The following is a 121,131-nucleotide window of genomic DNA, read 5'->3' as shown; positions in this document are numbered from 1 at the left end:
TGACATTTTTTTTATCAACTTTTTCGCAATTGTCAACGGTAGCTACTCTACGTCAGTGAAGCTATCTTTTCTGATTCTTCTTATTTGATTAAAAGGTAAAACTTATTGATCGATCGGTATAATCTAATTAGACCCATTATTTATTAATTATATATTAGATTACTATTCCTTTCTAAAGTTCTTGAGCGTCTCACTTATAATCAATTTAACTTTTTCCTCTGTAGATACAACCTTTTAAACCCATTTCAATCAGGATTCCGCTCAGGCCACAGTACGACTACTGCTTTAGTTAAAATCACTGATGATATTCGCATGGCAAAAGATAACCGAAAGCTCACTGTTTTGACATTACTTGATTTTAGTAATGCCTTCAATAGTGTGGACTTCGACATTTTGCTTGTCATACTGAATTCTCTTAACATATCTCCTATAGCGATTGACTGGTTTCACTCTTACTTGCATGGGCGCCGGCAACGTGTGCGACTTAACGACACTTATTCTGACTGGGCTAAGATCAACGCCGGTGTACCGCAAGGTGGCGTGAAGTCTCCACTCCTGTTTTCAATCTTCATTAATACTATTACTCGATATATTATTTCTCCCTACCACCTGTATGCTGACGATCTCCAAATTTACTTACACACAAGTATGCATACTATACAGTCCACTGCTGGACATAGGCCTCCACAAGTTCACGCCAAAAATAGCGCGAACTCATGTGTTTTGCTCATAGTCACCACGCTGGGCAGGCGGGTTGGTGACCGCAGAGCTGGCTTTGTCGCACCGAAGACGCTGCTGCCCGTCTTCGGCCTGTGTATTTCAAAGCCAGCAGTTGGATGGTTATCCCGCCACCGGTCAGCTTCTTAAGTTCCAAGGTGGTAGCGAAACTGTGTTATCCCTTAGTCGCCTCTTACGACACCCCCGGGAAGAGAGGGGGTAGCTATATTCTTTAGTACCGTAGCCACACAGTACTAAAAAAATCTGGGTATAATGTTTGACAAATTTATGTCGTGAGATCAAATTGACGAGCCGACTTAACTAAAATACCTATAGAAATTTTAAACAAATACCTATTATTTATCTAAGTACTACCCCAAAATAAATAAATTTCAAATTTTGGAAAATGGCCCGCACTATAAAGAAGTTTGGTCACCCCTGGCATACAAGTGAAACTATTAACTATACTTGAATACATAGGAAACATCTTTTGTATTTAACTATGTGTACCTATGTATTAAAAGAAATTTTAGTTTAGAAAACTCTATGATACAAAATAAATTATTTGTACACTTCCTAACCGCTTTTCTATGCGCTGTCCTATACCCAAAGGTTGTCTGGAAGAAATCGTTCTTTTAGCGATAAGACCGCCTTTGTACATCTTCCTCTAATTATACTACTTTTGTTTGTATCTTTTAATGGTGTGCAATAAAGAATATTATTATTATTATTATTATTAAATTTCATTGTAAAAGCAAATTTTGCTTAACATCCGTAATATAGGTACGAAAAAATATTTGTTTGCAAAACCTTTTCACTTTAAATTAGCTAAGCTTTTGGACAAAATTCGGACATCAGTGATGTTGGGATTTTAAATGCATGGTATTTATTATAAGACATTTTCTTGAGTATGAAAATTAAAAAAGGCGTTTGATACAATATTTAGGATGAGAAGAGCTCGTAAAGTTCAAAACATCAAACCAAAATACGCTGTTTTAGTTTTAAAACCTACACGAGGAAGTGAAACAGAAAGTTTATGATGTGATTATTAAAAATACGGTCGAATTAATCGTGTGATAAGGAAAAGGTGCTTACTTTTTTATCTATCTAGAGTTGTAACATATTCTACTGAGGCACCTATAAGAAGTCATTGAAAACATCTAATTATTGTTTACCTAGTTGGGTTTGTATATGGAGGTCTTATCCTATATACCTTATTTTTCTATGAGGTTGTATGTACCAAGATTTACACATGGACTCTGTACCTATTCTTCGGGTAGTCGAACGAAGTCGAGATAGTTTTTCCACAGGGTTATACTGCCAAGTTAGAGGAAACGTCTAATATATCATATTTACTATGTAGTTAGTGTATTGTACCAAATGTTCACATACCAGTTTCCTAAGGAAACGCGTACGGTTGAGATTTATAAAACCATTAAACAATGTCGGCCGTTCCGAAATTATAACTTGCTCGCATTTCCTCATCGCGGCTGACTCACAGCGTGCCGAAAACAGAACTTATTACTTACAAACATAAACTAATGTTACATTACGGACGAAAACATCCCTTCTTACCTTGGCTTAAGGCTTAAACAAATTGCATTGATAAATTTGCAAATTGGTAAAACAACCACTTTCAGTGGATCCACAGAGTGTCTTCGGTAGGCCAATATGTAGAATATGTTACAGGAATATACGGAGATTAAAGGTTCAGATTATATTGGACGTATTTCATCGTGCCGCTGCGATGTTTACAGAATCGCGGAATAGTCGCTGCACCGAAATTAGTTCGAAACGAATACGTCAATGGGTAGACGAAGCTTAGTGCTGCGCGAGCGGTCGATCTTAAAATATTTATATTTTTATGATTCGATACGAGACTAAATATTTTTATATTAAAAATATACGGCAACGGGCGTGACGTGCGTGCGCAAGAGTTGCTTTGGCTCGGAATTTGTGAATTTTACGAATATTCTTAATGTAAGTAAAAATATACCTTGTTTATTTTGTTTTTTCTTTACCATTTTATTGTTAAAGTTGAAAAAGAAACAAAAAATCAAACTATAACAAACAAATATATGTATGAAAATAAAATATGAATTTATCTATGATTTAAGAATTTATATTCCTTTGCTTTTCGATTGTAATTTTTTTTAGTCTATTAGTTTTAAAAATGTAGTGTTTTAATTTTCACATGAAATCTAGCAATTAAAAAAAACAAAAAAACCTTTTTGTCAAGTACACTAAAGACCTTTCAACTGAAACACTTTTTTTTTAATTTCAATTTGATTTCCAAGAGTATACTCCATTGACCAATTTTAAATATGACAATATTTTTATGGTACGTAATTTATCACAAGTTTAAGAAAAATGGACCCGCTTATTGAGGTAGGTATATTTTTCTTAAAAAAATGACCCGAGAAATAAAGAAGTCATGAAATAAATCAGATTTTACTTTTATTAATATGTGTAGGAACGCTTGGCGAATATAGTCGCGAATAAAGCTTTGAGATATTTTAGTTTTTCCGCTCATTCGGTGAGCCAGACCATAAAGTTTTTATGATGATAATGATCGCGTTAAATTCGTGTACTGAGGTAAAACTAGAAAATTTATCTTTGAACGTTCAGATACAACATAAGCAAATTTATATTCAACATTTTGGTTAAAAACTAAACGTTCTAGGGATGACTGTTAAAGTTTGATAAAGAAAAATTTTCGAGGCCTCAAAAATATTTAACTAAGTGTTTTTAACATTGTTGTAATATAAATATAATATAAAAAATTAGTAGGAATAGAGTAACGGGTAATTGAAATGTGTAATTACGTTTAACTTTCAATTTCTTTGATTTCGCAAGTTTTTTGTACAAGGATTTTTTTTAAAAAGAGTTCAATAATTTTAATTGAACTTTTTTTACAAGCAAGCATGGATTGTTATAATAATAAAAAAAAAACAAATCATAAATTAGTACAAATTCCAGTGGTTCTCATCATGAACAATTTAAGACATAGGTAGTAAGTAATATCAAGCTGTGGTGCAGTGGTTTTTATTGGTACACAACTATTTTGTATTAGTAACAAAATTTAATATGAAAGCTGTGTTAAAGTAGCTCTAATATTTGGCAGTGTTTGGTATTCAATTTTTATTCTATGAATGCATAAAATAAAACTTATTTTCCTTGTTCATGTTCTTCTGTATATTTATCGAAATGTTAAAGAATAGGTATTTCTAATAAAAGCCTTTTACGTTTTTATTAATAAGTCAAACCGGCTTCTATTGAGATAATTTCCTGTACTTATGTGTTCCTTAGCTGCGTGTTCCTATGTGTTTGTGTGTGTATTTTGTAGTCAAATGCTTAACACTCTAAAAATCTCTGTTGTGCTTCGAAAAGCACGTAAAGCTATCAGTTGCGTTTGTTGTTATAAACACCAGGGAGACGATTCTACGATTACATTTGTGTAACAAAGGCACATCATTGTCTTCACAATTAATGTTTTTTAACAGTTTCGATACTTTTCACTTTTAGAAATAGACGTGGGATGAATATAAAGATGTCAGTACCTCTAGATACTCTACTACTCTACCCATAGAATACTCTGTTATAATCCCAATTCAATACATACCTGTATGTCTGGTAGCTGATATTTATATTACCCGTCTATTGGAGATTTCTGTAAATAACTTTTAAATGCACGAAGAAAGTTACTCTAACCATAGTCATTGACCGAATGTCTTACGTGCATTTTTATAGCGAAATCACGACTAATAGTTAAACTGATAAAAAATGGGAACAAATTCCGATAATACTTTTTATGTGATTTTGTTTTGTATGACTATATTTTACAAATGAAATGAAATACATGCACGTATTAACGCTCGTATCAAAAACACAAACGCTCAGACCGCCAGACAACGACGAACATCTTTATGGTCTATAAAAATCTTTTTAATGAGTAGAAAACTAAAACGAGACAACAGTACATTAAGATTAAAAAAATAATCACTGTTTATCTCAAAAATAAGTCTGTAAATGCGGTTAACGTGCAAGCTTTTCGTTGAGACAAAAGACAAAGCACAGTAGAAATATTTCGCTGAAAATCTATTGTGGTTACTGCTAGGCCAACGATCCATGTGAGGTTGAAGGTGGTGTATGGATGAGGATTGCGGAAAACCGGTTATATGGCGCGAACTTGAGGAAGCCTTTGTCCAGCAGTGGACTGCGATAGGCTGAAATGAAAAAACAGACAAATAATATTGTTTTCGAGCAGTGTTGAGTTTAGATAGTTATTAAGGTAGCCGGAGCTTCTCGATGCGCTGAGTTGACAGCCGCTGTAGAGTCGATAAAGCGCCTGTGATGCTAGAGTTCTATAAGTTTCTTCACATTATCGTTTCTAAGTTTCTTAGGCAATACTGTGCACGAATATTAATAAAATTAGAAATAAACTTAATTAAAAAAATATATTCACCTTTAATATTAATTAGTTTAAATTCTACCATCAATATATCTTAAACATCTTGAATCTCAGTTGGAATTATATGTCATAATAATTATAAAGATAGGTACCAAGTTGATTAAAGCAAAACAGCTAGCAACAGTGGTGGCAGCTTTATTAGAACGTAACATGATTTAACTCACTGAATTCTTTTAATGTCAGGGAGATCTGCTTCAAGAGCCAGAGGATAGCTGGAGTCGCTATTGAAAAGATTAAACCACCTGAATGTCGTTAGTAAATCGCCATTTTTTCCAAATTATATCTATGTGTCTTTTGCAGTCGAAGATCGTAGATCGTGGATTTGAAACGGTTAAAAAATTCTAAAACATTTATCATTACCGTTAAAAGGGTACATGCTGTCAGGATATCTACTATCTATATCTACTACCCAATTCACGCACATGTTTTGTAACTATCCGTAAATAATTATTTAATTATTTATTAAGTTGTAGTAATACAATAATGAAGACAAACATGAGCCCAGTCACTGATGGTATTAGCTTATAGTCTGTAAATTTCATATCCGTATCTAAATATAACCTCAATTGCCATTAATTCCAGGATAATTGCACTCAGGTGCTATTGTTTTGTTAATTTTGAATCTTCAATAATCAAAACCGTGTTTCAATTAATAAATATTTATATTCGTGAAATGAATAATAAATAAAGACAATGAAAACGAGGTTAGTTACTTCAGTTGGTATACTTATTTATTTGAACACGAATTGCTTTGTTTACCTGTCCTACAAAATTATAAACGTTATACGTCGGTTTAGATGTATGTGTTTTAGATTGGGCTTTATAGTCTGCCTGTTTTACGTTAGATATTTATTAGGTTTATATGTACCCATTTAAACTATAAGACCGATACCACACTTGCAAATGTTTTGAATTTTCGCAAGAAAATTAGCTACAAAACTTACAATAAATTCACATATTACAATCACAAATAGTTTACTTAGATACAATAGCATATAGTAGTCATCAATAACAAGAATTCTATTAGAATTAAAAAAAAATAGCTGACTCCGCAAACGTTATTTTGCCATATATGCTATTAATCCCCTAAATCCCCCCTTTATAGCTTAGGGGTATGAAAAATAGATGTTGGCCGATTCTCAGACCTACCCGATATGCACAAAAAATGTCATAAAAATCGATCCAGCCGTTTCGGAAGAGTATATTAACTAACATTGTGACACGAGAATTTTATGTATAAGATTAATCAGCATGCAATATTTCAGCATTTGATATTTTCATCGCTTTTTGGTGACGTAAAAATAATTTCGTAGAAACCAGATGAAAATGATACCAGTGCTTTTTATTACAATACTAAAAAATCGTTTATAACTATGTTAAATAGAGGGTACAGTAATAATTTCATTAAAAGTACGCATCTAATATAAACTTGCTAGTAATTTTAAACACATACATACTTAAATGTGTATTTAAAATACTCAGAAGATACGTCGAGAGACAGAACATCGTGCGTAATGTTGAGACTCGCATAAATTAACATTTCACATCACATGTCTCGTGTGAAGACAAACATTCTGAATTAAAGTTATTTCGTCTGCCAGGTACGTTATTTAGTAGCGAGTTTAAAATATTATCACATATTACAGCATACAGCCGACATAAAGTCAGAGAGTGAAAACTACGTATATAAAAATAGTTTCCTGTTTTAAAATCGAACAAACTAATAAAAGTAGGGCATATAAGCGAACTTTATTCTAAACCACGTACGGTATATAATCTTTCTTAATCCACACAAACATCCGTCGATGAGGGCTTGCAGACCGAATTTCGGCAGCCCATTTTTCAAACGATTTTCAAACATGTATTTTAGTAAAGTGGAGCGCCGGAGATTTTGTAAACATTTCTATGCTACGAATCTAAACTAGGTGCATATAAATCAGTAAACACCGAGATATAGTCGATTCTAAATGAATGAAACTTTCGGTGTTAAAATATAACACGAAATGCGTAACGACATCATTAGCCTCGTTTGACAGGGGCGTTTATTAGACGAACATCTGTATCCGATCTTTCATAACATTTCATACCGAAATTGTTTCAAGTAATATAACGCTTTACATATTTATTTTATCGATTGACATTTACCGGGGCGCATAGAAACAGGGTCGGTTAGAAAATCTTCAATATCTTCAAAAGTACCTGACCTGACGAGTTTTATGTAATAAACATAGAATTAAAGAATATTTAATGCCATATTAAACAACTTGTAGAATATTTATTATACCATCATCATTGGCGTTAGTCCGTTTATTGCAGACGATTTAGAGAGTGTCAGACAGACACTGTGTCGCCTAGTACACTCTTTAGGAAAACGCAGAGTTGCCTAAGCTCTGCGCTACCCTCTCGACCTCACTGGCTAAGCCCACAGGAACGACGAGTCCATACGTGTGGAGCCAGATCGGCTGCAGGAGTCCTTCGCATTTTAGAGCTATGCCACGAATGCTTGACGGAGACCCCATTCCGGGTTTCAAATGAAGTTTTCCTTCTCAAGGACCCTGATGATTTTGAGCCAGGTTTATCCCTCGGTGGACTTTTACGACCCTCACGGGAAGAAAGGGGTGGTGCTATTCTACTCGGTCGACACCACACGGCTTATACCATAATATAAATATTTAGTTCTTAAGTTGTGAAAAGAAGTTATGGAACCTTTTTATTTATTTTTGCTAAATTTATAAACAACTAAGAATGTAAGAATTGTCGTTTTTTAATTAGTTATCAAAAATAGATACATTGGCTGAAGTGATGAAGTGATAAAAAGTAAATTTCGGTCCTTCTAAGATTCTTGGGTACAAAAAATGTTCCCATTAGAAAAAATAAAAAAAAACGTACTATGACTAGGCAAGACAAAAAACCTTAATATTTTAACTGAAAACAAAAATTTGTAGAATTTTGGCAATATCAGAGTTTAGTCAGTTGACAAAAGTAGCGTGATGATAAGTAGTCGTCTTAACGCCGGCAGTCACGGTTTCGATTTCCGTTCGGGGCAGATATTACTATTGCTCAATTATTATAATATAATATATAATTCTGAACTATTCATATCTCTTCGTAGGTTTCGGTCTCTTCGCCGTATCTCGAAGTTGTTATCATAGATACTTTACAGCATAACAAAATCGTCTTGCTAAACTTCCTCTCTCTTTCATCCGAGCTCTGTCTTACTCACCACAGGAACACAACACTACATGAGAGAGGTACTATTTGAATGTGCTCGTTTAAAGTTGATTTACATAGGACTAGACGTGCTTTGTGCTCCACAGGTTGTGGATTCAAATCCCGACAAGTCTGGAGGTAATTTATTTATACATGGATTATATCTATGTACATTTATCTAAAAAATAGCTATAACTTTCGACTGTTACCTGTAATACAAGCATTAAGTTGCTTACCTTAGGAACAGAGGACCGTTTGTGTGTGTGTTATAAGATATTTATTTATCTTACTTATTTATTATTACTTCTTCAGTCGATCGATGTTTTGAACAAAATATTTCCTGCTGTGTCCTAATATCAATAAGAACAACAAACAAATTTAATACATGTCATGTCACTAGTGTTTATAGCTACTAAGTACCTACTTAACAAGCTACAAGACTTGAAATCTTTAATATATGTAGTACTTAACTGAATCTAGAATAGAAAACTTAGCTAAATGATTGCGAAAACCTAATATTGATGGTTCGTGTTGTCAGCGAGAAAACAAATAGCTGCCATATCCCAACATTACGGTCTATAAATGTCACGTTAAAAATAAAGAAAAACAAACTTTACGATACGATTTAAAGGACAATTAAAATGGAAAAGATTTAGCGTTTTCAATTTTCTTTTATTTAACACTATATAAACAAACGTACACTAGATTTCATTTGCATTGTTTGTTAATGTGCGTACTAAAGGACTTCATCGCGATGTTTATAGAGTAGGTAATTACTTCTAGATAGTCCAAGATGAAACCTATATTTGAACTGAAGCTAGACCCTAGAGCTTCAGGATAATAATTGTGAAAACTGAATCCATTTTCGTGCAACATATTTAGCGATATTCGAAAACAAACAACAAACAAAAATTCTCGGAGAATAAAGATTTATAAACGATATTGTCATGATTTAACTTTGATGTATAGAAGTTGGTAGGCTCTGCGCTCTTTTAATAGACAGTTTAACGTGCTCTCCGAGGAACGGCGGGGAGACCCACAAGGACTAACAACCAGACCAGAAATAATTATTTGTATAAACACAAAGAAAAACAGTAAATATCCACCCCGAGCGGGAATCGAATCCGCGACCGTCGGTGTTTAGCCACCGCCGACACGTCACACGCACCTTAAACCAGAGCGGTCGTCCAGAGTTCTTTGAATAGATCATTCAAATTTACAATATTGTTTTTATTTATTTATTAAGAAATGAAATGGAAAAAACAGCTTGTAGGACTAATATAAAGCACGAAAGTTAAAACGGTTATTGAGTCATTTTCTGATATTAGAATTGTGCGCATTGATATCCTCATTTATATTAATACATTTCACTTTTTATTTCAGATACGAGAACAGATTATTGCTTCTGATCAAGTGCTAGCTGCTACCTCCGACTAAGTCAACACGATATTTGGTAAAACGAATCAGTGATTCGGTATAATACCTGGGTGACCGAGCTTAGCTCGGTATTTTTAGTAAATCGTGTTTTTTTGAAATCATATTTAAATACGAATTACATATTGATAAAATAAGAATAATACTTTTCGATTTTAACGACATAATAATAAAAAGAAAAAATAGTCGATCTGGAGACATGGAATTCGAATCGTGGTCTTCTCGGTCTATCTCGACCGGCCGATTTTCCACCTGAGCTATGACAACTATATTGACAATTGCGAAATTTACCTTAGCATTCTAACGATATTATAGCCATTTTTTCAGTGTCTAAAAACAGGGATAGAACGACATTTTCTAAAAATGAATCTTAGCTATATCGATTTATCGCCCTCGAAATCCTATCACTATTCAAGGTTTGATTTTATAAAATAATCATAGGTTTAAGAAATCCTAACACAAAACCTGTCATTAAAAGCCCTGTCAAAATTACTCCAGACCCAACCACTTTGGAGACTACCATAAGAACAGAAAATATATAGATACAATGTACTTACATACTCATACCCATTTAATGAAATGGTTTTTGACATAAAGAAACGTGAACTTTAATTATATTTTAAAAAATATACATTTAGTTAAAAATATACATTTATGCGTATCTACGGAAAATCGGAAAAGTCTATTGAATTTTTAGTGAGTTTAGTGTCACAATAGGTATTAATAACGTCTTTTTACGTTGTCTCATTTAATATGAAATTCCTCAGTTTTATTTCAAGTTTAGAACTTCTAATACTTTTATCTCTACTTAAAATTGTCGATAGTAATTAGAACTTATCCATTTTCTTTTTGCGTTTGTGTTAAGAAATAAGACCCTAATATTTAACTAAGCGGGAGTACCTAATGTTTTACATAATAAGGTATAATAAAGATAAATATTGTCTATTTTGAAAACTGTTTCCCAAAAATAATGTTTATTACACACGTATCCGCCGTCGTTTTTTATGGTTCTGAAACTTTATGGACACCGAAATGGACTTTTCTCTAATCTTTAAAAATAGATACAGATTTTTTTATGTTTTGGTAAATAAGCTTTATTATAAAATTATTAATAAGCTTTATTATATAATTTATATATAAACTATGCATTTCATCATTTCATGATTTTCAGCAGTGTTGTGCATGAGCCCATAAAGGTTTCTGCAATATAGCATACCAACGCGCTCAGGGTATATAGCTAGTACTTTCTAGAAGTGAATTTAAGACAAATTATACAGTAACTTCAAGTTTGAAGCTTTGCCATTTTAATTTAAAGATATTCCATATTTCGGACCAGTTACCGTCTACCGCTTTTTCATAGGTAGATGGTAAAGTTATGTGACATAATAATATGACAGGTTATTTTTCTTTTTCATCTTCAAACTTCGCTTTCTATCAAAAATTCTATTCATAATCAGAGAACTCAAACGGCGTAGTTTGTTAGTTTAGGAAAAACAAGTCCTTTTTATACCTTTTATTAGTGTAGTTCATTAGTAACTAACGTGTAAAATAATCCTTATCAGTATTATCAGTAACAACATACCCTAAATCGTGTGCTTTAGTTTGGTCCTTTTCTTCCTCTCTCTACTTCGATACAAGTGACATAATTGTCTCGAAATAGTACTATAATGTCAAATATTTTAATTGTTTTCACAAAAAGAATACCCAGTCTATATTTCGTGACAGAAAATAAAATTATTAATTATAGCAGCAGCGTCTTCGGTGCGACAAAATCAGCTCTGCGGTCACCAACCCGCCTGCCCAGCGTGGTGACTATGGGCAAAACACATGAGTTCACGCCATTTTTGGCGCGAACTTGTGGAGGCCTATGTCCAGCAGTGGACTGCGATAGACTGAAGTGATGATGATGATGATGATGATGAAGTATAGTTTTAAGCCACGGGCTTAACATACAACGGATAGTAAAATCAACATAACTTTAACCAGCTCTTCGGAGCCACGTGTAGGTATACTCTGTTTTCTATTATTAAATATAAGCTAATTGTTACAAATCGACCACACTAGTTGTAACAACCAGTTTCCGCCTCTTGTCAATGTTTTGGCAATGCTGCAGCGGAAACTGCTAATGACGCAAATCTCAGTTTGAAAATTATAAATAGTTCGATGAATTTAAAATATTTTCATAATTATTTTTGCATAACTTTCTAAATGTATGTGAAAATTTTTGTAGGTCGTATTCTAATAATATATACTATATTTTTTCTATGAAATAATACATTTGTGGTAAAACACGATCCGGTGTTAATAACATAAATATTTGGACACTATTCTAAATTCATATAGATATGTAGATACCTACGTATTTTAAGTGTGTAAATAATTTTCAGGAGTACCTAAATTATACAATTATAATATGGCAAAGATGATATCGTTTCGAGGTAGTTGTAAAAAAATGTACTACAGTTATGTTATCAAAATTAAACGAAGAATATAGTATAATAATCATCATTGTCATAAATATCGCTAAAATCTCTTTTGTTTTTATTTTTTTTTATTTTTGGCATATCGATAAATTTCACATCACTCAAATCCTACGCATTTCTTCGCAACCGATGGTTATTTGAAGACCGACCTTGTATTATTTCTACCCTCGATAGAGCAGACGCAAACCGAAATATAATTCGTACAATTTTAAAAGCTTACGAATAAAATCGACAAGATTTGTTATAACCGACACCTGTAATAGCCCGGTTTGGATAAAAGCCAATTGATAAGTACTATAATTTAGGAATCATCTCTACATTGTAACTGACTCAGATTTGTAGATCCCGATAATGGGCTATATTTTAATCCTATTTAATGCCACCTTAAATTCCGCTAAGACTTAGAAATATAGTTCATAAAAAGGGCACAATTATGAAAAATTTGTCATCAGACATAGCAGTTGTCGCTTTTAATATAGGTACCCAAGTTGTTACTTGTCCAAACTCGTAGTTTTAATTTACCTTGTCTTTACTGTTAAGTATACAAATCGTTTTAACGTTTTTATAAAAAGGATAACGTCTGAGACAGTACATTAATGGAGATAGTCTCGTATATAAATCAAGGAAGTTTTTATATCTATATCTTAAGAAACTTTATATGAATTTAAGAAAAATCTACTGTACGAAATTTAAAATGGAGGTCACACAAAAATGGCATCTAAAAGAAAATCTGATCCATTTTTCTCCTTAATACACTGAGTGCATTAGCCAGTGTCATTATAAAAACGTAATTATTATTAAACTTCTTACCTACCATTACCGCAATTACAACGTATCGGGCGATTTCTTACTCATGAATATCAATCAAAGTTCTTATGACACAAAATATGGATTTACTTTGTTTATTATGTATTAGTACTTGTAGATAATTGTGTAGTATATTAGATCCTTACGTTGCACGTCGCAGCCGTCGTGTTCATAAGAGCACAACGTGTAAATTCGACTAATTCGTTATTGTTTTTATTTTATTTTCATCTTAAAATTTCTTTAGTTCTATTGAAAACAGTCGCTACGATTTATTTTTGTCAAAAAAACTATCCCGTTAATTGGCTAATGACGTTAGTTGGCTGCACCAAGTTCGTGTATATATTTCAAGCGTGTATCTTTCCCCTGGCAATAAGGTGAAAACTTCAGGAATTCGAAATGTTTTTTGTCAATTAGCAACAAAGGCGTTGACATCAGAGTTTGTAGTACGTCAGGTTTTGTACTTGTCTGATATTTTTAGAGCACAATTCAGTTTTTTGGCTCGTCTATTTATGTTAATAGGTGTATTCGTCTGTAATTCTAAAAGTAAAGATAAAAATACTTAAAAATAGATTTTAAAATTACAATATTGTATATTTTTATCCGATTTCAAAAAAGGGGGAGGTTACTCAATTCGACCCATATATATATCCCCGAACATATGAAGAGAAGAGAACATATATATATATATATATACATATACATATATATATATATATGTATAATATATATATATATATATATATTTATATATATATATATATATATATATATATATATATATTTAACTATATTCGGGGATAAACTTCGTCGTTTATGAACCGATTTTGACAATTCTTTTGTATTGGAAAGGAGATATCCCAAGTGTGGTACCATGATAAGGAAACCAGCAGCATCTAATGATGAAATCCCAGAGAAATCGAGGGAAACCCACGAAAATCGTAGTGACGACTAGTACGTTGGTTAATTTTTTTCGTCTACTTACATCGTATTACTTGTCGATGTAATTAAAATCGTTTATTTTTTTTTTCATTTGCGAGCAAACATAATTGTGTAATAAGTTTTTTGGGTAAACGTATATTAAAGAGATTAAAGCTTTGGGCTTAACTCGGTACAAGCGTTCAGTCTTACAAGTCACAATATCTCTAGAAACAAGTAGATTTAATCTCAATTTGTGTAATTTTTACAAGTTGGTAGACAAAAAGAAAACTTTACAGTTTTTTCACATCTGTTCGTATTTACCTACTTACTATTTGCCTCAAAAACTCTCATAATTAGAAAGCTGCTATTTTACTTGGTTAATTTATGAAACGACATCTCGCGAACAAAATTTTTACGTATTGAACTTTTTCTACATAAGTGTGAATTTTATCCTGTCTAGCCAGAAACGCATTTATAGGTTCTCTGTCACCTAAAGCATTAATAATATTAATAAGCGGTGGTAAATAATTTTCCTGTTATCTCCAAGCAACAATAATCTTAACAATAACAATTTGTTTATAACAATTCTAGTATTATTTCAATCAGATGTAATACAATCAAATACATACATACACACACTACATACTGTAAGGAATAATTGTGTTTGCTCGCAAACGAAAAAAAACCGACTTCAATTACATCGACGAGTAATACAACGTAGATCGACGAAAAAATAGTCAAGTAACAACGCGTTATCAAAGATTACTCAAAAAGTAGTTATCAGATCTCGATGAAATTTAAATGTGACTACATGATAATCATCGGCTTTCGATTAAATTAAAAATCATTAAAATCGGTACACCTAATAAAAAGTTATTGCGGATTTTCAAGAAGTTCCCTCGATTTCTCTGGGATTCCATCATCAGATCTTGGTTTCCTTATCATGGTACTAAACTAAGGATATCTTCTTTCCAACAAGAAAAGAATTATCAAAATCGGTACACCTAGTAAAAAGTTATTGCGGATTTTCAAGAGTTTCCCTCGATTTCTCTAGAATCCCATCATCAGATCCTGGTTTCCTTATCATGGTACTAAACTTGGGATATCTCCTTTCCAACAAAAAAAGAATTATCAAAATCGGTACACCCAGTAAAAAGTTATGCGCTATAATACAACGTAGGTCGACGAAAAAAGCATCAAGTAAAAACGCATTATTAGATATAACTCGAAAAGTAGTTGTTAGATCTCAAATAAATTGAAATGGGACCAATTGGCACACACCACCTTTCGATTAAAATAAAATTTGTCGAAATCGGTCCACACGATCAAAAGTTCTGATGTAACATACATAACAAAAAAAAAAAAAAATACAGTCGAATTGAGAACCTCCTCCTTTTTTGGAAGTCGGTTAAAAATGGTATTAAATTAAATCTTTCTACGTACTGCCTGTATTTTTTTTTGCGTTATAAAATCGTCAAATGTTCGGGATTTGTCCAAATTTTAAAAAAGGATTTGAAGGGTTTTGAGTAAAAGACTGATCACTCAAATATGCCGTCAGGTACTTTTATGTTTTCTAGTTAATCAAGCTTCAAATAAGAGTTTTTAAATATGAACTCTCCCCTCCGTAACGAAAATAAAATCACTCTTAGGCGACAGAAGGAGGTCGTCCACACTCCTCTCCGAGTTTCCTGGAGACAAATCGTAAACATTAATCGAATTAAATTAGTCGTGAAAGTCATGATTCTTTGTCACCCACAAATAAACATTTCGGCTACATTATTCTCCTGTATTATTATTTCGACAGCTCATTAAAATGTCTTTTCTAACGAATTCAGGTGATAAAAAATTGCTTTTAATTTTTTTTTTAAATCAAAACGAGTTTTTAATTTTATGATCGGATTAAATTAGCTTGTTTCTTTTTTAATTTTCTTAAAACAATGTTTAAAAATATATTCTCGTTAACGCGTATATAAAAAGGATGTTAACACGCATAATATGACCAATGAGTAATTTTAATTCTGAATTTCTAGCTTACTGAATCATACAATTTTATCATCTCATTTAATTTAAACCGACTTCAAAGAAAGGGTAGCGTGAATATTGCGCAATTTAAATTTAATTTTGATATTTTTATCGAACCACAGTACTAAACACTTCATTTAATTGTTAATTTCGCAGTTATCATAGAATTAATGATAAAGATCAGAAATGCTGACGCGAACCTTAACTCAAAGTAATCACCTCAACTCAACTCACTTGAAACCATAGATTGCAATAAAAAAGTGTACCTACATAATAAACTGGTTAATTTTGAAAATCTTGTAATAATAAATCTAATTGCGATACTAGAAATAGAACTGTAATAACTCTTTTAGCTATTATGGCCCGTTCTGTAATTTAACCTATCATTTCAGTTTGCAACGCGTTGGCGCAACGGTCACAGTACTGGTTTATGGCTGTTGCGCTGGCGATTGCGGGTTCGATCCCTGCACATGATAAACATTTGTATTGTCCATAGAGATGTTTGCCGTGGTCTGGGTGGCTGTGCAGTCCTTGTAGGTTTCTCCACTGTGCTTCGGAGAGCACGTTAAGCCGTCGGTATCGTTTGTAATCACGTACACCTGATAACGATCGTTACTCATAGTAGTGAATATATCTGCCAACCCGCATTGACACAGTGAGCTGGATTAAACTCTGATCCTTCTCCTACACGAGGAAAGAGGGAGAGCGTTCAGTTTGCAACAACATTTTCAGTTTCTACTGAGATACAACAATATGGTGTACAACAGGAAATGTCTTCCTCAAAATTTGAAGTAACCCAATTTAGGAAGTACATCTATTATCAACTCTATACGTACATAAACAACACAAACATAGCCAAATAGTAGTGCCCTCAATTAGTGTTGTGGTTCTTTGGTAAGTAGGTAGCCAAAGCTTCTGGGGAGAGTCGACGTCATCCGCTCTGACCGTACGCTTGTTTGAAAAAAATTATCTGAAATGTACTAAAACTACATCGATTATATACGATCGATAATTAAATCACATTGACGCGTTAGCCTCTATGATTGTTTCAGTCTGTAACATCCCACTGCTGATCGTAGGCTTGTTTTTTTATATAGGAGAACAATTGGAACTTAATCAACCACACTGCCCCACTGTGGGTGGGCGGATATATTTCTTACTATGAATAGCGATCGCTATCGATTATATATCACTATTTATTAATTAGGTAGGTCTTAGATAAATTTGTGGAAACTATAAGCGTTGGGTGATAAAATGTTTTGGCCTTTATACCCAGTGACGTAGCTAAAATTAGTTAGGTGTCCCAAATAAAGAGTAAAAAGATTTCTCACAAAGGAAATGAAAAAACTAGCATCAAATAAAAAAAAAATACAACAAAAACGTGTATTAATAAGTTCTCAAACCTAAACCTGTTTTAATCTGTTACAGAGACGTCTTAAATATATAAGATCGCTGTTGTTTATTGTATATTGTAAAATTGTTGTGTTGACTTATATTTGTATGGAATATTATAAAGAATATTATTATTTATTTTATATTAACAACGAGTCGATTAGTTTTAAGGATTCGTTTTTACGGACATGTTTTATTCTCACATTGATTTTCTCTTTAAATAAAAATCCTTAACACAGCAATGACCAATGATTCTATACAGGGTGTCCCAGGAAAGACTGTCAAGCGGAAGTCCAGAGCTTGAACACCCCTTGGGGATTCCAAATCACCCCTATGTATATGATCCGATTTTTTATAGTTTAGGAGATATATATTTTTTTAATTTTTTCAGTATTTTTCGACCTCAGCGCTATTTTTGATCATAACTTCGTAAAAAATAGCGCTAAGGTCGATAAACACTGAAAAAATTAAAAAAAAATTATATCTCCTTAACTATAAAAATTTGGATCATATACATAGGGGTGATTTGGAATCCCCAAGGGGTGTTCTAGCTCTGGACTTTCGCTTGACAGTGTTGCCTGGGACAGCCTGTATAAGTACACCTTATTATTGTATGTTTTTTTTCTTGCTTATATTAAGCTTTGTAGCTATGTAATAAACTATGTGTACATTAAGCTGATAGGTACTTAGTATGTAATATAATATTATATACAAATATTTATGAAACTGTACTTGGATACCTCAAATAGGTAATCTAGATATTGTACAATATAATCACGACTACATCGTCATAGGAAAAACTAAGAAGGATTTGTTTACTGGAAGAAATACACAGAAGAGAAGAAAGAAACTGGAAAGTTCTCGATAAATTTGTCTTTTTCCGCTTTGCTGCTGATTGTTAAAATATGTCAACAGCAAAGTGAAAAGGTCTCCTTTATGAGAGCTTACTTCAATGTTGTCGTCGCTTGAAAATTATTATCGAAGAAAACGAACCAACGCGTAAAAGAAATATATCTCTAGTATGCTGAAGAATAACTGTTATTCATAATTTGTTTTTTGTCGAATTAGTAACTGTCCGCTAGACAAAACCAAAACCAAACTATTTGAAAGTAGCAAAAAAAAATTTTTTTTTTTGTTTCATACTAGCGATACCATAAAAATGTGACGTTTAAGTATATTATTTAAACGTATATGTCGATATTTTTCAGGTATCGTAATTTATTTATTAGATGGAATTAACATTTAATTTCGTACATTATAAGAGTATAGTGTAATGTTATTTTTGAATAATTTAGAGAAAGAATGGTTCGATGGTACGGTCAAATTTCTACTAAATGTTTACAGAATTATAAACTAAATTGAATGTTTATAATCGATTCGTGTGAAAATCGCAATCGCTAAAATCGAACAGATTTAAGTATTTAAAAAAGGTTAACCCTGAGCCCGCCATTCATAATATAAACATTTCCAGTGCGTAGCTGCTGAACTATTCGCGGAATCCTATGGCGTAATGTTGGCCCGAATCTTCTGATTTACAACGCCCGCTAATTTAAGACGAGTGCTCGATTTCACGTTCGCAACTCGTATGTCAGTTGCCGCACTCGGCACATTGGGATACGATGACGCTTATCTTTTAAAAAATCAATTAGGTACACTTACAAATACACTTTTTGGATCCGTCGACAAAGATGTATTAAGTATTTATTTATTGTAATTTATTTTTATTTCGATTCCTTTTATATATTTCATTTGATGTAGAACTATTTGACTTATTTAACAGTTGCTAATAAAATAGTTACACACCAAACTTAAACATTTTATTCATCTAAATATTTTTTTTATCAATCAACTTCTATCACAATAGGAGAAACCTTTAACGTCTACTAATATAATTCTAGGTTACTCTTGGAACCATTATTTACGATTTTTTTATTTTATTTTGGATTGAATAGTTAATTCATGTTTTTTCATACCTTTACGAATGAATCTTTGGTTATCTGGTAATATTAATCGAGTCACGATTCAGCCCGTAATATCCCATTGCTAACAGCTGATAACAACCAGGACCGGCGGCTTAAAGTGCTCTCCGAGCTAAGGTGAGGAGACGCACAAGGATAGATGTCTATGCCGGAAAGAAATATGTATTTGTATAAATACAAATATCCATCCCGAGCGGGAAACGAACCTGCAAACCGCCGGCTGTTAGGCGCGTAGATAGCACACCACTACACCAGAGCGGTTGTTATTGACCGGGACATCATTCCAGCCTATTAGTCCACTGCTGGACATAGGCCTCCACAAGTTCGCGCCAAAAATGCGTGAAGTTATGTGTGTTGCCCATAGTCATCACGCTGAGCAGGCGGGTTGGTGACCGCAGGGCTGGCTTTGTCGCACCTAAGACGCTGCTGCCCGTCTTCGACCCGTATATTTCAAAGCCAGCATTTAGATGGTTATCCCGCCATCGGTCGGCTTTTTAAGTTCCAAGATGGTAGTGGTAGTGTGTTATCCCTTAGTCGCCTCTTACAACAACCACGGGAAGAGAGGGGGTGGCTATATTTTTTGTTGCCGTAGCCACACCGCACCAGGACACCACGGCAATATTATTACTATTAAGGCCTGATATCTTTAATTGTTGTCATTATTTTAATCTTATTAAGCGATTAGAATAAACTAAATAATGAAATATGTGCGTAAATAAAAATAGGCATAGAACAATAAAGATGCAGCATTTTCTGGTGTCACGAATACATATTCTGAATTTGCTACCAACTAGGAAATTTATTTCCCTCTCTCTTTTTGTTAATTAATTACCCGTTGACAAAGTTTTGCCTCCAATTTTATCCCTCAATACCAAATCCCGCCCATTTTGTCCGCCTACTTAATGTTTTTAAATAAAATAATGTCAGAACTATTATTCACTGTCGTATATATGTATAAACCATAAATCTACTTTTAATTTTTTTTTTTGTTTGTTTAATAGAAACTGCGTGTAACTAAATCACGATGTTTGCTTTTTACGTGAATAGGCGTTTTAGGTCAATGTATTTTGCTTTAAGTCAGTTCATAATTAAGTACCTGGGTTACCGAGCTTAGCTCGGTATTTTTTTTAGTAAATCGTGTTTTTGTAAATCATTACAATTTGATAAAATATTAATACATATTGATAAAGAATTACATATTGATAAAATATTAATAATATTTTTCGATCGCCATTAAGATGTTATGATGACGCGTTGGCGCCACGGTCACAGGACTGGTTTGTGGCTGTTGCGGGTTCGATCCCCGCACATGACAAAAATTTGTATTGGCAATACATGTTTGCCGTGGTCGTGCAGTTCTTGTAGGTCTCCCCATCGTATCTCTGAGCTTAAGCAGTCGGTCCCGGTTGTTATCATGTAGATCTGATAACGATCGTTACTCATAGAGAATATATCCACCAAGCCACATCCACCCGCAGCACTGGAGCAGCGTGGTGGATTAAGCTCCGATCCTTCTCCTACACGGGGAAAGAGGCCTATGCCCAGCAGTGGGATATTACAGGCTGAAGCTTTTATTTTTTGAAACAGTTAATATTGCGCAAGATTAAACAAACACGTCAATGTCGAGAGGTATTTTTGACTGAAACGAATTGACCAAAATTCTTTAGAATTTTTAAATATTCTAACATAAATTTGACAAAAATCTAAATTATTTTAGCCCATAAAATAATAATAAATTACGAACCAGAATCAAACTTCGAAAAACTTTTAATAAATTTTTTCAAGACAGGTTCGTACATAAATATATATTTTAAACTTTATGTAAACCGCTATATAATTTAGATTTATACTTTGGCAGCGTTTTTTGTCTAGTAGAGAAAGTAGAGTATTATCAAACAAAAGAAAATTTATAAAAAAAAAAACTGAATTATATCGAACGCACAAGAATAGATTCCTTTTATAAAATAATAACTCAGCTGGGATATAAAAACGTTTAATACAATGCAACATTTTCTCCCGTCTCACAAGAAGGAGGTTTTACATTTATTAAATAATGGTGTCATAAGCTATTTTTTACAATGTAATAATTTTTGGAACGAAGTTCCTTACGGCAGGCTTGACATTTGGCTGGGCGACCGAACTGAAAAAAATGTGATACTAAAACCGTAAGAAAAATATATAACGGAAGTGACGTAATATCCGTCACACGACTCTATAATATTACGTTTGTAAAACTAAAATATTACTAGTAAACTTTTTTTTAAATTTTTATGTAAATTTATACCGTCGACAAAAATAAATAAATACATATGTTTTTTTTTATTTCACTTAATAGTTTTAATAATAATAATAATAATTATTATTATTATTTTGTTTGATTTATTTTATTTTACGGTATTTGTTATTTTCTAAAATACTAAATTTCCTAAATACTTTTATTTACTTAATTAAAAACCAATCAACAAAATTAAAAAGAATCAAAAACTAGAAAATATATATATATAATTCAACATTTTTTTTTTAAATTGTGTTGCTTCTCTACTATCCGAAGGAACTTCGTTCCTACTGGTGTCCCATGACACCACATAATATTTTAAATTTGTAATTAGCAATTATGATTTTATCTGTAGTCTTCAATGTTCGTCTAAATGAGCGTATACTCTTCTTAATTTTTCTCTCTTGTTTTTATTTGCGTGTTTCTTTTCGTGTTTCCAGGGTTTGCCAACGATTGGCTTGTCTGCTTGTGCTGTGACACTGTAATTAAGAAATATGAATGTTGATAGAATCTTCTAGAATAATTACGCAAACGAAATACAAATACTTTATCTTAATTTTGTGCTTTAATATAATAAATAACAATGAAAGATATCTTCTATGTTTAGTGGCTAATATTTTTAGATTCTTATAATAGTATAATTCATTATTAATTTAAAAAAACCGATACTAACATATTTTTCTATATATAATTTTAAAAGTATAGTATAGGACTGTCATGTACATATGTATATAAGTCCCTAATAAAGATATTGACAAAAAAAAATGTTAAATAATTTAGTAGAACTAATTATTGATACTTCAACACTGTATCAATTATTTTTAAATAATATTAAAATTTTGTAGCGACACTAAGAATATATATTTTTTTAATTTTCATTCAACCCTGTAGTTATATAAATAAAACAGGAGCATCGCAACAGTCTGATTCACTAGAGATGAAAGAGATCGTTCGGAAATTATCAACTTCAGTTAAGGAAAGACTAAATATAATTCAACGGATACGTAATGGTCACACTGGACGTAGGCCAAGCGTTAATTCATAAAATTTAACTGCTTTACGAGTATAGCGGAGTTAACGAGCGTTTAAATTGCGCAGAGTAAATACGGACGCGAAATGCGACCACGGCTTGTGTTAGGATGTGAAAACTGTGTATAAGTTATTGTTATTCATTGTATAACTTCATAACTAATTATATTTTAGTATTTACTTCGTGTTTCCTATGGTAATAATAATATTTTAATATTGTTTATGTTAGCATATTTTTTTTTGCACTTGACTTGGGGAGTAAGCTGGTGAATGCGTGATGAGCGTGTTACAAAAAGTGTGATCGAGCGAGGCGAAAGGAAGTTGAGAGGACGATATAAGTTTGTGAAGATAGAAATATTAAAGAAGTTATATTTCAGTCGTGTGATCTAAAGCATACTCGTTTTTTTTTTAAATATTTTTTTTAAGTTTTCAAGTTCACTAATAATACTTTAATTTATTTTGACAATTGATATTTTGAGATGCTCGATATTTCGTGATGATGGCGTCTGCAACCGCGCCGAAATGTCAGGAATATCAAAACGTTAATTGCGTAAATGACTTACACGTATTTATAGACAATATATAATTGAAAATGTATATATTTACTACTTACCCTAAAATAGGTTTTCCTTTGACGTGGGCACCACTCTTCTGCATTGCAAAAAATGAATTGTCGATCTCCTTCGATTTGTTCAGCCAACCCTTAAAAAAAACATTTTAAATTAACCTTTTTACAGTCAAGATTGAATGAAAAAAAAAACTGGCAACAAAGACAACGTATGTTTTTTAATTTTTTTTATTTATTTACGTCATTTTGTATTTTGTTTGATCTGACCACACCTCACTTTATATAACATAATTATCGTCTAGACATTTAGGATTTGAAACCCAATAAAACATACCTACACACGAACACCATTTCTCTTCATCTCGGGCAGTCGGTTAAAAAGTATCTCAAGGTTAAAAATCTTTAAATAAAATGACCTTTGATAAATAACGTTATAAAATTATTTGATAGACTGGTCCAAGTGGGTGTTCACGCTTTACTTTTATATTATTTAATAAAGTCTTGTATTAAATCGTGTGAATCATTCCACAAATAAAAACATTATATTATTATAGAAACGAAAGGAATAGTCGGTTTTTATAATGTTTATATAGATTAGCGAGGATTTCCAACGATGTGAATAGTTATACGTTGAATTTTATAGTCGATATTTTATTTTATAATGCTCAGACAATTTATTTATGCCATGTGTGTCATTAAGATTTAGAGTTGGTGGATTTTTTTGCAATAGAAATCTTTTGTACTCGTTTTTAATGAAATGACTGGTATTTGTAATATTAAAGCTGTAATTTCGAATCAGTATTAGATGTTTGATGTTTTTAGTGATAAAATTCTTTGTTTAATTTGATGGATGGTCCTATTGTTGGATAGTTAAAAAAAAAAGCAAGAAATAGCTCTGACTTTAAATGTGTATTTTGTATGTGCCGAACTATAATAAACTCCAAGTAATTGTCAATCAAGGAGGAATAAGGTGTATTTGTTATTGTAGTCAGGTTGTTGTAGTATTTACTTGGCACCGCCTTCAAAATTATAAAATATTTATTAAATCATTTCTGATTAACTAAATCAAAATACGAATTACTTTGTACTAAGTAAATTTATTTTTCACTTTTTAGTTTCCTGTTTGAAGTCGGTTTTTTTTTTGTTAAAAATTATTTTATTTTAAATTTACATTCATCATCATTGTTCCGTTTGCAGAGTTATAAAATAAATAAATTTCTAAAATAAAAGTAGCCAAGTTACTCCTTATTGCATAAGATATATCACAGTGAAAGTACCGTCAAAATCGATCCACCCGTTTCAGAGATTAGCCGGAACATACAGACAGACAGACAGACAGACAAAAATTGGAAAAATGTTATTTTGGTATATGGACCGTGTATACATCCGTATGCATTTAGTAAAAAGCAGTATTTTAATATAACAAAAGGACACTCCAATTTTTTTTATTTGTTTAGATTGTTTACGTAAAATATGTTATGTTTATATTATTATAATGTTAAAACTATAATTATATAACTTAAAATTGTATGTGATTTTGAATTATAAAAATAAGCGTATTATTATCTATTATATTTTATTGTATAGTACGACGAACGAGTAGTAGATACCCTGACGCCTTAAGACATCGTCATAAACAGAGTAGGGGAGAGGTTCCGTGAATAGTAGGTACTTAGTAACAGTTACCAAGTTCGACTTTAAACTTACAACTAAATTTACTAATCAATACCAGTAAAATTAAAAATTAATAATTTCAAGTACCAAGATTAGTTACGTCGGTACAAAATCGAGCAGATAGCGGTATCAATGTGTGCGTACGCGTAATGTTATTGTGTTGCGATTTAAATACCTAAACTTGAACGAGTTAAAAATGTGATAGCGTCCTTAATACTTATTTGCTATTAGTAATAAAAACTCACCTCCACAGCTCTTGCTTCCCTGGGGGTGGGTTTTCTGGTTTCATTTTTCTTTTCTTGAACTAAACTGTCAATAGGCGCTGGGTCATATCCAGGGGGTAATTGTTCCCAATGTAGACGACCGCTTGCTGCATCTTTTAGGAATAGTCGGGCCGATCTCGACACGTCTGGCTGACCGGCAGCCGTCATGAAGCCTCGGTTGACTGGAAAATTACGTAAAAATGTCATATCATCATATATATCTTTTTCCGTCGTGATAGAGCACAGCAGGTAACATCCTGCTCAAAATGAGAAGCAGCCCTACTGATGAACTAACTCGACCTGACAGAAGATCACAGCTAAATAACACTGCTCTTAAGTAGTATTGTGCTCTGAGTGAGGTAGCTTGAGCTCCTGGGGAACGTCGCGGGTTGGGTCGGCAAAGCATTTGCGATGCTTCTGGTGTTGCAAGTCTATAAAATACGGTAACCGCTTACCATCAGGTGAGCCAATCAAGCCTGATTAATTGGCTAGAGCCTGGTTTGCCAATCTAGTAAAAAAAAAACAAGTGTTATTTAGACCACACGACTGAAGCAAAACTTCTTTAGCAATAGGCCTGCACAAGGCTTGCACTGTGTCTTAGACCTACGATACGTAACCGGCTATGAGGGAAAGAGAGAAATAAAATGTGTGCTCGCACCCCTCTCTCTTACTCCGTTCGCCTCACCCGATCACACTTTTCCCAACGCTCTCGTCACGCATTCACAGTCTTACTCACTAAGTCAAGCGTGCGTAAAGAAGTTTTGCTTCAAAAATAATATCATATCGTAACATTTTAAATTTACTTACTATACCAACTAATAGGTCTAGATTAATTCGTAGAGTTTTACGATAGATGGCGTTGGTTTTACAGTTTTATATTTTTATCTTCAAAACATATCTACTACGTCAATCAGCTATTAGTAAGTGTTATTTGCGACTCGTCTTAATTTTATTTATTAAAACCACGAATTTACAATTATTTCAATGGAACTTTATACTGTATAAAGTGTTTTTCTTGGAATTTTACTATGTTACTTTCATATGTAGAAAGCCATAGAATTTCATAAGAAGTTTACGGTACAGGCGTTAGCTGTGAAAGCGTGTTACGTTTGGGTGGATAGATGACTGTTACTTTACGACTAGCTAGAATGCTTAAACGAATCTGTGTAAAATTTTGTCTAGAAAAGCACAGGACTTCTTATACCAAAAAATTTTACAGTACCCGTGAGATTTCTAAGAGATACAGATTTGTATGCGTATGAGGTCGCGAATGACATACAGTTATATTAAAACAAGGAAGAACCTCCTTGCATAAATCTTAATATTACTGATCCAATTTCGAAATGTCTTCTTGCGTTAGAAGACCTATTTAGAAATGAAATTTATAGACTATAAAAGGTCACGCTAAACCGCACAGAAACAGAGCAGTAATATGTTTAGTGCCCCGGTTCTATGAGTCGTGGCGGAATTAAAACGCGCGTGTTATATTATCATTGTAAACCTACAATTACTCATTGTTGTACATCCTCAAGCTTGTTGTTTAAAACTTAATCCCCCTTTGTTTACTTTTTTTATGTTTTATTTTAGAATAATGTACCTTTTTATTTGTATATTTATGCTGATTTAATAAAAAATTTCAAAATATGGGCTCTATGCTGAAGCATTCACTATCACGCAACCTTAGTAAGTACGTTCAAGAACGAAGACGAGGACGTAAGAAGAAGAAGACTGTTCATATTGACGTTTTTTTCTTTAATTTAACACAACTATTTGTTTTAAACAACCTGTGTCGTTTCAGCCTGTAACATCCCAGTGCTGGGCATAGGCCTCTTACTTTACGTAGGAGAAGAATTGGAGCTTAATCCACCACGCTGCTCCAATGTGGGTTAGCGGGTTTCCTACTATGAGTAACGATCGCTATCAGGTATTTATGATAACAACCGGGACCGCTGAACGTGCCAGCTTAACGAAACCAGAGATATTTGTACAAATACAAATATCCAACCCGAGCGGGAATCAAACCCGCAAACCGTCGGTTTTAGGTGACTACACGCACCATTACACCAGTGCGGTTGTTTACAGTCTGTCAGTCAGTCAGTTACGCCTATTGCAATCCACTGCTGGACATAGACCTCTCCAAGTTCGCGCCAGACATCCCGGTTTTCCGCAATCCTCAACCAGCCCACACCGGCAATTTTACGTAGATCGTCGGTCTAGCTGGCCGGAGGACGTCCCACACTGCGTTTGCCAAGACGCGGTCTCCATTCCAGGACCCGTCTGCTCCACCGGCCATCGGTCCTGCGACACAGATGACCAGCCCACCGCCACTTCAACTTGCTAATTCTGGCGGCTATGTCGGTTACTTTCGTTCTCTCGCGGATAGTCTCATTTCTAATCCTATCTTTGAGAGAAACCCCAAGCATAGCCCGTTCCATTGCACGTTGAGCGGCTTTAAACTTGTGGACCAGTCCCTTCGTCAGTGTTCACGTCTCAGCTCCGTATGTAATATGTACGTACACAGTCTGTAGGTCAACTATCAACGTTTCTTTTTTTTTATGTCACTAGGTCGGCAAACAAGCGTACGGCTCACCTGATGGTAAGCGATTACCGTAGCTTATAGACGCCTGTAACACCAGAAGCATTGCAAGCGCGTTGCCGACCCAATCTCCAATCCCCCAGGAGCTCTGGTCACCTTACTCACCAGCAGGAACACAAAACTGCTTGAAAACAGTATTATTTAGCTGTGATCTTCTCTAAGGTCGAGGTACTACCCTAGTCAGGCTGCTCCATATTTTGAGCAGGAAATTCCTGCTGTGCCCTACCTCAGCTAAAAAGTTAGTTAGTTTTTACCGATAATATTCAAACTATTAAGATTTGCTGTATCGGTATATACTTTCATTTTAATACCAATTAACGACACAAACAGCCATGGTCACGGGACAACTGTTCTGTCACCATGTCGTCTACAACGTTGCCGAAATCGAGAATCTCAAAATGATAATCTTAATATCTTCATAAGTCATACTTAAAAAATAAGTACTTTTACTGAAAGTAAAAGTTAAATAACTTTTATTTGGTATTACAGGGGATGATTGTCAAACTGGTAATATCTATTTTTCCACAACTCCATCTACGATATTTTTTAAAATTTACAATTAAACTTACATTTTAATGATACTTGGTTTAAAGGGAATTAAATTGTTTTCAATACTCTGATCTGATACTTTCAATATCTGAAAAATTTGTTTGAAAAACAATTTCAATATTATTATTATATTATATTTATTATTAATTACAAGCGTACGACTCCTGGTGGACCTGATGGTAAGCGATTACCATAGCTTAAAGACATCTCCAACACCAGAAGCATCGCAAGCGCGTTGCCGACCCTATCCCCAATTGCCCCCAGAAGTTCTGGTCACCTTACTCACCACTTATTTAGATGTGATCTTCTGTAAGTACTTCCCCAGTTAGGCTGCTCCACATTTCGAGTGGAATATTTCCTACTGTGCCCTAACTATATAGTCATTCTATTATATAAGACAAGAGATAAACTCACAGGCGTGTGCCGTCAATATCTTCTTGTACTCATGTTCACTGCCCTCGTACTCCGGCAACAGTAGGCCATATTTCTGCTGGAAGGTATGTCTGCCCACCAACTCACACAGCCGGGCCATCGCCGCGTCGTGGGACCGCATCTGATAGAAATATATAAGAACATAGATAAATACCTATAACATAGACCCACAGACATCTGTTCCTAAGGTAAAGAAAGAAAGAAAGGAAACTTTATTATTAGCCATATTTTGGTTATATAGAATTAAGTAGTAAAAAAATTAATATAATAATAATAGAATATTATATTAATTTTTTTATTTTATTAATTTTTTTTTATTAATATAATTGTGTTTGCTCACAAACGAAAAAAAACCGACTTCAATTTCATCGACGAGTAATACAACGTAGATCGACGAAAAAAAAGTCAAAATCGGTAACCCAGTAAAAAGTTATTGCGGATTTTCGAGAGTTTCCCTCGATTTCTCTGAGATCTCATCATCAGATCCTGGTTTCCTTATCATGGTACTAAACTAAGGATATCCCCTTTCCAACAAAAAAAGAATTGTCAAAATCGGTACATCCAGAAGAAAGTTTATGCGGTGTAATACAACTTAGGTCGACGAAAAAAGCGTCAAGTAAAAACGCATTATTAGATATAACTCGAAAAGTAATTGTTAGATCTCAAAAAAATTTAAATGGGACCAATTGACACACACCACCTTTCGATTTAAAAAAAAAATTGTCGAAATCAGTCCACCCGGTCAAAAGTTCTGAGGTAACATACATTAAAAAAAAAAAAAAAAACAGTCGAATTGAGAACCTCCTCCTTTTTTGGAAGTCGGTTAAAAAGACTACAATAAACAAAAGCATAGTTAATACAAAAATAGCAAAAAGATAGAACAGGCCAACTAGGTATAGGTAATCTTATATACATATACTTTTTGTACAGATCACTACAAACTGCGCCAACGATCCAGTCTAAAAACGGCTAAATGAACATTAATTTTATTATTTTATGTTAGCAACACACTTCAATTTATAACAGGGTTTTTACTCTCAGCTAGGCATCATTTTGTAAAATAATCTCATAAGAGCTTACCTGATCAATTGGCAACACAGCCGTCAACAAGAGATCTGGAGCCACAGCATATGCTGGCAACACTAATCCAGGACAATCCAGTAATTCTATACTATCATCCAATATCAATGACTGTATGTGTCTTGTATGACCAGGCATTGAGCTGACACTAACCTGTGTAATTAAAATATGCATAATATAAATAACATTATAAATACAGCTTCAATATGGCAGATGAGGCTAAAGCGTTTTAGTGGATTTTTAAAATAAAACTTCTTTACGTACGCTTGACTTGGGGAGTAAACTGGTGGATGCGTAAAGAGGGCGTTACGAAAAGTGCAATCGGGCGACCCGAATAGAAGTTGAAAGGGAGATAGAAGTGAGATGGAATTTACGGAGTTTTACTTCAGTTGTGTGGTCTAAAGTACACTCGTTTTGTTAGTGCATGGAGAATTTACATATTTCTTAATTTAGATATTTCTTAAATTTTTTTTTTTTTTACCTTTTTAGACTGCATTAAAACATTTACAGAGCTTGATTTTCCCACATTTGGGTATCCAATCATACCAACGGTAAGTCTTGGTGGATTTTTCAATTTATTAAGCTTTTGTTTTTTTAATACTTGCAGTAATCTGTCTCTATCGAATATTTCATATGAATTTGTATCATTTTCAACATCTTCATTTACATCTTCCGTGCTACACCGTGGTACATCATTTGTGTTTGAATTTTCTGTCAAATGTGTTTCTTCGTTAGTTGTAGATTCAATACTTCGAAAGGGTTCTATAGGTTTACCTAGTCTTAGATTTTCTAAAACCTCGTCTAAGGCTTCTTGTATAGAATCTATTCTATTAGCTGTGTTATTTACTGCTTTATCTAGATCTTCTATTTGTCTTTTAAATAGTTCTATGTCGTCTTGTGCCTCATTCAATGCATTGGGGTTTTCATCATCACCTTCGTCTTCAGAATCTATTGACTCAGTTTCTGAATCATCATTTAGTTCAGCCTCTTTACTCTCTTCGGATATTTTTCTTTCTTTTGTGCTTTTTGCAGCGGAAAAAAATATTATTGGAATGTTCTAAAAAAGAAAATTTGTCTATGAAAATGTTTGTACGTATCATATTTAAATAAATAATTGTGTTTGCAGGCAAACGAAAAAAAACCGACTTCAATTATATCGACAAGTAACACAACGTAGGTAGGCGAAAAAATAGTTAAGTAAATACACATTATCAAAGATTACGCCAAAAGTGCTGTGGCTACGGCAGATAAGAATATAGCCACACCTGAAGTGATGATGATGATGTGATGATAATTCCAAAAGTTGTAATAAGATCTCGATGAAATTCAAATGTGACCACATGATAAAAATTGGCTTTCGATTAAATTAAAAATCATCAAAATCGGTATCCAGTAAAAAGTTATGCGGATTTTCCAGTTTCCCTCGATTTCTCTGGGATCCCATCGTCAGATGCTGGTTTCCTTATCATGGTACAACACAAGGGATATCTCTTTTCCAACAAAAAAAGAATTATCAAAATCGGCTCATAAACGACGAAGTTATCCCCAAACATACATAAAATATATATATATATAGTACATAGTACGAAATTCGCTATGTCAGCTAGTCACTTTAGCCTATCGCAGTCCACTGCTGGACATAGGCCTCCACAAGTTTGCACCAAAAATGGCGTGTACTCATGTGTATTACTCATAGTCACCACGCTGCGCAGGCGGGTTGGTGACCGCAGAGCTGGCTTTGTCGCACCGAAGACGCTGCTGCCCGTTTTCGGCCTGTGTATTTCAAAGCCAGCAGTTGGTGTCAGGCATGTTAGTTCGTAATAAATATCAATTTGAGAAATACTCAACCATGACAAATGGATCATTAAAAAGTATTTATCTCTTATTTATTAATAAGATATGATCATTTTGTCATTAATTTTAATAATCTAAGTTTATTAAATTTAAATAAAACTTTACCTCTTTAGTAAAATATTCAGCCCAACACTTCCTCACATACTCTGTTGTTAAATCTGCTTTATTCAATAATAAAATACATTTACATTTTTGTTCAGCTGCATACTTTTCTAGATCTTCACATCTAAAAGAGATAATTAATTATTTACGTGTATAAATTATATTATATTTAAAAGAGAGATAATTGATCAATTGTAGAAGATTAAAACTTCTCAACAAATTTAATAATTTATTTTACAAATAGGATACTACATTCTCCAAATTAAATCATTATTATTCAACAATTAAATCATTCAGACCTATTAGCCTTACCTCCTTTCTATTGAAAGTTTTGGAAAGGCTAATAGATCGGGAGCTGAGGAGCACAACTCTGGTTGAGCAACCCCTAAATCCCAACCAACATGCCTACTCAATGGGCAAATCAACGGACTCTGCCCTACACAAGGTTATATCCTATATAGAGGGCAATCTCCATCACAAAATATCAACCCTTGGGGCCTTTGATAAAACTAAGTTCACCAGCATAAGCCGTGCCCTGACCAAGCATGGAGTCAATAACACGATTGCCGGGTGGATTAACAGCATGCTGAAGTACAGGGCCATCCATTTCACTGTGAATGAAATAACTAGAGGCGTTGTAGCGAGGGGGTGTCCGCAGGGGGGGGTCCTTTCCCCACTTCTGTGGAACATAGTGATCGACGAACTGATCACCTTGCTCAACGACCGCAGATTTCTCACAGTGGGCTATGCAGACGACTTAACTGTACTCATCAGTGGGCCATCTGAGAGGACAGTCTGCGACCAAATGAGGGCCGCATTAAAAGTCGTTGAACAGTGGTGTACGGACCACGAACTAACAGTGAACCCCGCAAAGACGGAACTTGTGATGTTCACAAATAAACGGAATTTAGGGAACCTTAAACTCCCTAAATTATTTGGCACCAGTCTTGCCCTAACCAAGGAGGTCAAATCTTGGAGTAATCCTAGATAGTAAGCTTCTTTGGAACAGGCATTTAGACTCAAAAATCAACAAAGCCAGCATAATCCTCTGCCAATGCAAAAGGCTCCTCGGCAAAAGCTGGGGCATATCACCTAAAATTACTCTATGGCTTTACAAAACTATTGTCAGGCCTATAATCACCTACGGTGCGGTAATCTGGTGGCAGAGAACAGAACTTACAACCGTTAAAAACAAACTCCAGCGGTTTCAGAGAATAGCATGCTCTGCAATCACTGGCTGTATGCGTACCGCCCCCACAGCAGCTCTTGAGGTTATGCTTGACCTGGCCCGCTTGACTTGTTCATACAACAGGAGGCGGCTATGTCAGCTATCAGGCTGAAACACTTGGGCTTGTGGTGCAACCAGGAGGGTCCACACAATAGACTTTGGAGCAACCTTGTGAGCTATGAGCCACTACTTGCTGCTCCTTGTGATAGGATTCCCAAACAATATATTTTCGAAAGAAAGTACCATATACAACCGTTTGAGGCTGGAAGAGACCAATCCGGCATACGCGAGGTCCGCATCTACACGGATGGCTCCAAAATGGGGTCTGGCACCGGTGCCGGAGTGTACTCACAAGACCTCAATATCAACTTATCACTAAAGCTGGGCCAACACAGCTCCATCTTTCAATGTGAGTGTGTTGCGATAACCCATGCAGCCACCGCCGTCCTGTCAAAAGGCATTAGGGATTGCAATATCCGTATTCTGTCGGACAGCATGGCCGTACTTAAAGCACTAGAGAGCAATTCGACTAACTCTAGTCTTATATACGAATGTCATCAAACCCTGGAAGTATTAGCCTCACATAATGAGGTAATCCTCCAGTGGATAAAAGGACATAGTGGATCGCGCGGAAACGATGCTGCCGACGAGCTTGCAAGACAGGGGTCCAATACAAAGGTTGCCGGCCCAACCATCTTATTGCCGCTACCATTTGGACAACTGCGCTTGTGGGTAAGGCAACGTACACGTGCAAATCACAATGCCCTTTGGGCAAACCAAACCGGCTGTAGACAGTCCAAATTGGTACTCACGGAAGTATCACCGCACCTAGCGTGCCGACTGCTCAGTCTCAACCGCCTGGACATCAGAATAGTTGTTGGCACGATTACCGGCCACATGGCACTCAATCACCAACTATTCATCATGAATGCAACAGACAGCCCTCTTTGCAGGGGCTGTCTGGCTGCTGAAGAAACAGCCGCCCACGTAATCCTGGAATGCGAGGGAGTGGCCGCACACCGGGCTACCATCCTTAAGGAAATAAGGACGCTCCGAGGAGCCTGTGAACGCCCCAGGAGGCTTCTGAGCTTCTGGAAGGAGCTGGGCTGGCTGAACTAGTCGGCCCACTTTTCACGCATAATGGACCACTTTTGCGTCTAAATGCGGAAAACCGAGCCCACTACAATACAATACAATACAATACAATACTACATTCTCCAGGAATGACTAATGATATTAGTATTAACGATGACGAATGATGAATGACGAATGATATTAGTATGACGACCACTCTGGTGTAACGGTGCATCTGCCGTGTCGGCAGTACCTAAACACTGATGGCCGCATATTCGATTCCCGCTCGGAGTAGATATATGTGTTAGACAAATATTTATTTCCGGTCTGGTTGTTAGTCTTTGTGGGTCTCCCCACCTTTCTTCGGAAAGCATGTTAAGCTGTTGGTCCCGGTTGTTACCGTGTACACCTGATAGTGATTGTTATTCATATATATCTGCCAACCCGTATTGAAGCAGCATGGTTAATTAAGCTCAGATCATTCTCCTACATGGGGAAAGAGGCCTAGGCCCAGCAATGGGATGTTACAGGCTGAAATAATCAGTATTAAAACCTACCTCATAATGTAGTAGAACTACAACCTATGTTTATTATTTTAATATGACTGCATTACAATACATTAAAACATTAGAAAAAAAGATAATGATGCAGCAAAATCAAGTAGATGATGCAGCAAAATCAAGTAGATGATGCAGCAAAATCAAGTAGATATAAAAATCTAAAATGATAAAATTTTATATTACACATTGATAACACAAATTATTCCAACATACCTACATACATACCATTGATAAAAAGGCGTAAAAAATACACATTTATCATCAAACTTTCATATCTATAATATTAGGAGATACTGACCTTAACAATAGAGGATTTCTTGCATCCAATAGAATTAAAACTATATCTGATTTCTCCAAAGTTCTCCATAGCTGCTTCCAAAGCTCCAAGTTTCTTTCATATGGTGTAACCGCCGCACCCAGTTTTGTTTGTAGGTCATTTAAATGTCGCCTCCAGTCGAGAAATGAGTCTCTTTCTTTTGTTAACTGTTCCTCTGCTGTCACACCAAGCTTCCATGGAGGTCTAGGAAATATACAAAAAATATAATAAGTATGTAAACTCTTAATTTAAGTTTTGAGTTGATTTGCTTGTGCATGCTAATTTTGGGATCTATGAGGCAGATCCAAAAATTATTTTGAACATCATGAACAAATTGTTATTTCTTAGATACCACACATAAAAATGTTTATAAACATAAATATGGATTACATCATGCTAGGTAATTAATACACAATAATAAGCTTTTATGAAGGGTTAATACAGTTATTCCTGCTTACGCGACTACCACTTATTAAAGCCTAATAAAAATTTATTTGCTAAATTATTTTTGTCTTGACAAATGTATTAATTTTAGAAGATTACACCATAAAATAATTTCAGAGGCAATAAATATTAACATGGGGGAAAACTAAACACAGGATGTTAAATGTACTAAGAATATCTATTTTTTTTTTATAAATAGGTATAATGGTCTTACCTTCTAGGAACTGTAAGTGGCTCGTCAAAATCTGGTTGTGATGTAGCTATTTCAACAGGGGATGGCACAGACATGACATATTTAACATTTAATTTCTCAGCAATAAACTCCCGATTAGCTAACTCCGCGGTTGACAAGAACTCTTGCAGGGAAGACTCTGCTGTGACTGATTGCAGATTGAGACGACCCCAGTCATAGCCATCGTTTACCTCCGTCGTATGGAGCTAGCATGAAACCATAATAATTATTATAAAAATATAACATATCAAATTTGCTACTAATAATCGTATTAATTTTTAATACAAGGTAAAATGTACAAGAAAGAGCATTACAATTAATACTACTTTTATTATATACATTTATAGGCTATATATTTACTATTAAGACTTTTTTATTAGTTTTAATAATATAAAAACAACTTACCATGGTATTATCTTCAACATGACGGCGATGTCGATTTTTGGCATATCTGTCCTTAATAAGCGCACGACCGAGTGTTTCTTTATTCTTTTTGCCCATTTTATCATATAAATTGCAAGGAAACTTTCAATTTTTACTAAAATTGAAAATAAACGTGGTTGCAATGAACTTTATAACGTGCAGCAAATGTCAAATGCCCAGCAGTCAAAACCTGTTGCAAAAACAAAATAAATACCATAGATGAGATAGAATCTACTTCCTAAAACCAAAAATATAATATATTTTTTTAAGTCATACATAAAACTAAATAAAGTATGAGTTATTTAATTATGTAATTTAATTATGTGTAATTCTTATTTCTGTAAAAAGAAGAATATGATTTCTGGTCGTTTTACATTTTAGATATTGATATAATTATTACAAAACATTGAATTTATCTGATCACACGACTGAAGTAAAACTTCTTTAGCAATAAGCCTGCGCAATAGGCATGCACTGTATTTTACCCTTAAGGCTAATTTACACTTTGATTAGTGCGAGCGCAGGTGTTTAGTAATTGCGAGTACGAGTGCGAGTCTTTAGTGTTAGTTGTGTCAACTACTCTTTAGCTCCTGTGCTTAGTAAAGTTCAATTGTTGGGCGATCAGCAAGTATGGACGAACAAAAAAAAAGCGCACTTGTTATTGCAAAAAATACTTAAAAATATATTAAACGCGGTAGTATATGAAACTGAAGACTTCTCGGGCTTTTTTAATTATATATGGTCTTTACAATTATAAAGATATTCATGTTTTAGATACTCCTGTCTCCTGTACAAATTTATAGGTTGTATCTTCGGTCCATGTCGACATTTTTCCTTTTTAATAATATTTTTGAATAATTTATTAGTATTTATTTCAAATAATGTTATAACAATGCTAAAAAACACAGCAAGTGTCATTCTCAATTAGACAAACAAGCTCGTCAAAACCCAAACGTATTTACAAGCCAGACAAGCTACGAGTCAAGGGGAAAGGGCGCGCGGGACGGGGCTACTCACGAAAAAATAGAACACGCTTCTATTCACTTGACTACGTTGATTATTAATCATTGAAATCATTCGCACTAACCAGTTGCAGTCCGCACGTGTTTTGTACTAAGCACTAAGCGCCTGCACTGAACAGTCTGTTGTACTCGTACTAATCAAAGTGTAAACTAGCCATTAGATTTAGACGAAAAGTAAACGTAACTGGCTATGAGACAAAGATAGAAAGAAAATATGTGCTCGCACCTCTCTCTTTCTCCGTTCACCTCGCCCGATCACACTTTTCGTAACGCTCTCGTTACGCATTCACCAGTCACTACTCCCCAAGTCATGCGTAAAAAAGCTTTATTTGAAAAACGAGTGTGCTTTAGACCACAAAACTGAACTAAAACTTCTTTAGCTCCTACGGTAATATATGAAATGTAACTCTCTCTCTCTCTTTCTATCTTCACTAACTTATATCACTCTCTATGGTTAAGTTCGCCTCACCCGATCACACTTTTCGTAACGCTCTCGTCATGCATTCACTAGCTTTCGTCCTTACGACCTAAGTCAAGCGTGAGTTATGAAGTTTTCTTCAAAAATTTAAGTATAATCTGTGAAATTTCTAAATGACAACGTTTGTAATTGTCAAATTATTAAAGCATTATAGGCAAAGAGTAAAGTAACTTGCTTATACAAATTATAGGGCTGAAATTGGACTAAAGCTTGACTAAAGCGGTTAATTATCAGGTAATAAGATTTTTTCTGACTGGATTTTATGTTACTAGATTTTATTAATGAAAGTTAAATTACCGATAAAAGACAATGAACAAATATTAATATAAGTCATATCGAAATTCGTCGTATTTTAGTGATGTCGGAGTATTACGATCACCACCACCGCTGGGAGCCGTTGGCCGAGTTTAATTTCTTCTTTGACGATGATGAAGAATATTATGACGATAATTACATTTATTGTTTATGTAGCCGTGCTTTTATAAGGTTTGTGTACACACTAGGTTATATATTTGGTATCTAAAAAATAATCAATACTAACCACACTCAAAAAAGTTTTCTTTTATGCATTTACTTATGATACTTATAAAAGCTAATAGTGTTGATAATATAACTTCGGTCTTCCATTCCTTTATTTAGAGTTGAATTTTTATACAGAAAAAGATTATGCAGGAAGGCTATGCAAAAATACTAAGCTGTCAATGGAAAAAACTTCATTTTAACTTTTCCTTTTTTTTTTAAACTAAAAAATATCGATAATATTTTTTAGGTATTTGTTTATTTAAAATAGTACTTTTGGTAAAGCTTTAGATTAGGTAAAACCGAATTTCGGGACCGTGGGGGGATGGGGGGGAGAGGGTGGGGAACGCTTCCCCTGGTACCACTGTCACACCTCGCAACCCCATGGTTATGGAGATATCCATGGTTAAAGTTTTGAGGTTAGAAGAAGAATTTCGAAAGTTAGAGGAACGCTTGGCTCCGGCGCTGCGGGAAGTGCAGCCCTTCAGCCCTTGCGTGCGAAAGCGTGCGAACGAATGCATAGAGGAGCAGCTGAGCTCCGCTGCTCCTCTACGCATTCGTTCGCACGCTTTCGCACGGCGGGCGAGGGCTGCCCTCCCTCCGCGCCTCCGCGGCACAAAAAAAACACTCTAGGGGTAGGACAGACTCAAAACTTTAACCATGGATATCTCCATAACCATGGGGTTTTGAGGTGTGACAGTGTTACCTTGTATAGATTCCCCAACACCCTCCACCCTCCACACCCAAAAACCCCATAATTCGGTTTTTCTAATTCGGTTTTACCTAATCTAGATCTTAGCCGTACTTTTAAATAAAAAAGTTAATACAGACTTTTCTTTCTTATAATTTTATAATTATTAACCTTTTGTTATTTTTTTGTAATTTTTTTTAAATTAAATATTTATATTTTTCAAGAGATGGAGTGAAAACATACTACGCTAACAAAGAGTATGGTAGTGAGAGCGATGCAGATGTGGTGGAAGACTCTCAGTCACAGGATGTTGATGAACACTCACACGTACATTTCTCTGTAGATACATCTTATAAAACTAAATGTGAGGTATGTGTAATTTATGACTGGATTTTTGTATGAGTATGAGGTTAACTAACAGCTGTTACTTTGATTCATAAATATTTAACTATCACAATCAATTCAACCTGTACCATCTAACTGCTGGGGATAGGCCTCTTTCTCATATTAATGAAGTTTTAGAGCTTAATCCACCACACTGCTCCACTTTGGGTTGGCAGATGTGTTCTGTACTATGAGTAACAATAACTATCACACAACCGGGACTGACGGCTTAATGTGTTATCCTAAGCATGGTGGAAAACGCCACAAGGACAGACATCCAAATTGGAAAGAAATGTTTGTATAAATTCAAATATCAGAATTCAAATAGTGGACATCACACCAGAGCAGTTGTTGCTATTTCTGAATATTTAACATTAAGAAAAAAATGTATGTGAATAAATGTTACAACCTATAAGATATATAACACAACACAACACAATATATACAAAACAACAAATATAGAAATCAAGATTGCATTAAGTAATAGCAGTAAACTAAATTAGAATTATAACAAAAAAGACTAGAAAAATATGTAAAAAAGTGCACATAATAAATATTTTAGATTGAAAACAAATAAATGTAATAACCGGTTCTGTCGGTCGTCTGAGGGTGGTTTGAAAAGTTCGCGGTCTCATATAGACATGATAAAAAAAAAAAATCTGCCTTTATTCAGCAACTCTTTAGTTGTAATTCTGTACATTTTCATTTTAGTGTTACTTTTGGTTAAGTCTACATTGTTTTATTGAGTGTTAAATGAAGCGATTTTTAAAAATGGAGAAAATTATTCACACTGTTATTAAGTAATTGTTAACTGTTAAGAAAGGTTAACACCAAAACAGATTCACGAAGATATGGTGGCAACTTTAGAAGAATCTGCTCCATCGTATACAATCGTTAAAAAGTGGTTGACAGAATTCAAACGTGGTCGACAGAGCTTGAATGTATAATTGTGGGTTCGAATTACTTCCATACCCTGCTTATTCGCCTGACTTGGTACCTTATGACTTCCACCTCTTCCCTAATCTAAAAAAAATTCGCACATTTATAGTGTATGTAGAGAAGGAGTGCAGAATGCTAATATATTTTTTAAATTATGCATAAAAAATACATTAAATTAATAACAAAAATACTACACACACTACCATATGTTTGACACACACAAGCCTATATACTCTTTTTTTTATTTATTATTATAGAAGTATAGTCTTGAACTATAGAACCTCAATAATGTTCAAACTTATAATTTAAATTAATTATGGTAGAATCTCGACCACTGGGCAAACACTAGCTATGATAAATTGTCATTGTTAGTCATAAGTCCTGTTCTTGTATAAAAAAATTATTATCTGACATATATTAGTATGTTTTTCTTATAATATTTAAATTTGTGTTTAATATCATCCACAGAAAGATGAGGGTGCAAGTTGCTATTGCAGTGCATCTCATACTGACAATTATTGTTCAACTGATGAACTTGACCCTACTCAAGTCCATGGCTTCCCTTCTCATGCCCTCCAACCCAGTGACAGTGGTGCTGATCTTACATACCAAGACTGCCACTCTGACTTCACCACACTTGATAAAATGGAAAGAATGGATCAGGATATTCCTGGCATAATTGCCACTGAAAGTACTGAAAGTAACGAAAATTATTTATCAGAAGATACATGGGAAAAATTCTGGGCGGCCAACGGTGAAAGGATTATATGGGCCTCGTGGATTAAAAAGTACAGTGATTACATTAATCCAGCATATCTTGATGATAACAATGATCTTGTTATGGATGAAAATAATATCCCAAAACAACACTCCGCTGAGCCTATATGTGTCATAGATGTTGTGGATTATAAAGAAAATGTTGATGAAAGTATGAGGGAGAGGAAATTTTCTTATGATTCAAAAGTTAACCCATATAAAACAGGCAGCAAAGATATAAATTCCATGGACAAATATGATACAATGAATGAAAAAACAGAAAAGGATGATAATTGGCTCGCTACACGCAGAAGGCGGTCTTGTTCAGAACATGATAGAATTCTGAGTCCTAGAACTCTTCAGGGCACTGATTCATTGACAAATGTAACTAAAATAACCCTTTCGAGTTGCAATGTTACTTCAAGCCATGTAACATCTGAATCGACTCCTACAGATGATTATAGTGTATCTTCAAATACATCCGATGATCAGCTTAATGACCAAACCAGAATTGTAAATAATGAAGATAATTCAGAACAAATGCCATCTGAGGAGCTAGATACTGAGCAATATTGGCAATTCCTTTGGAAGAAGCATTTCGCTGATCAATATGCTCTCCATTATGCAAATTATATTGAATGTCAGAAAGCAAAAAATAAAGAAATGTCTGTGTTAAATGTTCAAGGAAACAAAATAGAAGAAATAAAGGCTTTTGATGTTGAATGTGAAAATAGTGAGGGGAATTCACAAGAACTGCCATCTGTAATTGAAGTTCAGACACAAATTGAAAACATTAAGTTGGAAGAAAAGGTTACTAAGCCAAAGAGAAGAAATAAACACACTAACAATCGTATTATAAATTCAGTGGGTGTCTTGTTACAAAATTTACTAAAAGAACAGAAAGAGAAATCCTTTGATGAAACGGTAGATGGTGAAGATGGAAAATCAAATAATGATAAGACTGAACCAGTTACATTGGATACAAATGAGACTGTTTCTGAAACAAACGATGTGCAAAACAATAGCAGCATTAATTCTTATTATAATTATTCTGATGGAGATGATGACCCACCAGAAGAGAAACCAATGTCTTTAAAAAGAAGGTAAGACAATAGGTTATGAAAGAATAACTTGTTATTTGCAGTTAACCTAACAAATTATCCTTTATATTAAATAGACTAATGCCGAGTTGCACGAAACAAAATTAAAATTTAAGTCGAGATTAAACTAATTTAATCACAAGGATTTCATACAATGTGTGCAGTCCTAGTGGGTGTCCCCACTGTGCCTCGGAGAGCATGTTAAGCCGTCGGTCCCGGTTGTTATCACGTACACCTGTTAGCGATCGTTACTCATAGTAGGGAATATATCCGCCAACCCGCATTGGAGCAGCGTGGTGGATTAAGCTCTGATTCTTCTCCTACATGGGGAAAGAGGCCTATGCCCAGTAGTGGGATATTACAGGCTGAAGCGTTAAATTTTAATTCCTTTTCGTGCAACTCGGCGTAAGACATTTAATATTGGTTCAAAATATTCCCAAATTTTTTATTTATATGACTATTATTTCTTAGACTTAGAAATTTATGTCCTGAGTCATTTATTCTAATTTGTATGGACTTATCATTAATGTTGAATTTTTTATTTTTTTATTAGATTGTTAGGTATCTATAGCACGGAAAAATACGGTTAATTTATTAGCCTAATAATCTTTCCTTTATCTTGTCCCTTAGTCTGAAATTAATAATAACAAAATATTTCTGATAATACTGTTAAGAATGTAATGTTACTAAAATATTTAATATAGTTATCGACATAGATATTGAGCGCTGATATAACATGTGTAGATTTTTTTTGGGTAGTAAAATAAGATTGGTTAGTCACACTTCGTACCAAACTGTCACCCATGCGCTTTTCTTAATTGGTTTTTTGGTTTCCCTTGCTCCAGGAACGCCAAAAGTTTATACTAATAATTTATTGACGTTTCAACTTATGACGAAATGAGTACCACTACCGTAAGTGTAATGAAATATTCTTTTTAATACAGTTGCTCAAAAAGTGGCGTTTTGCAGGGACGTATAGCGTTCGGGATGTGGGCTATTACATACTCGTGCTTTTTTTTTACCTTTCCCGAACTCGTGCGTTCTCTTTCCCAACTGTCAAAATAATGTCTATTAAAAAGAAAAACCAACCATGATGTTTTTACTAAAAAAAAATCATAGAAGTTTTTATGATTCATGCAAATACGTATATTTCTAAAAAAAGCTACTAATTTGTTTCAATATCAGATTTAATGATTTGATTGAATGAGTTTGGTTAGGTTTCATGGGCAAAGTTCCCTTTGCCTACCATAATGGGTGAAGAAAAAAAAAAACTGCTTATATTCTACGGTTGGCGCCATTTTTCAGAAATTTTCTTTGCGAGTTTAGTTGTTTTTATTATTTTATTAAATTGCTTCATTCTTTCGCAACTGTATTAAAAATAGTCGTTCAGTACGGAACCGTCATTGCAACTTGTTCCGACTGTCAATCCTCGCCTTCGGCTGCGCCTCGGCTCGAGTAGACATTTGTCGGAACTCTTTGCAATGACAATCATTCCACACTTGTAATGAAATATACTATAATGTATGTGCTAACTTTTTTAATGGATAATATAAGTACACACAGCAAAATATAAATTATAAAAAAATAAATGTTTAATATAAATTGTCGACATCCATCAAAAAATATTTTTATAAAAATATTGAAACGGGTTGAAATTTGGGGGTTCGATCTCCGCACATGATATGAATTTGTGCTCCTGTATTTTGTATTTCCGGACCCTAGACACAGGAGAAAGTCGTACTGGGGACCGTTGAGTTGAGGCGTTTATTTATAATTTTATTTTACACTACATGAGCCCCGCGATTTAACCCGCGTACCAATAGCCTTCCTCGCTAAATAGGTTATCCAACACAAGAATTTTTCAATTCATTCCAGTATTTACTGAGATTAGCACGTTTAAGCAAGCAAGGGTACGAGATGGCCGGTCAATTGACGGCACAAAAAAAAAATATTAGGTTCGGTATGTTGTGGGGTATCCGAATCACCCTCATGTGCTATGTTCCGCAATTCTTTATAGTTTAGGGGCTACGATTTTTTTAGGGATTTCAACGAGAATTGGTCAAATCGTAAAAAAATAAAAATAAAAACCAATGACAAGTTTCATTTTTTGCAACTTGATTAAAACTATTACGACAAGATGCGCAAAACGATCATCATTCGTCGTCGAGCGTTCAATATCCATAACAATATCTGTAATAAGTAATAATTGTACAGTCAAGCTTTCACTGCTCAAACATAAATACGAATAAGTATTAAAAGAAAAATCTGTTTAAACCTTATGTCTCTTAAAATGAAATTAATCTGGTCACAAATATTTGTTGTGTGACCACATTTTTAAACGTAGCTATTAAGATTTTACAATTTGGTACTGGCAATACTGATATTATATTACAGTTAAATTTATTTACATTTTCGTAATAGTTTAACCTTACTTTTACTCTACTAGTACTACTCTTTGTTTAACCTCATTAGTAATATGAGTTGTTGTAAACAAGTGGAGTACTAACCAAAACCTAAATAGTTTGATTACAAATAAGATAAAATAATAATGAACAAGAATAAAGACAGGAAATATTTATATTTAAGTCACGAAATTGACGACGAGGAAGATAATTTTGAAAAGGTGAAATCAACAATCCAAATTATGGGGTTCTCATGCTTTCAAGATAAATTACCACATGGTGAACTTATATACAGGAAAAGACTAGGCAGGTTACGTCCCCCGAGAAACAAGAGATTTGGGAAACATACGTACTTTGATGATGATGGAAATCCATATGATGCAGATCAGGTAATAATTTATCGTAAATCTAGATATTTTTCTAGAATGTTTGTTATACTGCTTAGCTGAATGGGCTTTAATTTTACTACGATTATCTGTTTTGACTTTAATTTATGACTTCTATCCAATGGGCTATCTTGGATTATGCTAAATTCACATATTTATATTAAATAAAAATAAATAAATTTATTTATATTTATAATGAAAATTAACCACAGTATTCAAAACATAAAGTAAGTTTTAGTACATGAAGATTTTTCTAAATAAAATTGTCAGTCTTATTGTGTGTAATATGGCCATTATTGTCTTTAATTATATAACTGTAAATTTATAATGACGCCGCGTTGGTGCAACGGTCACTGCCATGGATTGTACCTATTGCGCTGGCGGTTGTGGGTTCTATCCCCGCACATGACAAATATTTGTATTGGCCATACAGGTGTTTGTCGTGGTCTGGGTGTTTGCGCAGTCCTTATGGGTCTCCCCACCGTGCCTCGGAGAGCACGTTAAGCCATCGGTCCCGGTTGTTATCATGTACACCTGATAGCGATCGTTACTAATAATAGGGAATATATCTGCGGACCCGCATTGAAGCAGCATGGTGGATTAAACTCTGATCCTTCTCCTACAATGGGGGAAGAGGCCTATGCCTAGCAGTGGGATGTTACATGCTAAAGTGTAGAAATTTATAATGAATTTACAGAATCGCGACTCACAAGATGTTAATGAAATACTGACAGACAATGATGGATCAGAACTACAATCTGATGCTGAGAAATCAAGTTCAGACGTAAATAAATTAGAAGCAAGTATGTCAGAAAATGAAAATACAGAAAATAGATCTGAGAATAAAACTGAAAAAACCAATGAAATTGACTCTACAGATACCAAGAGTAATTTACAAGTTAATTTAGAATCACAGAGCAATAATGACGGACAGGCAGAAATGGTGGTCACTACACCAAGTAAGTATTCTACTTATAAATCATCATATTATATAAATATATTTTAAATATTATTTACTCTTAGCGATAAGATACATTACGATACTCATACGATATTGTACATCTTTCTTTGTATGTATCACTTTTTTTTTTATGTATGTTACATCAGAACTTTTGACGATGTGGACCGATTTCGACATTTTTTTTTTTTTTTTAATCCAAAGGTGGTGTGTGTCAATTGGTCCCATTTAAATTCATTTGAGATCTAACAACTACTTTTCGAGTTATATCTAATAATGCGTTTTTACTTGTTGCTTTTTTCGTCGACCGACTTTGTATTATACTGCATAACTTTCTACTGGATGTACCGATTTTGATAATTCTTTTTTTTTTGTTGGAAAGGGGATATCCCTAGTTTAGTACCATGCTAAGGAAAGCAGGATCTGATGATGGGATCCCAGAGAAATCGAGGGAAACTCTCGAAAATCCGCAATAACTTTTTACTGGGTGTACCGATTTTAATAATTTTTAATTTAATCGAAAGCTGATGTTTGTCATGTGGTCACATATAAATTTTATTAAGATCTGATAATTACTTTTGAGTAATCTTTGATAACGCGTAGTTACTTGACTAATTTTTCGTCGATCTACGTTGTATTACTCGTCGATGTAATTGAAGTCGGTTTTTTTTCGTTTGCGAGCAAACACAATTATTTTTGTGTAATGTTTCTTTATGATGTACAATAAAGAGTATTTGTTATTATTTACAAAATAAATTGTTTTTCAGTTATAATTAATCGCAGGCATCGACCAAGCCGACCGAAAAAGCTACCTAGAGTGGAATATTGCAATACAGAAGATATGCCACCTGAAATCAAAGAAGATCCTAAAATGTACAAGTATTGGAAGAAACGGCATTCATTATTTCACCGGTAATATTTTTTTTAATTGGAGTTTTTTAGAATTTAAGAAAGATGCAATGAAAAGGTCAATTGGATATCCATCTTTCTATTATATAAAAAATTTTAGTTTGAAATCTATCAATTCAATTGCTCCTGTAAAGTTTTTTTTTTTTTATTCTAATGTCTTTTTTACTCTGGACGTTGTTTTTTTACTTGTTTCTACTTTCAAAACTATTTCTTTGGTTTTAATTGTGAAATTTTATGGAACTTACCTGCAGATCTGATTCATAATAAATGTTTTTAATGAATCTGCTTCAGTATTAATACCTAATAGGTGCAGTTGAAAGGTTGTAGTATCAGATTAGAACTGAAGTCTACATAGCTAACATTATTAGTAATAAGAGACTGCCTTTTTTATTAAGTTAGAATATTTTTATGTTCCTTAATGTAAATTTAAATGTGCAATAAAGTAATAAATAAATAAACAATGTCAACTTCAAGATCGAGTAGTAAATGATGAAGTCAGTCTACACCAGTAATGTGTTTATAAATAATAGTAGACACTAGACAGCATAGATAAAGCAAAAAAAATAGATAACGCAAACAGAAAACTGAAGCCACTTTTTTAAAGATGTGTGAGTGAGTGTTGACACTTTTTAAAAAAAGTCCCTAAAATTTTTATTAAACAATTAATTTAATATAGGTAATATGGGTATGTGAAAATAAAAACCTGTTTATAGTTTAAAGTATATTTACTCCTTTTTTCGATTCAAATTGTTACATAAATCTATTGCAGCCGTGTTTTGATTTATTTAATCATATAAATCTCTGTCAATGAAAACTTGCGTTTTTAAGTAATTGATGGTTCCTCTGAGGGGCAAGTTCCTGCTTTAAAGACGTCTAACTCTTTGCTGTAATAAATTGATTTATTTTTACATTTTTTTAAAATTAAGTTTTTAAGTTTTTTTTTAACTTTTCTCTTAGTTTATGTTTTCTGGGTGTATCAAAGATTGAATCTTGGTTAACGACTGATTTACGGCCGAACCCAATATTCAATCTATCTCTGGTTAAGTCTTACTAGAGACAGAAATATCTATCTATCATTCATTTTAATGACCCAATAAACTTGTCGACGATAGGCAATCTTATCCTTCAAAGCTATCTATCGACGAGAGGGAGGATAGCTTACCAGAGATAACAGTTCGTATGAAAATGACAGTGTAAGCGTCCCAATAATAATAGAGTTCTATCTGTCAGTAACGTTGGCTATCTTTAGTAACAACAATATCCGATCTATAGTTTTCGGGGGATAACTAAGATTTATTAATTGCAAAAGTATTTTCTTTGTTTAAAATAAAATTAATTTCGAGTGAAAAATAATGGCAGACTCAAGTTCAAGTAGCAGTTCAAGTAATATTGCTCTTTTGCAACAATTAATTGAATAAAAATAATAAGTTTCTTGTGAAATAATACTTACTTTACTCATCTTGTGAATAAAACAAACAATTTGGTGAATGATTGTATAATTTGCAATGATTTGTATAATTTGAATTTTGATTTGCAAAAAAATTATACAAATTCAAACGAAACGACGATTCAATAAAGCGTAATGGCCTCGTAGCGTCTTTTCGTGTCGTGTTAAAACGTTTCGTTACTAGATTTACCATGCATTCCATATTAAAATAATATCATTTATTATAAATTAAAAAGTCTGTGTAAAAATTAATTTGTCCATATTTTTATAAAACAAGATTACTTTAATATAAATAAAATTTTTATGACAAATTTAAATACTACAAAACATCTGTGTAACATAACTGAGGCCGTCTGTGACGCTGCTTATACTGGAATGTAAGGAAGAGCTCAGGTAGGCGGTCTATCTACAGCTAACTGGAGATAGTAGTCCCCTGTGTGAATTATTGGAACAACTACAAAGGATAGATAGTTAGTTATTAGCAGTCGATGATAACTACCTATCTCTATCTTTAGATTGAATATTGGGTTCGGCCGTTAGACACATCCGGTAGGTCCTAGAACAAAAAATATAACATTAAAATACGTAGTAGTAAGTAGCAGTATGTACTTGATGGTACTCTGCGAAGTCCACGTTTTGTACCGTACATGTCAGCTTTATCAAAATGGTTTGAATAAACCAACTAGATGAGGATGGCTGTCGTTGTAGTTCATTTCGGCTCAGTCGTAAAAAAGCTCAACCCATTCATCTCCTATTAAAATATTCGTTGGAAACCTAAAACCATGATATTTAGTAGTAAAATATGAGTAGTTAATTCACAAAAAACAGAAACAAACGAGTTAAAAATTCATATTTAACTTGACTTCAATTTAGGAAAAACCTAAAAATCACACGATAAAAAAAAAACAATAATGTTGTCCACCTTCTACTTAATTATTTTTTTATGATTGCCTACAATTTACTTACCCGCATTTTGGGCTAATGGAAATAAAAATTACTGGTAACACTCCCTCGGTACGTCATTTCGGGACATCGAAGTTATAAGTTCCGAATAACCTCAATATTATTTTAGAATAACAAGAAATATAAAGTTTTGTATGTACTTACGTGTGATACGATGTTTCTTCAGACTTTTTATTCACTTGGTTTTTGCACCATTTAATTACATAAAAACGGCATTTTGAAGGCAAAGTTACTGTACGAGGCCCCGTGAGATACTAACGAAAATGAGCGTAGTTTGATGCATATGTGTGCGTGAGCGCGTGTGTTTACTTGAAGGAGCCGAGTTTTGTGGCTTCAGTAACAACAAAGGCCGCGCATTATCTACTTTTTTTTACTTGATCTATGCTAGACAGTAACAAAAATAATCAATATTAATGTCAAAAAGTATCCGTAAATACAATTTGTTATACTTGTTGCTAACTTGAGAAAGAGTATAAAAGTGTAGGAAATGCCATGCTTAAAATCTCAATCTTTAATATTTGTTACTTAGGTAGTAGTTAGTTACTTATAAAATCCATTATTTTATTATACCTTATAGTGTATAAATAATTGTGCTTGCTCGTAAACGAAAAAAAAACTACTTTCAATTACTGACAAGTAATATGGTGCAGGCAGTAAGTAAAACAGTCAATTAAATAAGCATTATCAACTCAAAAAGTACTCATCAGATCTGGATCCCATTTAAATAATTTAAATTGTATCTTTTAATTAACTAAAGTATCATCAAAATCGGTACAACCTTAAGAAAATACAGTCAAATTGAGAACCTTCTGCTTTGAAGTAGTTTAAAAAATTCTTAAACCCGATTTATTATCCTGTAGGTTCGACGAGGGCATCCGGCTGGATCGTGAGAGCTGGTTCAGCGTGACCCCGGAGACCGTGGCGCGCCACGTGGCGACCAAGTGCGGCGGCGCCGTGGTGGCCGACGCCTTCTGCGGGGCGGGAGGGAACACCATCCAGTTTGCGAGATCCTGCGAGCGAGGTACACTAACACCTTCCCTTCCACCTTATAACACCCACTATCTAACACGTGGTTCAATAAGTCCCGAGACTAAGTACTAAAAAAAGGTCTTTTTTATAAAATTAATTTTTATTCATCAACATAGTCTCCTCCAAGAGCGATACAGTCCCTCCAACGCTTTTCTAACTTTTCTATCCCATGTGTGTAGAACGATTTGTCTTTGGCTTCAAAATAAGCCTCCGTTGCTGCGATAACTTCACTATTTGAGTCAAATTTCTTACCCTGAAGCATTTTTTGAGGTCTGCAAACAGCCAGTAATCGCTGGGGGCCAAGTCTGGCGAATAAGGGGGATGAGGAAGCAATTCGAAGCCCAATTCGTTAATTTTGGCCATCGTTCTCACGGACTTGTGACAAGGCGCGTTGTCCTGGTGAAACACCACTTTCTTTTTGTTCATGTGAGGCCGTTTATCCGCAATTTCGTACTTCAATCGCTCCAATAAGCACATGTAATAGTCACTATTTATATTTTGCCCCTTTTCAAGGTAGTCGATGAAAAGTATTCCATGCGCATCCCAAAATATAGACGCCATAACCTTACCGGCCGATTTCTGAGTCTTTGGACGCTTCGGGCGGCTTTCACCAGCCGCTCTCCACTCCGCTGCCTGCCGATTGGATTCCGGAGTGAAATGGTATATCCAGGTTTCATCCATTGTTACATACCGACGTAAAAAATCCTTTTTATTATGATTCATCAGCGCCAAACATCGCTCTGAATCATTGATATGTTGTTCCTTTTGATTAGTTGTAAGCAAACGCGGCACCCACTTAGAAAAAAGCTTTTTCATGGCCAAATTTTTATGTAAAATAGTGAAAACACTACCAACTGAAATCTTCACTATCTCGGCTATCTCTCGCACTTTTACCTTCCGATCTGCGAAATAACTAACGAAGCCGACGCGTTGGTTAGTATACATACGAGCGGCAACAGCGCATAGGCAGATTATTCCCGCGACGGGGGTGAGCGGCGCTCTAGATTAGTGTGATTTCTCATACAAAATCTTTTGTTTCACACATCGGCCTGTCTCGAAGATTCTCATTTGTACTCATTGAATACAGTGCTAGGAATCGTACTAAACTTCGTTTCATAGGAATACAGTCGCTGGCATTCCATTCGTTACAATTTGATGCCAAATGTACGTATATGTATATGTAAATATACCATTGTATCTGCATAATAGAATAGAAAGAATTTAATGTAAGGATAGTATGTATTTGTATAGAAAATAAATAGATTTAAGTAGTTTATGTATGTCCTTACAGAAGATTACAGCTAAATGCCTGATGCCTAGCTAGCCTAGCCTATACCGGCTAGCCTGATGGTAAACGCTTACCATCAGGTGAGCCGTACGCTTGTTTGCCGACCTAGTTGTATAAAAATGTAGTAAAATAACATCAATGAATACCTTAATGATGATAAGGCATCGGATTGAATACAGCTCGACCAGGCTATGTCTATGATCCGCCCTGTAAATAGATACAGTTACAAATATTGTGAGCAGGTGGCATGTGGTGGTTTCGGTACACACGATTGGCTGTCTCGTGTTTGTCCTGATCATTTCATGGTCATACTGTCGTGGTTTTGTCTTGTATGTTACTTTAAATTTTTAACTTTAAAAAAAGTACCGAGAGTTTTTTCCTCCGGCTTTTCTTTCTCTCGGCCTACACTAGGGACATTACTTTATCCTATTATTTTTTTTATTATAAATCCTAAGTTTGTAATGTAGGTACCTAGTGTTAAGATGTGAATTTTTATTAGCCGACTTCAAAAAAAAAGGTTACTCAATTCGACCGTATATTTTTTTAACTTCGTCGTTTATGAACCGATTTTGATAATTCTTTTTTTTTTGTTGGAAAGGGAATATTTCTGGTATGGTACCATGATAAGGAAACCAGGATCTGATGATGGGATCCCAGAGAAATCGAGGGAAACTCTCGAAAATCCGCATAACTTTTTACTGGGTGTACCGATTTTGATGATTTTTAAGTTAATCGAAAGCTGATGTTTATTATGTGGCCACATTTAAATTTCAACGAGATCTGATTACAACTTTTGGAGTAATCTTTAATAATGCGTATTTAAACAATTTTTTTAAATATCATATTAAAAATCGACCGGTCCAGCGGGGATCGAAACTGCATCTCCGACTTACCGTGTCGGTGCTTTAACCAATTAAGCTATGGAACGATGTACCCGCTAGATCGAAATTTTTGATATGATGATTTTATATTCGGTCTTCGGCGACTTGCGTACTGCGTATTTACTTGCCTATTTTTTCGTCTACCTACGTTGTTACTTGTCGATATAATTGAAGTCGTTTTTTTTTTTCGTTTGCCTGCAAACACAATTATCACTTATTTTAATGCTTGATATTTTTGCTGCCTTAACTTTCTTTTATTATTGTTTTTTTAACCGACTTCCAAAAAAGGAGGAGGTTCTCAATTCGACTGTATTTTTTTTTTTTTTTTTTTTTTTTTTTTTTTTTTTTTTTTTATGTATGTTACCTCAGAACTTTTGACCGGGTTGACCGATTTCAACAAATTTTGTTTTAATCGAAAGGTGGTGTGTGCCAATTGGTCCCATTTAAATTTATTTGATATCTAACAACTACTTTTCGAGTTATATCTAATAATCCGTTTTTACTTGACGCTTTTTTCGTCGACCTACGTTGTATTATACCGCATAACTTTCTACTGGATGTACCGATTTTGATAATTCTTTTTTTGTTGGAAAGGGGATATCCCTAGTTTTGTACCGTGATAAGGAAACCAGGATCTGATGATGGGATCCCAGAGAAATCGAGGGAAACTCTCGAAAATCCGTAATAACTTTTTACTGGGTGTACCGATTATGATGATTTTTAATTTAATCGAAAGCTGATGTTTATCATATGGTCACATATAAATTTTATCGAGATCTGATAACTACTTTTTGAGTAATCTTTGATAACGCGTAGTTGCTTGACTATTTTTTCGTCGATCTACGTTGTATTACTTGTCGATGTAATTGAAGTCGGTTTTTTTTCGTTTGCGAGCAAACACAATTATTTTTTTGATAATGATTTTACTTTTGACTTTAGTTAAGTGTGTGTATCACCTTATGGCGAAATAAATGTTTGCATTTCATTTAAGATTATCTATGTTATTTTCGTGGCAGTGCACTGCATCAGCGTTTTTTAGGATGAGCCGCCTCTGGCACCCCTACTATGTACTTGCCCTCCTCGATATGCTGTAGCTGATTGTGGATCCCAAATTTCCCCCTTCGAGTCTGGATGTGATATAATTATGTATATATATAAATGCATTGTATGTATATTTATTGAAAAATGTGTTTGTTGTATTGTGAACAAAAATCCAACAACAATGTCCAGATGGGCATTTGTGCTTGTGTATTTTGTGTTTTTGGATTCCCGACACAGAAGTAAATCTTAGTGGGGGTAGTACAGAGTGAAAAAAAAAACTAGTGGAATAATAACACTATTTTTTAAAATTTCATATAATCCCCCTCTCAAACATATATCGAATACAGTTTTTTTTAAATATTTTTCTTATTTTTAACAGTAATCGCCATAGACATAGATCCAGTGAAAATTCAAATGGCTAAACACAATGCGGAAGTTTATGGAGTGGCACACAAAATTGAGTTCATTGTGGGAGACTTTTTTGATATAGCACCGACAATAAAAGCAGATCTGGTATTCTTAAGCCCTCCTTGGGGCGGACCAACTTATTCGGTAGTAAGTACAAGCCTAATTTCTTTTTAAATATATGTAATATTTATAAAAAATTCTCTTTTTTTAATTAACGACAGTAAAACAGCTTAGTAACACAATAATAATAATAAGAAGCCTTTATTTACTGAAGGAAGTAGGAAGTAACACAATAAATTAACAATTAAATATATGATTTTAAGAAATATTTTGGAGTCTTTACTTGGCAAGATGATATATAATAAGGGGAAGATTATTTAGTATATTGTCAACATAATGCTATTTTTATCACTAAATTATGTATGGAAGAGGGCCTAATTTTTGTAACGTAATATTTGTATGGAGGTCACTGAAAGTGAAAAAAGGAGAAAATGGTAAAATTTCGCATGTAACATTTTGGTATCGTCCCCTTGTTGCTTAGCATAACTTTTAGATTTATATTTTTATGTCAACGTTGTTAATACCTATATTATTTTCAGAAACATGAGTATGATATCGAAACTATGTTGGAACCAAAACCAGCTTCGGAGTTAATGAACGTGGCTCGCAGGATTAACAGAAATATAGCACTTTACCTACCAAGAAATACAAGATTGGATCAGGTATAACAGTATTTATATTTAATTTATTTTTTAAATATTGAGTTAAAGTACCGCAGGAAATGTCTTGCTCAAAATTTCGAGTAGTCATTCAGACTTTGAAAACACCCCAACCTTTTATTATAAATATAAGAGGTTTTGAGTTCATGTGGTGATTAAGGTAGCCAGAAACTTCTGGGGAGAGATGGGGGTAGGGTTGGTAGTGATTGAAATGCTTCTAGTGTTGCAGGCGTCCATAGTTTACGGTATCTGCTTACCATCACGCAGACCACACTAAACTCTTGGTTGTCTGGAAGAAATGGCTAATTAGCCATAAGTCCGCCCATTGTACTTCACTGACTGTAACTATCTTTATGCTTTGTTTGGAATATATTTGTGGTGTACAATAAAGTATGAAATAAATAAATAAACTTGTTAATATATATATATATATATATATATATATATATATATATATATATATATATATAGGTTTTTTTTTCGCCTTCATACTTATGAATATTATTTGTTTCAGATACTCTCTTTAGCTCGAGAATTAGGCGGAACTGTTGAAATAGAACAAAGTTATTTAGGCAGAAGATTTGTAGCCATCACTGCATACTTTTATGAATAATTTACACATTAAATACTTCTTTACTAACAAATATTCGATTTCTCGGAACTGCTGATTGATGTACATGATTACATGTACTATTTTAGTTCATGTAAACGTTGTAGTCATTGAAATGATTTGAAAAAAAAAACATCAACAAAGTTCGGTAGTAAAAATCATTACAAAATATGCCCACAATAAAATTATTCATAATATTGTTAATCTGTGTTGTAATAGATTATAAAGTATATAACAAATTAAATTTCTTTAATATGTTTCTAGAATATTTCTCAATTTAAATAAATGTATTTTGACTATAAAAATATGACGCGATCAAAAATATTTTTATATTACCAGTGTTGCTACACTTTCATATTTTTAGGTTTTTTTTTCTCTGTACATGTTGTATTACTCCATTTTATTTTTATCGAATTAAGAATAATGAGCAATAATTACAGTGAATAGGATTTACAGATTTTTAGAGAAAATATATTTATGCACACAATATAAAAAATAAAACATGTAATTGCCTTACTATTTGAAGTTATATTATAATAAAATATTCCTTAAAAATAGGATTAGGAGAAAGTTTTTTTTTTTATTGTGACAAAATAGTTTATTAAGTATCTTCTTTATAATATATTGATTTGAAATGGCTTTTTATGTTTTTTTTTTTCATATTTTTCTTAGAATATTAAATTTATTTCAATTCAAATGGAACATTAGCTTGTATTTGAATAATACATAAGTATTTTGTCTCGCAGAAATTAAACGCACCATATAGTTAAATTTATCGAATATCTGCTTATTTTAACTGTGATGAAAGTGATATCAAGGACTATTTTAGATATTATGTTTTGGTCATGTTACTCATGTGAATATGTTTGTGATTGAATGTATGTAAAGATGAAAGAGTACCTAATTTTTAGACTTGTGTGTGACCATAAATGTTGTGATCTCTGTAAATATTTGTTGATGATATTATATAACTAAAAATAACTCATTTTTGTGTATAATTTCGTCACACAGAACCCCTTAGAAATTCTTTGGTAACCTCAGCTCCACCAGAGGAAGTCTCATAAAAGTAATCTAGGCTTAATAATTATTAGGCGTAATTTTGGAACAAATAGTCAATAATATCTAGTGTTACCTTTGGTTGAACATTGTTTTAAATAGTTAACTCATTTTAATGATCCATTTAATATTATAAAAAGCCTTGCTATCCAGAAGAAAGCATTAAAACTCTATTCATAAAAGGTATAAAAGTCAACTATAGGGTTGTCAACATCTAATGAATAGATTGTTTTTTTTAACAGGTTTCGTGATAAAACTAAATAAATAAAATAAAAAAAATAAAAAAGCCTTTTATTTCATGCACTTTTTTTTTTTTTTTTTTTTTTTAACATTCGTTATTTACAATCTTTATTACAGTCATGAAAAAAAATATATATAATGGATTATTTTATACAATAGTTAGACATGACCATTTTGATTTTTTCTTATAATAGTAATGTTAATTAATTATAGTTGCGTAAAATTAAGTAAAATAAAATTAGAAGTAAAATTATAAAACAAAATTTAAAAATAAAATTCGAAAATCATAATTAATATTTAAAAAATTAACAAGCAAAAATAAAAAAATAAAAAATTAAACATTAACATTCAAAAGTACAATTTAAAATCAAACTTCATTCGACTAATATAATTTGTAAAGTTTAAAAAATTAGTATCAAAATCAAAATTAAAAGATAACAATTAAAAAAAAATTAACAATTAAAATATACAAATTAAAATTAAATTTAATTTGATTGGAAAAAAAATTCAAAATTAAATTCAAAATTCAAAAAATCAAAACTAAAAATTTAAATTAGAAAATTCAAGTCAAAGTGAAAATTAAACATTAACAATCAAAAATAAATACAAATTAAAATCAAATTTCAATCGATCGAATAACTGTAACTTTTGAAATTAAAGAGAAAAAAAATTAAAAAATTTAGTTTTATTGATTGAACTATTGTAAAATATAAAAAAATCAGAATCAAAAAATTAAAATTAAAAATCTAAACTAAAAATTAAAATTTCACTGATTGAATAATTCCAAGATAAGAAAAATAAAAATTTAAAATATTCATATTATAAAATTATATTATATTATAAATAAATTCTAATAATAAATAAATTCTAATAATGATATGCATGAACCCCTCAAGTTGTGAGGGTGAAGGCCTCCTCCAGAGAACTCCAGTGGTCTCGGTCATTGGCTTTTGCTTGCCAGTCTTTACCTGCCACCTGTGTGATGTCGTCCACCCATCTGGTTATAGGTCTTCCTCTTTTTCGGGTACCCGCTGGGCCTGGCCATGAGGTCGTGCGGATTGTCCATCGATCGTCGATCATTCTCGCTACGTGTCCTGCCCATCTCCATTTTAGCTTTAGGGCGTAGGTGAGAGCATCTGTTACCCCTGTCTTTTGTCTTATTGTAGTGTGACGAATTTTTTGAGATTTTTTAATTTTTGTAATACTTCTCTCCATGCTTCGTTGGCAGGACCTTACTTTATTTTTAACCCTTGCAGTGAACTTCCAGGTCTGACAGCCATAGGTTAGCGTCGGCAACAGACAGGTGTCCATGACCTTTCTTTTAATTTTAATAGGCATCTGACTTTTTAAGATTTCTTTTAGGCTCCAAAACTTTTTCCATGTCGTTGTTATTTTTCTATCTACCTCTATATCATTGTTTCGTTTATGGAAGGAAATATGTTTCCCTAGATAGATATAGCTCTCGACATATTCTACCGGTGTGTTGTCTAGACATATAGAGTCTTGTGTGGCATTTGTCATGAGTTTTGTTTTGCATAGGTTCATTTCTAGTCCTGCCTCTCTGCTTGCTTGTTGTAATGTTACTAACATTGACTCTAGCTCGGTGCTTTTTTCTGATAGTAGGACAATGTCATCGGCAAACCTCAGATGGCTGATATATTTACCTTGTATACATATACCGGTTTTTCCCAATTTAATTTGCCTATAATCGATTCCAGTACAGCTATAAATATCCGAGGTGATAGAGGGTCACCCTGTCTTACTCCTCTTTTGATGGGGATTGGTGGACCTGTGCTCTCCAGCTTTACTCTACTAGTGTTGTGTTCATATAGGTATTTTAAGACTTTTACGTACTTATCCTCCACTTTTTGTGATTGTAAAGCTTTCCATATTGCGGGGTGTAGTATTGTATCAAAAGCTTTCTGATAGTCAACAAATCCTATATAGAGTGAGCGTTGAAATTCTTGATGTTTCTCTATAATCAGTTCTAATGAATGGATGTGGTCAATAGTGGAAAAGCCCCTTCGGAAACCTGCTTGTTCGATTGGTTGACTTTTCTCTAATGTAGAACTGATTCTTTTCTCTATAATCGAAGCGAATAACTTGTAAAGAGTAGGAAGGAGGCTAATTGGCCGATAATTACCTATGTGAAGTGGGTCGCCCTTCTTGAACAGCAATATTATATTAGACTCTGACCACTGTGTAGGTGTTGTAGAAGAACTAAGTATAAGGTTGAATAAATGGGTCAAAGGGGCTAACAGGAAGGGACCTGCCGTTTTTATGGCCTCGTTCGTTATTCTGTCAGGTCCTGGGCTCTTCTCTGCTTTTAGCCTGTTAATTCCAATTGTAATTTCTGTTTCGTCCACTGGTTTTATCTCTACACCAGTGTTATCAAATTTTATGTAATTTTGATCAACGTGTTGCTGTACTGGAGCATTGTACAAGTTTTCATAAAAGCTGGTTGCTATGTTTAGTATACCTTTACGGTCGTACCTTGTGTTTTGAGCATCGTGCAGTCCTTCTATCCATACTTTGTGCGATCGCAGTTCCTTGAAAGCTTTTTTAATACTTCCTGTAGAGTTAATGTGCTTTTCAATAGTAATCTTACGATGAGTCGCGTAGTCTCTTCGAATGTATTTACCTCCTAGTTTGTACAGTGCTTTCAATTCATTTTTCATAACTCTCGTCTTTGGTTTGGTTTTTTGTAGAGCCTTTCTCCGATGTAATAGCTCTGTAGTATGGGTAGATAACGCACTGTTACTTACTTTATTGCTGTTGTATATAAGGGCTTTCTTTAAACTAGTATCTAAAATATCGACTATTTTGTCATAGCATTTCTGTACAGAACTGGTTTGTTGGCAGTGCTGAAGGTCTTCGTTGCATTCGGTGAGTGACTGTTTGAATCTCGATATTTCTTCTTCATTTCTTAGTGAACTTCTTAAGTTTCCAGCGTAGTACATTCTAGTTACTTTTAATTTTTGAATAAGAAATGTTGCTCTTAGGAATCTGTGGTCTGTATTGTAGTTCAGGTTGACGACTTGTATATTCTGCACATTGTTCTTTAAATTAGTTAATATATAGTCTATTTCGTTTTTAATAGAGCCACCTGGTGAGCGCCAGGTCCATCTTTGACTGTTTTTCTTTTTATAAAAAGTGTTCATAATAGACAGTTTATTTTCGTATGCAAATTCTATTAGTCGTTCGCCTCTGCTGTTTCTTGTGCCATAGCCGTAGCTTTTCATGATCATATTTTCTTCTGGTTTCGGTTGACCAATCTTGGCGTTAAAATCTCCCATGACTACTATATTCTTCTCTGATATTTTCAGGGCTTTGTCAATAGTATCATAGAATCGCTCTATTTCTTCATCCTTTGCAGCTTCTGTAGGGGCATACGCTTGTATCAGACTGATTTTAAAATTATTAATATCTAGTGTCAATAGAGCCACTCGTTCAGACAGACCAATAAAGCTCACGATATGGGCTTTGAGGTGTTTTTTTACGAGAAACCCCACACCATAGAGGCCTGGAGTTTCTCCTATGTAGTAAAGGATAACGTTTTCATATTCTTGAATTGAATTTCCTTGCCTTCTAATTTCAGATAAACCTATTATATCGAATTTTACATTTTTCAGTGCTTCCATGAGTTCTAAAAAGCGGGTGTGAGAAGATAATGTATTTACGTTGTATGTTGCAATATAGAGTAGGTTATTATAAGTAGGTTTCAGTTCATTTGAGGTAGATGTCTCTGGAGGGTTACGGTCTTTTCCTCCCACGGTGACCGGCCGGATTGGGAGAAGTTTTTTGTGTGTTATTGCATGTTCTTCATTGTGATTCTTCGGGAGGGGTTTAAGTGTTCGTTGCTAATCTTTGGCTACACTGTATTCTTTGATTGCGTTGTTATTATTGTTTTTGATTGTCACGTAGTTTAATAACCCCGGTTTTACTATGTTATCGGGCTGACTCAAACACTTTTGCTTTGTAAGGGCAGGCACGGTTTTGTTCTTTTTACTTACATGAGGTATATTCTGGGAAAAATTGTTTGGGGCATTTTCCGGCGAGTTTGGGAGACTCCTTTTTTTGTTTTTACTATTTTTAGCTGTATTCTCTAATATAATAAGTTTGTCGTATTTAATGATAGCTTTATTACCCTTTTCCCTTTCGACTTTCACTTGTTCTTGCAGCTCTTTCCTTCTTTGTAGAACAGAAGGGGGGTAGTCCTCTTTTACATAATATGGTGTTTCTTTTAGAGCTCCTTTGTTTTTGAGGATACCAATCTTCTTCCCCAGGGTTGCAAAAGTAACTACTACAGGTCGTGGCTTTTCGGTCTTTTTTCCTATTCTTCTTACGACTTCTAGATCCGTACAGTCTATTTTTATCGGGAGATGTTTATTTATTAAATCTATTATGTTGATTTCCATACTATGGTATGATTTTTCATCTTCTTGTAGACCAAAGAATACAAGGTTACGTTGCCTTGCATGTTTCTCTAAGTAGTATATTCTACTTTCTTGGTTTTCCACTCTTGTCTTAATGTTTTCGTGCTTTTCTTCGAGAATTAGAATTTTTTCTTCAAATATTTTGTTTATGTTTTCTGTCACCTTCTCTGTCAACTCTTCCGCAGTTTTGTTTATCAATTTCCTCTGTTCATCAAGATCCTTTTGGATCGCGCGAAGTGCCACCATTACCTCTGACGTTTCTTGCGTCATTTTGTAGAATAAAAATGTACGTGGTCTGTTTTGTTTTAGTACAGGTAGTGCCCTCTATTTTCGCTTGCAAGAACTTCATGCACAAACCAAATAAATTGGGGAGTATGGTCGGTATCTTAAGTGTAGGTAGTACTACCCTTTTCTGCTAGATGGAGTTAGTATACCGTTGCTCCGAAGAAATTAAAAGACGGTTAATGTTTAATTTCAATGACTCATTTGTGTTTTAGGTTATGGTGTCAGAATTTCCACTCAACTTAACTCACAACACAAAATCAAAAGCTAATGTTTATTGTTTTCTATACTACTATTGTTCCGTTGATGTATAAGGTCTCACAAAACGTCTAAGGTTTCTTCAATTTGCACAAATGACACCTCCTTTGCAAATATTATTATCACTGTTTTTTTGCACTTTTTACTAGTTTATTGTTTTGTTTTCACTTTGTCCACATATATTGAGCACTTATTCACGATTTTAACTACTTTTTAAACTGTAACTTTCGCTATTGAGATTTAAATTGACGAATAAACACGGAGCTAACGTTAACCGTGGCACTGCAACGCCCTCTCTCCTCGTGATAAAACTATGACCCTAAAAATGCTTCACATATAATTAAACTAGCCGGCCTGGCGAACTTCGTAAAGCCTTATTTTTATTTTTTTTTTGTGAATATAATAATTATTTATATCGATAAAATACAGCCCATCTTTTAAGTTGGATCAAACTGCACACGGTGTGCAAATTGGATTAAAATTGGTTGAGTAGTTTTGGAGTCCATCACACACAAACAATGTGACGCTAATATATTATAGGTACCTAGTCCAGCCATAAGTTCTGTTACAAATGAAAATGCGTTTTTTTAAATGAAGTAATGTAAGATTATTAAAATTTATACCTACATATTTATTAACGTCTACGCAAAAAAAAAAAAATCTATTAGAAATGGCCATCTTTAGCTTTTATACAGGCCTTTAATCTGTTTGGCCACGAATCTATGGATTTACGCACTGTTTCCAAGGGAAATTTCGCCACTGCTTGCTACAAAGATTTTTTAAGAGATTCAATGTCGCCGTGTCGTTTAGAGTAGGCCATGTCTTCTAAAACTGACCATAATTTGAAGTCTAAAGGGTTGAGGTCTGGGCTAGATGAGTGCCCTTATAAAGTCCATAACGTTGGTTTCAAGCCAGGCTTGGGTAGTTCGTGCCTTGTGACCAGGTGCAGAGTCCTGCTGGAATGTCCACAGTATATTTTTAAAAAGTGTATTGTGTATTGAGAGGTTTCACAACATGATCCAAGACAGTATCTTGATACACTTTGGCTGAAGTTTTCACTCTTTTTTCACAAAAATGTAGTTTTGTGACTCCTTGATAAGACATGCCCCAACCAAACCATCACTTACGCAGGATGATGACCACGTTGTACCTTTTGGACAACTTGAGCAGTTTCTTTAGAACTGTGAGCGTACCCTTTACCATTTTGCTTATTGTAGTGTTCTTCAATCGTGAAAATTTTTTCATCAGTAAAGAGGATATTTCTGTCGACAGCTCCATACCCACTTTGTGCAAAGCGAAACTGCAATCCTATTTTCTTTAACAGCTCATTCCATATTGTAATTAGATAATGAACACGAAAAAATATGTAAAATGGCGCAAAATCGAAATAAGTTTTTAAAATAATACACATGTTCCAATTTCAAAATAATTAAAAAGTTGAAAAAAAGAAAAGTTTTTATGTAGGTATCAGTATTTATGGCCTGACTAGTTTTATTAAGATTAACAAGCTTACAACCTGTTTTTATTAACTAAAAAATGTTATTTTCTTTGAAAAAAAAATAAGCCATGGCAATTCAGTGGCAGTGGTTACCGACATGAAAATTTTATAGGTACGAAGTCTCACAAAGGAAACACAAGGAGTCAATAAAAAAGAAAAACTATTATTAAACCTTATATTTAGAGGGGAAAATCACATTTTCATTACATATGTTGGAAATAGTTGCAACTAATATAGTTACTTTAATCTTAAATTAACAATACCCTAATATGTGACTTACAGTATTGTTTTATTGGAAAATATTCTGTTTATTTAACTTTTCGTTTAGGCTCCAATCTCTAGCTATCAAAGATAAATAGATGATTGTTTTCTTGGAATAAGTAAAGGTAAGTTGTATGGTTTTGAAAATTTGAATATAAATATAATTTTTAACTTAATCTATTCTTTCATTTCACCCTCTTCATCTTCTTCCTCCGCTCCTCTAACATATAGTACATTATTACACCTGATAAGTACTTCTCCAAGATTGCCTGTTAAATACAAAAATTTGAATTACTTTTTAAGACTTATTTTATTTTTATTAATTCCTAACTATTTATAACGTTTTTATAAAAATGATGGTGTCAAATTATTTCATATCTTAGTGAGATTAACAATCAAAAACTTTAATAAATTAATGTTCAATTTTTTTTTTTGTATTAAATAGAAACTTAAAAAAATTATGTATGTTGTTTTTTGGCTAATTGTTTCTGTTCAAAATATTTCCATAATACTCGTGAATGATTTCACAATTGTCAGTGGAATGAGGAATCTGAACGCTAGGCTTGTTTAATATCTTATAAGAATATTGTGACACACTGTGTGAACAGATTTCATTTAACTAATCTACTGCTTGTGGAGGTTAAAAACTAATAAATTCTACAAAAAGAGAACGAGAAAATACTAAAAATCTATTCCATGTTTTCGCTGTTGTGTTACAACGAAAAAGCATAATATTGTTCTCTTGATTATAACGATAAAACAATAAGACGAATAAAGAAAACATTGTAAATCAATCAAAGATAAATAAACGTTACATAAAATATTATAATAACATAAAATTAAAATCTACAGAAATATAGGTATTTTTAAATTGTGATCGACTTATGGTCGGTTCTTTATGTTGGGTAACATTGCATTAAAGCTGTTTTGAGTCCATTGATTTGATTTAAAAGCCCTATTTCTTAGCATCTTTAACCTGTTCTACTTTTTACTGAAAATTTGTGTTTCACTCGGAATTGATAACTGTGGGAAGCCCCTAAATTCCAAGAACAATAATATTCAATCCTTAGTATGGCCCAAGAGCTTACCCTCTCGAATAATTAATATTAGAAAGAGATAGTTACAATCCATTCGATAAAAAGGGGAATATCCCGCATTTTTCGAGGAGTTTGCGGTATGAAGGAAAAAAGTACTAGAATAGTTGAAAAGCGTGAATTCTACCAAAATATACCAAATATTTTTTACCGACTAGATACTGTTACCGATACCTCGAAATCTACCAAAAAAGTAGAAATTACTAAATCTGGTCAGGCTAGTGGCACATTAATAAACAAAAATTTGTTGATGAATGAAATAGAGGTTAGAAAAGTTAATAATTTTTAATTTTTACCTGTACATGACCCGTCAACAATTTCTTCAGTGTTAGCTAATTGTAAGTTCATATATCCATCAGCCGATACTAATAAACCTTTGTATTCGTGACCCCACTTCAATTTAACAAGAACTGATTTGCCGGTTAAACTGTTTAGGAATGGTTTAGGGTTAATTGGCATAGAAGCCGCCATTTTCGTAGTTTATCTGAAAATATCGTTAAATGAATATTTAATAACGTAAAAATTATACTCACTATCGTTATTACAACTGTCTTACCGTAATAATATTTAAAAAAATTAAAAGTCGCAAAGCGATAATAAGCGCGTCGTTGTAGAAAGCCAGAAATTGACAGATGTGTTTTTAGTTGTTAGTACCAAAGAGTATATAATGGTAGTTAGTACCATAAATTAAATATAATAAATTAATAACAATAATAAAAATATGACAATAATAGTATGAAATATAGGTAATATATAATATACATAATATTTCGAGAGTAAATCAGTAGAGACTAGAGACTTTAACATTTTAGAGTTAAAAAAGACATTCAAATCTTTAGAGTAAGCATTAAAATAAGTTTTAATGTAGATTTATACACGCATATTCGAAAGAAGTCAAAGTAAAACTGAGACTGAGAGTCACATTTTAGGTAAACGAAGCTAGGTAGGAGTTGTTATATTTTCTGCGCAATCTGTTATAAATCTTCAATTTTTAATATTTTATATAAAATTTACAATTTACTACATTGAATTACATACATATTCTGTGGCTCTTTGCTTAATTGCTAATGTCAAACATTGTTTTTGATTTATAATTCTGCATTTAAATTGTTTATATATTTTGTTATTTTATTCGTCTGGAACAGTAAATTAATAAATGACTGAATATTTTTTATAGAATTTACTGTCTAATATTTTTATAATAGAATATACTGACTACTTCACTTTATAACGTAGATTATTTCGAAACATGGCCACTTTAGAGGACAAGATCTTAGGAGAAAAACTGCAAAACTACTGTAGCAGCAGTGAAGATGAGGGTGATGAAGATAGCCGAAGCGGTGACGAGGAAGGTAATGTTTCAAAAATGTGTCCAGTTAGCGCAGAACCTCCACCCATTAATAATTGGAATGGGTCTGCTACCAATACTGGGCCAAAAGGCGTGCTAGAAGATTGGAAAAGATTTAAGGAGCTAGAAGCTCAAAATCGTGAAGAATTAGCTAAAGAGCGTATTGCACTAGCAAAGAAACTTACACTCACCGTAAAAACTGCGCGCGAAGAGGATGAAGAAAAGGAAGTCGACGAATTAGAGGAAGAATTAAACGAATTAATTGATGAAGGTTTCTTGATGAAATACCAGCAACAGAGAATGCAAGAACTAATGTCTCAGTTACAAAAAGTACCTAAGTTTGGAAAGCTGTTGACATTAAAGAGTCGGGAAGAATTCTTGAATGCTATTGATAAAGAGGATAGCAAGGTTAAAGTTATTATTCATATTTACAGCAACGGTGTAAAGGCTTGCGAGACTATGGACGGATGTCTTAGTATATTGGCTTCTGATTATCCAACTGTGAAGTACTGTCGTATAGCTGCTGATATTACTGGATTGAGTCGTCATTTCCGCATCGATGGTGTGCCAGCGTTACTTGTATATAAAGGAGGGCAAATCATTGGTAATTTTGTTAAACTTGCCAATGAGCTTGGTGAAGACTTCTTTGCAACCGATGTTGAGAAATTTCTTATAGAATATGGAATGCTAACAGAAAATTAACTTTTTTACAATAATATATTATATGTAAGAACACTGTCTAATGCCACCGTCACAAAACATCACTGTACTTAATAGAAATATATTTCATTTCAACATTTAATATATTAAAATATTTAAACATAATGTCTAATTATAAATAAAGTTTAAGTAATTTGTTCAGTAAATATTATGGACTCATCTAATTAAATTAAGTAAATTGTATCACTGCAATATGAAAACAATATATAAGATTGCATTTTATATTATAGATATAGCATTTTTGTATTAGGCTTTAATATGTGTCTATGTAAAGATATATTTAAACACAATTTGATTAATTATATAACATTATTTTCCTTGTTGTTTTAGGTTCATCATTGTGTATTAATTTATTAATAAAGCAACAAAAAGAGTGCTATGATGATTGTTTATGTATTTTGTTTTCTTTTCTCTACCATGTGTGTTTGAGTGTGTATTTTATCTTTGTCTATATTATTTAATAATTTATTTTTAAGGATTATGTCTCATTAACTATAGAAATTAAGTTTGTAAAAAATAAACTAAAGTAAAAATACAATGGAAAGTAGTTTCATTTTATTTTACTTTTGAGCGCTTTGTCAGATCTTATTATTAATTTTTTTTGAGAAATTATCGATTTTTTTGAATTTTTCGCATACATTTTGATGTTGTGTTAAAAATTTTAATACCTACATCTTTCCATTTATCTTTTTTCGTTAAGACTCCTAGTTCTGTCGAGCTATCGTATATCTTTATAAACCGTTTTCAAACATAAAATCTCTCTCCTCCCACTTCCCGACGTCAAATCACTCATATTGTGTTGTTCCTTATATTATAAATATATTTTATTTTTTAATGGGATCCTGTTCTTTTTTATACAAGTAGGTCGGCAACAAGCGTACGGCTCACCCGATGGTTAGTGATTATCGTAGTTACGTCTGCAACACAATTCCCAAATTTCCCCCAAGAGCCTTTGTCATTTCACTCACCAACCGGAACAGAATACTGCTTGGAAACGGTATTATTTAGCTGTGATCTTCTGTAAGGTCGAGGTCGGTCGAGACACCAGTCGGGCTGCTCCATATATTGAGCAGAATATTTCCAGCTGTGCCCTACCTGTTGTTGTTTTTTTTAGTTACTTTAGCCTATTGCAGTCCACTGCTAAACATATGCCTCCCCAAGCTCACGCCCGACATCCAATCCTCATCCAGCTTACACCGGCAATCTTACGTAGAGAATCCGTCGTCGGTCCAGCGGGCCGGAGGTCGTCCCACACTGCGTTTGCCAAGACTTGGGCTCCACTGCAGGACACGTCTGTTCCATCAGTCATCGAGTTTTTTTTTCAATTTTTTACTACTTGGCAAAAGTATTTTCTAAATCGGTTTAGTTGCTTCAGAGATTAGTCCCTAACTCCCTACACGCAACACATACAAAATTGCCTCTTTATAGCATTGATAAAGATAAAGAAATCACAATTCATGACATGGAATGATAAATTTGATTTCATCATCATTACTTCAGCCCATCGCCGTCCACTGCTGGACATAGTCCTCCACAAGTTCGCGCCAAAAACGTAAACTCAAGTGTGCTGCCCATAGTCACCATGCTGGACAAGTGAGTTGTTGACCACAGGGTTGGCTTTATCACACCGAAGACGCTACTGCTCATCTTCGGCTTGTGTATTTGAAAGCCAGCAGTTGGATGGTTATCCTGCCATCGGTCGGCTTTATAAGTTCAAAGGTGGTAGTGGACCTGTGTTTTCCCTTAGTCGCTCCTTACGACAGCCACGGAAAGAGAGAGGATGGCTATATTTTATACTGCCGTAGCCACACAGCTTTTGATTTAAATAAAAAAAAATATATTTTAAATCATTTATTTTCGAGAAGTAACATTTAAAAATTCTTATTAATTAATGATTTTTAAATTAGGAAAGTTGTTCTTCGTAATAATGTATATTAGAAATACATTTTGTAATTCACATTAATCAAATTTACTATGATCTTTTGGGCTAATTGGAACCATCAATTTAGACAATTTTAATTTAATGATACATTCTTAATCATTACATAAGGAAAATTATTTAGTTCCAATGACAAATTGATTGAAAATTATTTTGTTATTAATAATTGTCATTAGTCAGTGAAAAAATTTATTCCAAAATATGAGATATAACACAATAAATGTAAAATATTAGACAATACTTTTACAAAGTTATAATCACTACAGATATATTTTTACTGTAACACTTAAGAGTTCAATATAAATACTAGATACCATTTCTTGTGTGTATTAATGAGAATTTACACATAATGGTCATAAGATTCAACTAGCACAGTTCAACGACTTCGTTATTCATCTCCGTACGTCTACGTTTTGGTGCTTTAGGTGTTACACCATCATCATCCTCTTCCACTATTTCCATGTCACTGTCACTATCTTCTTTAGAGCGTGATGGACCAGCTTTGGGTTCCTTTGCACCGTTAGAACCATTAGTCTTTTCTTCCTGAGGCCCAAGCATCGGAGAGTCTGTGTCTGTCACTAGACGCCAAGATTTCTCATCGTCCTCCTGTTGTAGTCTTACACGAACTTCATAGTTTTGTAGGAAATCATCGACTAGTAAAGCGCATCCATCGCTCAGACCCATCTCGTCTAAAGTTTTTTCATTATTGTGATCAGTTTCACCGGGTTCTGATGATAATACGACAAGACCTTTACCTTCTACAGTGGCATCAGGAGCTTGCATATTAAGTCCCTCCTTGAAAGCAGTGTTTAGGTCTTTAATTGTCAGTTGTTTAAGATTGCAAGCAAGAGCAACTTCAGGCTTTGGCGCACAAACATAGCACTTAGGGTTTGGTGCTGTTAAGGCTGAAAAAATTAATTACCAAGGTAAAATTTCAAAACATATAAAAACAATATTTGTAGCTAATTAAATTAAAGTATATCATATAATCGTGTTATACGCCTGTTCATAGATATCAGTTGTTTGTGAAAATTATAATTGACAGTCATATACAAAATTGTAATATAACAATAACAATTTTTCATAAATGCTTTATTATTTTTAAGTTTGGTCTATAAAATCATTGAATATTAAAATTGCCATTGAATTACTACAGTAAAGACATTATCAGGAAGTAGAAAGAGTGGATCACTTTCAAAAAAACACCTATTAATAATTATGCATCTATACTTACTTCTTTCTGGTACAAAGAGTTGCCCCCGGTGGTTTACTTTAGGTCGTAAGTAAACACTGGTACAAGTTTCAATTTTACCCTTAAGTAAGGCTTGAGCGCGTAAGACAGCTAATCCAGCTACAATTGCGTTCGCAGTTGCTATTGCTGGGATAATATTGCCAGCCATTGCTATAAAAGAATTGTTTTAATTAAACAAAAAATATCACAGTATTAAAGCACATTACCACCATAAAAAAATTAAAAAAAAAAATCTTTGAATTCATATCAGATTTAAAATCTCTTACATAAGTAGCTGATAAAAATTATCTCATACATAAGTTATTGATAGGCTTAATCTGTTCGAGGTAAAACAAGGCTTTTTGGGTCTGAAAAACTCAACTAATAAACATCTACCTTTCATTGCCATATTACATGTAAAGATATATGTAGAAATATAAGAAAAAGTTGAGTTACATGGTAAAATAGGAAAATATATTACAAACTGTACATATTTTCCTACATATCTTGTTAGATACCATTTTAAATCAGTTTTAATAGCAGTCAGTGATCACAGACCCCTTAGCAATTATTATTCAAAAAATTGTTTGATAGATATTATGTAGAATGTACTTACATTTGATTTCAAATCTGGAGTTTAATGGTATGTTAAAGATGTGAGCACGAATATTAGCACATGCCGTTACAAAGTCCATTGCACTCTTCTCATCCTTGTCCCAAACAAGATGGTCACCATCGGGACGACTTTTCAAATCAGCTTTTAACGATTTGCAACTTTCAGCAAACACCTGTTTAAAAATAATAATAAATAACTAAATAAAATTCAAATACGAATATATTTTATGTGATGTTATGTTGATGTTCGTATTAATTGCTTTTAATATAATTTAGTAGTTATAAAATTTTTCTTATACATAGTCTGGCCATAAATACTGTTACAATTAAAAATAAACAAAATATTACATTTCAATTTCGAATCTGTCATTTTTATATGATTTTTCATTGTGTTTTCTCATTTTGCGCTAATGCATTGTATAATATTTTTTTGTATTCAAATGGAGTGGGGTGCTAAAGGGAACCGAATCGCTGTGATTGCATTATACAAAGTAGGTATGGAGCCAAATACAATTTTTAAAACTCTCCATATGCTTGGTATTAGTCAAATGCTTGTGTATCGGGCTTGTATATCAGGTACAATCAATATCTCAGGTACAATGAAACCTTCTCTGTTTGTGACAGAAAAAGATCTGGCCGTCCACATAGTGTTCATAAGAAAAAGGTGATCAAAGCAGCAAGGGAAAGAATTTGAAACAATCCTGTCCGAAAGCAAAAGATTTTATTTTAAGGGATCAAGATACCTAGAGCACCTAGAACCATGTCGCGTATTTTAAGACTTGTAGCCTATAAGATATGCACTGGTCATTAAATTGATAATTTAAAAAAGAGTAGGGTGGTAAATCAAAACTACTTAAGCGGTACACAAAGGAGGTCACAGAAAATTTTTGGTTACAGATGAGAATTTTTTTACAATTGATTAATATTTTAATAAACAAAATGATTTTATGCTCAAAGCTCTAATCTCTCTCTGGCTTCAATGTTTAACTAATTGTATTGCAGCCAGTGGAGACCACTTTGTAGCTTTATATATTTTTAAGTTTTATTAAACTAACACGCTGTAATAGTAATAAATGTTACATGCAATAGAAAAAAAAATTTTTTTTTCAACCATATTTATGGCAAGACTGTATGTGACATGACATGAACACATGAATTTCTTCTGTCAAAGAAAACTGTATATTTAATCAAATCAATGTTTCGGTTATGTATTATTTTTGATTTCAGATATCCACTAGTTTCAGTTATGATTCTCACCTCGAGTCTGGCTTTTTAATATATTTGTATATGTGTTGCATATAAATATATGTTGATTGAAACAAAAAAAACATCTAGCTATACCTGTTGGCTGTTACCTATAACACAAGCATTAAGTTGCTTACTTTACAAACAGATGATGTGTTTGTTGTATATATTTATTTATATATTTATGATGACAACACACATTCTTTTCAAAGTTCTTTAACTTAGATACTGAAATGTAAACTTAATAAACTTGAAATAAATTGAGAAGTCAATCACCTGAGCACACTCATACACTGTCCACACTCTCTGATCAGGCAATCCTGTGTGTTGAGTCGGTGGATTGTCCTTTCCTGGCAGGTTGTCCCATGATAATGGTGTAGGGGGACGACGTTTCTTCCATAAATTTTCCATAGACAACAAATAACGAATATCGTCTCCAAACAATTTTGAAAATAATTTTTCTGGATCGTAGTCTGTGTCTGAAGCCCAAGCCCTAGTGCTCTTCCTTTCGACGTTTCCAGCCTCTGTTCCCTCAGAGTTTAATGCCGATGCACCAGCGTCCCCTGCTGCTTCAGGGTCAGCTGTATCGGGACTAACGTCTTGATCAGGATCTTCTTCTCCAAAGAGTTGGTTAAAGAGATGTTTCGCCCAAACTATGCAATGGATTGGTTCAGATGGAGTATTTCTGATAGTACAGCCTGGAAATGACTTCTGTGGCGCTTTTGGTTGGCATTCATAACATTGTGTTAGGCCTTTCTTGATTAGCTCCACCTATTAAATTTTTGACAATATAAATTATATGTTTATTAAAAAATTAAAAGTAAGGTTTTTTAAGTAAATAAATAAACGTATTTTTCTACTTATTACAACTACTTTTTTGGTTGTTTTTGTTTTTATTAAGTGAATGTTATTTTTTTTTACCTGTCCTGCATACCCAGCAGTTCCAGTTTCTACTAGAGGCACATTAGCAGCTAAACACATTCTGTTTACATGATTACGGGCCACACGGTTGTCCAATGCATTCATAACTATATCAAATTGCTTGAAGTAGCTAACTCCATAGTCATTGCTGAAAATATAACTTTAGGTTAAAGATGTTGGAGATTTTTGTATTATTTTCTATTCTATGTAACATTAGGAATCTGCTCTTCTAGCATCATAGCCATTAAGCAAGAGAATTAAAAAAAATATATGATATTTTAAGATTTTAACTGACATCAAAAAAATTAAGTAGCTCTCAATTCCTCACAAATATTTTATGATTTAATTTGATGATTGATTTTTAATTCAAAAGCTGTTGCTAGTTCTGTGGTCCTATTTGACAATCATTGAGCAAATCTGACGAATACTTTTTAATTGTACTTAATAAACTATATTCTTAATATATTTGTCAATTTAAATTGAAGTTGGTTTTATTTTTGTTTGAGAATAAACATAATAATTTTTGGCATAATATACACTAAATACTATTTTAGTTTGTCATTAAGTCAAATCATTCTTATAGATATTTGTTGACTATAATGGTAAATATGTATCAAAACCACATGTGGCTTCAGCCTGTAAGATTCTAATGCTGGACATAGGCCTCTTTCCCCATGTAGGAAGAGAAGAGAAGAAGGATGAGAGCTTAATCTATCACGCTGCTCCAATGCAGGTTGGTGAATATATTCTCTACTATGTGTTACGATCGCTATCAGTGTACATGATAACAAACGAATCATGTGCGGGATCAAACCTGCAACGGCCATCACAACAGTCACAAATCAGTGATGTGACCATTGCGCCAATGCAGCGACACAACATGTACATAACCTATTCACAGGTTCATACACACCAGGTTCAATAAGAACCTGTTTTAAAACACATGGATAAAACTGAAAGTGCGAGTTCATTTACCTTTATGAACCTTATAACCTAAAACGAGTAACTTACCTAATGACGCTGTCGTGGTGTGCAACAATATTAACATTAGGATTGAAGCTCAGCGCACTATCTTTAGCCACTTGTGCTTTCGACTTCCCAACATGTTCCTTGTGAAACAAAAACTGACGATTCAAATTGCTTACGTCGATTGTATCAAGGTCGATCTGAAATTTAACGTGATATTATAGATCTAGAGGAAAAAATACAATTAAGTGAACGGTGTTTGTATGATACATACAATTTCAATCTGAGGAAACCCGGTTAAAACCAGGTTCTTTAATATTTCACAACCTATACCGCCGGCACCAACAACTAAAATTTTTGAATTAGCTATTGCCTCCGTCAGTTTCTCATCAAAAACACCTGCTACCCTCGCTACCATTTTGTTTGCGATAAATTTTAGTGATGATATCAAGAACTGTGGAAAATTTAATAAATTAACAATTATACAGTCGACAAGGAATTTGCGGCACAAACAAAAACTGTCAAAGTTGGCGTCACACAGTGTTACTATCTGGTAATATTTCAAATTTCAATATGAATTTTACGGTTAAAATGTAACAAAAAATGTAGAGTTTTTATCGTGTTATATATTTCAATAATATAAAATATTTTAATAAAACCTAAATAAAAAACAGATTTATTTCATTATTATTTTAATTAAATTAATAACATAAATTATGTAATTTCATTTTCAAAATAGTTTTACAAGATACGATATTAAAAATGTGAATGTAAATTTGTTTGTAACGTTTTCACGCGAAAACTACTAAGCCGATCATCATTAAACTTTGTACACATATTCTTTGAGGTATTAGAAGTAACACAGAATACTTTTTATTAAAAGAAATTCAATGTCAGCAAAGCTGCGGGTAAAAGCTAGTCATTTGTAGATAATAAATGAATACAAAATAAATACATTATAGCTCGTATATATATATAGCTGACTCGGCAAACGTTGTCTTGCCGCTAAACGCTATTTAAAAATAGGGGTTGGCGGTAGAAGGGTGAAAATTTAGGGTTGTATGTATTTTTGAACGCCAAATCATAATAAAATAAAAAATAAATTATTTATCTAAAAATAAAAGAAAATGGGGGGGGGGGGGACTACCCTTAATAGTTAGGGGAATGAAAAATAGATGTTGTTCGATTCTCAGACATACCCGATATGCACACAAAATTTCATGACAATCGGTCAAGCCGTTTCGGAGGAGTTTAACTACAAACACCGCGACACGAGAATTTTAAATATTAGATATTTATATTTTATATAATATTTATATAATTGTACGTATATTTATTATACGTTTGAATGATCGACATTCAATACAATATGTGGTATTTGGCTGAACTGTATCGAATAAAAAAAAAATCGATTTCACTCAAAAAAATTTTTTTTTTTAATACTTACGTGAATCTTTAAAAACGAGTGTTTCGTTAATTTTTGCTGTATTTGATTTTCAAAGGACAAAAAATAAAAATCATAGCAGAATAAATTTTAAAACGTTAACTTCAATTCTTACACAAGATAGAAAAAACAGATGAGTTACATTAAATTCTTTGTTAGTGAAAAAATATCTGGAGAACAAAAATCTCACGAATAAAGTTTATTTCATATTACACAAGGATGTCAACAATAGTTTTTAAACGCTTAAGTGAATGTTACTATTGTTTAGCGATTCGTTTTATGTAACGTACTATCTAACTAGCAATAGAGTTTAATCCTTCTTTATATAGTGTTTTAACATTTAATTATTCTTTTCTTCCTTTCTTTTATAGTTTTATTTTTATGTTAACGTAACAAAAGCCTAGGAGCGACAGCTTTACGACGCGATGGCTTAAGACAGTTTTCATAAAAATTGCTCTTAACTTTATGAAGGAACACCTATTTACTATCTACAGATTGTCTATTCTCCATTAATGTCGTTCAATCGTTTATGTTATTACAGTTACTTTTATATATACGATCAATACGCGGACCTGATTTTTTATGCTAATTACATTGATATGTATTAAGATCGGTACCTATACTTCATGTGTAGTGTGGCTAGTCTAGAAGATAATAAGCTGTGTGGCTACGGCATTATAGAATATAGCCACCCCCTTTTCTTCCTGTGGGTGTCGTAAGAGGCGACTAAGGCATAAGAAAGTTCACTATGACCTTGAAACTATTGAAGCCGACTAATGGCGGAATAATCAATCAACAGCAGCATCTTTGGTGCAAAAAAGCCAGCCCTGCGGTCACCAATGCACCTGCCCAGCGTGGTGACTATGGGCAAAACCCTTGAGTCGACGGCAGAAATTTTAGCCCTCAGTTCTCGGCAGTCCCACCAACTATGGCAGTGGGTGCGGCAAAGGTGGGGCGTAGGGTGCTAGGAATCACCGAGTATAGGTCGATGGTACCCTTTTTGAAGTTGTTCAGGATTATGTCTAATTAGACCATACCATCCAATTAGGCCGAATCAACTTCGAGAAGGAACAGGAAGCCGATAGGAGAATTCGGTCGGGCTGGGCGGTGTTTGGCAGGCTTCGTCGAGTCTTTAGTTTAGTCTTGCCTGTGTTAACATACAGTGCCGAGACGTGGACACTGAAGAAGGGGCTGGTCCACAAGTTTAAAGTCACTCAACGTGCAAAGGAACGGACTATGCTTGAGGTCTCCCTCAAAGATAGGATTAGAAATGAGACTACACACTAGGGGACGAAAGTAGCCGACATAGCCCACAGAATTAGCAAGTTGAAGTAGCAGTGGGCAGGTAACGTGTGTCGCAGAACCGATGGCCGTTGGAGCAGACGTATCCTGGAGTAGAGACTGCGTATTGGCAAACGCAGCGTGGGACGTCCTCCTGCCCGCTGATGCGACAATCTACGTAAGATTGCCGATATAGGTTAGATAAGGATTGCGGAAAACCGGAATGTCTGGCGCGAACTTGGGGAGTCCAGCAGTAGACTGCAATAAACTGAACTGACTGAACTTAACACAAAATTTTATATACGATTTTACCAACAACTTACAACTATTAAACTACTTTACAATTATTAATAATACAAACTACAACATTCAAACTACTTTATAATTATTAAGAATGAACTGAAATATTGAATATTTTTTATATATGACCGTAAATAACTAAAAAAAAATAGATATATATATATTTAAGTAAAAAACATAACATGAAATAAGGCTGCATGACCTTAGATCTTTGCCTTTTACAGTTATTTAGACGAAAACAATGCATTTATGCCTACATTTCTTTGGAGCGAAATGCTAAGTGGCGCGCGATTTTTTTTAAAGCATCTATCTCTCAGTTGTTAAATATCAGTTGTATCGTTTGTTAAAATAACGTGTGAAAACGTTAAGATAACGTGTGAAATGTGAAAATAACGTGCGAAATGTGAAAATAACGCGTGAAAGCTATGGGACGGAGCACGAGTAATGTAAGTTGTATCGTTTCTTGATCTTGTAGTCGAGATCGTTTTTACGTACTCCTGTTCGAAAATAGCTTGTTAAAGCTGCGGAACGGAGCATGAGTGGTACTTCCCGCAGCGCCGGAGCTAAGGTGGAGTCAGATGAGGAGCTCTAAGGTATTAAAATAGCTTTAAATTCTTCTTCTTATCTCAAAACTTTAACCAAGAATGACTCCATAACCATTGGTTTCCGAAGGGTGGTAGTATTACTTAGTGTAGCTCCCCCAAAACCCCATAATTCGATAGTTCTTAATCTAAAGCTTAGTCGATATGGATGTATACACACGGTACATAAGTATACCACAATAACATTTTTTATAATTTCTGTCTGTCGGTTTGTTTGTTCCGGCTAATCTCTGAAACGGCTTGACTGATTTTGACGAGACTTTCACTGGCAGATAGCTGATGTAATAAGCGGTAACTTAGGCTACTTTTATTTTAGAAATATTTTTATTTTATTACTCTGCCACGGAACAATAACTATATCGTTAAATTCCACGCGGACGAAGTCGCGGGCAAAGCCTAGTAATAACTGTGATACAGTAACAAAATACACATGTTGTATACTTTGTAAAATGATGATTTATGTAACTTCATACTTCAACAAAGAAAATTATAATTTTAAATTTTTTCTTAAAATATACAAATCACTTAAAATTGCGACTTATTTGTGTCAGTTAATAATTTTATAATATACTAGCGACCCGCCCCGGCTTCGCACGACTTCAATGCTGATACTAAATATACTACAGAATGTCTTTATAGTATGAAGCTAGCTTATAGCATGGTTATTAACATAATAATAACATTCAAATATGCGTCGTTAAATTACACGTTGTTACAGAATGCGTTGAAGAAATAAAGGTTCATTGCTCGTCCCCGTAGGTGATAGCGTGATAATTTGTAGCCTATATGTTGACCCGACTTCTTAATAATATTCGTGCCAAATTTGAAATAAATCTATGCAGTACTTTTTGAGTTTATCCCGGACATACATACAGACAAACAGACAAAAATTCTAAAAACTATATTTTTGGCTTCGGTGTCGATTGTAGATCACACCCCAAGTATTCTTTTAAAAAAATATTCAATGTACAGTTTTGACTTTCTTACCATTTTATTATATGTATAAATAAACGTGTGACTTGCTCTCAATCCCTTGTTTCTTAATCTTGATATAATGTTAATACGTACCCTATAGGCGTCCTTGTTATTGAACTTTATTCGCTATAATTACACATTGACCTCAAGTCAAACGAGATGTTATAGCCACAGCCTACGACAATCAAATTAAGGAACCGAGCAAATCCCGTCGTTGCCAATTTGATTAAGCCGGGTAATACGTAAAGTTCGTCAACAATTAGAGCTCTAGGTAAAATGGTCATTTAGATTTGTTAGCAATGACCAGCGCTAATTTTCAGTTGGACTGTTTGTTGGATTTCGTGGTTTGACGCGTCGGTCTAATGTGATTGTTATATCGAGGTCAAATATTTGAGCTAAACCAGTCAGATTCGGATTTGGAAAGTCAATGCGAATAAAGGTAAGACCATCATTTCACGAAAATTTCTCTTGCTTCGATTAAAATCGTGTTAAACTTTACTTTAGAAATGGATGGCTATAACTTAAGGATCGAAATAATGTTAATGTTATATTTTTTTTTGCGTAATGTTATAAAATAAAATAAATATAAAAATAGTAAATATGTGGTGTCATGGGACACCAGGTAGGAACGAAGTTCCTTCGGATAACATAGAAGCAACACAATTTGAAGAAAAAAAATGTTGAATTATATATATATTTTCTAGTTCTTGTTTTTTTTTATTTTGTTAATTGGTTTTTATTAAGTACATAAAAGTATTTAGGAAATTTAGTATTTTAGAAAATAACAAATACCGTAAAATAAAATAAATCAAACAAAATAATAATAATAATAATTCAAACTATTAAGTTAAATAAAAAACATGTGTCTTTATTTATTTTTATCGACAGTATAAAATTACAGAAATAATTAAAAAAAAGTTTACTAGTAATATTTTAGTTTAACAAGCGTCATATTATATAGTCACGTGTCTGATATTACGTCACTTCCGTTATATATTTTTCTTACGGTTTTAGTATCACATTTTTTTTCAGTTCGTTCGCCCAGCCAAATGTCAAGCCCGCCGTAAGGAACTTGGTTTCAATAATACACTAAAATAATGTAAAGTATTAAAATCATCTAAGAAAGTAAGTAATAAAAAAGTAGGTAACTACTTCACAAAAAGAGCATAGGGTAGGATTAAACACAGATATCATATTTTACGTATTACAAAAACAAAATTTTCTGTAAAGAATCCACAACAAAACAACAAAAGAATATAAAATCATCACACTAGAGCACCGACATGGTCAGTCGGAGATGCAGGCTCGATCCCCGCTGGAACGGTCGATTTTTGATATGATATTAAAAAATGTTTAGAATTTCCTAATGTATGGGTAACACAAAAATAAAATTGTATTAATTAAAAATAGCACGGTGTCGTCTCCTGTCAAAGATTTTTATTGTAATATCAAACTTTGAATAGGTACAGGTTTCTGCAAAGAACTCACTATAGACGACGCCACGGTCGCTTAGATCGAATATAAAACCATCATATCAAAAATTTCAATCTAGCGGATACATCGTTCCATAGCTTAATTGGCCAGAGCATCGACACGGTCAGTCAGAGAGGGTAACACAAAAATAAAATCGTACAAATTCAAAATTGTATATTTATATTTAGGCGCATTCAGGATAATGGGTTAGATGTCTAATGGTGAACTGTTTAAACTGTGTTTTTTTTGTTTTTATTTTAATAGAAAAAAGCCTCATTTTACATAAAAATTGTACAACCTACCTATCTACCTTATTAGGAACTAGCATCCCGCCCCGACTTCGCAAACATTTTACAATATTTTTTCTCCTATTTAAAAAACATTAAAATTAAAAAGAAATTAAATAAGATAATATGTCATAGGAAATATGTCAAATCTATTACAACAATTTTGAAATGAAGCGAAATATTTTAGTAGGTACAAAATTGTCGCTATAATTAGCAATATAAAAATTTAGTGTTTCAGAAGAAAATGTAAATTAAAATTATTCTACAAAACTATTAATAACATTTAAATATAAACTAAAATGGCACCAAAGAAAGGTAAGGGTAAGGAACCACCTCCACCTCCACCGCCAAAAAAAGCTGCAATGGGCCTCCCACCTAAACCAAAAAAACCGCCTCCTCCACCTGCTTGCTTTGGACCCGAGGATCTAGCTAGATTTAAGGAAATGTTCAAGGCACATGACGAAGAAAACATTGACAAGGTACGTATATTGTTTGTTTTCTAACAAAAAAAGCCTTATCTATAATATAAAAATGAGTCGCTGAATGTGTTGCTAAGCGCAAAACTCGAGAACGGTTGGACCGATTTCGCTAATTCTTTTTTTAAAATGTTCCTTGAAGTACGAGGATGGTTCTTACGGAGAGAAAAATTCTAAAAAAAAAAAAAAAATTAAATTTTCTGAAAAAGTCTAAAAACAACACTTTTCGATACTCCCATACAAAAGATTTGTGATAATACTTAAAAGTCACTGTTAGGCGATACGAAGTTCGCCGGGTCAGCTAGTTTTACATAAAAATTGTACAACCTACCTATCTACCTTATTAGGAACTAGCATCCCGCCCCAGCTTCGCAAACATTTTACAATATTTGTTCTCCTATTTAAAAAAACCCAAGCGACAAAGCCAGCCCTGCGGTCACCAATCCGCCTGCACACCTGCCTCCATTTTTGGCGCGAACTTGTGGAGGCCTATGTCCAGCAGTGGATTGTATTAGGCTGAACTGATGATGATGACGATGATGATGATGATGATGATGATGATGATGATGATGATGATGATGATTTAAAAATATATAATATAGCCTATGTCACCAGGGAACAATGTAGCTTTCCAACAGTGAAAGAATTTCTCAAATCGGTTCAGTAGTTTCGGAGCCTATTCAATGCAGACAAACAAACAATAAAAATTTTCCTTTTTATAATATTAGTATAAATAATTCATAAAACTACTTGTTAAATCTCGTTAAGGTTGAAATTTTAAATGAGACCACACGACAAGCCTTCAAATAAACAAAAGATACATCAAAATCGATACACCAAGTATTTTACGAGATAACAAAAATACAGTAGAATTGAGAACAGCTAAGGAGCTGTTTTGAAGTTAGATGAATTTAGCTTATTACTTAAATAGACCTGAACACTCAATCCATTAATAGGTCAAACGACAAAATACTGAACTATTTTGAGAAATTAGCTCAAAGTTAATATTTTTTCCCTATTTATAAATTATTATTATTCACTTACAAGTCAGTAAAGCTTATTAAAAATAATATCCAACGACCTAAAAATCTGCAGGTTAAATTAGAAGCCATTCCGTTAATGCTAAGAAAATTAGGATTTAATCCAAAAGGCGGTGAAATAAAGGAACTTTTCAGATTATTTCTTGAAGATGATCTTGTTGATACAGTGGAATATCATGAATGGTTGTTCATGATCGAAGCAAAGATGAATTGGGGTGATGATTTTGAATTAGCAGTAACCAAAGCATTCGCAGCATTAGGTCACGACGATGATGAAACTGGTTTTACTGATCTAGAACTCTTGCGTGAAGAGCTCATGACTTGGGGAGAACCGTTATCAGAGATTGAATTCGTTGACTGGCTTCGACTAGCAATTAAGGATAAAACTTATAACCCTGAAGACGGAACTTTGGCTTATGTAAAGTTTATTGAGAATATGAATGCCAAAGACGAGAAATATATAAAGGAACCAATTAATTTCTTTAAATTGGATCAGAAGACGTTAGCTGAGATGGCAATGAAGAAGGCACAAGAAGAGCGTGAAGAACAGGAAAGAAAAGAGGCAGAAAAACGAGCTAGAGATGAAGCGAAAAGGCAAAAAATGATCGCAGATGGCTTAATATCGCCAGATTAGTATATTTGATATATATTTGAAACTGACTTATGTATACATTTTTCTGTTTTTAATAAATATAATATATAGTCGAGAAAAATTGGGTATTTTTTATTTGTAAAATTCCGTGTATCACAAATTTAACGTAACAAATTAAAATTTATTTGATTAAATTCATTCAGAGATCAAACGACAAATGACCTAATACATTGTAATTAAATATTTTATTTGCTTTTATTAAATTTGATGGCGTTTAAATGTTTGTATCCGAAATGTATTTTCTTACGTAGTATGTCGTTGATAAGGAAATGTTCTCCAAATGGATTTTTGACCACTTTTTTCAACATATATGTTATAATAAATAATCAATGTCGATCTTAAGAGATTCGCAACAATTTTTTTTTTAAAGTAAAATAAGTACTCTTTATTCGCCCAATATTTGTTTAGGCGATCATTAGTCGTAATTATAAGATGTTTTATAAGTGTATGAAAGTGTAATATAATGTAAATATTGTTTCATGCATATTTATAGTAACGTTAAAAGCAAGTCTGCATAATTTCTACCTAAGAAGGAAATGGACTGAAGTTAATGTGGATATTTTTCGCATCGCGTTTAATTTAAGAAAATATTATTAGACATAATATATAATGTAGGTCTTTAAGTTTTAGAAAATTTGTTATAGTAAAGTTTTGAGCACAACTCAATTTCTATTACATTTGCATAAATTTTTATAATTATACCTGTTAAAGTTTTATACCTATAAAATATTAGGTCTTTGCCTATGACATTGCCGTTTGTCGTAGTGGCTATTTCAAAACTAAAAAAAAAAATCGGTAAGAACTCGAATTTCAAATTATTTTATTTTAAAAATATAGAATTCTTTTTTATGATTAGTAATTTGTTTAATGGTTAGCGTTCTGTTTACATCGCATTTGTACGTTTTTTGTCATCATGGATATGTTGAAAATTCGAGTGATTATGGAATATGAGTTCCGTAGTACTACTTACTAGTACTATTATTATATACCTACTGTCAGTTGTGAAAAGAAAGTTAAGAAAATTACAGAATCTATAAAAAATTGCGTACTAAATCACATAATTATTTATCACTATACGTAATTTTTGGGGACATTTATTGTAGGGACCATTCTAGAAAATTTTCGCGATTCGCTAATGATAATATTAAGTATGCATATAGGACTGATCCTCAAACAAAGTTTAACGCACAACAAATCAATCTTCTGATTTGCCTTAATGTAGGTATCTGTCGATCTTCATTTGTGATACATGAGTTCGATATAAGACGTTTCGAGTGAAGTAGAATTTAATGTAGTAGCGTTTTGTTGTGAGAATAAATAACAAATGTTTTCTTTTGGTTCAGGTAGCTCGTAGGCTATTTTTTAAATAAATATAATAGAAATACATTGACTAGAATTTACATTCTAGGTGAGTGATTTTTTTCACTTAAATAATTATTGGTATCGGGATTTAAAAATAAAAGTACTAATTGTATATTTCGATTTGAAATTCGATCGGAATAAAAAAAAGGTTTTTTCAACAACTAATGGTAAGGTATAATAAGCAATACTATGAGTATTTCATTTTATATACACTAAGACCAACGTTTTATTTTCATTAACTGTGTAAGGTCATAACATTATTAATATAAACTTGTTATATTAAATAACTTCGCTTGGTAGTGGTTTGAGTTGTTTAATGTTTATTTCATGCTACAGTTTTGTTAGTAGATTGTGACACACTTCAAGAGTAATAATATTTTTATTACCTATATATGTATTTGAGTATTGTTGTTATATTTATTTAACATTGTTAAAGTTAATTGGAGTTTACGCTTCAGACTGTAATATCCCACTACTGGGCATAGGTCTCTTTCCCCTTGTAGGAGAAGGATCAGAGCTTAATCCACCACGCTGCTCCAATGCGGGTTGGCGGATATATTCCTTACTATGAGTAACGATCGCTATCAGGTGTACATAATAACAACCGGGACCGACGGCTTAACGTGCTCTCCGAGGCACGGTGGGGAGACCCACAAGGACTGCACAAACACCCAGACCACGGCAAACACCTGTATGGCCAATACAAATGTTTGTCACGTGCGGGGATCGAACCCGCAACCGCAGGCGCAACAGGTACAATCCATGGCTGTGACCGTTGCGCCAACGCGGTGTCATTCACGCGGTGTTATTGGAGTTTACTCCTTAAGAATCGATTTTCATATAAGGCTTAACTGAGGTAGGGCACAGCAGAAATTTCCTGCTCAAAATATGGAGCAGCCCGACTGGGGTAGTACTTCGAGCTTACAGAAGACCACAGCTAAATAATACTGTTTTCAAGCAGTATTGTGTTCCTGTTGGTGAGTAAGGTGACCAGAGCTCCTGGGGGGGTTGGGGCTTGAGTCGGTAACGCGCTTGCGATGCTTCTGGTGTTGCAGGCGTCTATAAGCTACGGTAATCGCTTACCATCAGGTGAGCCGTACGCTTGTTTGCCGACCTAGTGACATAAAAAAAAGGCCCCAGGTGTGAAAAAAATATGAGGAGTGAAATCTACTGAACGAATGACGTCGTGACGTTTCTCGTAACTCAATTCTTTTATTTACCATGTGATTAATGTTTTTTTTTAGACTGTTAAGCCTTTTTGGTGCCTATTTAGACTGTTGATCTGCAACACTTATCTTCAGTCGTGCGTTGGAGCTGACACACACCTTTTTCTTAATTAATGAAGTTTACACTCACTTTTTCTCTTTCTTTTTATATCCTTAATATACTACTGCTATTTCTAGCTCCATAACAAAAAAGGTGCCTTCCATAATAACAATAATTTTTGGGTGATTATATTGAAGTAACTTATATAATTAACTCAACTATCTACTTGATTTAATTATATTACAATCAATAGAAAAATGCAGTAGGAAACGCTTCGTGTGTCAGTATAAGATTTTCTCATATAGATTTTCGTTAAAGTGCAGTAGTAAAGAGTAGCACAGACATAATTCTTAGTAATAACGTCCTGGGCTAATCCGGGCTTATAGAGGAGCTAGATAGTATGTAGTTACATTTAAAGAATAATTTATAATGGAATGAAAGCGGAAAAGACTAATTGAAATCAATATGACTTAAAATTGACAGTTACTAACTTAAATACCTACCTTTTAATTAATACATTTTTATAATCGTTTTAAAATAATATATTATTTAACAATAGTTTTAAAATATATATGGTCCGTCTTCGATCCGTGTATTTTAAACCCAGCCGTTGGATGGTAATCCCGCCATCGGTTGGCTTTTTAAGTTTCAAAGTGGTAGTGGAACTGTGTTATCCCTTAGTCGCCATCCATACGACATCCACGGAAAGAGAGGGGGTGTCTATCTTCTTACTACCGTAACCACACAGCAAATAAATATTATATATATATTTAACCGTACCTTATGTATATAAGTTTTACGTTTCCAGGTCTCCAAATTGTATATACTGCGTTTCATAAAAATTGTCTTACTTGGTTGTTAAGAAATGATTCTTTAAAAGGCAAATGACAAGTTTTTCTTCTTGACTATATAACGAATCATATTCCCACCATTATAGAAGTTACACACATAACGTAATGACTGTTTAAATATTTATGTAATAATCTATACAAATAAATGAAACTGGAGTGTCTGTTTGTAATATTAAAAAAAAAACAGCTTTTTATCAAATGCATATGGATGTATACACGGTATATATATAAAAATAACGTAGATTACGATAAAATTCACAGTCTTAATTCACACACCTTCGTTCCTAAATTAAAAGAAAATTGGGCGTGTTTATAAACATTTTATAAGGTACTTATTACTGGAATCAATATATGAAAAAAAAAAATATTTTATCATAATGATAGGTATCTGTAGAAAGGGTGCGGAGCTGAACCACATTTGAGGAGTGCTAATTGTGGCTCGCCTTTAATGCAAACAGAGACAAATAGCAAACATGGGTATACGGTTTACGCTAAATATCATGTAGGTGGATTGTTAATTGTTGCCTACATATGTAATATATAGTTTCACGTTCCACTTTTACCAAAATAAACATATTAGTATACAGAGCATAGTCAAATATAGGTACGTCAGTATCGCCAAATTTATATAATTACGAGCTGATCCCGCAAACGTTTTTCTTGCGTTAATTCAATCTATTAGTCCGTAAATGGGCAAATTTCTAATTTATAGATTATTTAATAATCGAAAAGTTTCTTTATAAATATTGTATTAATTCCTTATTAGTGACTCATCCGAAATGAACGAGTATATCGGTTGCTAATCAAGAATGAGAGTTTTAAACAGAGCAAAAAATATAGAAATAAAATTGTATACTCCCCGATAAATACTACCCTACAATTATTGAGAATTAACTTCATTTGTCAGATTATGTGCATTGCAAATGTGTTTTAATGGTTGTATTGACTGACGCGTTTTGACGGCTTAATAAGGGTGATCGACAAATACTGACAGTGTCAAATGGAAAGCTATTTAATGACGCAAATTTGATGTAATCCGTTGACGTTGTCTGGTAAAATAATTGTTAAAATTTGTTTTATTTGTCAATAATGTAACGTCTTTACGATTAGATCTTTTTGTATAAATTTTGAAATTGTTTCTATATAAATTTAAAGTGTATATTAAAAATAAATTTAATAGATTAAGCGTATTATTCGGTGCAGGATTACATCCCTAATTGATATTATAAATGCGAATGTAAGTTTGTTTGTTACGCTTTCACGCGAAAACTACGAGTACTTAAGCGATCATCATCAAATTTGTACACATAGTCTTGGAGGTACCTATAAGAAGTAACATATATACTTTTTGTTAAAAAAATTTAATGCGAATGAAATGCGGGTATAGGTAATAGTCGATAAAGATGTGTAGACTCAGTGACACTAGGTATATTTCATGCAAGATATTACTAATTTTGTAATAAAAAACAGTTTATACATTATTTTTAAAGGGTAATTGCGTAGTTTCTTGACGATTTTTCTTTGCAGAATCTACATTCCGAATCGGTGATCGCTTTACTTTTAAAAATAATAATCACTTTAAAATTTTAATTTGTAAAATGACGATTCAAAAGTGCTTTTAAAGCCTATTTGAATAAACAAATTGTAACACTTATAATTAGCCGTATTACACTTAAATTAAATTTATTATTAAACACGGGTGATCCTAAATATATGAACATAAGCTATTAGCGAACCGATCAACAGTGTAACCAAAAGTTTCTAAACAATAACGCTCATAATAATCGTGTGCGACGTCCTTTATATTTAGCAGCAAGAATAAAATTAGTCGCTAGCAACACAATTACGTCTAGACGTAATTGTGTCCGAACCTTAACATCTTTTCATAATAATAATTATTGTCACGGTCCAGTAACTCTGCTTTCTAAGTTAGAAATTATTATGCTGACCGACAATATATTCAGTATCAATGACAGAATTAGTTCCGCTCATTTAGTAAAGTAATAAAGGTAATTAATATCTGAATCGATTTTACGACTTACGGTCAGTTTCAATAATGTATCTCTGATTGGCGATAGACGTCTTATATAATGGAGCTTATGTCAGAACTGTACCTCCACTGAGGATTATAGATAAAAGATAAATAGATTACTGACAACCGACTTGTAGCCGATAAGTATGTATCAAATAAAAAAGAAGTACGAAAATTATTGTTTAGTTAAATTCTTTAAAAAAAAAACACAAAGAAATCGACGTTATACAAAACTAAATAAAATAAAATTAACTTTTGATTGTAGTTGAACACAACAACTTTATGTAACAAAGCAAAAATAAGTATTACTATCTAATTTTAACAGCATTTTGTTCTGCCAAAAATAAGTAAGCGTAAATACAAATTACTTCTCGAAAAAATTAAAAATATACGCCTACATATAAACATCTAGTCTAGTCTAACATGGCTAAGTTTATTATTTTTACGATTTGTTGAAAAATAACAATGTATATTAATCGACTGTATTCTGTTCAGCCTATCGCAGTCTAGTGCTGGACATAGGTCGCCCCAAGTTCGTGCAAAATATCCCGGTTTTCCGCAATTCTCATCCACCAGCAATCTTACGTAAATCGTCAGTTCAAAGGGTAAGATGGCGTTTGCCAATACGCGGTCTCTAGTCCAAGACAGGCCTGCTACAGCGGCCAGTTATCGACTGTATGAAAAATTAAAACTTACTTGATTTAAATTGAAATTACACGACAAAAAAGTGTTCTAGAAAGGAATTTGAAAAGAAAACTAAAAAGAAAACCAAGTCCAAGAAAAAAAACATTTTATCCTCTACAGTAATAATATAGATATAATGTATAAAAAAAATATTGTTTGGCAATTTAGAAAAATCGGCAAAAATATCAAGAACAAAAATTAAACACATTAATAAAATATTTTCTTTTAATGTTACAAATGTGTTGGGCTTTTATACGTGGACAACAAAACAAGGGATATTAGCCAAACATTATCAAAAGCTCCTAAAATTTTATCCTCTTCCCTTACTTAAAAAAAAACACGTGTCAAATTGTTTTGTATGAACAAGAGTATATTTCGTTAATCTGTTTGATGTGTAGTAAAAGAGAAACCCTGAAGGTTAAACGGCGATACTGGAACGACAGCTATTTTAAGCTTTTGTATATTTGTTAGGCTTTTTTGTTTATTTTATACGATATTTTGTTGTAAGGTAAACCTACACTAATTTAATGAACTCGCGTGTGGCACCATTTCTACGAAAAAAAAAAAAAAAATATTTTGTTGCTTTATTAATATTATATTTTACTGTAATGTAAAAGGCAGTTATTATGAAGGAAATATAACAAAAAATGTTGTAATCTACAAAGGCTTATGACGGTAGAACTTTGCCTTCTACGACAAAATAAATGGTTCAATTATAATGTAGAAGAGTATTAATTATAAAATATTTTATGAAAAAAAAAAAAACAAATTAGGGAATGTAGGTAAAAAGTAATAATTTCTTTCCTTAGTCGCTTCACAAGATAAGTATAAAGAGCGTTTTAAAGAAACTGTAACATAATTATATATTTATAATTTAATTTATATTTTCATTGTAGCGAAGCAGTAGTGTACCATCCGCCTGCATTGGAGCAGCGTGGTGGATTAAGCTCTGATCCTTCTCCTATATGGGAAAAGAGGCCTATCTTATCTTTTAGCAGTGAGATATTACAGGCTGAAGTGTAGCATTACACTGTTATAAAATATAACATAAGTAAAATACTATAGTAAAATGCAAAGGATACTTTCCACAAAAACTAAATTCATAGTGATATTTTTTCTATTTGTCTCTGATCATAAATTTAATTTGGCTTAGTATTTTGTCCACTAGAGGAGGAAAAACATGCAGAGTAACAAAAAAAAAATTAAAATGATAGTAAACGTAAATAAAAAAAATAGGTCGTGTACCGCTTTGGATCAGAGGATTCAAAAATACTCATCCTGCTATCCTTAGATATTTAGCCTTTGACCAACCAATATAACATAATCAAGCAACACAGAAAGACTTTTTACATGTTCACAAACAATAGGTTGTATATTTCTTTTTTTTTTTTCATCTAAATAATTAAAAATGATCAAAATCATGATATATTTTTCTCTCGTAATTTAATTAAACTGGTCTTCAATCTAATTATCTCCAGCGTATCCAAAAGGATTAATTTCCAATTAAGAGATTTAAATAATACTGCACGTTCTCAGACGGTGCGGATTCATTTAGCTTTTTATAAATTTGTAATTTAGATTCACAAGTGGGCAAAGTTTTAAGACGATTTTTTTTAAACGTCAACACGCCTATACATTTACCTATATTATTAGAGTTTTAAAGTTATAGCCATATAATTGATGTACTTTTAAAATTTTTACGGCATCTATTAACATTCTTACTTATAAGAGCCTTTTTTTTTAATATGACTAGTTCGCCAAACAAGCCTCCGGCTGACCTGATGGTAAGCGATTACCGTAGCTTATAGTCGTCTGCAATACCATAAGCATCGAGAGCGCGTTGCCGACCCCATCACCAGTTCCAGGAGCTCTGGTGACCTTACTCACCAACAGGAGCACTGCTTGAAAACAGTGTTATTTAGCTGTGATCTTTTGTAAGATCGAGGTGCTACCCTAGTCGGGCTGCTCCATATTTTGAGCAGGAAATTTCATGCTGTGCCCTACCTCACTTTTTAGCCTTACTGCGAATGCCATTTGTCAATTCCCGATATGAAGTGAAAACATTTATTTCGACATAAGGTGATACATACACCTGTTAAAAACCTTTAAGTTTTTGTAGTATTTTAGAATTAAAAAGACTGTTCTTCTTCAAATACACTTTTATTATAATTCCTTTTAACACCAATTTTTTGTTGAAACGACCAACTTGCTTTGTAGCTCAATGATGAATGACCTCCTTACTCATTGAAACAATAATAAAATAAATAAAAGCGTTCAATTGACTAAGAAATGATATTTTAGTCAAAACACCCGGAAGATGAAATTGAGCTACAAAGAACTTAAAATACTGTTAATACAAATACAAGATAATATTAACACATTTTTCTATATGTCGAAATACAAGTTATTCTATAGTAAATCAAACTATTTTATACAAACTTCCTTATTTATTCATACATTTTAGTGAAGTTGACAATATATTTTTAATGCATGAGTAAACTATTTTTTATATGTGTGATATTTATTGGAAATTAAGACATAAATTAATAAACATAAATTTGCAAGCTAACACACCTAACGAAAGAAATCCTACCAACCTAAGAAATCAGAAATAATATCATTAAAAAAAAAAAAATAATAATAATTGTGTTTGCAGGCAAACGAAAAAAAAGCGACTTCAATTATATCGTCAAGTAATACAATGTAGGTAGACGAAAAATTAGTCAAGTAAATACGCATTATCAAAGATTACTCCAAAAGTTGTAATCAGATCTCGATGAAATTTAAATGTGACCACACGAAAAACATCAGCTTTCGATTAAATTAAAAATTATCAAAATCGGTACACCCAGTAAAAAGTTATTGCGGATTTTCAAGAGTTTCCCTCGATTTCTCTGGGATTCCATCATCAGATCCTAGTTTCCTTATCATGGTACTAAACTAGGGATATCTTCTTTCCAACAAAAAAAGAATTATCAAAATCGGTACACCCAGTAAAAAGTTATTGTGGATTTTCAAGAGTTTCCCTCGATTTCTCTGAGATCCCATCATCAGATCCTGGTTTCCTTATCATGGTACTAAACTAGGGATATCTCCTTTCCAACAAAAAAAGAAATATCAAAATCGGTACATCCAGTAGAAAGTTATGCGGTATAATACAACGTAGGTCGACGAAAAAAGCGTCAAGTAAAAACGCATTATTAGATATAACTCGAAAAGTAAGTAGAAGAAAAGTAGTTGTTAGATCTCAAATAAATTTAAATGGGACCAATTGGCACACACCATCTTTCGATTAAAAAAACATTTGTCGAAATCGGTCCACACGGTCAAAAGTTCTGATGTAACATACATAAAAAAAAATACAGTCGAATTGAGAACCTTCTCCTTTTTTGGAAGTCAGATAAAAACAATTATGACGAATAAAATAGTGCGCCTTGAGGTATTTTTTAAAGCAAGACAGGGATTGGGCTTGTTTTATAGGAAGAGGTAGAGCGTTCCAAAGATGCTCCAGCTTTAACTGAAAAAGAATTGGAGTAAAAAGAAGTAGTGTGAGCTAGAGTTTCGAGCATCAAAGTAGACTCAGATCTAAGGGTGCGTTCGTGTGTATTACAAAGATACTTGAAACGCTCTTTAAGGTACAGAGGTGTATCAGAATGAAAAAGTATACAATATAGTAGCGAGAGTATGTGAGTATTCCTGCGAAAGCGAATCGGAAGCCACTTGAGACAATTGCGAAATTCGGAAACGTGGTCATATTTGCGAAGACCAAATATGAACCGTATGCAAAGATTTTAAAGGCGCTCAAGCTTATTTAATTGCTCCTCTTTAAGATCAAGATAGCAAGTGTCAGCATAGTCAAGAATTAGTAGAAGGAGTGACTGTGCTAACGTAATTTTGGTAGGCAAAGGGAGGAAATATTGCAGTCGTCGCAGTGATCCGATAGCTGCAAATAGTTTACGGCTCATCTCACTCAGCTGAGGTGCCCAAGAAAGATGTCTATCGAAGATAATTCCGAGGTTTTTGACTTTGTCGCTGTAACTGATTACGGCGTTGTTATAAACGACTGGTGGTATAAGTGACCAATCTATTCGACACACAAGTTTAGTACTACCGATAATAATGACTTGACATTTTGAGGGATTAATGTTTAATCCGTAGGAGTTACTCCATCTATATATGTTCTTCAAAATTTTAGTTTCCTTTGGCTCTAAAAACTTAAAATAAATACAAATTTATATATGAAGATAATTAAATAACCCATTTAACAGAAAATCTTAAAAGTCAGCGTCAGTTTTATAGTACATATTCGAGCGATATTTATTTCTATCTTATCGAGAATGTACAGCCAAAGAACGTTTAATGTCAAGTGCTGCAAAGAATACACAACTTGGCTTGAGGGTTAACAAATAGCTTAAGCCCTGCAAATCAAATAGCTCTTAGGAACAAAGCCTTACAAGTTTTAAACGCTTCTTTATGTCAAAGAAAACTACAAGCGTCGGCAGAAGACAAAATGTGTTTATTTTTTTATATTTTTTTTTGATCAGTAAAATTTGATACATTTAGTGTATGAAGTATTCATTATATTCAGTTGTAAAATATACCTGCTGATTGAATTGTGCTCTTGATTGGTTACGCCATTACAGTGTTTTTACCGAAATATAATATAATCCATAATTATTGTTGTTTATTCGTTTTTTACAACAAAAAATGTTTTTTATGGATCAATACTTTTGGACGAAAGTGTGAAGTTGTCAGCTCCTTTAGAATGACAGCAATATGCGGTAATATAAACTTTATTATATTTATATAAATTACTAGATGTACCCGCGACTTCGTCCGCGTGGAATTAAAAAAAATGTTCAGTTTGGTATATGTACCGTATATACATCCATATGTATTTAGTAAAAAGCGGTTATTTTTATATTACAAACAGACACTTTAATTTTATTTATTTGTATCGATAAGAATAAGATAAGTTCAAGATTAATTAAAAAGGATTTCAAACACATTGTTAATGAAGTGAAAACAATTGCGAAACTAATTAAAGGGTTTAAACAAAATTTCGAAAAATGGTGAAACAGATATTCGCCTTCTGTTAATTAGAAAGTAATTTATAATAGGACTTGCTGTTGCTTTTGGTTTTATTTGTTCCGAAATATAAGAAATATAGTTTTTTTTAGATATATTTTCTTTGTACTTTAAATAATTTGTTGTAAATTTCGAAACACTGTAAGTCACGGTGTATTATAAAAGAGGTTATAAATAGAATATACCCGCTTAAAAAATTCAAAGGTGCCCGGATTTAATCTCACACGTGACTAGCCTTTAGCACAGATAGAGTACGTGTTTTATTCAATGGATTTTTGAGCTTTTATATACGTAAAAGTTACTGGAGTTTTGAGGACGCTGCTTTATCTCATTGCTAAATATTATTTTTTACATTGTTGAAAAAAATCTCTTTATAATAAACTTATTCTTTATCCATTTTAATCAATTTGAGAATTTGTATTATATTATTTAAAATAAATGACGTTATTTTCACAAAAATGTTAATAAACTGAAATTTTTAAGGAAAACTTCCAGCTTTCTCAACTGTAAGCGATGTAAGACTATCGAAGACCTATATCATTTGATAATTGAATGTATACAATTTCAATCTGACAGAGAAGCCATTACGAGACTAATAAATTCGAATTGATTAGATACTGGAATGTGCCATGGTATAGTCGCTCGTAGAACATCTAAAGAGGCCATAATACTATTCAGATTCATAAGCTTCATTTCCTTTTGTACTTTAAATTAGGTTACAATTTGACTGACACGTACTTGTTTATAAAAGTCACTAATTACCCTCATAATTATAGTCTAGAGTAAAATGAGTAGTTTTTCTGTCATATTCAACACGCATTTGATACTGTCGTTTAACGTTGATGACGCAAAGGTATTCTTTTATTTCCCAAGATATTGAATTTTTTTAGGTTCATTGCTCCTACCTCATTCAGGTCTTAGGAGCAGAATTAAATGTAATGTATTACCAATATTTATGTTCATCATTAGTAGTTTAATTAAAATATCAACAACAAAATTACATTTACAAGTTAACTTACTAAGTTCATGCACAATCCAAACGTTAGGCATAATCCTTTCTAATTCAGAACCAATTCTACAGGATAGTTCATATACATTTATATGACGTTCATAACAATAAATTTATAAAATAATAGTTAATATTTTTCTATTATCTGGTCTGTTAAATAATAATCTTTTATTTTGAGCCTGAAAAGATTTCTTGTCTTAAAAAAAAAAAAGAATTTGTCTTCACATCTAATCTCTATTAAAGACGAAGCCCGTATACTTATTTTGAAATGATACCTAAATGAATCCGTAAAATGTTTTTAAGATATATTTTCGTCATTTCAACCCGCATTCCGTGGCACCTGACAAACCCTCATAGTCGGCTCTGTCATTTACAATAGATATTATATCGTCCACGTGAGTTTACTGACCCCATTTTTAAAAAGATACTCAGGGTCACCATGATTCAGATCTTTTATTATTCCTGTTCGATTTCATTTTCTTTTGAGTATTTGCATTAAATATATAAAGATTTGAGAGGTCGTTTAATGACTTTATTTTTCTATACTTACAAATGTGAAGAAAAGATTTTTTTTTGTAACGAAAATTTTAAACTAAAATTGATTTTAATAATTATTTCAATATTAGATCGCTGTGATAGGATTTATATTAGCATAGTAATAGCTATAAACGTCAGACTATTTGAAATCATGAGAGAACGACCGATACTTTCACAAATTAAAAATTGTGATACATTATTATTATACTTATTAATTAGAAGTTAGTTGGATAAATGATATATGGTGGTGACATTTAATATCGACAGTAGGTTTAAATTATTCGACAGATTAAGACAAATAATTACTAGCCATGTACAAATTTCACTAATTGCTGTGCTGCTTAAACAACCCCCTAAGTGCTTGTTACACTTCATGCTCATAAAAATAAATAAGATAATAATCAGAAAATAATACTGCTTTTAAGCCATGCTGTGCTTCTGCGGTGAGTAAATTGACCAGAGCTCTTAATGGGATTGGAGGCATGGTCGCCTTGCGATTCTCCTAGTGTTGTAGGCTTCTATAGGATTAGGGTTATCGTTTACCGAAAGTCGATGGCGGGATAGCCATACAACTGCTGGTTTTCAAATACGCAGACCGAAAACGGGCAGCGGCATCTTCAAATCAAAATTTCGGTTCACAGTTCACGGTAGTCCCACTGTTCTCGGCTGCCGATGGAAGCTGAATGAGGATTGCGAAAAAACCAGGATGTCTAGCGCGAACCTTGGGGAAGTCTATGTCCAGCAGTAGACTGCGATAGACTGAACTGACTGACTGATTTTGACAGAATCTCTTACCCAGTTGTTAAAAAAAAACTATGTTAGCCTATTCGTAATGTACGCGGTAAACTACAACTTTAAAGTTGATAGGTTACACATATTTGAGAAAGAACTGTTAGTTTGATGAAAAAAAAACATCGAAATCTTTTATAATTTGGACACTGTTCGCTTGCTCGTTCGCTCGCTTCAGCCTATCGCAGTCCACTGCTAAATGTAGGCCTCCCCAAGTTCGCGCCAAACTTTGCGGTTCTCCGTAGTCCTCATCTAGCCTCCACAAGGGATCTTACTAGATCTTCGGTGCAGCGCAGCGAGGCAGAGGCCGTTGCGTTTGCCAACACACTTGGACTGACATGCGTCTAAACTTTTAACAGAAACAAGCAGGTTCTCTTATAATATTAATTAATTTAAATAAGAATTTAAGTATAGAGTAATTTTTAAGCTATTGCATCGATTTAAGTATTTTGTGACTCCTGGAAAAATACATTGTTCAGACGTAACACAGGCTGTCAAACATTAGTATATTACTCATAGTAGTAAAATAGAAGCTATAAATTTCAACTTTAATTTGAAAATCTGCCTAAAGAAAAATTATTTTATTAATATTCTATAACTACGCAGTACATTCTCTCAGGCAATATAATCGAGGTAATATCTAAGCAGCAAAGTTTTTTAATTTTCGTATATTTAAGTACAACATTTCTGGAAAATCATAGACCCGTTAATCCCAAGCTGGTGAATCTGCAAAACACATCAGCACCGAGCATGTTAATTAATAAACTACTCTTATGTTGGAACGAAACAGTTTTGTTATGTTAGATGAAAGTAATTAGTTATGAAGCGGAATGAGGAATTTACAACTTTTAGTTATAGTGAATGTGTACAGATGCTGTTTGTTTCGAATATATTTTGTTGTTTCGAATATATTGAGTCATCTCGATTATATTGTGTTGCTTCGAATATATTGTGTTACTTCGAATATATTTCGTATCGTGTAGCGTCTTGTGCATTGAATGGAGCCGGAAATATATAGGGCACTGACTGCAGACTCTTGTCTACAGTTTCTAAAAGATCTAAATGTACAAAAATAATAATAGATATACTTTATATTTCTGAATTTTTCTGAAAATCTGATGACATACTGTCTGATGAATGATATGCTTCTGATGAACTTAAATTTTGATAGAAATTGAAATAAGAAAATAAATTAAACACTCAAACCTCTACCTATATAATTATAAGCTGTAATAATATTTCTCTCCATTTTCCTTTCAATTTTAACTTTACAAAATACACATTGAGTATCCAAAAAACATGAGTAAAATTTTGTATTAACGTATTATTACTTTGACATTAAACAAGTTGTGTTGTTCGCTTGTTTACAAAAATTGCAAAACGTCACTTCTAGTATTAAAATGTACTGTTTTGTAGCAATAATCACACTGTTACGAAGTGCGTGTTCATTTTTATTTTACGTCTAAGAAGTAGAGGTTGGCGTGTGTCCATTAAATATATACTGAATCACTGAATGTGCTTTATCATACATCACTCACTACGCGAGTGATTGATAAGGCTTATATTTTGCATCTTTACTGAATTAATTGAAATCTGCACTGTTGATATAATGGGAATTTGAACAACATTCTAGAACAGTCGTCAAAAATTTTGATCAATTACAGTAATGGAAAACATTCACGAATAACGTTATGTATATTTTATTATGAGTTAAAAACAATTTATTTTGACAAAATAAATTCAATATGTTGTTACAATCATAAATATTAACTAAATATTTATTGAACTGAATTTAGTGTTTCAGTTTAAAATTGTACATTAATTTATTTTCATAATTGTTACATATACTTTTTGTTATTTATTAGTGATTCCAAAATGTAGTAAAAGTTGGTGATTATGAAAATGGTTTACTTATATTAGGGATATATAAAAATGAAGCACATTTTTAACGTTGGTTTCGGTGTTCTGATTTTAAATTTTCACTACCTTCATTATGTTTCGCGTAACCTTTTGTAATCATTATTTCGGGTATTACGTATATCATTAAAGCCTTTTTTATAATTATGTATCAAATAACATTGTAAAGTACCTCAATTATGTAACATGTACATTTCTTAATTTACTAACAAATATTTATACGTATGTACATACATATATACTCATGATTACAAGGGCGATTCTCCACACCTATGCTATGGTAACCCGGGATATTGACTTGTACATATACATGTATGGTACCGATAATGTTGTCTAATGTATAGCTTTTATGTTTCACTCTTAAAATTACGACGTCATGACATAAAAAAATTATACAATATAAATTTTGAAAAATATGGGAACGCGAAAATGTTTTTTGGGTTATTTTCCATTTTAGGGTTCCTTACCTCAAAAGGAAAAAAACGAGACCCTTATAGGATCACTTTGTTGTCCGTCTGTCTGTCAAGACGCGAACGCGTGGAGACGCGTGGAACGCGTGGAGATATCAAGCTGAAATTAATATCAAATACGTCAAGTCTACTGTTCCTTGGAGCTGTGAAAAAATCAAACTCCTAACCAACCCAATTAAAAGATACAGCCGTTTATGCTGCAAATTTTCGACGCAAAGAAATCAAAACCTACAGGGTACTTCCCGTGAACTCAGAATCTTGAAATTTCGTACGAAGCAACACCTTAAAGCACAGATAGAGGGAAAATTGTGAAAAGCGTAAATTTTTAGTTACATCATATAATAAAAATATTTTTAATAATTTTGTTTGTACGGAACCTTTGATGCGTGAGTCCGACTCGCACTTGGCCGGTTTTTTGTTCCTTTACGGTAATAATTAATAATTTACTAGACGACCCGGTAAGTTTCGTATCACCTACGTATATTTGTGAAAAATATAGACAAAAGACTTTCTGAACGCACCTTTAAATATTTGACAACCAAGTGACAATTTTTTTGACAAAACACATCAAATTTTTCACAGCTAGGAACATTTTGTATTGGAAAATTAAATTTTCATTTTTACTATTTTCCATTACTTATTATTTATGTTTAGCTCACCGCTTAAACCTTTCCTGAATTTTCACAAATATTTTAAGATCAAATCAGCCTTTCTCGAGTTTTAGGAAGACAAACGAACAGCAATTGATTTATGTATATATAGATTAACTAGACATGAAAATACAAACTACGTAACGTACAACTAATCTAGCAATTACTATTATGTCACAACAATTGGACCAAAAAACTCGAATCGGACAATTTTCTTGGATCATCAGATCCACTTGTTCACTTACAAAGAGTAGGAAATTAAGGATGGACGGCATCTGTTCATGGCGCTCTATAAATAATATATCTAGTTTCAAACATCCAGTAATCTTTTTATCCTTTAATATAAGGTTTTTTGAAATCAGTCAAAAGAAAGTCATTTATTTTGTGTGATGTATTACGAGTTGTTTGATGTTGAACATGTGTAGTTTGTTATAGGTATTCTTAGTTTTATTACAATCAATTCAGTTATCTTTCTTACAAAGACTGCAAATTAACTAAATATAATAAATTTTATTCATCACATTTTTAACGCTTTTATTAAAGTTACACATTTTTGTTGCAGAACGTTAAATTATAGAGTTAAAATCGCTTAATACATGCACGTATAAATAGTAGTACTATAATAGTAGTAAGTTGAGATGTAGATATTTTGCAACTACATTGACTAATATAATAACACGCAATAACATTGGACTTAATGACATCTGCGACATTATATTAACGTTGCCATGTAAAGGTTTCGTAATTAACTGACCTTCAGCTTTCGTATATCCAACTATATTTATTAAGAACCTTGCTATATTCTTTCAAATACTGACGTAAGTATTTTAGTTTATATTAAGTATTTAATTATTTATTTTGACAGTTTGACGAATTTGTAAAGAAAAAGCACTAAATTTATAGCTCTTTGAATTAATAAATAAATTAAATACACGAGTAACAGCTCTTAAGCGTATGTCCAATACTACAAATAGACATCGATTAGTTTGTTAGAATTGTATTTAATTTCACGTTTACATAAATCATTTTTTTTTGTAATATCAGCTGAAACAAAGATCTATTATTAATATTTATAAAACAAGACGTGGTATTAAAAGATCATAGTTCAATGAAATAGCTAGCCTAATTCGGCGAGTACTATGCGTCATATCAAAATCATGCACAATTTGAGTATTTCATCAACAAATTTTAGAACACGCCTTTGTAATTATTTAAATAATTCAAGGCTTAATATCACACAATAGAAGTCTAAAGACATTTCTCCTTCCTTACTTTGTTTCTTTGTTACAAAGACTAGCATTTTCACGGAATTTAATCATTAATTTTCGTTATTATTTTCATCTTACTGCTTTCTGTGTGAATTTTCTATTATACTTGTATTTGGTGTTTCGCATTTGACTATAAAGAGCTTATAATATAAGCTTAAACCTTATACATTTGTTTGTTCTATTTACTTAATTCTTTATTTCTTTACATAAAAATTGATTAAGGTAAGATAATTATGTAGCTTATACTTAAAATATTTTACTAAGTAAAATAAAACTTTATTAAGATGTCTTTATAAAGATAAACCACTGAAATCACATAAAAATACCAACAGTGTTAACTAAGCCAAATGAATATGATTGAATATTGTGTACAATCAACAAACGTACATATCATACAAACGTGCGTTGTCAATATGCTTTGAGTTGTAAAACCTATTTGATTATCGAACTATTTTTCAAACTGCGATCTTTGGAATACGATCCATATGTTCTACACAATAAACCATCGCCACTTCAAATAAGTACTCCCAATAACTCTTCTGTACAGCTGTTACACTTTCTATAACAAGGTACATAATTTTTAAAAGTTAAGAATTGAATTCATATTTTATTCGGTGCTGATAGGGTACCGCACAAAGATTTCCTAAAAGCTTTGAATTTAGTTACATACCTTAAAATTACAAGGAGTTAATATAAAAATTTTAAAGGGTAGAAAGGATAAATTATAGCTAACAATTAAAAACATAAGATTAAATAGTTAAGCATTTTTTATTAATAACTATAAGTAATTAACTATAAATATAAAAACAACATAACAACAATATATATTAAAATAAGTGTTATATAGTTTGTAAATCTATGTACAGATCCAGTACCTATTTAATAATAATACCTATTAGTAAATTTACATTAGAATAGCATCTTTGAAGTGATAAGGAAAACAGAGACGGGTTGTACGAGGTAAATTTGGGATTAGAAACTTAATGCCTGTTACTAATCTAACATATTCCTGATCCGTACAAATACGTGACCAAAATATCTATTTCAAGTAGTCTTGATCAAGAATTTGCGTATTTTAATCTTAAATCCTTTCTTTAATGTAACGCGTAAAGCTTCGAGTTGAAGTACAAAATGATTGATGTATTACGATTTGATATATGTATACGTAGAGACAAAGCTGCGCATCTACGTTCAACGAATTATCACAAAATGTTATAAAATAATAAACAAAAAAAATAAAAAAAATATATATATATAACATGTTACAGAGAGTTACAATTCTTTTAATGATACTAAATCCGAAATGAAATCGAAGTCACAAAATTGATTGAAAGTAGCTTACTTAGCTATCCATATTTCATTTGGCGAGTGAGAGTTCTGTAGATCAATATGTCCTCATTTCTCCATCCTTATTCATTCTTCCCGTTTCTTACACCATACCCGCTACATCACTAACATCATCTTATTCGTGAATCCATTGGTGATGCAAATACCAGACGTAACTCAACGTAACTCAATGAAGTTACATTTATAAGTCGAAACCTTTTCTCTTCTCTCGTAGATATAAATATGTGGTCACGCGATACCCAAGAGAATAGGAGAAATAGTGGTGGCAAAAGAAAATGATAGTCTCAAAGTTTTTGTTTAAGTGTATCGAGATGCGTGGGTAAATTGACTTCAGTTCCTCCGTCCTTCGTTCAATATTGTTAGTAATCACGAAGCCCATGTGAATGGATACAATTTTATGAATAATTGTGTATATTCTGTAGGTCTGAAAATAGATCATAGGCTATTGTTTATACTCCTAGATGATAATGGTGTCCCTATATGTTAGGCAGAACAACGTTTGCCATATCATCTAGTTTTCCATAAAAATCTAGACATTAATTGCAATATTTTATTGAGGTAGGCTTCGCATTTTCTCAAAATATCTACCACAGATATGTATATTTTTTTACACCACCAAAAAGTAGAGAAATAAACGATAAAAAAAGCTTATCGATTTTTTTCAAAAACTGATATTTTGACGTGAAAATTTTCGATTGAAAATAAGGGTGCTTTGTCGATATTGAGGTCAAAATAAGGTAAAAAAATAAATTTTAAATTTTAATTAAATTTTAAATCAAAAAAATTACAGTGTGCTTAGGACATAAAAAGGTAAGTTTTCACAAAATTTCGTAAAAAAAAATCTTGTAATAGATAAAAATAAAAAACCAAAAACTTTGGTTTTTTAATTTTTCACATGAATTTTGAGGTTATATGAAAAAAAGTGTAATTATAAAAGTTGTTGATCTTTTTAGTACCTACAACTTTGCTATTGAATTTTTTCCCATACGACTTATAGTTTAGCCGGAAATCGAGATAAGCTGTTTTTACCCTTAAGTTCCTACCACTTCCCGGTCTCAGATTGTCCGTAATTTGTTTTTCCTTTCATTTTTGTTGTATTCTTTTCATTTCACAACGGGTATCATCCTACTATAATTTTTTTGTATCAAAAGCTAAAAGCACTGGTCTGATACTAGAATTTTCACAAATAAAGCTTCCAAAACAAATAACTTTAAAAATGAATATATTAAATAAAAGGAGTTCCCATATCAGTCGGCTTTTGCCTATAACACAGGCATTAAGTAGCTTATCTGAGGAACAGACGACCGTGTGTGTGTTAAAGATAAAGATATCTAAGGAAATACTTTCGACCTGATTTAAAAACTAAATTAATAGCAAAAGGATTGAACAATAACTCACCACGCTTTTCTACATCGGGGTGGCAGAGGTGCATTAACAAGAGTCGATTTCAACATCTGGGACGGAAAGCTTTATGTCTGCTCTCCAAGGCACCGTGGGAAAACCTAAAATGCCAGCCAGAATTGAAATTAATTAGTCAATGAATGTAATGTAGTATTAATTCATTTTTTTTATATTTTATTAGTTTTGAATAAATTACCTGGTTGCCCAGAATGTTGTATCATATTTTAAAAACAGATTGAATATTTACGATTTTGTTCGTTATTTACTCGCGTCATTGTTATTGCAGTAGACATGTTAAATTGCCGCTTACTATATTTTTATGTAGTTGTCTGACGAACAAATAGCCTAATTTGTGTTTAAAATTATCCCCGATACGTCTGGATGACTGCCAACTTGCAGTGTTATTTGTTATACATGAAGAAATTTACGGCTCGTCCAAAAAGGTTTTATTCATTTGCTAGTTGTACCCGCTACTTTGTTAATGATTTTATTCCGGAGAACTAGATTTTTTCCTTGTACACTAAAGTTCGTCATGAGATAGAATTGAATCCACGATTGAATATATATACTGGCATAACTGTTAATAGTTGTGACTACTGTGCTAGTGCATTGATTATTAATATATACGTAAATAGTTTGGATTTTTTTCTTTAACTGAGATAAAAATGTTAAGATTTTAAATCAAATTTAAAATCAAGTGTCGTGAAGCGAGCCTAAAATGGGTCTTCTATATAAATTCGATAATTGTGTTTGCTCGCAAACGAAAAAAACTTTCTTCCTACTACGTACGTAGTGCGAGTAGATGAAAAAATTGTCAAGTAAATGCGTGTTATCAAATACTACTCAAAAAGTACTCATCAAATCTCGATCAAATGTAAATAGAACTACAATACAAGTATCAGCTTTCGATTAAAATATGAATTACAAAATCGGTTTACTCTATCGGTTTATCCTCCATATCCATAGTCATAGTCAATGTTGCAGCGTATCTTTTTGTGTTAAGGCTGTAAAACTGTGGAATGCCCCCGCGAGACATTCGCCAAGCGGAGTGGATAGATATTTTTAAACGACGTGTTAAAAAACATTTTCTATCGACATATCGTTAATAACATTTATTTGTGTGATATTTATATATTATTTTTAGTAAATAATTATTTGTTAACGTATTATATATGTATGTAATTATTTGTTATGCATATATTATGTAAATATATGTATGTCTACGTTTATGTATATGTAAATATAGTCTTTGTTAGGTAGTTATAATATATATATATATAAACTTTTATAAATAATATATATATGAATCTTATAGATAGTATATTGTTTTAAATTGCACCGTGTGCCTGTTATATGTTACAATAGTTTCCTTTATAGACGGGTTGTCTGTAAGAAATCACTGTCAGTGATAAGACCGCCTTTGCACTTTATTCAGTATGTTTTTTCTCTCTACTTTTTAATGTTCTTATTGTAAGTGTGCAATAAAGTATAAATAAATAAATAAATAAAATAAAGGTCGATAAAAAGTAATCAAGTAAATACGCTTTATTAGATATAGCTCGAAAAGTATTTGTTAGCTCTCAATTAAATTTAAATGGGACCGCATGACACGCAACACCTTTCGATTTAAAAAAAATCATCGAAGTCGGTCCACCCAGTCAAAAGTGCAGTCGAATTGAGTACCTCCTCCTTTTTGAAAGTCGGTTAAAAAGAAAATTTGAATAAGTTAGATGCCTGAGACTCGGTACCTACATTTGAATGTAAGCACTTTCTAGCCCTAGAGAGACCTATAAACGACTACATCAAATTCGTACAACTTAGGAAGATTTTTAGAATAAAATAAGATGGTCGAATGAATTTATAAGACTTTAGTATTGTATTATATAGAAAATCTGCTTAAGCGTTTATATTTTGAAAAAAGTGCAAAAATGGAGAAAGTGAAACCAAAATTCTAAGATCACCAATAATTCATTTTTCGAAAATATAAAATAATAATTTAATTATCATGTTATCGTCTTTCAGAGGTATTCTAAATGAGGTCACCCTGAAGGCATTCAGGTCGCGGAACTTACTTTGATAATAGGGTCTTCTACTCAGCGTAAACTACAAAGTGCGCCACATTTTATGATAGCTTAGGATGATACATAGTTTCAAAAGTTTTCATATATTCTAGTCTTAAGTTATTTGCATTCTAAATTTATGTATACGTTTTATATTTGACTTACGCAAAATGGAGAATGTTCCAGAATTTCACAAAAAACTAAAGAGGCTATTCATTCGCTTTTACAGGATTACTTACTAACAATCCTAAATTGTAATAATACTTTTTCTTAACTAAGCAGCTAAATATCTTGATGGTTCTTATAAATTAAACCTGTTTTCTGATGGCAAACAACTACAAGAATATACACACTAAATTCTTTACTTTCCGTTGGAATTCTTGACACTTCAAGATTCAACAAGAGAATCTTGTTTTACTTCGGGACAAAAATTGACCGCTGTCCTAACTCGTAATATGTATGTAAATCATATTACGAGTATCAATAAATACCTAGAATCTATTCTGAAGTTCAGGTGTTATATACATCCAGACACACAAATGAAAGGAAATCAAAAAATTGTGTCTTTTTTATATACTTTTATTACTAAATATTATTGTATTATGTTATTTTTGATTGAAAAATGCTAGTGGTAAATTAAAAGTTGACTTTCTAAGTTCATGGGTTAAGCTGAAAATAAATTCTCTTCTGAAACAATGTTTCAATATGCCATTAAAATATTCAAATACACGGTAATAATTCTAAAACGCAGTCGCGTGACTGAGTTGACACACATGTATGATATCATGTATTTTTTGTAACCGTCCTCCCGTTCCTTCTGACTGTTTTGACTTTTTCTGAATGGATTCTTCTGATTTTTTTTAACATACATTAGTACCTTAGCATTGCATAGCACGTTACCTAGTACTAAGCCAAAATTACCAAATTAGAATTAAATACAAGAGTGACATGTATAGTGTTATATCTATAAACGTAAAAGTGTCCACTACGACGTAAAGTGCGTTCACCACGAAATATCGAAAACTACTTGTTTTTATTGAAAAAAACGAAAGATGAATTTTTCCTCTTATACACTATGAAAAATTTAAAATTATACCTAATATCACTTGAAATAGGGCTTACATTAAATATTCGATTGGTCACGAAGGTGTAACTAAACACATCTTCAACTATTGTCTAAAAAATATATTTGAATGCTATATAATGAGACTAATGGGCGACTCTATCGAAGTATGTCTGTGTTAAGTCTGTATTACTTACGTACCAAAATTTTTTATCAAAACGCTTACGTTTGCGTTTGCGTTTTTTCAAATAAAATAACATTTTAAAAACTTAGCACAGTTTCATTCAAATTTCCAAAAATACAAGGTACAGCTACGACTAGATCGACACATTCAATATCTCACGAGCAAGAATAATAAAATCGGAAAGAATCTCTTTGTCTCTAGAATTGAAGGACATCTCGAAGAAATAAAACCTCAAAAGTATTGTAAGAGATATCTCAGACGAAAAAGCTACATCGTACAACCAGGCTGCTATCCTTTCGTTTAGAAAAATAAAGCAGGAAATTTTGGTCCATGATTCGAATACAGTACAGGTGACGTTTATTTGCATATTTTAATGTAAACATTTATTATTATTTTTTTAATATCATATCAAAAATCGTCCATATCCATCCATAATCCATAGCTTAATTGGCTAGAGCACCGACACGGTCAGTCGGAGATGCAGGTTCGATCCCCGCTGGAACGATCGATTTTTGATGTGATATTAAAAAAACTGTACTGTGTGGCTACGGTACTAAAGAATATAGCCACCCCCTCTTTTCCCGTGGGTGTCGTAAGAGACGACTAAGGGATAACACAGTTCCGCTACCACCTTGAAACTTAAAAGCCCCGATGGCGGGATAACCATCCAACTGCGTCTTCGGTGCGACAAAGCCAGTACTGCGGTCACCAACCCGCCTGCCCAGCGTGGTGACTATGGGCAAAACACATGATTTCACGTTATTTTTGGCGTGAACTTGTGGAGGCCTATGTCCAGCAGTGGACTGTATAGGCTGTAATGATTAAAAAAAAATGTTTAGAATTTCCTAATGTGTGGGTAACACAAAAATAAAATTGTACATATTTTAATGTTTTAGCTCTCACGTTGCTTTTGTGGTGATTTTTTTTTGTGTTAACATATTAAGCATCCTTCATCGGTCTCCGAAAATATTTTTTCACACCGAGAGTTTCCCCCTTTCTTTTGGCGTAGACAAGTGACAAATTACGACCGGCTAGACGTTTTTTGTATTTTTACTCGTTTTTAAATTTATAGCTACTGTAATATCGTTATGAGTTATAGCGCTATTTTGTACAATTGTGTCACTTTTACATATTGTTAAATTCCAGTGGCACGAAGACCTATTAAAACTTATGTTATAAAACATATTTGATAATTTCAATGTATTACATTCAAAAAAAATTCTTTATAATGTTAGTAAGGTACATACTTACGTTAGTAGGATACTTAAATCTAGTACAAAATTCCTATTTTGCTGTGTAATTTGACGTCTAACCACATTAATCTATCTATGACAACATTTTTGAAAAAGTGTGTATAATGTTTTTTTTTAATTGATTTGATGTATATTTATGCATAATTTAAAATATATTCTGCACTCCTCTATATAAACTATAAGTGTGCGAAATTTTATATTCCTCCATCCACGCAGTTTTCGTAAAAAGTGGTAAAAAGTTTTTGCTTTACGTATTAACATACGTAAGGTATCCTAATTTTAATAGAATGTCTTAAAATGCCAATGATAAGCGGCTTAGCAGAATACTAAAATTGTCAGAAACAAAGATTATGAAGTCAATGATCTACATCTGTGACGTTAATACAATTTTAGAGCAAGGGGTCAAAGGGTTGATTGTTCCAAACTTTGTCTATTATACTAACCATCTCAATTGAAAATTTGTACTTTTATCGTTCGTCTAATTTACTCTAATACCGAATTCCTTTTATTAATTTGAATTGGATTTAAGACTGTGTTAGTAATCTTAGAAACTCTATAGACATATATAGAGTTTCTAATATTACACATTTTTTATATTGATAACAGCAGAAATAGGTTATAGAATAAGTACAGCTGTTTTCTTTGTGATTGTTAGCATCAAAATTTCAGCAGGCTAAGAACTAAAACTGTTTTTAATAGTAAATTTTAAAAATCATCTATTACTTTGATCTCGCACCTTTCATTAGCTACGGTCCTTGGTTACTACGGTTATTGGTTTTTTATGTATTTATCTGCATAAATATAAAAAATGTGTTATAATAGCGTTTTATAACTAATAATCTGTCATTTTTACACCTTCGAAAAGTATTCTTTCAACCATTTTTGTCACAAAAGAGTTATTAATTGGCGCAGTTTTTGTATAGTCATGATTACTAATTGAAACACAAGACAAAGTGTACGCTTGCTTGTCGTACTAAGTGAATACTAATATGTGAATTTATATGTATGATCTTGAAAAATAATGGTATGACTAGGGTTACACGAAAATTTGACGCATATTCTTAATCCATACATTACGTATAATTTTCGTCACCTTTACAGGTATCCAAACATATTTAAATTTTATTTTAAATCTCACAACGTACATCTCAACACGCTATAGTTACAAACACTAAGTATGACAAGAACGTTAAACCCTAAGCGCTGCCTGAAATGAGGATACATTAAGTTGACCGTATTATGTCGTAACTTCTTATGTTAGAAACGGAGTCAGGGCTAAGGACTGCCGCGCATTAGGAACTTGCGACGAATTTGTGTGTGTTACCAATTACTAATTTACTTTCATACATAAAACATTCATTGATTAAAGATTCAATATTGTTAAATACAGGCAATGGTCATTTATAATATCTAGCATCTATATATTTAGCCTCTAGGTACATACTCAGAACAAACTTAACAATAAATAATATATATTCAACTCCCAGTACTACCACATTTCTAGAGATAGTTGGTTTGTAAAATAAACTTTAATAAAAGTATGATTATAAAAAAAATTGACAGTCATCTCTTAGGAACGTAAATGTTTGTTCAACGAGTCTTTTGACTCATTACCACTGTATTCGCTAAATATAATGTGTATTTACTGACTTCAATGTTATTATATTAATACCATTTAACTTATCTGTAGTTATACAATAAGTATAAAGAGGTATTTACCAGTTTTATCCCACTTTATTCAAGTTTAAAGATTTTTATTTGCTAAGTAAAGTTATCTATTTATTAATTGAATACAAACGATTTTTTAGGGTTAAATCACATATTCTGCAAACATATATCTCCTAAGCGATAAACAAAAAATCTGTGTATAATATAATGTCTTCTAATGCTAGCAGAGTAAATAATGGCTATATATATTACACAATAAATCACCATTTGTTCATACACTACATAAATCTACACAGGACGATTAAGAGTGAACACCGATTAAGCGCCGACGTCGTGGCGTCGCCGCCCAATCGTGATGCTGTAAATAAATTTTTGACTGCGAAAAATTCGTATGTGTAACACTTTATAAATAAATTATTTAAATCACATAATTTATTGAACTATTTGAATTTTTATTAATCTTTATATAACTTACACATTTAATGGATAATTATTAATACAAAATAGGAGGAAAAAACTACAAAAGTATAATTATTAAGTACAGAATGATTATTGTAATTTCAAGTTAGCTTCAGACATTCTTATAATCGTTTTAAAATAATATAATATTTAACAATAGTTTAAAATATATATGGTAAAATAGATATGGTATTCCACCACTCATCATCACTTCAGCCTAATACTGTCCACTGCTGGACATAGTCCTCCACAAGTTTGCGCCAAAAATGGCGTGAACACATTTGTGCTGCCCATAGTCAGGTTGGTGACCGCAGGGCTGGCTTTGTCGCAACGCAATCTGCTGCGCGTCTTCGGCCTGGATATTTCAAAGCTAGCAGTTGGATGGTTATCCCACCATTGGTCGACTTTTAAAGTTTTAAGGTGGTAGTGGAACTGTGTTATCCCTTAGTCGCCTCTTACGACACCCACGGGAAGAGAGGGGATGGCTACATTCTTTACTGCGGTAACCACACAGTAGATTATACATATATATACAATTATTATATACAATTGCAAAATATTTCGAAAATATTTTAAAAATTGTATCACATTCTCACATACAATACAAATTCACAAATTTTGTCGTAACGTAATATTAGTATAAATTAATAAGACAATAAGGACCCGTTTTGTAAATCTAACAGAAATTAAATAAGGTTTTAATGAATAAAGCCATAATATGCGTGTATTTTTGGATAGGTTATCAACGTAGACCGCGGAATCATTAACAGCGTTACAACATATGCAAAACGGTCGTAATATAATAGTAATTGAGATATTTAACGTATATGTATAATGTATATGCATATCATTTATTAAAATTAGTCAGTACCTTGGAATATTGTTAACTCCGAATTTGTTTTTGTAAAAAAAAAAACAGCAAATTTGAACAAAAAGTTTACAGATCTGACAACAGAAACAATGGCATCAATCAGTCTAAATCTTGAGACTATCAGATATATCAACCATTTCGTTCCTTAGGCCTATCTATAAAGCTATTTAGGTCCTTGGTACTACGGCTCCCAGTCCCTGTCATTTATTTATTTATTTGTACAAAAATCCACAGCTACATTTTATGTTTCTAAAGCAATACAGATCATCCAAATAAAAGCCAATTTCGGATTTTACATTATTTAAGTTACACAGTTAAGGTAGACAAAGTTGAGTTGAGGTAGTAAAACAAAGTTACAATAAAAATTAGAAATATATAAAATTTAAAATATCCATGGTCAATAATGCGTAGATGTGTATGTGTAATTTTGTGAGTGTGTATGCCTGTGTATTTGTATGTAAGTGGGTGTGGGTATGGATTAGTGACTATCTAGATTATTCATATGTGCTAGCAAGTTTCTCTATTACAGCCCTTTTAAAGGAACTTCTAGATGTTTTTTTAAAAATAATTAAAAAAAAATTAAAAACAAACTTTTAAAAGAACTTTAAGCTTAAATAATAGTTCCTCATTGTCAAAGAACAAATAACAATAATAATAATATAGGTGAAATACCATGGAATGGGATGTAATTGTTATACTTTACTCCATCTAAAGCTAAGGATATGTAATACTCTTAGCGAAAACGGAAATTAGAGTACGCTTGGAAGAGCAGACGTCATTTGAAGTTATTTATTTACGTCGCAATTATTTGTTCCTATTCAATTCAGGATTTTGTTGTTTAACGACACACAATTGAACCATTTGTGAAGTGATAGTAATGCCCTATTTGTGGTTAAATTTCCTGTTTCTGGATCTCTATATGATTCATTCAACTGAATAGATTGTAAAACTTTTTTTGAGTTGACTATCGAAAGTCAAATGTATCTGATTTAATTTTTTTTTGGCAATGCTGTATTGCTTTGAAACATGAGCATTGGGAGTTTTTTGGTATAGCAATAGCTATTTTAGCAGTGAATTTTTCGCTACTTTACAAAACTATTAACTTGGAGTGGTCAGCCAGCTCAGCCTATTGCAGTCCACTGCTGGACATAGGCCTCCCCAAGTTCGCGCCAAACATCCCGGTTTTCCGCAATCCTCATCCAGCCTACACCGGCGGGCTATGCTTGGGGTTTCTCTCAATGATAGGATTAGAAATGAGACTATCTGCGAGAGAACGAAAGTAACCGACATAGCCCACAGAATTAGCAAGTTGAAGTGGCAGTGAGCTGGCCATCTGTGTCGCAGGACCGATGGTCGTTGGAGCAGACGGGTCCTGGAGTGGAGATCGCGTCTTGGCAAATGCAGTGTGGGACGTCCTCCGGCCCATTGGACCGACGATCTACGTAAGATTGCCGGTGTGGACTGGATGAGGATTGCGGAAAACTTTGAGTGGAGTAGTTTTTATATATGTAGATTTGCAACTCAGGACTTAGCATAATATCGACTTTTATTTTATTTTTACTTGTGGATATCCAGCGGTATGAGTTCTAAACCGTATTAGACTATCAATTCTCTTTATTTGTAGTCATCGGAGTATAGTGAGTACAAGAAATTTCTTATATTTGTAGTCATCGGAGTATAGTGAGTACAAAAAATTTCTTATAATGTTGGATTTGCATAACATCATCAAGAAAATTCAATAGTTACGTTTCAGCCTGTAATATCCCACTACTGGGCATAGGCCTCTTTCCCCATGTAGGAGAAGGTTCAGAGCTTAATCCACCACGCTGCTCCAATGCGGGTTGGCGGATATATTCCCTACTATGAGTAACGATCGCTATCAGGTGTACATGATAACAACCGGGACCGACGGCTTAACGTGCTCTCCGAGGCACGGTGGGGAGACCCACAAGGACTGCACAAACACCCAGACCACGGCAAACACCTGTATGGCCAATACAAATGTTTGTCATGTGCGGGGATCGAACCCGCAACCGCCAGCGCACAACAGGTACAATCCATGGCTGTAACCGCTGCGCCAACGCGGCGTCAAATTCAATAGATATTGTTACAAAGAGTCTTATGGCGAGATTAGCTCATCAATAAAACATGACTGTTTTCGTTCCCTGTCAATACGATATCGTCTAAAATGCAGATCTTGCGTTATAAAGGGAAAATAAGTTTTAGCTATAAATTTTGCTTAAATTCAATTCCATTCTAACGCAAACATAACGCTTACAAAGTTATGTCTAGAGAATTTTGTATTGTCGCAGTTTTAAATTAAAGACCGTAAGGTTTTGAATAACGAATATAAATTTAGGTTGTATGTCTAAAATACTGCATATAAAAAAAATAACAGCTTACAAGATATATATGATTCAATGGATGGATGGTAGGGCACAGCAGGAAATTTCCTGCTAAAAAATGGAGCATTGCTACTGGGGTAGTACCTCAATCTCAAAGAAGATCACAGCTAAATAATACTGCTTTCAAGCAATGTTGTGTTAATGTTGGCGAGTAAGGTGACCAGAGCTCCTGGGGGGAATTGGGGGAGGGTCGGCAAGGCACTTGCGATGCTTCTGGTGTTGCAGACGTCAAAAAGCTACGGTAATCGCTTACCATCAGGTGAGCCGTACGCTTGTTTACCAACTTAGTTTTACATAAAAAAATGTTAATGCGGCTTGATACCGCAGAATTTGAATTTTTATGTAAAAAAAAAATTGTAAAAGTTTCTCGAAGAATGAGAAAATGTTCAATTAAATCTGTTGACGTTAGCGATATACATATGTACAACACATTTACTACATATGTACAAAATCAAAAATTATTAAGACAAAAAATAAAAATAGAGATTAATAAATATAAAGCGGGGCCTTCGAAAAATCAATTTAACGTTTAATGAAATTCAGATTATGCATAACAACGAAATTGGAGCCTGCTCTAAATTAAATCAGAGTGAAGAGTATGAACCGAATTATTATTATTTTTGAGGTTCAGAAACACTACAATTTAATAATTTCATTCTATTTATATATAGTCGTATGTCAGGCATACATACATTTTCGTTTATTGATGTATCGATGGATATACATCTGCTTTACAGTTTCTTCACATGCTAAGTTTCATATAAAAAGCAACGATCGTCAGACTTATAATAACAAACGAGATCGATATAAGTTTTTAGACTTTAAACGTCACTTATACAGGATTCATTGTCATCGTCATTCTATAACTCTAAATATTATAGGCAAGCTTCGGAGCTTAAATCATCATTTGCTTAATTTAAATTAATAGTAGAACTCAATGAACGACGACAACTATATTTACAGAGTTTGTAATAAAATTAGAAACTACTATAAAAGTTGGTATATTATTTAATATACGAGTAAATTCATAAGTCCGTGAAGTAAATGAGAAAAAAAGTAATTTCGTGTAATCATTCTAGCGTGTAAAAGCAATTAGGTAATGTAATACTGTAGATGCGGACTCAAGTCTGGGCGGAAAGTGTTTTATCTAGAGTAGTTTATTCATTTAAGCATTTTTTATTTATGAATTTTATGTATATCAGACCTCATATAAAATATATCATAAAGCGTATTGTCCGGGATAGCTCTAATATTTATTTATTTATTTATTTACAGAAGAAAAAAAAGATACAATTTATGTGATAAACAGTGCAGCAAATAGTATTGTGAATGGAATTTTGGGTTTAATTATGGTTAATTTGACTAAAAGGGCGCGTAATTTGTCACAAACATTGTTTATATGTTTAAGTTAAACGTGTTGGACACTGTTTTTTTAAATAGCAACCTAATTTTTCTCAAAAAGCAATTGCTCGATATATTTGATATTCACAAGATGAAGTGTGCATAACAACGGGCCAATCAGGGCTAAAGTTTTAAAGTACATTTATCTACCTATTTAGAAATAAAAAAACCTGATAATTTTTTTCTAAATTATATTTCACTCTTTCTTTGTATTTTTAATTATATGTACTATTTTGTATTGGTGTACAATAAAGTGTATTGTTATGTTATGTTATATGACTGGATAAAATATCATTTCTATACAAATTCCGTTGTAATAAATTTTGTAAAGATGAAAATTTAATGCCCCGTCTTAGGATGTCCATGATGACAGGAATGCTAGCTCATATTTCGGCCAAATATTTTAATTAGGGTCTGACGGCGAAAGCTTCCATGTATCCTTAATAATGTTTTGTAAGAATATACTAAATTGTACCGGATTATAGTAAGGACCATTTTATTATTCGTTTCAGCCTGTAATATACCAGTGACGGGCACAGGCCTCTTTCCCCATGTAGGAGAAGGATCAGAGCTTAACCACTACATTGCTAAAAAACGGGTTGGCGGATATATTCCCTACTATGAGTAACGATCGTTATCAGGTGTACATGATAACAACCGGGACCGACGGCATAACGTGCTCCCCAAGACACGGGGTTTAAGACTTCACAAGGACTGCATAAACACCCAGACCACGGCAAACATCTGTATGGCCAATACAAATGTTTGTCATGTGCGGGGATCGAACCCGCGACTGGTAGCGCAACAACCACAAACCAGTGCTGTGATCGTTGCGCCAACGCGTCGTCCATTCTATTAACTAGAATGTTATAAATTTTTATCTTTATATAGTAACTGTGCCCGCGACTTCGTCCGCGTGGAATTTTAATAAGTTATTTTTCAGTGTGCAGAGTTATAAAATAAATAAATGTCTAAAATAAAAGTAGCCTATGTTACTCCTTATTACATCAGCTATTTGCCAGTGAAAGTCACGTCAAAATCGGTCCAGCCGTTTCAGAGATTAGCCTGTCTGTCTGTCTGTCTGTCTGTCTGTCTGTCTGTCCGTCTGTCCGTCCGTCCGACCGTCCGTCCGTACAAAAGTATTTTTCAAAAATAAAATCTTATAACGAAATTTCCTGCTATATTTTTTGACAATAAATAATAAAGTAGATCGGTAAGCAGTTCTTATTATTTCACATATACATATAGTATCTCAAATTTTTAATACAGTTTGGGTAATGTATCGACTATCGAACCAATTATAGCTGCGGGCGATATCAATAAAACAGACACGATAAAGGAAATTAAACTAGACTTGAATTCTCTGCGTTTTTGTTCGGGGTTTTTTGAATTAAATTAAATGGAAATGGTACCATGTTAAAATACAGAAAAAAATGTATTGTGCCCTGTTTCAAATATTTTCCTGAGAATTTTGGTCATTCTAGATTATTATTATAGAATAGTTTTAGGGAAATTCTAATGGTTTTCTTTAAATGACAATGAAAATAAATCTAACTCCTCACTCATCACTTCAGCCTATCGCAGCTCACTGTTGGACATAGGCCTCCACAATTTAGAACCAAAAATAGCGTGAACTCAGGTGTGTTGCCCATAGCCATGCACCACAAGCAGGTTGGTAATCGCAGGGCTGGCTTTGTCTCGCTGAAGACGCTGTTGCCCGTCTTCAGCCTGTATATTTCAAAGCCAGTGGAACTGTGTTATCCCTTAGTCGCCTCTTACGACACCCACGGGAAGAGAGGGTGTGGCTATATTCTATACTGCCATAGCCACACAGCGTAACTAATATTTTGTAAATCTAACTAATATTTTGTAATAAATGTTCTCTTGTTATCTAACTGCAATCCGTCATTTTTGCACTTGACACTCCGTACGATAGTAAAAGCCTTTCGTTTTTAGCATCATATTAGAAGACATTTAATATTTGCCTAGCCCGTTAGCGCAGTTTGTACTGGTCCTGCTTTCTGTTCCGCGGGTTGTGGGTTCAATTTCCGCCTGAGTTTGGGTAACTAGGGTGGGGAATAATTGTATTTATAAATTTATATATGTATTATTTCTATGTATATTTATAAAAAAAAACAAATAAGATATATTTTGTTATATAGAGTTGGTTGTTACCTATAACACAAAAATTAAGTTGCTATGGTAATAGGAAAAGACGATCGTGTATGTATGTTATAACATATTTATTTAATATTTATATATAGTTATAGGTTTGTTTCAATGTAATGTCAAAATAATATGAACCTCAATTACAGTCATACAATACTTTAAAAAAAAGTAAAGTTGCTCAGAATGAAGTTGGAGCTAATTCGCAAGAAAACTTCTCAACAACATTTAAACAAGGATAATCGCAAGAAAAAATTGAAGTATTTACAGCTTATAGACATTAGCTAATATTAATTATTAAAATAACCTGTATAATAAGTATGTGTCGTCGAAAATTTGCAGCATTAACGGCTGTATCTTTTGATTGCGTTGGCTTAAAAGTTTGATTTTTTCACAGCTCCGAATTAGAATTTCAGCTTGATACTTCTACGCATTTCTGAGAAAAAGGATCTTGACTGACAGACGGACAACGGGGTATAAGGGTTCCTATTTTTCATTTTGAGGTACGGTACTCTAAAAAGCACGAGGACATAGTTGAGTTGTTGATTTTTTAAAACATAACAATAATAAAATTTACTTATATTTGAGCATCAATTAAATTTAATTGTATAACTATTAATTTAATATACAAATAAAATTAGAAAATCGAGATAAATTGTTAGAGGAAGATTTTGGCAGTTGAAGTTTAGATAAATCCAATAAAATATGTCCGTAGAAATTCAATAAAGTCACAGTGAGATCTGATACAAATCGTCCGCAAAAACATTCCTTACAATACATAGTGAATTCGTAAAATAGAAAAAAAAATTCTCCAAAAGTCTACTTGATTGATTGCCTTTTATATAACAGTGACACAAGAGCTTTTTTCTCATGTTTTGTGATTCACGAAACGAAAATGTTGGTAGTTGGTAGTAGTTCCTAAAACTCCATTTTATTTACATTTTTTCTTGAAATTATATTTTAGAGTACATATTAATGTAGTGATTGCTAAAATATTTTAAATTTGAAGATGAATTGGCGCGATGGACACGGCAACTGGCTATTACTACGGAAGCTAGCGGTTGCGGGTTTGATCCTTGCTCCCGATATGTGCTTGTAGAAGCTATGTTTCTGTATGGACAGGACATATAATGTAATTTTTATTGAAGTCGATCATTATGAACCATTGCAATATTATTATTATATGCACTTAATTAAGTAAATAAGTATTGCTGTCTATTATTGTTCAGAGCAATTAATCAGATCTATTCAAATTTAAGATTAATCGATAATCTTATATATAAGTATTAATATATATATCGTTTTCCATTTAAGCATAAAATTTCATTCTAATTAGTGAAATCCTAAAATATCTACAGCTATAATTAGTCTTTTTAAAAATCTACCAATGACATTACAAGTTTGTTAACACAAACAAAACAAACAAACTAACTTTGTAGTAGTGACCTTATTCTAATTATCAATTTTTCGTTAAGGTCATTTTAGTTAATTATTATTAGTGGTTCTTATCACAAAGTAGTCTTATTTTCAATGTAATTTTATGCGTTCTTAATTCGACGAGTATTCATTAAATTTGGACATGTAACTATTTTTCTTAAATTAGAGAAACTGCTGCGTCATTCAACCCTAGGTGTGATTCCGGCCCTTTTCTATATTTTGCTCGTTGCTTTGTAGCGTTTTAAGAAATAATCAAAAATGTCATCTGCTTCCTAGATATTATGGTAACACATGGCAAGCACTAGATTTCAATATTATCTTTTCTACTATCCAAACTCAAATAGCTACACATCAGTCTAGACAATATCGATTATTTATTGCTTGTTATCCTTTGAGAATCGTTTTATGGTTCACTGGCTTTTCACTATATATTTTCTATAGTGGGCTACTAGCGAGTCTTTTGTTTCTTATTGGTCATATTTGATTCAAAGCTTTGTACTGCTAACAAAAAAATATTAGGTACAGCTAAATATAACTCTTCAGATGTAGCTCAAATTTAAACGGGACCCCATGAGATGTACCAGCTTTCGAAAACAAAAATAATCAAATCGGTCCACCAGTAAAAAGTAAAGAGGTAACACACATAAAAAAAAACAAATGTGCTTTAGACCACACGACTGAAGTAAAACTTCTGCACAATAGGCTTGCACTGTGTCTTAGATATACGAAACGTTACTGGCTATGAGAGAGAGAAAGAAAATGTGTGCTCTCGTTTCTCTTTTTTCGCCTTGACCGATCACGCTTTTCGTAACCCTCTCGTCACAAATTCACCAGCTTAATCCACAAGTCAAGCGTGCGTAAGTGAAGTTTTGCTTAAAAAATAGAAATATAATCGAATCGGGAACCTCCTTTTTTTCAAGTCGATTTAAAACAGTATAGTCTGTGTAGTACTTTTTCATTGTTAAATTTTAGGTCCTATAATTTAAATCACGCCTTCGTCATATTTAAATATTTATTTTAATAGCACTTAATAAGATAATTGTGCTAGCTTGCAAACGAAAAAAACCGACTTCAATTAAATCGACAAGTAATATGTAAGAAGAGGAACAAAAAAAAATTAACAAACGCACTAGTCGTCACTAAGATTTTCGAGGGTTTCTCTCGTTTTTTTCTGGGGTTCCATCATCAGATCCTGGTTTACTTACACATCACATAGATTTTTGTTATTAACTCAGAAGTATGTAAATCAGAATTAAGTAAATAAAATATACAAAATGCACAAATAACAAAAAAAACATTAAGTTATACGTTTGACTGGGTTTTTAATTAAATTAAGAATAATATCAGAGATTTTAAAGAAGTTCATTTTTTAGGAAAGAATAAAGTAGATTATAGTTTTAAGGAAAGTAGAGTAAGTAGAAGATAATATATTAGTGTGGTATAAAAAAATAATACATATGCCGAAATGCGTACTTACTTGAAATACTAAGGGTACCTAATTATAACCTAAATATAAAGATTAATTATATAATGGAAACTTGTGAGAGTTCACAGAAGTGGTATTCCAGACGACTTAATTGAAGGATCTCGTTCAACAGCAATAACTGATTACATATTTATCTGGTGTCTCATACAGTAAAGCTGTGTTAATAGTTACTCATTAATGTATTAACTGTCATTAATATTTATTCTTGTCGTCGGTTCATATATATACATACAACAATTTACAAAGTTCTAAATTTTATTGTATTTTTTATGTGTATTCGCTTATAACTTTTTTCAGGGTGTACCGATTTTGATGATTCTTTTTTTTAATTCGAATTTTGGTGCCTATTGTGTGGTTCTATTTAAATTAAAGCAAAATTTGACGTGTCTTTGAGTAATTCTTAATAATAATAAAGTCTCAAAATATAAAAATAAAATAAAAATAGTTTTTTTTTTCATTTGAGAATAAACACAATTATTTATAATAATTAGCATAGAATTTTTCGAGAAGATTTTGTTTGCATGGACATTTTGAAACATAGTATATTTATTCATACGCGAACAAATTAAAAATCAACAGTTTTTGGCTCAGTATATATACTCGTATATATCATTGTATTTTTATAAGTAGGTATTTTAAGTATGTGTATATCCATTAGAGCAAAGATTATTTTCAGGCAACTTCAAGTACATATATCCAGCATTCCCCAATTAAGCCATGTCATTCATTATTCTCTTATATTCTTCAATTGGTGAAGAAATCTTTGATTTAAAGTATAAATTTTGCGGATAATTTAAGTACACTACATACGAAAACATATTATTCGACCGAGGTCGCCTGCGCGTGAGAAGCCACGCGTTACGAATGAACAAGTAAACAATTTTCAACTGTGTTGAGATCAGCGTACGCTAAATACAAATGAAAAGCAGCTAAATAACTATTCAATATTACGGCACACATACGACCACCTTATCCTTTCACAGATGTGTATAATGTATAAAGATATATACATAAATTTTAGCACAATTTATAACTTCATAGAAAATAATAGTATGTAATCCAGCTTAAGCTGAGCTGTACTTTCAAAGACTTTTGTACGTTTTAGGTTTCAAGGTTTTCTAAAGGCTGTATAAAGAGTTAAAATGACTCTCGCATAATATAATCCAACAAACTAAAGAACGTGACTTATTTATAAAGATAGATAAAGAGAAAATAATGAAACTCTGATTTCTAACAAAACAGGGATGAATTATATCGAACAACAGAAGTACACTTTCATGGTGCACACTTTAATGGTGTGTTAAGGGTTCAAAATTGTAAAAATAATTTTGTTTGCTCACAAACCAAAAAAATCGAGTTCAGTTTAGATCAACAGGTACCTAATACAAAGTAATCAACTAAATACTCATTATCATGAACCATGACACGCCAAGTACCTAAAGCTTTCGATAAATAAATGAGTCATCAAAATCGGTACCAATTTTTCAGTTATGAGGTAATAATACACGCAAAAAAAAATCGGTGAGTTGAGAACCTCTTCCTTTATTGAAGTCAGTTAAAAATGACGCAATTTTTGACGATCATTTAATTTTTGTAACGCTAACATAATTATAGTCTAGCTCTAGCGAATGACTGAAGTATGCGTAGATCTTTACAGTAATTCATGACAGCCGAGTAACGGTACGAGAACGGTAGTCGATATCAGTGTCACTATTATCACGTGAATACTATTCGTACATTATTTTGTGAATCTCCAGCGATGCGCGCGAGTTTACAGTTACTTGTTTTGTTCGTTCTCGTGTCGATCGCAATGTGTCAGGACTGCAATGTTGGCGGGAAACTGGTAACTGTCATATTTAAATATTGTATTGGTTTTTAAATGAATCGTTTATTCAAATTAAATGTAGTTCCTTATTTTGAATGAACAAAAAATAGCGATTCAAGTTTTGAAATGATTAATTCGAAATTTAAAAATGTTTACGTTTCGTTCTGTTTTTATTTCTTAATTTTTTTTAAATTAGCAATATTTTGTAATAGTTCTAAAATATCGTATATTTAATACAAAACGATAATGTTTGGACTATATACTATTTGGACTATATATTATATACCTATTGTACTTATAGTATTATTTTTGACTCTATATAAAACATTGCGCTATGACTCATAGTGAAGAACATCAATTAATTGTCAGTCATCTGAAAATGCGCAGAATGTGTAGCTGCTAATATGAAACAGTAAATAAATAAATAAAAAAATTAAATACTTATTTTGTTTGTGATCTAACTCAGTTTATTTCTCAGTG

At 32.9% G+C, this 121,131-nt stretch overlaps 6 protein-coding genes across 6 annotated transcripts; 3 read left to right on the top strand and 3 right to left on the bottom strand.

The window, feature by feature from the left end:
* Positions 1 to 21,967: 21,967 nt before the first annotated feature.
* Positions 21,968 to 36,350, bottom strand: LOC123659577 (large subunit GTPase 1 homolog). The gene is made up of 10 exons (XM_045594784.1): positions 36,115 to 36,350; positions 35,692 to 35,915; positions 35,016 to 35,237; positions 31,859 to 31,979; positions 30,381 to 30,956; positions 29,900 to 30,052; positions 28,802 to 28,940; positions 25,225 to 25,424; positions 23,351 to 23,439; positions 21,968 to 22,187 (listed from the first exon to the last, which is right to left on the bottom strand). Exons 1-10 carry the CDS (start codon positions 36,208 to 36,210, stop codon positions 22,067 to 22,069), a joined length of 1,941 nt encoding a protein of 646 aa, XP_045450740.1. The 5' UTR covers positions 36,211 to 36,350; the 3' UTR covers positions 21,968 to 22,066.
* A 1,465-nt stretch (positions 36,351 to 37,815) lies between these two features.
* On the top strand, positions 37,816 to 55,319 carry LOC123659842 (trimethylguanosine synthase). Its single transcript, XM_045595009.1, has 11 exons — positions 37,816 to 37,866; positions 37,989 to 38,118; positions 39,067 to 39,211; positions 40,634 to 42,024; positions 44,608 to 44,812; positions 45,507 to 45,768; positions 46,535 to 46,679; positions 49,947 to 50,107; positions 53,705 to 53,880; positions 54,333 to 54,455; positions 54,967 to 55,319. The coding sequence occupies exons 2-11, from the start codon at positions 37,991 to 37,993 to the stop codon at positions 55,063 to 55,065; spliced, it is 2,835 nt and encodes a 944-aa protein (XP_045450965.1). The 5' UTR covers positions 37,816 to 37,866; positions 37,989 to 37,990; the 3' UTR covers positions 55,066 to 55,319.
* Positions 55,320 to 62,993: 7,674 nt separating this feature from the next.
* On the bottom strand, positions 62,994 to 64,865 carry LOC123659364 (small nuclear ribonucleoprotein F). The gene is made up of 3 exons (XM_045594584.1): positions 64,744 to 64,865; positions 64,484 to 64,671; positions 62,994 to 63,362 (listed from the first exon to the last, which is right to left on the bottom strand). Exons 2-3 carry the CDS (start codon positions 64,656 to 64,658, stop codon positions 63,271 to 63,273), a joined length of 267 nt encoding a protein of 88 aa, XP_045450540.1. The 5' UTR covers positions 64,659 to 64,671; positions 64,744 to 64,865; the 3' UTR covers positions 62,994 to 63,270.
* Positions 64,866 to 65,360: 495 nt separating this feature from the next.
* Positions 65,361 to 66,793, top strand: LOC123659354 (phosducin-like protein). The gene has a single exon (XM_045594574.1). It carries the CDS (start codon positions 65,437 to 65,439, stop codon positions 66,235 to 66,237), a length of 801 nt encoding a protein of 266 aa, XP_045450530.1. The 5' UTR covers positions 65,361 to 65,436; the 3' UTR covers positions 66,238 to 66,793.
* Positions 66,794 to 68,093: 1,300 nt separating this feature from the next.
* Positions 68,094 to 73,590, bottom strand: LOC123659353 (SUMO-activating enzyme subunit 2). Its single transcript, XM_045594573.1, has 7 exons — positions 73,447 to 73,590; positions 73,218 to 73,372; positions 72,207 to 72,354; positions 71,562 to 72,056; positions 70,042 to 70,213; positions 69,429 to 69,596; positions 68,094 to 69,099 (listed from the first exon to the last, which is right to left on the bottom strand). Exons 1-7 carry the CDS (start codon positions 73,588 to 73,590, stop codon positions 68,561 to 68,563), a joined length of 1,821 nt encoding a protein of 606 aa, XP_045450529.1. The 3' UTR covers positions 68,094 to 68,560.
* A 6,243-nt stretch (positions 73,591 to 79,833) lies between these two features.
* On the top strand, positions 79,834 to 81,684 carry LOC123659582 (putative calmodulin-like protein 2). Its single transcript, XM_045594790.1, has 2 exons — positions 79,834 to 80,013; positions 81,106 to 81,684. The coding sequence occupies exons 1-2, from the start codon at positions 79,834 to 79,836 to the stop codon at positions 81,682 to 81,684; spliced, it is 759 nt and encodes a 252-aa protein (XP_045450746.1).
* The last annotated feature ends 39,447 nt before the right edge of the window (positions 81,685 to 121,131 follow it).

This window comes from Melitaea cinxia, chromosome 14 (assembly GCF_905220565.1).
Source record: "Melitaea cinxia chromosome 14, ilMelCinx1.1, whole genome shotgun sequence".
Taxonomy (NCBI): Eukaryota; Metazoa; Arthropoda; class Insecta; order Lepidoptera; family Nymphalidae; genus Melitaea; species Melitaea cinxia.
This window is presented reverse-complemented; position numbering and strand designations above follow the sequence as displayed.

Coding starts and splice junctions, on each gene's coding strand:
- LOC123659364 (XM_045594584.1), bottom strand. CDS start 64,658: ATGGCGGCTTCTATGCCAATTAACCCTAAACCATTCCTAAACAGTTTA. Junction 63,363..64,483: donor TGTTGACGGGTCATGTACAG/GTAAAAATTAAA, acceptor TGTATTTAACAG/GCAATCTTGGAGAAGTACTT.
- LOC123659353 (XM_045594573.1), bottom strand. CDS start 73,590: ATGGTAGCGAGGGTAGCAGGTGTTTTTGATGAGAAACTGACGGAGGCA. Junction 70,214..71,561: donor CAGTGTATGAGTGTGCTCAG/GTGATTGACTTC, acceptor ATTTTTAAACAG/GTGTTTGCTGAAAGTTGCAA. Junction 69,100..69,428: donor ACTCTTTGTACCAGAAAGAA/GTAAGTATAGAT, acceptor TAATTTTTTCAG/CCTTAACAGCACCAAACCCT.
- LOC123659577 (XM_045594784.1), bottom strand. CDS start 36,210: ATGGGCAAAAAGAATAAAGAAACACTCGGTCGTGCGCTTATTAAGGAC. Junction 30,957..31,858: donor CTGAATATTTTACTAAAGAG/GTAAAGTTTTAT, acceptor TTTCTTTTTTAG/AACATTCCAATAATATTTTT. Junction 23,440..25,224: donor GGGAAGCAAGAGCTGTGGAG/GTGAGTTTTTAT, acceptor GTTTTTTTTAAG/GGTTGGCTGAACAAATCGAA.
- LOC123659354 (XM_045594574.1), top strand. CDS start 65,437: ATGGCCACTTTAGAGGACAAGATCTTAGGAGAAAAACTGCAAAACTAC.
- LOC123659582 (XM_045594790.1), top strand. CDS start 79,834: ATGGCACCAAAGAAAGGTAAGGGTAAGGAACCACCTCCACCTCCACCG. Junction 80,014..81,105: donor ACGAAGAAAACATTGACAAG/GTACGTATATTG, acceptor AAAAATCTGCAG/GTTAAATTAGAAGCCATTCC.
- LOC123659842 (XM_045595009.1), top strand. CDS start 37,991: ATGTCGGAGTATTACGATCACCACCACCGCTGGGAGCCGTTGGCCGAG. Junction 46,680..49,946: donor CGGCATTCATTATTTCACCG/GTAATATTTTTT, acceptor ATTATCCTGTAG/GTTCGACGAGGGCATCCGGC. Junction 54,456..54,966: donor GAAATACAAGATTGGATCAG/GTATAACAGTAT, acceptor TATTTGTTTCAG/ATACTCTCTTTAGCTCGAGA.